Source organism: Amblyraja radiata, chromosome 13, assembly GCF_010909765.2.
Source record: "Amblyraja radiata isolate CabotCenter1 chromosome 13, sAmbRad1.1.pri, whole genome shotgun sequence".
Lineage (NCBI taxonomy): Eukaryota > Metazoa > Chordata > Chondrichthyes > Rajiformes > Rajidae > Amblyraja > Amblyraja radiata.
In genome coordinates, this window is record NC_045968.1 from 5,264,624 (window position 1) to 5,408,802 (window position 144,179).

The 144,179-nt window shown below is 41.1% G+C and overlaps 1 protein-coding gene across 3 annotated transcripts; it reads right to left on the reverse strand.

Annotated features, from left to right (window-relative positions):
- Positions 1 to 12,134: 12,134 nt before the first annotated feature.
- Positions 12,135 to 117,914, reverse strand: pax3 (paired box 3). 3 transcript variants are annotated; one of them, XM_033031116.1, is made up of 8 exons: positions 117,763 to 117,914; positions 116,678 to 116,910; positions 114,901 to 115,030; positions 114,247 to 114,381; positions 65,561 to 65,760; positions 60,188 to 60,353; positions 54,626 to 54,840; positions 12,135 to 16,088 (listed from the first exon to the last, which is right to left on the reverse strand). In XM_033031116.1, exons 1-8 carry the CDS (start codon positions 117,848 to 117,850, stop codon positions 15,735 to 15,737), a joined length of 1,521 nt encoding a protein of 506 aa, XP_032887007.1. In that variant the 5' UTR covers positions 117,851 to 117,914; the 3' UTR covers positions 12,135 to 15,734. The 3 variants fall into 3 exon arrangements, with proteins under 3 accessions (XP_032887007.1, XP_032887008.1, XP_032887009.1); XM_033031117.1 differs by lacking the exon at positions 117,763 to 117,914 and adding an exon at positions 117,508 to 117,732; XM_033031118.1 differs by lacking the exons at positions 12,135 to 16,088; positions 54,626 to 54,840; positions 60,188 to 60,353; positions 65,561 to 65,760 and adding an exon at positions 113,454 to 113,645.
- Between the last annotated feature and the right edge of the window lie 26,265 nt (positions 117,915 to 144,179).

Sequence of the window (144,179 nt, forward strand, 5' to 3'; positions counted from 1 at the left end):
AAAAATTACTAAACTTTAAAAAAAATAAACTGTGTTAATCAAGTACCTTTAGAATTGAGGTGAGGAGGAATTTCTTGAGCCGGTGGGTGGTGAATCTGTGGAATTCATTGCCACAGACAGCTGTGGAGGCCACGTCGTTGAGTTTTCTTAAGTAGGTAAGTAAGTAAGTAAGTGAGTACGTTTATTGGCCAAGTATACACATACAAGGAATTTGGCTTGGTGCTCTGCCCACAAGTAACAACATGACATACAGTGACAGTTTCGAATGACTCAGAAAACACTACACATTCATAATAATAAAACATTAATGATAAAACACCATTGATCAAGCATGAGAACCAACAAAATACCAGATCAAAGGGAGGCTACAGATTTTTGGCTGTTGAGTAGAGCAACTCTCATGCGAAAATTGTTAGTTTCTTGATTAGTAAGGGCATCAAAGATTATGGGGAGACGGCAGAGAAATGGGGTTGGGAGGGAAAAATAGATCAGCCATGATCGAATGGCAGAGCAGACTCAACGGGCCACATGGTCTACTGCTGTGTGTTATGGTCTTATAATCTTATAATTAAATTAAGTGGTCAGGCCATTAAACAGCTTAAGCAGCTTATTGGACATCCACCATCCACCATCGACGCCAACAGCAAAAGAACAGTGTCAGGAAATTGCTTTTGATGACAACTTGGACAAAATGTGGAATCTTCTATCATAGAAACTTGATTTGGTGATTTTTTTAATGTATATAATTTTAATAATATCTATAATTTTTTACATGTGCTTATTTTGTAGTTTTTTTGTTGTTGGTTTCAATTAGAATTTAAGTGGTCACAAAATTCAAAACAAATATGGGAGATATATTGATGGAAAATACTGTTGATAACTGTACTGTAGCTTAATATCGAATTGAAGTGCATATCGACACCTTTTTGTCCACCAAAACAATATTGGTCTTGATAATGGATACTTCAGTTCCCCACAGGCAGAATGCATTTAGTTCCCTTGATACGTTCAATGTTTTATTAAATGTTGGTCCACGTGGAATAGCAGAGGAAGGAATTGGGTGTGTGGGGGTTAATATTCAGGAAGATGTCTCCTCACTCATGTTAGACCTAGAAACATAGAAACATAGAAAACAGGTGCAGGTGTAGGCCATTCGGCCCTTCGAGCCAGCACCGCCATTCAATATGATCATGGCTGATCATCCAAAATCAGTACCCCATTCTGGCTTTTTCCCCATATCCCTTTATTCCCTTAGCCCTAAGAGCTAAATCTAACTCTCTCTTGAAAACACCCAGTGAAATGGCCTCCACTGCCTTCTATTGCAGAGAATTCTACAGATTCATAACACTCTGGGTGAAAAGGTTTTCCTCATCTCAGTCCTAAATGGCTTACCCCTTATTCTTAAACTGTGACCCCTGGTTCTGGACTCCCTCAACATCGGGAACATTTTTCCTGCATCTACCCTGTCCAATCCTCTAAGAATGTTATGTTTCCATAAGATACCCACTCATCCTTCTAAATTCAAGAGTCAAGTCAAGAGTGTTTTATTGTCATATGTCCCGGATGGGACAATGACATTCTTACTTGCTGCAGCACAACAGAATATGTGACTATGTAAACATAGCGCATAACGGGGGAAGGGAAAAGAAAAGAAAAAAAAAATGTCAATAAATTCCAGTGAATACAAGCCCAGTCAACCCATTCTTTCATTATACGTCAGTCCTACCATCCCGGGAATTAACCTGGTGAACCGACGCTGCACTCCCTCAATACCAATAATGTACGTTCTCAAATTAGGAGACCAAGATTTCACACAATACTCCAGGTGCAGTCTCACCAGGGCCTTGTACAACTGCAATAGGACCTCCTTGCTCCTAAACTCAAATCCTCTCGCAATGAAGGCCAACATGCCATTGGCTTTCTTCAATGCCTTCTGTACCTGCATGCTTACTTTCAGTAACTGATGTACAAGCACACCCAGGTCTTGTTACACCTCCCCTTCTCCTAATCTGACACCATTCAGATAATAATCTGCCTTCCTGTTCTTGCCACCAAAGTGAATAACCTCACATTTATCCACATTATACTGCATCTGCCATGCTTCGGCCCACTCGCCCAACCTATCCAAGTCATAGCATCCATAGCATCCTCATCACAGCTCACACTGCCACCCAGCTTTGTGTCATCCGCAAACTTAGAGATGTTACATTTAATTCCCTCGTTTAAATCGTTAATATATATTGTAAACAACTGGGGTCCCAGCTGAACTTTGCGGCACCCCACTCGTCACTGCCTGCCATTCTGAAAAGGACCCGTTAATTCCTACTCTTTGCTTCGAGTCTGCCAACCAGTTCTCTATCCATGTCAATACCCTACCCCCAATTTGCCCACTAACCTCTTGTGTGGGACCTTGCCAAAGGCTTTGTGAAAGTCCAGATACGCCACATCCACTGGCTCTCCCTTATCCATTCTACTTGTTACATCCTCAAAAAATTCCAAAAGATTAGTCCAGCATGATTTCCCCTTCATAAATCCATACTATCTCTGACTGATCCTGTCACTGCTTTCCCATCCCTGATTGCATCCCATCCCTGATGGCGTGGGATCAGAATTTAGGACTACGTTCGATGGGTCTGTCTGCTGAAGGTACAGCACATAGTCAGAGACTGTGGAGGAATCTGGCATGTTGTATGTTAGATATTATTCAGTGAATACGACAATGCAAGGACAAAAGTGAGGTCTGAAGAAGGGTCTCGACCCCAAACGCCACCAATCGATATCCTCCAGAGATGTTGACTGACCTGTTCCAGCACTTTGTGTTCTCTGCACAATTCCAGCTGGAATCTTGTGTGGAACACAGCGTGCTGGAGTAGCTCAGCAGGTCAGTCAGTATCCTGGAGGACATCGATTCCTTGTGTTCCTTGTGTCTACAGAGTGAGATTATTGCACAGCTACACTATGGAACATCTTGTCCAAGTTAGATACCCTCTCTAATTGTTCATGAGGTAGGCTTAGTCATACAGACTGCCAGGTCTGATGATGATCTATCCATTTGGTTTCATTCATACTGTCTCTCCATATTTAGCGTTTTGATGCAACTGAATGACTTGTTTGGCTATTTCAGAGGACAGTGAAAAGTCCATCACATTGTTGTTTATCTGACCAGGTATGGGGGCATATTTGAAGGAAATGTATTCCTGACTCTGATATATTTGTTGTTAATGGTCCACATTATGTAATTAATTTAATTTTAAATTTCATGTTTGCAGTGGTGGGATTTGAATGTTTATTTCTCTGAATTATGAATTCAGGTCTCTGGATTGCTCATCATGTCATTAAACCACTGCAGCTCAATTCTCTTAACGCTAATGTGCTCTTACATTCTCATCAGATCCGATACACCTAAAGCTATGAAGAGATTCTCATCTCACTGAGGTGTGAGTGGGGGGAGCAACTTGGGACCAGTGATTATAGTTCAATTAGTTTTAAAGTAGTTACAGAGGACGCCCACAGGTTAAGGTCTTAAATTGGGAGAAAGCCAATTTTGAAGACATTAGGCAGGAACTTGCAGAGGTCAATTGGAGAGTATGTTTCAAGATAATGGATGGCTGATAAATGTAGGATTTCAAAAGTGACATCGCAAGAGTATAAGGGCAGCATGTTACTGTCAGGGGGAAGGGCAAGGGTGGCAAGTTTAGGAAACCTTGTTTAGATTAGTTTAGAGATACAGTGTGGAAACAGGCCCTTCGGCCCATCGAGTCCGCACCGACCAGCAATCACCCATACACTCACTATTCTATCCTACACACTAAGAACAATTTACAGAAGCCAATTAACCTACCATTATGACTTTTATAGGCATTTGGACAGACATATAGTTAGGAGCGGTTGAACTGGCTATGGGCCAAATGCAAGCCCATGGGACTAGCCCAATATGGCAACTTGGTCAGCATGGGCAAGGTGGGCCGAAAGATCTATTTCTATACTGTATAGCTCTATGACTCTATGACTAGTTGCAGAACAAGATGTTACAAAACATGGAACAACTGAAGAAAATCCTACTCTCCTTGCTGTAAGATCCCATCATCTTCCTCACCAACCCACCTTATCTGCTCTCAGCCGAGTGCCTCATCTACAGTTAAGCATCTTGGCTGCGGCCATGTCTTCCTGCTGGCTTGTCTGACTGTGGAGTGATGTCAATGCAGGTTGACTGGGCGAGCAATCTGAAGTCTAAAGTGAGATTTAAATCTTCCAATATGCTTGGAAGAATTCCTCTGTTACTATGGTGACCAAATGGGGTCAAAAGTTTCAATCTTTTTCAAGTTTGGAAGACCACCAAATCTTTGTATTGCGATATAGAATATTCTATTAGAAATAAAAGAACACCATAGAGTTCTGACTCTCATTAGCAACAAAGATCCAACTCAGCTCTCCAGATAAATAGTCTTTTATAACTTCAAATTGACAATAAAATACGTTGGGTGATGACTTGTGTGATATGACGCCAATTATCTTTCAATGTTAAATTATGAAACTCACTTAATGAATATATTATTGAAATATTTCTCAGTGGATGCGAGATTATAGGAATTTAGTTTGTCTTTTAAAGTATTAATGCAAAAGATCTGAGTTATTCCCAAAGGAAGGGAACATACTGGAGTATTGGCAGGACTAGGATGAACTCAGGACAGTTCTAGTTGTACTGCCAAATGGAAAGGATGCAAGATATTATATATTCATAAAACAGAAAAAAAGTGTGATCTAAGCACAACTGCAAAGTATTTATAAAACAAAACACAAAATACAGGATCTTAACTCTTCTAGGTTGAGCTTATGGTCCGATTCTTGCAATGTGAATTGAATACATTTCCCTTTTCATAAGTTCAAACGTTCTAGGAGGAGTATTAGGCCATTCAGCCCATCAAGCCTACTCTGCTATTCAATCATGGCTGATCTATCTTTCCTTCTCAACCCCATTAGAAACATAGAAACATAGAAAATAGGTGCAGGAGTAGGCCATTGGGCCTTTCGATCCTGCACCGCCATTCAATATGATCATGGCTGATCATCCAACTCAGTATCCTGTACCTGCTTTCTCTCCATACCCCCTGATCCCTTTAGCCACAAGGGCCACATCTAATTCCCTCTTAAATATAGCCAATGAACTGGCCTCAACTACATTCTGTGGCAGAGAATTCCAGAGATTCACCACTCTCTGTGTAAAAAATGTTGTTCTCATCTCAGCCCTAAAAGATTTCCCTCTTATCCTTAAACTGTGACCCCTTGTTCTGGTCTTCCCCAACATCGGGAACAATCTTCCTGCATCTAGCCTGTCCAACCCCTTAAGAATTTTGTACGTTTCTATAAGATCCCCCCTCAATCTTCTAAATTCTAGCGAGTACAAGCCGAGTCCATCCAGTCTTTCTTCATATGAAAGTCCTGACATCCCAGGAATCAGTCTGGTGAACCTTCTCCTGCCTTCGCCTCATAACCGCTGGCACCCTTACTAATCAAAAATCTGTCAATCCCCGCCTTAAAAATATCCATTGACTTGGTCTCCACAGCCTTCGGTGGCAATGAATCCCACACATTTTCCGTGAGCTTACTGCTTCAATAATTCTACAGGATCATCTCCTGGAAACTTCCTTTCAAGGTTGAAGGGCCCATGTTTTTTTCATTTTTCCTCATGTCATACAGCACACAAACAGCCCCTTCGGCCCAACTGGTCCATGCCCGCCAAGACACCCCATCTAAGATAGTCCCATTTTTCCGCAGATCACTTACACAGTTAGTTATGCAGCTTTCCGCAGCACTGTCTTTAATTCCGGAGTGCCTACTTTGTTTTTCAGTGACCAGAGCTCAACACTATGCAAAAACTTCCTGTCATTGGCCTCCTCCATTGCCAAAGTGATTGTATGGGTGTCGAGGGGGTTACGGAGAGAACGGCAGGTGAATGGAGTTGAGAGGACCAGATAGATAGATAGATTAAAAACCATGATTGAATGGCGGAGTAGACTTGATGGGCCAAATAGCCTAATTCTGCTCCAATAACTTATGAAATGTAGTGAGGCTACACGCAAACTATGGGAACAGCACCACATTCTCTGCTTTGGTAGCTTATACTCCTACGATATGAACATTGAATTCTCCTATTTTAAGTAATAACCTGCACTCACCTCTCCCTCGATCTTTCCTGTGAACCTCCACACCCTAGTGCACATGCATTTCTCTCACTATCTTGCCCAGGCACACTGCTCCTTTCTCCACTCATAGCCCACCCCTGAGTCCCTTATCTTCCCTGTCTGCTTCCACCTGCATCCCTCCCACTGGCTGTACATTTCACTCCTCCTCTTCTCTCCTTTTCTTATACCCTCTTGTCTCCTTTGCACCTCTAACCTTTGCCACTTACTCCTCCCATCTGCCAACCAAACCTCCCTTGCCTGTATCCACCTATCACTTGACATGCTTGTTTCTACCCGCACCTCCCTTCACCAGCTTTCCCTTCCTGACAGTGCCAGGGCTGCCAACATTGGGTGAGAGTTGAGAGTGAGAAGTTGCGAGGGAGCGTTGCGACCGGGGGGGGGGGGGGGGGGGGGGGGGGGGGGGAGGGGGGGGGGGGAGGGTGTTCAGGTTTTTGGGTTACGTCCCATGTGCCGTAGGTTGCCGAACCCTGTCCTAGATGTTTGGCCTCATTGTGGTCCTCCTCGTGTTTTACAACCGATTCACCAGGTTAGTTTTATCTCCGGCTGCTTCATGTTGTCGGCGGCTGCACATCCAACCAAGAAAGAAGAGAAGAGAGGAGATGCGACATCACTCACAGCCGCCAACTGACGCGCTTCCACAGACCGCACAGATCGTTGTGATATGGCGCAAAAAGACAAACTGTGCAGGGACTGAAGACAGCGTGAGAATTCTGTCATCAGCGTGAGAATTGGCTGAAATGCGTGACTCTCACGCTCAAAGCGTGAGAGTTGGCAGCCCTGTCTAAGGCCAGGATGTGACAACAGACGCACAGGGAGACACATACACAAAGGAAGACACACACACATACACAGGGAGACAGACACACACACACACAGGGAGACAGACACACACACACACACACAGGGAGACAGACACACACACACACAGGGATACACACACATACACACAGGGAGACACACACACACATGGGGAGACACATACACACACACAGGGATACACACACACACAGGGAGACACACACACACACAGGGATACACACACATACACACAGGGAGACACACACACACATGGGGAGACAGACACACACTCACACACAGGGATACACACACACACAGGGAGACACACACACACACGGGGAGACACACACACATATAGGGAGACACACACACACAGGGAGACACACACACACACAGGGAGACACACACACACACACAGGGATACACACACACACAGGGAGACACACACACACACACAGGGATACACACACATATAGGGATACACACACACACCTTTCTTCCCCCCCCCCCTCCATCCTCCCCCTCCCTCCCTCTCTTTCCTCCCCTCCCTCTTTCCTCCCTCCTCCCTCCCCCTCCCTCTTTTTCCTCACGCTTCATTTTTCTCCCCTTTCTCCTTCCCTTCCTTCATCCCCTTTCTACATTCCCTCCCCCTGTCTCTCTTTGCCTCCATCCCTCCCTTTTTTTTCTCTCGCTCTTTCTCCCCTCCCTCTCTTTCCCCGGCCGCCCAATGGGGAGTCTGGCGGGCACGGTGCAGCGTGGATTGGCGGCGCTGGCGCTGGTGCTGCCGTGTGAGTTGAAGGGCAGGAGGGAGGGAGCGAGGTTACCGCGGTAGCCGGAAACGCAGCACACGCAGACGGCTCACAAAAGCGCTGGCACCCGCTGCCCGGGACCGACGCGCTTCCCCAATCCGTGCAGATCGCTGTCATGCGGCGCAAACTTGAGACAAACTGTGCAGGGACTGAAGACAGCCTGTCAGCGTGAGAATTCTGTCTTCAGCGTGAGGGCGTGAGAATTGGCTGAACTGCGTGAGTGTCACGCTCAAAGCGTGAGAGTTGGCAGCCCTGTAGTGCTGTGTATTTTGCACAATACAAAAGATGTTACATGATCAGAGCTCCATTTGTTTGGAAATTCATTCATTCCTCAAGCTTTTAATTTTTGCCTTTAGCTCAAATTACTTTATTAATTAGTTCTCTATATTAATTTCAAATTGAGCAATGAGACTAATTAAATTCCCAAGTCAAATTCATTTGAAGCCATTTCAGCACCATATATGGACTACACAACTCATCTATTTTCTAGGCGCTCCTTGTATTAAAAAAATTTGCAACTTTTCCTACTACGTACAAATTAAGTTCAATTTGTTTTATAGTTTTCTCAGCTATACTGATCATCCTGTGATGTGCGGCATCACCATTACGTTCAACTACATACTTTGAGTGTATAAGGAAGGGGATATTGAGTTCTGCAGCACTTACACTTAGCCCTCATCTTCAGCAGTCTCCTTGTGTCCTTTTTGCACTTCAACTTTCATCCAATTTATTAGCCGTCCTCGGTGGCATAGTGGTAAAGTGGCTGCCTCACAGCACCAGAGACCTGGGTTCGACCTCGGGTGTTCTCAGTGTGGAGTTTGCACGTTCTCCCTCTGCTTTCCATGGGTTTCCACCGGGTGCTCCGGTTTCCTCCCACATCCCAAAGATGTCCGTCCGGGTTGTTGGTTAATTGGCTTCAGTATATTCCCCCCATTGTGTAGGATATGAAAATGGGATAACATAGAACTAGTGTGAACGGGTGATCGATGGTCGGCTGATGGCCTGTTTCCATGCTGTGTCTCTAAAACAGGAAACGTTGAGTTTAATTCAACTTTCATTTTGAGTTTAATCAATTGGAAATATAGATAAATGAAAGTGTTGGATTTTCTATAATAATAATGGATGGGATTTATATAGCGCCTTTCTAGAATACTCAAGGCGCTTTACATCGCATTATTCATTCACTCCTCAGTCACACTCGGTGGTGGTAAGCTACTTCTGTAGCCACAGCTGCCCTGGGGCAGACTGACGGAAGCGTGGCTGCTAATCTGCGCCTACGGCCCCTCCGACCACCACCAATCACTCACACACATTCACACACAGGCAAAGGTGGGTGAAGTGTCTTGCCCAAGGACACAACGACAGTATGCACTCCAAGCGGGATTCGAGCCGGCTACCTTCCGGTCGCCAGCCAAACACTTAGCCCATTGTGCCATCTGTCGTCCTGAGTTCTATGCCACCTGAGTTGTCATGTCTTCGTATATCAAAGAGATTGCTCACACAAGATCATTCCCCTCTGATCCTCATGAGTGACGCTCACCAGCCTATTGTTGTGTAAACACTCCCCAAGATCTACAGCTGAGATTCAGTTTAAATACTTTCTGTGGAATTGTAGAAAGACTTACAGGATTGGAGTTGTTTTTCTTGATTTGTCATTCCTGTTTAATGGGCGGGATGGTTGCCGCCTTACAGCGCCAGAGACGCAGGTTCGATCCTGACTATGGGTGCTGTCTGTACAGAGTTTGTACGTTCTCCCCGTGACCCTGAAGAAGGGCCTCCCCCTGAAACATCACCCATTCCTTTTCTCCAGAGATGCTGCCTGTCCCGCTGAGTTACTCCAGCATTTTGAGTCTACATCCCCGTGAACCTAGTGGGTTTTCTCCGGGATCTCTGGTTTCCTCCCACACTCCAAAGACGTACAGGTTTGTAGGCTAATTGGCTTGGTATAAATGTAAATTGTCCCTAACGTGTGTGGGATAATGTTAGTGTGTGGAGATCACTAAAACTCAGTGGGCCAATTTACCTGATTTTGTTGTGTATCTCTAAACTAAATCAAAAATAGACACAAAAAGCTGGAGTAACTCAGTGGGACAAGCAGCATCTCTGGAGAAAATGAATGGGTAATGTTTCGGGTCGAGACCCTTCTTCAGACTGGTTAGGGATAAGGGAAACTAGAGATATAAAGTAAACCAAAGTTGAATATCAACAGCACATGAACCTGTTCCCAATTGAACACATCCTAGTGGTCAATGACTCCCTCATAACCATTATTAATGTTCTTGCTTCATCTTCTTAAATATTGGGATAAACAACATCTATCCCAGAAATGTTGTTTCCAGCCTTATCAACCTGCCTAAAGCATCGATGTAATTTATATCAAGGCTATTAACTTTGTTATTTATATTATTTGTTAAGAAGGGCGAGTTATTTGGATATTTTTCTCTAGCGGTCATCTGAAGGAAGTAAATATTTAGCGTATTTCCTGGACAATATATTGTAACCTGTTTGTATGACATTGTGTGATATACCCATGTTACCTTTGTGCATCTCCCTTCAGGTTGAGAGCCATTTTAGAGAGTTATGGAGAGACACACAGCACTGAAACAGGCCCTTCGGCCCATCAATGTTTATGCCAACCATCAGCCATTCACACTAATCATGAACCAATCCCTTTGTTTTATTCTCGCCACATTCTCATGAGCACTCTACCACTCACCTACATATTGGAGGCAATTTACAATGGCCCATTAACCTACCGACCCACAGGTCTTTGGGATGTGCAAGGAAACCAGACGACACAGATGAAATCTGTGCAATCACGCAAACTATATTCGGTAGAATCTAGATCTCTGGGGCTCTGAGCCAATGGCTCTATTAGCTGTGCCACTGTGCTATACTGACAGACCTCTCTTAAAATAGGCCTTGGGCATTTGCTCCATGTTTGCCTTCATTAGTCAGGGAATTGAATCATATTGCAGCTATATAAAACTGTGGTTAGACCACATTTGGAGTATTGTGTGCTATTCTGGGTACCATTCTGTACAGAGCATGTGGAGGCTTTAGAGAGGGTGCAGAAGGTGTTCATTGGGATGTTGCCTGCAATGGAATGCATTAGTGACAAGGTAAAGATGGATGAACTTAGATTGTTTTTATTTTGGGTAATAAGTTTCTTCAAGTATTTTCACAAATAGCTATGAATGTTTTAATGTATATTGAGAATGCTGTTTAAAGTTTTAATAGTTTGACAGTTGTATGGTCTGTGATCTTTGATCTAGGTCACCCGCACATAAGGTGAGCAACTAAAATGGAAGTTGGCTATCATTATGCTAATGTGCCATCTGCAAAAATTAAATATTCTGAGAAGTTGTCCATTCTCCTTCATCGCCCTCTCCTGCACATATATAACATATATCTGGAGCTCCAGCTTATAGGATTCATGTTTACCTTAAAAAACACCAACAATGGACACTAACCAGGATAGATTTAGAAGGGTATGTGCCCAATGCTGGCTGAGACTAGTGTAGATGGAACATGTTGATCGACGTTGGCAGGCTGGGCCAAAGGGCCCGTTTCCACGCTGTATTACTCTATGACACTATAATGCAATCCTGGCCCTGTTCCAAACTTGCAGTTGCAACACCAACAGAGATCCAATCTTAGTGAAGATTGTCACAGAATGCTGGAGTAACTCAGCATCACTGGAGAACAAGGATCGGTGATGTTTCAGGAAGGGTCCAAACATGAAACGTCACCTAACCTTGTTCTCCAGAGATGCTGCCAGACCCGCTGAGATACTCCAGCATTTTGTGGTGGGTTTTCAGTATTAAACAGCATTTGGTGTTCCTGGTTTCTACATTTCCAAATAGGTATTGGACATTGAACACTCAGTTTTGAAATGGATCTCCATCATTGCGGACATTTTGTGTTACTTAAATGTGAGCTTATATTAATTCTGGTAAATATCATTCATATATAATTCATATAAAATACAATTCTATTACAATTGTTAGTATGAATTGTATAATGGTAATATTTGGGCACACACTTGACTATATTTAACAAGGCAGTGTGAGTGATACAAATCAGTTAGTGTCAATAATTGATGCCGCTTGTGGCTAGGAGCTACATTTTGGCCATGTTATTGAATTGAATTGCCACATTCAATTACTTAGAAGAATTAGTAATTAACATTACCAGCCACTACATTAGTGAAGATTGTGTCGTGGAAGTGTAGCCATTTCATACACAGTTGCCTTCTGACGTTCGGGTAGGTAAGTTGATAATTGTCCACCATATGTGATAAACGGGACTCGTATTCAAATGATTGATTTCCTTAGCTGTTTATTTTTTTTATAAATAGTAAATATTCACTGTGTTTGTACAGGAAAGAGAATCTTTACATCAAGGCTGTATTTTGCAGTCAAATGACAAACAGAAGGATGGATGGCAGACACCATTCAGTTCCATTCAGCTTCAGCGCCCTTTAAAACCAGAATGTGACAGAAGAGGTCATATCATCTAATCATCGTACATAATGGCAGTAATTATCTAATTTGTTTCTACATTCTAAGCAAAAATGTACACATCATGAGATACATGCTAATTTCTAAAATAGTTGAATATATAGGAATAAATAATAACCTCTCTAGAAAAAGTCTATGTTGCAATGCAGCAACGTAACAAACAGGATGATATCGTGATCATAATTAAGTTCATGGACAAAGTCATGGGGAGATGTTTCCACAAACGCCTACACGTATATAAACATCCAGCTATCAAACTTAATGTGTGACTCTGAAACCTGTGAACGTTTGACAATATCCAAAATGCCACTAAGTTTGAGACACTTAGCAGGGTAGCAGTAATAGTGCGTTTATACACGACTTTTGAAATTCCTGCTACCTTTACATACCTTACCTCTAGTCTTACTAAAATAAGATATGGTTTTTCAGTCTGTGATATCAACGTACACACTTTTTTCTACGCATCAGATTTTTATGTGGAGAATTTTATGTACAATATCGATGAAATGTATATTGTTTCATTCTTGAATATTGTTAACAATGACCAAAACACCTTTCAGCAAACATCTTATATAACCAACCAATTAAATTACAAGAATATCAAGAAAATATAGAATACAGTACATTACTTTCAAGAAATACTGTGGCAGATATAGAAGTACATAATATTGCACATTGCAGTTTCATCACTAAAGCTGGAGTTAGTTTGTTGCTTGTATTTATTTTTTGCATTGAATGCACGTTAGATATTGTAGCTAATTGTAGAACTTTAAACAGCTCCATTTGTTTTTGAATAAGAGACATCCTTCTTCCCTCTCACTTGGTCCTTTGCATGAGTCATTTTAATGCATCCATTATCGGAATAGAAACAAGTGTTTCTCGTGATCAGCATTTACATTTTAAAGATTGAAAATGTAGTTTAAATCATTGATATCTCCTTCAAGTACCACAGCTGTAATGCGGAAAAAAAACCCTTTGGTGATCATTGAAGCCTCTCCTCAATGTTCATTTTGGGCACACGACACACAGGATGTCAAAATTTAATAGGAATCACTGATTCAATGGTGTCTAAATGGATATCATTTGATGCTTTGGTAACTTGTAAATAAGGAGCAATGCAACAAATAGCTGTCACGCACGGCTGTGCTACCATTAGCTGAGATCTGTAAAGTACTATAAAACACTCACAACATACTCTGTCTGTAAGTCGTGTTTTAATGGATAGGACATTTTAAAGTGTAATTGTTTCCGTTTGTTAGATCAGACCATTTGAAGACTTACTTAAATTGTCAGTAATAGGAAGCCTTCTGTATCAGTTTTTTTTTCACTGTACTCTTTATCAAGTTATACGTAGGTAATTAATGCCTGAGGAATATCATAGTTTGTGGCATTTACTGAATGCTAGCTGTATTTCTTAAATTGCGGGTGAATATTGGGGTTGAATAGGAATTTTCTCCATCGTCATCTTTAAACAGCGGAGCCGAATCTCAGGCAACAGAAGTACTATTTAAACCGAAACTCAGAACACGGGGCTCATCCTATGATCACAAATGAAAACCATTATCGGAGAAAGACAAGAGTTGATTTGTTTCTGGGGAACAGATTCAACTGTTGTGGGGACCATGGTCCCATTATGTACGTGGATCCAGAACAAGGGTTGTTTCAACTTTTACGGACTTTTTTCCCTCATGCTATATCTGGCTTCAGATAATGAAAGGCACCTGTAAATGGAAGTAAAATAAACTTAGGAATGCTTCTTGTGACAACATCGTTGTGAGGGGCCACGTCAAAGGCAGGTACACTGTTGTCGAGGCTAATCATGTCCTGCCAAAACTACGAGGGTTACTTTATTTATATTAGGACAAGTTTGACAGCACCACACGGATCCAGGAATATTGTCCAAGATGATGCCTGATTTGGCCTTCCTCAGAACATGTGTTTTTAATAGTGACATTCCAGTGGCCGCTTCATTTCTTGACAGACCTTGGCCTTAGGTTCTACATAAATGGCAAGCATATATTAGGTCCTGGCAATTAATCACATCAAGATGCTGCTGACAGCACTGAAGATAATTACATAGAGTGCCTTAACTCAGCCCTTCAACAAAATCATTTTGTTAGGAATAGGCTGAAGTTTCTAAGTGCGTTGCAATGTTTTTTTCGGGGTATTTTGTACCCATTATCTGAGTGATCTAACTCAATTTCCAGTGATCTCTTTTGACAAAAGCTCATCTTGCCAAAATTAAGTTTCATTCCATTTGTCCTATCTCTCTGTTTTTATTAACAAGTAACACTGATTGCAACCACAGATTTGTTTAGCTTAATATTTGTGGAGGAAGGCGACCAGAAGAGGAATGATTTACAAATTAACATTAATATTTCAATTGCAGCATCTTTAAGCCTTCAGAAGTACAAAAATAATACAAGAAAGTTTGGCATTCCACTGTATACATAGAATAATATGCTCATGTCAAATCCTTCATGCATTCTTTTTTGTTGGATTTGTCTATTTAAAATCATTTAACAACTGTTCATATATCATACACAGAATATCACTGAATGCTACTGACCAGTGTGGAGATGGGGAAAGATTTCAATTCCTATAATAACGTTGAATAAAACTGGTGTTTCTGAAGTAAATTATGATGCAGTTCGAAAAACGTCAATGCGGCGAAAATTCACATTTGAAAAGTAACGGATTGAACTTTTGTATTGCATGCCAACTAAAGACAGATACTGTCACTTATAAAAAGATTATAAGGGAGATTTTGTTAGTATAGCTCCATGCAAATATTTGTTTAAAAGAAATCTGAAATAAAACTATAATAGGGCAGCCTATCGATAACTAAACAGTCAGTGTTCTTGATTAATTAATTACATCTACTGCCCAGCTAATATAAGAAATAAAGTATTATCTGGCTACTTGCTTTAAAGACAGATGACTACAGCCATGAGATTAAATATTTTCATGGCAACAGATTTTTGGCAGTCTAATTGAACTTGAAGGGAAAAAAGTTGCCGATTGTAGCCTCGCCAGACTGTAGTGACATCCAATGTGTAGTCTGCTATCCAAATACAGGGCAAGACATTGAATTTTCAGATCCCAGAACTGCACAGTATAAAACACGTCACTCCTTCTTTTGTTCCTCAAATGAAATATAACATTAATCCTTCAAAGTCTTTAAGTTAATGAAAGACCCTCTCCTCTGAGTCAAATGGTTCCTCTGAGTCAAATGAATGTTGACCAAATGTACATTTATCTTTTTATTATGTTTTGAATGCTCTGCCTGTATATTTGGCTGGGATGTCGCACTAAGTGCCAAACTAAACTAGAGGAGCAATAGTTGTTGCAATTATTTATTTTATACGAGACCAATAAAGTCGTATTGAATTCATTCATAATCAAAGTTTGTATACTGAGTCACACATCTTGATACAGATCGATGAAGGGTGGGGAGGGTATGTATTTTTATAGCTGAATGTATTGCTTAGATTTACATGGCACTTACTCTGCCCATATTGTCCATACTGGTATCCTGCTACTGGATCCATGCTATAACCTGAGGAGCTGTAGGTTGATGGGCAATAGGACTGGGTGGTGGGCAAGCTGTCCAGAGGTTTCATTGGGTCTAGCCTTTGACTGCAGCTGGCTGAAACAGAAGTCGATGGCTCCAAGCCTCCTGTTAGTGGTGACAGGGCATAGTCACTTTGTGGCTGATGAGGAACACCGCCAGGATTAGCCAAGAGTCCCATAACCTGCGAAGAGATGCAAAATGAAACCATTACTAATATACCAAGACTGATTTTTATTCATGTGCATCTTGTTAAAATACAGCTCGAATGGTATTTTGTACTGATCACGATCCAGCGGATTAGGTCTTTATTCTCTGGAGCGCAGAAGGTTAAGGGGGGACTTGATAGAGGTCTTTAAAATGATGAGAGGGATAGACAGAGTTGACGTGGATAAGCTTTTCCCATTGAGAGTAGGGAAGATTCAAACAAGAGGACATGACTTGAGAATTAAGGGACAGAAGTTTAGGGGTAACATGAGGGGGAACTTCTTTACTCAGAGAGTGGTAGCTGTGTGGAATGAACTTCCAGTGGAAGTGGTGGAGGCAGGTTCGAATTTATCATTTAAAAATAAATTGGATAGGTATATGGACGAGAAAGGAATGGAGGGTTATGGTCTGAGTGCAGGTAGATGGGACTAGGGGAAAATAAGTGTTCGGCACGGACTTGAAGGGCCGAGATGGCCTGTTTCCGTGCTGTAATTGTTATATGGTTATATGGTTTAATGGATTGTGATCCCAAATATGGAATGGTGCAACCTCATTGGGCATTCTTTGTGAGTTGAGCAATGGAGTACATCAGGGGGCATGGTGGTGCAGCGATCGAGTTGCTGCCTTAGAGACCCAGGTTCGATCCTGACTATGGGTGCTGTCTGTACGGAGTTTGTACGATCGCCCTGTGACCTGGGTGGGTTTTCTCCGAGATTTTCAGTTTCCTTCCACACTCCAAACACATACAGGCTTGTAGGTTAATTGGCTTGGTGTAAATGTAAATTGTCCCCGGGGTTTGTAGGATAGTGTTAACGTGTGGGGATCGCTGATCGTTGCGGACTTGGTGGGTCAAAGGACCTCTTTCTGCACTGTATCTCTAAATGCAGTCATGCAGAAGTATGCTTTCAATCCGATGTTTAAATTACAAGTCAAACGAAGAGAAAAGAACACAAAGAGATGATTAATAAATGAAACAAACTGTGGCATAATTTCTGTGGCATAATTTCTCCACAATGAACACTGCAAGCCTCTGAGGAATAAACCTCTGAGGAGTGGAATAATTTCTGTTGATTTAAAACATAAAGTTAATGATTTCCTTGCACAGCATGAAGTGGAAGAATTACAAATTTATTTTTGAAGAAGGTTCCCGACACAAAACATTAACTATCCATGTTCTCCAGAGGTGCTGCCTGACATGTTGAGTTACTCCAGAAATGTATGTCCTTTTGTGTTATCTGAATTTCCTTCCATCTCATGAGTTCACAAGTTATAGGAGTTGACTCTAATGTGTAGAGAATGATGGGAAAGTGGGACAACACGGGAATAGTGTGGATCAATGGTCAGCATGGACTCGATGGGCCAAAGGGCCTGTTTTCATGTTGTCTCTCCAAACTCTAAACTCTACTGTTCTATGTTTTATAAGGCCCAGATTGTTGCAGGATCAGACAATCAAAATACATTTGTTGTTCTGCCACGTGCTGCCAATTTACCTCGCCACTCACGCAGCGAAGAATATCTGCATGATATTTAATAGGAACAAAAGATCAACGCAAAGTGCTGGTGTAACTCAGTAGATCAGGCAGCATCTCTGGAGAACTTGGATAGGTGATGTTTCGGGTTAAGACGGCAGATGTCTGAAGAAGGGCCCTACCCAAAACGTCACCTATCTATGTTCACGTTCACATGTTATAGGAGTAGAATTAGGCCATTTGACCCATCCAGTCTACTCCGCCATTCAATCATGGCTGATTGCTGCCTCCTAATCCAATTTTCCTGCCTTCTCCCCATAACCCTTGACCCTCGTTCTATTCAATTCTCTATAATTAATTTCTGGACTGGAATAAAACAAACAATTGACCTCAATTCTCCTTCTTGAAATCAGCCTATAAAGCTTAATGCTGCCTATCTGCTGCAACCGCGGTTCAATTTCCCTGCCAACCATCAACTTGACTACCTCATTGCAATTCCCCTGCTCATTTGATATTGAAACCAATAAAGGCAAGCCCTGAGTTCCAGATGTAACTGCCTCCTACTTACCAACTTGAATTAGCTGCTTCCCAACAATACCGCAAACAGCCACAGTATTGACCGCTGGAGTACTAGTCCTGAGATCAAAGATTTCCTGACAAAGGGAGTAGGTCCAGTCCTGATACGTTGTAGCCCATTCCCCTCCCTACCTGCTGAAACTAATCTCGAGCATCTCCAGAGCCTTTTCACTTCTTTTAAATAGCTTCCTTTTTCTTTTTTTAAGAAGGAACTGCAGATGCTGGTTTACGCTGAACATAGACTTAGCCTGACCAAATCTATGATCACATTTGATTGTACGATTAATTAGTATGGGGTGAAAGCAGAAGAATGGGGTTAAGAGAGAAAGATAGATCTTTCATAGAAGATAGACACAAAAAGCTGGAGTAACTCAGCTGGTGTGGCAGAATGTCTGGAGAAAAGGAATGGATGATGTTTCGGGTCAAGACCCTTCTTCAGATTGAGAGTCAGCAGAGAGGTTTGTTTCCCTTGTAAAGGGCCATGGCCATGAAATGGGCCATGACTATGTGAGTTCAGAGCAGTAGGTAGAACTCTGCCTCAGTTCTACAGAGAGAGGTTGGGAGAAACCAGCCCAGTTCAAAACAGGCATTAATAGAACAAGAAAAATTGTTCATGTATGAATTTCCTCATATTCTGTGGAGTATACAAAAAAATGAAAGTTGTTACTACTGAGTGAGACAGGTCTCCCAGTTACTGTGCAAGGATGTAGAAGCTTTGGACACAAGCACAAAGGAAGGACTAGAACAAGCACAGCGCCCCAGCAATCCTGTCCATTTGACATCTCCTCAGCATAGTCCTCAACCTGCTTACATTCTATGGGATAACAGGGAACTGGTGTGAATGGGTCAGCGTGGACTCGGTGGGCCGAAGGGCCTGTTTCCGCGCTGTATCGTTAAACTAAACTAAACTCAACTCAACTCTGACCCTTCCACATCTTCAGCTGACAGAATGCCAAGACAGAATCGCCACTTCATTTAAGGTCTCTATATTTTACAGATATGATTTAATAAAGATTGCTGGAAGATATATTTGAATTGCATTCAAGAGCAATTTCTGTCATGTAATTTGCTAACATTAGAATGGTCATATACAGAATGAATAATTTAACTTTTTTTTACAAATGCTCTTTCTTTCAGATATACAAAAGGAAAACAAGGTATTGCCAGTTCCGACAAATTTCACTCTGTTGATTTTATGTTCCGTTATAATGCATGGTTTTTACTTAAATTTGCACAATATCATTTTCCTCAAATGTAAACAGCACCAATCAAAAGTAAATTTGGCCCCAGTTTATAAGCAGATATAGGATATTTCACTGAAGAGCAATTTCTTGTCAAAGACAATTCACATCTCTGGACTAATTTTGAGATCAAGTAACAGTGAAAAGGTGAAATCCTCACAAAAATCATTTTAATTGGCAATGTTTTTTTCGTTATGAGGGGACAAAGCTACTTTTTTTCCAAGAGGAACTTGATACACATTCTACTTAATATTTCTATAACTTAAGGCGTCATGGTATTCTTTCAATTGTATAAACCCACCCGCAGGCAAAACCTTAATATGTTTGGAGGAATGCCAGGGAAAGGATTAAATATTTTAAAGTTTCCTGTTCCTCAGAAAATATCAGAGTATGACCTTAAATGTCCATCAATGTAATTTATTAAGTGCTAATTGTTCTTTGGCAGTTTTAGAAAAGAGAAAATCGGCAGGAAAAATATGTGAGGAAAATGTTCTTGTAATTTCGCAATTGTGTGTTTATTACTTCCAGTCCTCCAGTCTAAATGAACGATTTTGTCTCCTGAGCATTTAAATTGCACATTGTCAGAACGTTTTCAATTGTAATCATTTGTATGGTACCTAATTTGAAGGAAGGCAAAAAGAAAAAAAATTACAATTTCCTTTCTACTAACTCCAGATTCAGTTACTTCAAATATTGCTCAGTCATCATGCTAAACTCAGATCATTCAGATGACCAAATATAAAAAGATATGTCGCATAATATCATACGTTTACACACAAAATTGATTGAACCTTTCAATTTTACAGTTCCCTCCAGGCACAGTTTTGATACAGGATTAACCACATATAGTTTTCGGAGGATTAAGCAGATAAAATTGGAAACTTTCATACTCACAGGGGCATTTAAGTGTCACATTTAGATTCCAGATACCTAAAATAGCGGTCAATGAAAGGTGATTTTTCCAGTAGGAATTCCATACCCATGTCAAGATTTCATTCCTGAAGAGGAATTAAATTCCCTCATGCTGATTTGCACCCTTAAACTTTCATGGCCCAGACTTCACAACTAGGAGTAGTACTGAACTACTATCTACCTAATTGATGACCCTCGAACCATCCTGACTTTACAGGCTTTATGTTGCACTAAACATAATTCCCTTATCATGTATCTATCTATACACTGTAAATGGCTTGCTTGTAATCATATATTGTCTTTCCGCTGACTGGATAGCATGCAACAAAAGCTTTTTTGTCAATAAACTAAACTGAACTGGGCCTTAAAGCCTGCCCTGCTATTTAATATAATAGCTGACTTGATTGTAGCCTCAATTCTACATTCTATATTCCTGTCCATTCACAGTAACCTCACATATCCTTGTTTACCAAATATCTGTAAACATCTGCCTTTAAACATCTTTTGATACTCCTCCCATCATTCTCTGCAGAAAAGAGTTTCAAAGGCCCATGAGGCTTGGTGAGAAAAATAAATCTGCCCTAAATGAGTGACTTCTCTAAATTTCATTCAAAACATTAACACACTTAATTTATGAAGGAGATCAATCCTGCACTTAGTAATTTAGACCGGGACTCGCCATTTAGACTTTACTTTAGACTTTAGAGATATAGCGCAGAAACAGGCCCTTCGGCCCACCGAGTCTGCGCCGATTAGTGATCACCCATACACCAGCACTATCCTACACACTAGGGACAATTTACAATTTTACCTAAGCCAATTAACACACAAACCTGCACTTCTTTGTAATGTGGGAGGGAACTGGACAATCCGGAGAAAACCCACGTGGTCACAGGGAGAACATGCAATCTCTGTACAAACAGGACCCTTAGTCAGGATCGAACCCGGGTCTCTGGCGCTGTAAGGCTGCAACTCCGCAACTGTGCCAACCATTGTACTATATAATAGACATAACCTTCATACTTTAGTATTTAGTTCCCCCTGGAAATAAACAATCATATTCCCTTAGCTTTCCTATTTACTTGTCCAGGGATCGCTGGTTGGTTCGGACTCGGTGGGCCGAAGGGCCTGTTTCTGCACTGTATCTCTATACCAAAACAAAACAAAACTTGTTGTATCAGTATGCTAGACTTTTGCAGGCCCTGCATTGGGACAGTCTGATCCTTCAGCAGAACAGCAAAGCAACAGCTCTTTGTTTAAGAAGGAACTGCAGATGCTGGAAAATAGAAGGTACACAAAAATGCTGGAGAAACTCAGCGGGTGCAGCAGCATCTATGGAGCGAAGGAAATAGGCAACGTTTCGGGCCGAAACCCTTCTTCAGACTGATGTGGAGCGAAGGAAATAGGCTCTGTTGACTTTGTCCACAAAGATCTAGCAACTTTTGAGGCATGGATTTCCTGTTTCTGATGTTAGCGGCAATCATTTTAACAGATCTCCAACAGTTGTGATGCCATTGAACAAGATGAATTGGCAATTACATTTTAAAACATTTACAAATAAGAGAAAAAACTGTTTGTAATTAACCTATTAAACATTTTACTGTGTACTAATTAAAGTTAATACCCAAATGATTATGGTATGATAAAATACCATAGTCATAATAAAGGTACAACATATATGGAGGACATTCAGCCCTTGATAACGTCAATGAAAACCTATCCAAAATAGACACAAAAAGCTCGAGTAACTCAGCAGGTCAGGCAGCATCTCTGGAGATAAGGAATAGGTGGTGTTTCATGTCGAGACCTATCTTCAGACTCTGAAGATTTCTTGAGACTCAAGGGCCTGTCCCACTTGTTGATTTTGCCGGCATCATATCAGTGTCAGCAAAAGATTTTGAACATTTCAAAATCCAGCGGAGACAAAAAAAAGTGGTTGCGACACTTGAAAAAGCACCGCGCGTCACATGTCATCACGCCACGTCATACGTCATCACGCCGGATCATGACACTTATTTTTCTGTGACATGATACGTCAGTCAATGATGCCGGCAGTCGCTGAAAAAAGCGCCAAGAGGGACAGTCCCTTCAGTCTGAAGGAGGGTCCCAACCCGAAATGTCACCTATTCCTTTTCAGCAGAGGTACTGCCTGACCCACAGTTATTGCAGCATATTGTGTCTATCTTTGGTGTAAACCAGCATCTGCCATTCCTAACTGCATAAAGAGCTATCAAACTTAATCTCATCTTCATCGCGTAGGTCAGAACTCCGTAAATATACACCCAAGATCTGTTTAAATATGTCTCTGCCTCTGCTTCCCCCTTGGGCAGTGTGTTATACAACCCAAGCAATGTCATGGTGTAGAAGTTTTAATTATCTCCTTCTAATCTTATAACCAATTATTTAAAGATTAGATTTTTATCCTACAATCAAGAGAAAGATGTCCTTATTATTTAACTTACCAAGGCCTTGTTATTTAACCTACTAAAGTCTTCTCCCAGCCACCACTCTTCCAAAGCAAGCAACTTAGCTTATCCATTATAATTATCCATTATAATTCCACTATCAAACAGACCACTCAGTTAATATTTCCTCTTTTTTTAAATCCTTTAAAGTATTTACTAAATGTAAAGTGTAATATTCTCCCAGTGCAAAATAACGTATTGAATGCATTAGCTGTGACTTTGTCTTGTTTGGACTTGTTTTGGTTGCACTGATCAGGAGTAGCACTCCGAATTTCTAAGTACAATGACAATAAAGGCTTATTATTATTAAAGCAAGCAACTTAGCTCATCCAATCTCTCCAATAGCTATCTTTTTCCAGCCCTGGCAAATTTTTCTAAATTTCCTCCATGCCCACATCGATCCAATAGCATATTTCCTGTAGAATGTAGACTAGAAATATATGCAGTACATGGCGTAGTTTGACGGAGTGGGATTGTATGTATTTCAATAATACTTCATGCTCTCATAAATTAACAGTAGTTATTTGGCTTCTTATTTTAAACTCAATTATATTTTGTAACATTTATGTGGGGGGTTTTAATCAACATTCATAAAATGTATTGGCAGCACAGTGGCAGAGCAGTGGGGTTGCTGCCTTCCAGCGCCAGTGACCCTAGTTTGATCCTGGCCACGAATGCTGTCCATACGGAGTTTGTACATTCTCCCTGTGACTGCGTGGGTTTTCTCTGGGTGCTCTGGTTTCCTCCCACATTCCGAAGTTTGTTGGTTAATTGGCTTGGGTAAATTGTCCCTGGTGTGAGGGTTAGAGCTAGTGTACGGGTGATCATTGGTCACCGTGGACTCAATGGTAGAGAAGGCATCTTTCCACGTTGTATCTCTAAACTAAACTAAACTAACAATCAGTTTATAAGGGTGAGGAGTTTGCTAAACGACTGCAAAATCAATTGGACCTCATGCAACAATGGACTGTATGTTAAAACAAGTCTCATACATAAGTTTACATCAATTAAACTCATTTTCTTTCATTCTGTTGAAAGCTGAACAGAGCATAGCATGTGGAGAAGGACTAAAGCTATGATAATCTTCTTTGGATTATCATTGATTTAATGCAGATATTGGTATCTATTTCAGGGAATAGTGTCAGTATTATTGCTGCAAAATCCCAGCTTGATCTCCCGATGTTTTATTGTCCCAATATTGGCTCAATAATAATAATAATAATGGATGGGATTTATATAGCGCCTTTCTAATACTCAAGGCGCTTAATGGATCAATGGATCGATAGGACATTCTCAAACTTGAAAGAATGGATCAGTAATACATCCTGTAGTGTGACAGCAACAGGGCAGCTGTGCAATATATTTGTTCTCTGTGTCACTGAAATTGACAAAGATGTGGGGAACAGTGCATAGGACATGTCATGCAGTCATAGAGTCATACAGTGTGGAAACAGGCCCTCAGCCCAACTTGCCCACGCTAACCAACATGACACATCTACACTAGTCCCACCTGCCTGCATTTAGCCCAAATCCTTCTAAACCTATCCTATCCAAGTACGTGTCCAATTGTCTTTTAAACATTGTGATCGTACCTGCCTCAACTACCTCCTTACCCCACTACCCTTTGTGCAAAAAAGTTGCTCCTCAGGTTCCAATTAAATCTTTCCCCCCCTCACAAACCTATGTCTTCTGGTTCTTGATTCTCCTACTCTGGATAAAAGACTATGCATTTGCCCTTTCTAATTCCCTCATGATTTTATACACCTCTATAAGGTCATACCTCATCCTCCTGTGCTCCAAGATATTAAGTCCTAGCCTGCTCTACCTCTCCCTATAGCTCTGGTCCTCGATCCCTGGCAACATCCTCCCTTGTAAACCTTCTCTGGTATCCTTTCCAACTTAGGTATCTTGTCAGGATCCCAACCAATATTCCTTGACTACCAATGGAAAATTCATATCTTTGACTATCGTTAAGTATAGGATACAACACAGCAGTAAACGTACAAAAAAAATCAAATAATTATTAATATTCACATGCTCACATGCATAGAGCATAGCATAAGCCATTGCAGAATGAATAGCACCTGGGGAATTATAACATGATTTTGGGGAGAAAATAGAAAAACTTAAAGTGTTGTTTGTCAAAATTGACAACATTTACGTTGAAAGAATTGGTGAAACAAATTATGGACTAAATTGCTATTTTTTGTTTAACGAGTTAAATAATTTTCGAAACTTCACTAATTTTAGAAACATCAAACTTTACAAGATGTTTGCTTGGGGAAAGCAAATCAAAGATTATTTTGCACATTTATTTCCGAGTTTTCAGGCAGAATCTTATCCAATCTGATCTTGAAAATTGTTCGGATTAAGTACGTGTTTTTAGCAAGTCGATGCAATTTTATCACAATTTACCCATCTACCAATGATAGCCTTTTCAGATGGACACTGATATAGAACAATTTCACAGCTTGTATTGATTTCCAATAATATTTTAGCATAAAAACTCGGAGAATCAATTTTTTTAGAACTTTTTGCGAGAAATCCTTAAATGCCTATTGAATAATGTTCTCCGCCCCAAGTGGTTTAATGCTGATAAGAACGCTGCAGGAATCAACCTGCAGTTGATTAACAGCAAAATAATTAGATTTTAGTAATTTCTGCATGGTTCTTTGAGAACAAGAAAAAGAAAGTAGCCTGGAGCTACAGGGTGTCAGTTAAGGTATTTCAATGTGACCTCCTCACTTAAAGCTTGGAGTTACAGGAAGGGCAGAACTAGTCTGCACCAAATCATACTGCAAGTACTGAATACAAGTGGGACTAGTCTAGGGCATCCAGCCCCAGCTCCTTGGTACCAGGTTTTTTCCATCAGTAAAGAGAGGATTCACTGAATGGCCAAGTGTAAAAAATGAATTTAGCAGAGAATTGACTATTTTCTGCTTTGATTCTTCCAAAAATCATAGCGTAGGCAGTAAGCATCCAGTCAACAGTGCGACCATTAATGTTTCCCTCGGAGAAAGAGTCTTCCCAACATTTTTGACCCCTTGACCCTTCTCAGATGAGATTACTAAAAAAGCACAATTTTATTTCATAGACTAATGTTCACTGGGAAGAAAGTTAGAACAACAAAAACTCATTTATCGTGGCAGTGAGCATTGAGATGAATTCATAAATTCAGAGCGTAATTTAGAACGAAACTGAATCCGACTGAATGGTCTAAAGGCTGCATTGGTTTTCAATTTTACGGCAATTGAACCGCAGATTTTTTTCGTAAACCTAATAATTTTTATGATGTGATTCGGTCACATGCTGAACGGAATCACAGAACTGCATGATGTATATTATTCAGGTATATTAATGAGAAAAGAATTATAGCTATTGTAGCATGAGATGAAATGCAATGATCTTTGACACAGAACGTGGTATACAACAAATATTTAAATGCCAAATGGTTCATAATTCTGCCTAACACAGCCTGGGGCTGTGCTTGATGTCGACATTCTCTCACACTTTAAAATGGATACAGGGATGGGGCTGGGTGATTGAACAGTGCCAGTTGACACTAATGACGGCAGTGTGCTAACTTTGTGTTCCTCATGCTTGCTGTTTGATGCCTATGCTGAGTGCACTGTTCATTAATTTTATACGTGTATAGAGAGCCCAATATCAATACGTACTGGCTCTAGTTAAACTCAACCTTTGCCTTCGTTATTACCTCTGTAATATCTGCAGCTGACAATGGACCATTGTGGGCTCCACTTTTCCTTGGTCATCGGTGCTGCCTCTGATTTGTTCTGAACCTTTTCATACCTCTAGTTTCCCTCTCACCTGACTCTCAGTCCGCGGAAGGGTCTCGACCCGAAGCGTCATGCTATTCCTTTCCTCCAGAGATGCTGCCTGGCATGCTGAGTTACTCCAACATTTTGTGTCTATCTTCATCTGAACTTAACCTGTACTTCATATGAAAGGTGCACCACAACTGGTGTGGATAGTGGCAGGTACATGTGGAGTAAATCTGATGAAGAAAGTGGAAAGTGGGGAAGTTGGTCTGTATCTCTGAAGAACCACAGTCTTTCAGGAACACATTCAAATGGCTGCACACACTCATGGAAGACAGTGCCACAACTCAAAGGCTTGACAACATTGGCAAAGGAAAGTCAATAGCTTCATTTATTTGCTCCAGATCAACAAAATGTTTCTTAAATGGACACTTTTTCACGAATGGACCATTATCTTAAATGCTTCTGAATTTTCTGCTCTCCAAACCTACATCTACCAACAATTGTCAACAATTAATCTGAAGAAGGGTCTCGACCAGAAACATCACCTGTTCCTTTTCTCAAGAGATGCCGTCTGATCTGCTGAGTTACTCCAGCTTTTTGTGTCTAGTCAGCTAATCATTTTGCAGCCTTGATCCAAACATGAAGTTTGATTCCAGAGACAACGGTGAAATGACTGCTCTTCCCAGACAGTATATGCAGCAACAACCTGGCATCTGAGAACTGCAGTGGAGGATCAGATAGCTGTCCAGCAAGGATTCCGACCCAGGCAACACAGTGGCACAACGGTAGAGTTGCTGCCTTGCAGCGCCAGGGTCCCGGGTTCGATCCTGACTACGGGTGTTGTCTGTACAGAGTTCAACCACGGGTCCCGATGGGGTCAGTCCTAGGGATCTCAAAGCGTGTGCCAGCTAGTTGTGCGGAGTATTCCAGCACATCTTCAACCTGAGCCTGGAGCGGGTTCCTGTGATGTGGAAGACATCCTGCCTGGTTCTTGTAACAAAGTGGACGCATCCCAGCTCCTCCAATGACTACAGACCGGTGATGCTGACTTCACACATCACAACGTCCCTGTAGAGGCTGGTGCTCACTCACCTGCGACCCCTAGTTAAACCCTACCTAGGCCATCTGCAGTTTGTTTACCAAACAAAGTTGGGTTGTTGAGGAGACCTTCATCCACCTGCTCCATCATTCCTATGCTCACCTGGATAAGCCGGGAAGCAGTGTGAAAGTCATGTTTTTTTTTACTTCTCCAGTGCTTTTAACACCATCAGGCCTGCACTGCTAGGGAGCAAACTGACAAAGATGCGGATGGATGCTCTATCAGTGTACTAGATCACCAACTTACTGACTGAACGACCACAATATGTCAGGCTACAGAACTGTGTCTCGGACATAGTAGTGAGCAACACAGGGGCCCCACGGGACGCTCCTCTCTCCCTTCTTGTTCACCATCCACACCTCTGACTTCAGATACAACTCGGACTCCTGCCACCTGCAGACGTTTTCGGATGACCCTGCAATTGTGGGCTGCATCAGTGAGCGGAGGGAAGCTGAATACAGAGGTGTAGTCAACGACTTTATTGAGTGGTGTGGGCTGAATCACCTGCAGCTCAACACTGACAAGACTAAGGAGTCAGTGGTGGACTTTGGAAGGTGAGGAACACCCCTGTCCCCTGTCGCCATCAATGGTGTGGATGTGCAGTTTACCAGGGAGTACAAATACCTTGGTGTGTACCTGGACAGTAAACTGGACTGGTTCAGGAACGCTGGGGCCCTGGACAAGAAGGGACAGAGCTGGCTGTACTTTTTGAGACGGCTCTGCTCGTTCAACATCTGCAGTAAGTTGCTGCAGATGTTCTACCAATCGGTGGTAGCCAGTGCCATCTTCTTCACTGTCATGTGCTGAGGCACCAGGGCGAAGGCCGCAGACAGCAACAGGATTAACAAACTCATCAGGAAGGCTGGCTCTGTCCTGAGGGCGGACTTAGATTAATGGGAGATTCATGGGGTAGACTTAACCCCCCCACCACACAATCTTTGCACATCCCCAATGCTCAGGATTCTCCAGTTTCCTCCCACACTCCAGAAACGTTGGTTTGTAGTTAATTGGCTTTGGTAAAATTGCAAATGATCCCTAATCTGTGTAGGATTGTGTTAGTGTGCGGAGATGGCTGGTCGGCGCGGACTCAGTGGGCCGATGGGCCTGTTTCCGCGCTGTATCTCTAAACTAAAATAACAAGACCCGAAACGTCACCCATCCTTTTCTCCAGAGATGCTGACTGATCTGCTGAATTACTCCTGCACCTGGTGTCTATCTTCGGTATAAACCAGCATCTGCAGTTCCTTTGTCCAAATCACATTGCGTGCAGATGAGCAGCATCTGTCCGCTCCACAAACCTCGGCCAGGCATTAGTTGTGCAAATGCTAATGCCATCAGCAATATGGTGTCCAGGTGACACACACCTAAAATGTGCATGTGCACAGTCAATCCTGCTCGCTTCCCTAAGTGGAATAGACAACTTTTTGGGCCTTATACATTTTAATTTGTAAGATGCATTTTGAGCCTGATTATTAATTTGCAGTATTATTGTTTGTCGATAACAGAACCGCATAAGATCTTGCTCCCGTTTCTATATGAGATGCAGCAGCTTGGAAATCATTTGTTACAATGTATGTGCACTATATAAAAGTCAGCGCCTTAGGAATGTGCTTTGATCACCAGAAGTCTATGAACATAGCAGTCATCAGACAGACTTAACTCTGCATGTTCACTTCAACATCGTGCAGTGGTAAAGATAGAAATGCCATCAGATGGTCACCGTTATTGCTCAAAGAAATCAAAAGTTATAGGAATTTCATAAAGACGTATTTTAACGCAGAGCACGGCATGGTGACGCAGCGGTAGAGTTGCTTCCTTACAGCGCCAGAGACCCAGGTTCGATCCTGCCTGTGGGTGCTTGTCTGTGCAGCGTTTGTACGTTTTCCCTGGGAACTGCGTGGGTTTTCTCCGGGATCTCTGGTTTCCTCCATTACGCCAAGCAAGTACAGGTTAATTGGCTTGGTATAATTGTAAATTATCCCTTGTGTGTACCAGGTAGTGTTAGTGTGCGGGGATTGCTGGTCAGCGCTGACTCGGTGGGCCGAAGGGCCTGTTTCCGTGTTATATCTCTAAACTAATCTACACCTCCAAATTGCTACCAGGGATTTAATGTTCCCCTGCTGCTCTCCAACAAATATAACTTAAAACAACTTACATTGTGAAATGTTCTCACTGTAAAATCTCATGCTTTATTACGTGGGAATTAAAAAGACCATTAACTTATATTCAAACAAAATATATTTAAACATGGCAGAAACATCCCAAGGCACTTTACCCTGGTGTCATCAAACACAAATATCGACAGTGGGCTACAGATGGAGATATTTTGGCAGACGAACAAATCCACTGTTGAGATTTCTTAACAGACAAAGAGATTTGGAAATGAAATTCCAGCCTTCTGTGTCTTGGGAAATGAAGACAGGCCACCAGTGGCAGAATGATTAAATTCAAGGATGATTAGGAAGTCAGACAATGAGGTGTTCAGATATCTAAGGAGCTTTAGAATACAAGGAACTTACAGAGAAAGGGGAAGGTGAGCCCATTGAAGGATTGGAAAAGAATGATGAAAATAATAATCTTAAATTAGTTTGGGTCAACTAGCAAAGGTTTGATGAGTGTTAATCCACAAGCAAAAGAGATTTTGGATGACCACAGACTTGTTTAGTTTAGTTTAGTTTAGAGATACAGCGCGGAAATAGGTCCTTCGGCCCACCGAGTCCACTCCAGCCAGTGATCCCCCTATACAAGGACTATCCTACACACACACGGGACAAGTTACAATCTTTACAGCCAAGTAATCTATAGGCCTGTACGTCTTTGGAGTGTGGGAGGAAACCAGTGCTCCCAGGGAAAACACACCCAGTCACAGGGAGAATGCACAAACTGTGCAGACAGCACCCATGGCCAGGATCGAACCCGGGTCTCTGGCGCTGTGAGGCAGCAACTCTACCGCTGCACCACCGTGCCGCCCTAAGACTTGTGAAGAGAAGAGAAAAGGAGGCCAGTCAATGAAAGAAAATTTAAATAATTTGCATCTGGAGGAATTGGTCCATATCCTGATGGGACACTGGGAAGAGGAGAGGGGAAAAAAAGGGTTGAGAGGGAGGTTGTTTGTAGGTTAATTCCCGAAAATTGGAGAATTCAATGTTAATAGTTCCTCCTTATTTCCTGTGCATGAACCAGTTCTCTGTCCTTGCCAGTATTTTATCTCCAATTCCATATGCTTTAATGTTGCACAGTAATCTTCTATGTGGGACCTTATGAACATCCAAATATATCACGTCCACTGGTTCTCCTACATTTATTCTAATTGTTATATACTGGGAAATCCATTAAGTGTATCAACCATGATTTCCTTTTTGTAAGTCAGCCTTGCCACTATTTTCCCGGCTACCAATGACGGACTAACCAGTCTATAATTCCCTGCTTTCCCTCTCCCTCCTATTTGTTTTAAGGCAAGCAAGCTAACATTCACTGCCCTCCAATCCATAGAAATTGTACCATAGTCCATAGAATGTTGAAAGACGATCACCAATGTATCCATTATTTCTTGAGCCATTTTGTTTAGATACTCAGGAGTCACAAACCCTGGTAATACATCGGGACAGGCAACATCTCTGGAGAGAAGGAATGGGTGACGTTTCGGGTCGAGACCCTTCTTCAGACATTTTGTGTCTACTTTCGATTTAAACCTGCATCTGCAGTTCTTTCCTGCACACCTGGTAATATATTTATCTTCAATGTCATCAATATCCCAAATATAATGTTCCTATTGATAGTGATTTCATCCAGCTCCTCCCTCACTAAATGCAGGGAAGGAGCTGAGAATAGATATTTGAGAAGGGCAGAGGGAAAAAGTAGTAGCAGAAACAGGAGAGACTGCCTGTGATTCTCTGTCTATGAATGGACTATAAGAATGGAGTGTGACCCCAATCATCTAGACATTGGTGAAGGTGCAATGTAGGTGGAACATAGAACATAGAACAGTAGAGCACAGCAACAGCCCCCTTGGTCCACAACATCCGTGCTAAACATGATGCCAAGACCAACTCTTATCTACCTGCACATAATCCATATCCCTCCATTCCCTGCATAACCAAAAGTCTCTTAAATGCCACAATCGTATCTGCCTCAACCATAATCCCACGCAGCATGTTCCAAGCAGTCACCACTCTGTGTAAAAAACTTGCTCCGCACATCTCCTTCAAATTTTGCTCCTCTTACCTTAAAGCTACGCCCTCTACTATTTGGTATTCCCATCCTGGGATAAAGGTTCTGACTGTCTAGCCTTTCTCTGACTCCCATAATCTTATATAATGGAAGGTGCAGTCAATCTAGTGAAAAGCTTTAACCAGGTCCAGAAGGACAGAATGAGATAAATCACCATTGTCACAACACCACTCGATGTCCTTAGTGGTTGAAATTAGACCTGTCACAATACCAAGGCAGCATGGCTTTAAAATAGCCTAAATAACATTATTACTCTTCAACGCAAAGACGCATTATAAAATCTGTTTTATGTGGAGGCATTGTTGTGCCTTTAACAACTATTTCAAAACTCCGTGGATAATAAAGTAAGAATTATTTTTCAGCTTATTTATGAAAATGCAGCTTTTATGTTAGTCCCGTGGCTGGTTAAAATTGTTGCTTAAACATTCATCACAAAAGACAGCATAAAATGTGCTTTAAAGCAGTGGTGTTGCTTTCTACTACATGTCCAAAACCTTTGCAAGTAAATTTCTGAAACAGCATAGAAAATGGTTACTACATTATAGCATGTTTAGTGCCACCGATATGAATGATTTTTTTTAAAGCGTGTGCTTTGACCTTCCTAATTTGCAGAATATTAGACTTAGTATTATTTGGGCGACACAGTGGAGCAGCGGTAAAGTTGCTGCCTTACAGCGCCAGAAACCTGGATTCGATCCTGACTACGGGTGCTGTCTGTATGGAGTTTGCACGTTCTCCCTATGACCTAGTTCATAAGTCATAGGAGCTGAGGAGTCATTCAGCCCATCAAGTGTACTCTGCCATTCAATCATGTCTGATCTATCTTTTCCTCTCAACTACATTATCCTGCCTTCTCCCCAAAACCCTTGACAACTATACTGTGAATCTCCGCCATAAAGGTATCCATTGACTTGGCCTCCACAGTCACCTGTGACAACGGATTCCATAGATTCACCACCCTCTCACTAAATAAATTCTTCCTCATCTCCTTTCTAAAGGTATGTCCTTTTATTATGAGGGTTAAACCTCATGGGTTTACTCCGGGTGCTCCGATTCCTCAAGTGTTCCAAAGACATGCAGTTTTGTAAGTTAATTGCCCCTAGAGTGTATGATAGACCTGGTGTATGGAGTAATAGTTGGTCAGTGTGGACTCGATGGGCCGAAGGGCCTGTTGCCATGCTACATCTCTAAACCAATTAGAATTCTTTAATGAGATTGGCTACTCATGCTGCCTGATGACATCACACCAATTACCTGTCGGCATCTGGATGAATTAACAGCTGCCATTAACAGTCAGAGGATAAAGGAAAGTCCATGACACACTTATTACTAAATTATCGTTTAGTTTAGAAATAAAACATGGAAACAGGCCCTTCAGCCCATCGAATCCACGCTGACCATTGATCACCCGTTCACACTTGTTCTATGCTATCCCACTTTCTCATCCACACCCTACACCCAGGTAAAATTGAAAGAGGCCACTTAGCCAATAAATTGGCACGTCTTTAGGATGTGGAAGGAAACCGGGGCAGCCGGAGGAAACCCACGTGGTCATAGGGAGAACGCGCAAACTCCACAGAAACAGCACCCGAGGTCAGGATCGAACGCCGGTCTCTGGCATTGTGAGGCAGCAGCTCTACCAGCTGTGCCACTGTGGGGAATGTTCTGCAAGATAAACAGTTAGCATGTCTACTGTGCTACTGACTGCCATTGGCATCAATGGAACCAATTCTGCAACGGTGAATGCAACTGACAACCAACTACTGGTTGTTATACAGCACTGGTGACCATAAGCAAACTTCCCCCTGAATCTACTTTAAGTTTGGAGCCAACAGTTTGCAACAATCTGTGAGATGCATCTACTGCTCTTTAAGGGGCAACAATTGAAGATGAGGCCTATTATAACACATAGATATTCATTACAATAGTAGCTGTATTTCCAAATTCATTTAAATGCTAAGTGAATTGGGAGACTGGATTTATTTCACTCTAAATGGAAATTCACTATATCGATTTCGCTTTAAGTAAGTTCCACTGTATAAGCCTTCATGCAGTGACTACAAATTTCTGGAAGTTGAGACATTAAAAGATAAAATGAACAGTGTTAAATATAATCCAAAAAGGCACAAAGTGCTGGAGTAACTCATTGGGTGGTGCAGCCTCTCTGGATAACATGGATAGGTGACATGTCAGATCGGGACTCTTCTTCAGCCAGAACAAGGGTCCCGGCTCAAAGCATTGCCTGTCCATGTTCTCCAAAGGTGCTGACTAACCTGCTGAGTTACTCCAGCAATTTGTGTCTTTTGTGGTAAGCAGCATCTGCAGTTTCTTGCGTCTACATTTAATTTAATCATGTGACTTCAAACCTTCACAGAAATAAAAAATCTGAGCCATGGAAATCCTTAAAGGACAGTTATGTATTTTTTCTACATTACAATGAGGGTGGCACGGTGGCATAGCGGTAGAGTTACTGCCTTACAACAGCAGAGACCCAAGTTCAATCCTGGCTATGGGTGCTGTCTGTACAGAGTGTGTATGTTCTCCCCATGACCTGCATGGGTTTTCTCCAAGATCTTTGGTTTCCTTCCCACACTCCAAAGACTCCCAAGTTTGCAGGTTAATTGGTTTGGTATAAATGTAAAATTGTTAATGTGCGGGGATCGCTGGTAGGTGCGTACTTCGTGGGCCGAAGGGCCTGTTTCCGGCACAGTATCTCGAAACTAAACGAAAGACCCAAAACTGTATGTCGACTGATACTGTCAGACAAGTTTACAACTTTAAGAAAATGCTGATGCTGGAAATCTGACATAAATACAGAATATGCGGAAAAACATTGCAGGTCGGGCAGCATCTGTGGAAGAGGTGCAATTAAGGCTTCAGGTTGAAGACCCATGAGTTTTAATTCTGATGAACGGGTCTGTGACCTGAAATGTTGACACGGTTTCTCTTTCCACAAAGCTCTCTGACTTGCAGAGTTTTTCCTGTGTTTATATAAGTTTACAGTTTTCTTTGCTTGGCCATGCAGCCAGCTTAAAGTAATTAAACAGATAAACTTAAAAACATCATTAATTTCCCCATGTGCACGAAGTGTAATATTTGTTGTAATGGTTCATAAAAGCAATTATCCAAGCTACTAGCTAGGAAAATGACTGCAAAAAAAATGCCTTATTTGAATTATAATAATCAGAGTAAACTTAAATAATGCGAATCAACAAACTAAATCACAATTTTAAAATTCAGTAAATAATACGTATCAACTGTTCCAGTACCTGGATTTCAAATATCACTCTGATTATCTCGGTGGAGTGGTGGAATATTTTAATGGTAACACCACTTTGAGTGCTTTCACTTTAAAACTCGTTTGATATAGATCTATAGAAACAGGGCAATTTTTTATTTAATTTGGATTTTTTTCAAAGTATCTGATACCATGTTATTTGTCTTCAGTTGGTAACAGAACTTCTGAGGACCTGAGTTATATGTAAATTTGGGAAATGAAATGAAATCTGTTTGGTGACCTTTTGTAACTTTAAATTTAGAATGTACATATCTGATGGTACAACAGTGCATCCAAATTACTTACTGGCAAAGTGAAGTTTCCTAGTTTCCTTATCAATGGTATTTTAAATTTCTGTTCTTTGAAACTCATATGGTCTCAATCATTAACTTTCATAATATTTTCTTATGTGAAAAACATTACAGTGAACTGTGCCTGCACAATGCAGGAAAGGGATTTTCTGCCATTGTATCATTTTACATTTTTAATATGTCCATTATGGCTGTTGTATAACTTAAATGTGTATCTGTTTGGAATAAGTCAAAATATGTCTATGTAAGAAAAATATGCATATATGTCAATCCTGTGTCAAAGAATTGTAAAGGGGATTATTGTTAGCATGAAATTTACATTAATGTAGGCATTTATTTCATTTTAAAATTTGTTGGAGTTACATAAATAAAAACAAATACTACAAAAGTTAGATTAATATAATTTTAAAAAATGATCATCATATTATAATTTTATCCAAAATATATATTTAATTTGTGGGGGGTTTTTAATCTTTTATATTCTTGGTTTCTTAAACATTGTAAAAACATTTTCTTTAAATAATTATCCTATTTTATATTTTGTACTCACCATTACAGTTTTTCTATTTAGCACACAAATTATTCAGTTACTTTGCCAGTTGTTTAGAAAAGTACGTAAAATTCAGGTTTGGAAAAAATTAAAATTTGATTATGCTGAGGTTAAATCTCATGGCCAGATTTGGGCAGCACTTTCAGAATATGTATATCAAGGACTACTACCTTGATCCCTTGTTCAAATATGGGCTGCGATGCTATTGCTCGCAATAATATGGCAAGACATTTGAACATGTGAAAATGAGTTACTGTAGGGCTACTGTGATCTGTCCTGCCTTCCATTGTATCCAGAGAACAAAAATCTACCTTAAATTACAATGCAAAAGACGTAATGAAAATGCCCACAAAACAATGCCACAATGTTCCATAATGGCCAATGTTCCATGATACCCAATGTTCTCATAACGTTCTCACAATGTCTAGTTATTCACAATGTTTTCATCATTCCCATCATTTCATAATGCCCAATGTTCCATAATATCCCATGTTCTCATAATGCCCAGACAGTTCCATATGCCAAATTGTTCCATATGGCGTAATATTCCATATGCCCTAATGTTCCATATGCCATAATGTTCCATAATATCCATATTATGAAAATGCAACAAGACAGCGATAAGGAGAGTAGCTAGGGGAAGAATCCACATAATGGGGAAAAATCATCTTTTGTTTGAACTGACGTGATAACAAAAAATCACTTTTGTTTTCCGTTTATACTGTATAAAAGAGCTGAACAAAGGTATAAGGACAAATAATATTGAAATTTACTCATGATGCCCAAGTTACGTCAGGTAGATGATACTATTTTATGAAAATAGATAAGAAAGTTCAGATTTGTTTCAATGCAAAGAATAGTGAAACATTACAACTCTATAGAAAGCATAAAGAATGAAAGTGCTATCCAAATAGTACAATCCTGACACTTATGCTTATCAAATATTTATCCACATCTACTTTAAAATGTGGATACATTTACTCTGTTCCCTTTGAGAAAGAAAGTTCCAAATACAACTATCGGAGAGAAAATAACATTCAGCCCACCTCTAACCTAACTGGACAAGCACTTGCAGATCAAAACACAGCTTAGTATCACTTCCTTCGAGACTTTAATTTTCTTGAGTTCCTCCATCCCTTCCAAATCCTAATTTACAGCTCTTTCTGGATCATCACTTGCATTCTCTGTGTTCAAATCTGTTTAGTTCATAGAAACATAGAAACATAGACAATAGGTGCAGGAGTAGACCATTCGGCCCTTCGAGCCTGCACCGCCATTCAATATGATCATGGCTGATCATCCAACTCAGTATCCTGTACCTGCCTTCTCTCCATAACCCCTGATCCCTTTAGCCACAAGGGCCACATCTAACTCCCTCTTAAATATAGCCAATGTCTCCATCTGCTGTCTCCATCCATTTTCATTACTGATTCATCAGGCTCACTTTGTACAACACCAAAGAGTCTTAGAATCTCTTACTACCTGTTTTATATTTTTGTCTAAGTTTATCTTGTGTTCCGATTCTTCTTTCCTTCAACATTCTTTGCTGTTTTTATATTCTGTTCATTCTCCAACCTGACACTAATCTTTTCTCTAATTATTTTAGGTTTGATACTGCATCTATCTTTAACTTCTTTTAGTTTTCACAGGTGGAGTGTTCGTCCCTGGGAAATGTTGTTTTCATTACAATGTATTTATTCTGTGCATTCTGAAATATCTCCTTAAATTAGGTTTAGATTTAAGTTTTTTATTGTCATGTGTTCTGAGGTACAGTGAAAAGCTTTGTTTTGCACACCAACAAAACAGATCAGATGTACCATACAGAAATACAAATCAAGTCAAACTCAAGTACAATGGATAGAGCAAAGTGGAAGATACAGAGTGCTGTATATAGTTCTCAGTACATCAGTAGCATAGGCCAGTAGCCGAGTCCAATGTCCACAATGGAGTTGGGGAAAATCAGACAGCACCCGACATGTCTATCACTGCACCTGGAATGGCAAATCTCTCAACCTAACATGCCATTTCATAAGTAGAGCAGCCAAAATACATCTGAAGAAGGGTCTCGACCCAAAATGTCACCCATTCCTTCCCTCCAGAGATGCTGCCTGTCCCGCTGAGTTACTCCAACATTTTGTGTCCATGCCATTTCATTCAACACCCTCATAATTGCATTCACTTCAGTTGCAAATAATCTTGCACCCATTCTTCCATCCCTCAAACAGAATGAACAATTCATTCATGTTATGATCTTTTTCATTTTGATTTGATCAGTACATCCTGTTTCTTTGAACAATACTGAGTAAAATATAAGGCTACAGACCGTATGCAATGAAGGTTCACCAGGAATGGAGAGCTGCAGTCGTAAGGAAAAGCTCAGATGTTCCACTGACATCCTAGCAGGTTTTCCCAAATAGTTGAAGGTTTGGACACAGCAAAGGGTGGTACGGTGGTGCAGCTAATAGAGCTGCTGCCTCACAGAACCAGAGCCCCAGGTTCGATCCTGACCTCGGGTGCTGTCGGTGCAGAGTTAGTACGTTCTCCCCGTGATCGCATGGGTTTCACTGGGTGCTCCGGTTTCCTCCCACTCTCTAAAGGCGTGCTGGTTTGTAGGTTAATTGGCTTCTGCAAAAATTGCCCCTGGTGAATAGGAAGCAAAAGTCGGATAACGTGGAACTAGTTTGCGGGTGATCGATGGTCAGTGTGGTCTCGTTGGGCCGGAGGGCCTGATTCCACACTGTATCACCAAATTAAACTACACTAAAGAGTGGGTGCTTGATTAGATACTGTGAGCATTGATTCAGCATGCTCCACCAACCCTCCACACCACCAGGGGATGAAGGATTCCTCACAAAGGTCTAGTGAAAAACCCACGGAGCTAGTACCTTCTCCCCGTGACCTGCGTGGGTTTCTTTGGGATCCCCCCACACTCCAAAGACGTACAACTTTATAGGTTAATTGGCTTGGTATAAATGTAAATTGTCCAAGTTTTCAAGAAGGAACTGCAGATGCTGGAAAGTCGAAGGTAGACAAAAGAGCTGGAGAAACTCAGCGGGTGCAGCAGCATCTATGGAGCGAAGGAAATAGGCAAATTGTCCCTAGTGTGCGTAGGATAGTGTTAGTGTGCGGGGATAGCTGGTCGGCGAAGACCTGGTGAGCCGAAGGACCTGTTTCTGTGCTGTATCTCTAATCTAATCTAATCTCTGGAGTGGGAGTTAGCATTTTTTGGATGTCTGTCAGTGTCAGATGTCAATTCAAGGAGCTAACTAGTATCTAGCTCCTGTGCGACGTCAAGGCTGAATTACCAATCTTAAAGTGTAGGAAGGAACTGCAGATGCTGGTTTACACCGAAGATAGACACAAAAAGCTGAAGAAGGGTCTCGACCTGATTCATCACCCATTCCTACTCTCCAGTGATGCTGCCTGTCCCGCTGAGTTACTCCAGCTTTTTGTGTCTATCTTTGCCAATCTTAATAAAGACTTGGCCTGGCGGGAAATAATATTAAATATTTTCAGAATACTAAATAATCATTGCATTATATTACATCAGTAAAATTAGCTTTTTCTCGAAGCAAAGAACTACACAAAAGAAGGGACTTGACCCGAAATGTCAACTATCCATGTACTCCAGAGATTCTGCCTGACCTGCTGAGTTAAGGGCCTGTCCATGCGGCCTGCATGCGGCAAGCGCGACCTAACGTGGTCGCTTGAGCCATACGGCCTCGCGGGGCCGGTCCCACTTCGATCGCCAGAGCCGTATGGTGTTGTGCGGAGCTGGTCCCGACATCGTGCGGGGCTCCGAAAAACTGACCGTGTTTAAAAATTCCACGAGGTAACGGCCTGCCGGCCCGCAGCCACCTCGACGCCGTGTCACTCACTCGACCTCCGCGCGGCTACCGCTTCTGGTTTGGTCGCGCTTGCCGCATGCAGGCGCACGCTGGTGGGACCGGCCTTTTAGGTCACGCTTGCCGCATGCAGGTCGCATGCTGGTGGGACCGGCCTTTTAGGTCACGCTTGCCGCATGCAGGCGCATGCTGGTGGGACCGGCCCTTTAGGTCACGCTTGCCGCATGCAGGTCGCATGCTGGTGGGACCGGCCTTTTAGGTCACGCTTGCCGCATGCAGGCGCATGCTGGTGGGACCGGCCCTTTAGGTCACGCTTGCCGCATGCAGGTCGCATGCTGGTGGGACCGGCCTTTTAGGTCACGCTTGCCGCATGCAGGCGCACGCTCGTGGGACCGGCCCTTTACTCCAGCACTTTCATATCTTCATAGGTTATAGGAACAGAGTTAGGCTATCTGGCCTATCAAGTCTACTCCGCCATTCAATCATGGCTGATCCATCTTTCCCTCTCAACCCCAGACAGTTTGTTGAGCAATAAATTATGACTTAGTAAGTCAACAAAACCTCCCTTAGACCTCATGAAACAACATAAAGATGTCCAGTTATTTTGTTGAGCAGAATAGTTATCGAATAGCCTACGTATCAATTTACATTGATTTATTTCTTTATTAAATTAAAGTAATTTATATTACTTTCTTACATTGTTTCCTTTATCATTGTGACTTTTTTGCATTTCTTTCATTCATTTGTTCTATATCTCTCTATATCATTGACTATATCTCGCATTTCCCTTTCCCATGACCTTCAGTCTGAAGAAGGATCTTGACCCAAAACTTCACCCATTCCTTCTCTCCAGTGATGCTGCTTGTCCCGCTGAGTTACTCCAGCTTTTTGTGTCTATCTACCTACCAATTCAAATGATTTCAGCTTTCTGCTGGGAAAGAATGCCTGATCAGCAATAATGGGACTTCCACTCAAGTCATACCAGCCCCAAAAATGCATGGTTGCTGTCAGTTGCAGGCAGTAACACTTGAGAACGCTGTCAGTTTCCTGTTTGCTGCTATTTCACCATAGATTGAAGAATGAAGGGAAAAATTTGAATACTTTCTTAAAAAATGATTATTAGAGTGTGGATTGTTCCAATGCATGCGATGATTAGGCAAAAAGGATAACATCATTTAGAAATAAATTGTGTCGGGTATTTAAGCCTGAACAACTAAAAACAGTGAAACTGTTATTTTTGCGCATTTCTTAAATTTGTGAAATAGAATTGAGGCAAAGTCTTTTAAACATTTTGTCGTAACTTTCTTCCATTAAACTATCTCTTTCTTCACTTTGAAAGATAACAAAGAATCAATAGATTTTTAAATCAATGATTTTTAAATCTTTAAAATTTTACTTTTTTAAATGCAGACACAATAAGAAAAAGCTGTGGCACTGAAGTCCCACATCTATAGGATTCTGCAACACGGTTTTCTGTATAGTTTTCTGAAAGGTTTGTGTTTATTGGTACAGACATTAGCTGAGCTAAAATAAATGGGTAGAGGTGTGTCCCAATGTTGCAAGGGGAAAAAAAATCAGATAACATATTAAGGGGTAGAAATGTGACTTTGACAACCAATGCAAAAAGTATAAGAGTATCAATTCTATACATTTAATTCCACTAAATAATAGTAATTGCCAAGCTATATAACTGGGCACAGGTACATAACAGAGTAGATTTTGTGAGACAAGAATAATACAAAAAGGGGTTCTGCTTTTTAGTTTAGTTTAATTAAACAGCGTTGAAACAGGCTCTTCACCCCCATCGAGTCCGCGATGACCATCGTCACTCTATACTACACAAACCACACACCTCAAGATTCAGGGACAGTTTCTTCCCATCAGGCAACTGAACCATCCTCCCACAACAAGAGAGCAGTCCTGAACTACTATCTACCTCATTGGAGACACAGGGACTATCTTTGATCGGACTTTACTGGCTTTATCTTGCACTAAACGTTATTCAGGTTTTTCCCTTCATCTGTATCTGTACAAGGTGAACGGCTCGATTGTGATCATGTATTGTCTTTCCGCTGACTGGTTAGCACGCAACAGAAGCTTTTCACTGTATCTCGGTACACGTGACAATCAGCTAAACTCTAAAACTAGTTCTGTGTCATCCCATTTTCTTATCCTGCACACTAAGGGCAGTTTGCAGGTCCAGGTCCCTGGAGGTGAAAGGCATCAGCACTAACTGCTGCGCCACCATGACGTGCCAATGATCAAGGAGAATTGGGAATACAGGTTACAGCCTGCCTGATATTCATTTCAGTTGAAGCTAATTTTATTTTTCTTTACGTGCGTAATTATTCTTCTATAATTATAATCGGTATTAGATAAGCAAATTAAAACAACTAACAAGAGGAAAATGAGAAAATATGGAAATAGGAATGTATATTAAATAATCCACATGTTATTCAATTCTAAGTAAATGCTTCGTTGTTTTCTATTGTTAGTATTTCATATGTTTGTGATTTGTGAAAAGTGCAGATTATTCAGTTGAGATTCCTTATATTTAGTTTAACTGTATTGAAATATATCGAGAAAGGATATACATACATACACTTAAATAACTATACTATAGTTATTATATATAACTAGCTATACTATATAATATATAAATATAAATAACTATATTATAGTTATTAATCCTCTTATGATTCACTATTGGTGGTCTCCATTTAATCATATTATGGTTAAGGAAGAGCAGCATTTCAATATGAATCTCAGAAACAAAGGCCTCTTAGCATTAAATTTGTGAAATCAAGTTCTAATTTGAAGTGAATGAAACAGTATTGCGCTGCCCGCAGAGATTCTGCGAGGAAGTATTGAATTAAATTGCTCCTGACATCGTTAAAGTATCAGCCGTTAAGTGTAATTTGAAGTGAATAAACAGTAAAATATTTCACAGCGAGATACCATGCACAAAGCCCACGGAACTGCTGAAGTCAGTGAAGGAATACTGCATTTAATACCAAAGCCCATCTGTGAAAACCGTGGAGCATGTTAAGTGAATCAAATTTTCTGATGGTCGATTATATTTCATTTCTCTTTTCTCTGAACCAGAAAACTGCACTGCATTAAAAGAATACATTTTGTTCACAGATTAATAATCCATCTTTTGCCTCCGTGGTGCATCTTCCAGAGAATCAAATTGCTAGCAAAACTATATCATATTTCATTATTTCCAGCCTAAATAAGGTCTTCCTCATACATAATATATTTTCTTGCAGCGAATTAACATTCTTGTTTCAAACTTCACTGACAGTTTTTCGTTTCAGAAATGTATTATACAGAAGCCAATGACATTCTCCTTCCTGACCCTTACACATTTGCTTTCTGTCATTTACAGAACATGCTGTCAGCGGAATCCTGATAAATGCTCTTGAAGATGTCCCAGCAAAGCTTGGTCTTAATGCAAAACACATGCAGGTCAGTAACCCTCCATTCATCATCAAGAGGAGGGTCAAGCTACTACTGAATAATTGATGGTCAGAAGCAATTAACCCTTTCATTTACTATTTCTGACAAGTGTGTTCAGGAGTATGTTTCTGTACGTCCTCTGAATTAATCACCAACCTGCACCGTTTTATTTTTTATTTGCTTTTACAAGCTGTTTGGTTTAGTTTATACTCGGCTTGTACTCGCTAGAATTTAGAAGATTGAGGGGGGATCTTATAGAAACTTACAAACTTCTTAAGGGTTTGGACAGGCTAGATGCAGGAAGATTGTTCCCGATGTTGTGGAAGTCCAGAACAAGGGGTCACAGTTTAAGGATAAGGGGGAAATCTTTTAGGACCGAGATGAGAAAAATATTTTTTACACAGAGTGTGGTGAATCTCTGGAATTCTCTGCCACAGAAGGTAGTTGAGGCCAGTTCATTGACTATATTTAAGAGGGAGTTAGATGTGGCCCTTGTGGCTAAAGGGATCAGGGGGTATGGAGAGAAGGCAGGTACAGGATACTGAGTTGGATGATCAGCAATGATCATATTGAATGGTGGTGCAGGCTCGAAGGGCCGAATGGCCTACTCCTGCACCTATTTTCTATGTTTCTATGTTTAGTTTAGTTTACTTTACTTTGTTTTAGAGATACAGCGTGGAAGCAGGACCTTCGGCCCACCAAGTCCGCGCCGACCAGCGATCCCGCATACTTAAACTATTCTTCCCGCACTAGGACAGTTTACAATTAGACCAAGCCAATTAACCTACATATGTCATTGGAGTGTGGGAGGAAACCAAAGCACCCGGAGAAAACCCACGCAGGTCACAGGGAGAACGTAGAAACTCCATACAGACAGCACCCATGGTCAGGATCGAACCTGGGTCTCTGGCGCTGTGATGCAGCAACTTTACCGCTGCACCACTGTGCTGCCCTGTTAAAGTCAGGACTAACTTTAGTAAGTCAAAATAATTTTAAAAAAGTGATCTTCCCAAATTGGTTAAGAAGGAACTGCAGATGCTGGAAAATCGAAGGTAGACAAAAACGCTGGAGAAACTCAGAGGGTGAGGCAGTATCTATGGAGCGAAGGAAATAGGCAACGTTTGGGTCCGAGACCCTTCTTCAGACTCAATTATGTCTGAAGAAGGGTCTCGACCCAAAATGTTGCCTATTTCCTTCGCTCCATAGATGCTGCCTCACCCGCTGAGTTTCTCCAGCATTTTTGTCTATCGTCCCAAATTGGTGGTGCATTTCGCATATTTTGAGATTATGCCCTCTTATAGAATCTGTGACATGTCAAGTATTATAACATGCATCTTAGTCATATTTATTTTAATCTCATTGGAAAGAAAAATCAGTAGGGTGTAAAGCAAATGGGCAACATAATCCTATTAGTGTCTCACTAAAGCCGCCAATCTGAAAATACACTTAAGAGTTTTCTTTCCGTCAGGTTTTGAGTCTTTAATTGTCATATGTACCAACAATGGAACAATTAAACTTACTTGCAGCAGCCTAACAGGCTTGTACTGATAGATAACATATAATAAACAAAAAAGTCATTATTCAGCCAGTCCCCTCCTTATACATTCACCTTTAGCTTATTAAACAATAATGAGTCATCCCCTGCCCAATGGTTTTGTTGTCTTCTTAAAAAACCCTTAGATTTCTCAGGCATAGTTTCCTACTAATTAAGGTAAGTCTGCAGTTTTCAAGATTTTAGAAACATAGGAACATGGACAATAGGTGCAGGAGGAGGCCATTTTGGCCCTTTGAGCCAGCACCGCCATTCATTGTGATCATGGCTGATCATCCACAATCAGTAACCCGTGCCTGCCTTCTCCCCATATCCCTTGATTCCGCTAGCCCCTGAAGCTCTATCTAATTCTCTTTTAAATTCATCCAGTGATTTGGCCTCTACTGCCTTCTGTGGCAAAGAATTCCACAAATTCACAACTCTCTGGGTGAAAACGTTTTTTCTCATCTCAGTTTTAAATGGCCTCCCCTTCATTCTTAGACTGTGGCCCCTGATTCTGGACTCCCCCTACATTGGGAACATTTTTGGGAAAAACTTTCCTGCATCTAGTCCAGTCGTTTTATAATTTTATGCGTTTGTATAAGATGCCCTCTCATCCTAAATTCCAGTGATTACATGCCCAGTCTTTCCAATCTTTCCTCATATGACAGTCTCCAAAAAATAATCCTCATATTATCTCCAAAACTTCCCTTGTCTTTCTTAGTTGAGGTTAATTTAGAGATATAGTGCTGAATCAGGCCCTTCAGCCTCCTGAGTCCACGCCGACCAGCGGTCCCCGGACAATAGCACTATCCTACACACTAGGGACAATTTACAATTTTACCAAAGCCAATTAACCTACAAAGCTGTATGTCTTTGTAGTGTGGCAGCACCCGGAGAAAACCCACGCTGTCATGGGGAGAACATACAAACTCTGTACCGACAGCACCCGTGGTCAGGATTGAACCCAGGTCTCTGGCGCTGTAAAGCAAGCAACTCTACTGCTGCATGACCGTTCCCCCCCCAACTTCTCTTCCCACCTATATTTAAATGGATTTTGCCGTTGCATTAGAATATTTTATTCTTTCCTTTTTCTTACTTTTTCTATTTTTTGAATATTGAATGTCTCTGTAAAGACCCATGATGTAAACATTTACATTTAGAGGCAGTGCCGAAACTAAAGTCACAATTAGGCTTCCCTTTTCTGTGCCCATTTTAGCTCCAAAATGTTGTTTAACCACTGATCAGAACTGTGGACAATTTTCTACACAGGGTAAAGAGGCTGTGCTTTGAACAAGTCCATTGTTGCTTGCCGAGACAATCTTGAGCCTCCAAGCCTCCAGCAATGCAGTTCGGAAAAGCACGGCAAAACATGCATAGAGTTTCGATATGTTATCCATGGTCACCCCACATCTTTCAATCTACTGTTATTCCTCGCGGTATATATTTACAGAACTGCAACATGCAATAACAAGGCAGTGATCGGTGTTCCCTTCAGACTCCCTATTGAACCCACCCATGGGACCATTTAAATAAGAATGTAGAAAGAAACTGCAGATGCTGGTTTATACTGAAGATGGGCACAAAATGCTTGAGTAACTCAGCAGGACAGGCAGCATATCTGGAGAGAAAGAATGGGTGACATTTCCAGGTTGAGACCCTTCTTCAAGTATTTCCATTATTCAGTCTAATCATTTGTATTGATCGACATCATCAATTGGCATTAGGCACTTGTTGAGCCATCTGCCTTAACCAGTGAAATGAAGTAACCTGACAATACTGGCCCTACGTTTCAGCAGCAATCTGATTTTCTATAATGTACAACTGCCCTTTTTTTTACATAATGGTATTTTCACGTAGTAACGTTATCTACCTAGGTGATGTTATTTGTAGTTGAGGCCCAGGATCACATCAATGCTGCTGCGGTCAGAAGAAGGTCAGATAGGAGTGGAGAGGAAGGAACTTTTAATTTCCTAGAATAGTGAAGTCATAGTTATGATATTTTTTAATATGCAATGCATTTTTACGTAGTGTTGTCCCTTGTCTGGACCTTGAGTCCGAAAATAAAATTTTAAATTATTATTATTATTATTATTATTATTATTATTATTATTATTACAGCATGGAAACAGGAGTCTTAGCCCAACCCGTCCATACTAACCAAGATGCCCCATCTATGTGAGTTCCATCTGCCCACATTTGGCCCATTTCTCTCTAAACCTTCCTATCCATGCACCTGTCCAAATGCCTTATTTGTATCTGTCCAAATAGGTTTGCAAGAATGATCCTGCGAATGATTGGGATAACATATGATGGGTGTTTGATGGCTCTGGGCCTGTGCTCATTGGAGTTCAGAAGGATGAGGGTGGATCTCATTGAAACCTACTGAATAATGAAAGGCCTGGATAGAGTGAATGTGGAAAGTTCCAGTAATGGGACAGTCTAGTACCAGGGGGCACAGCCTCAGAATAAAAGGACATACGTTTAGAATGGAGATGAGGAGGAATTTCTTTAGCCAGAGGGTGATGAAACTGTGGACTGCATTGCCACAGATGCCAGTAGGGGCCAAGGCATTGGGTATTTTTAAATCGGAGATTGATAGATTCTTGCTTAGTGAGGGCTTCAAAGGTTATGGCGAGAAAGCCGGAGAATGGGGTTGAGAGGGAAACACTAGATCAGCCATGGCAGAACGGGCTCAATGGGCCGAATGGCCTAATTTCACTCCTATATTTTATTGCCTTTTAAATGATGTTACAATACCTGCCTCAACTACATTCTCCGGCAGCTGGTTCCATGTATTCCATGTTCTGTGTGCAAAGGTTGCCTCTAAGGTTCCAATCAAATCTTTGCCTTCTCTTCTTAAACCTATCAATTCCGTAATGTTTCCAGTTTGGCAGTTACTGTGCAAATTCAGTCCCTGCTGCATCTTGTCCAAATGTTATATTTCAGACCTCTGTGATTTCCTGCCTTGCCCGCGAAAATATGGCTAAATTAGATGTAAATTAGAACTAAATTGCATGAAATAGTTGTTTGAGTCTCAATTAGATCATTACTCAATTAGATGTGAAAAATTGGACTTGCCGGGGCCCGATACCTGGAACAAGCAATTTGATCAAAAGAAATCAGAAACGATGTTACATCTGCAAATGAAATGTACAGAATGTTTACATAAAACAAAATACGAAGGAATTCTCCATAGCATGGATGAAAATTCTGTCTCTACCAACTGAAAAAAAAATTGCCTTTGAAATCAAAATGCAGCAATCAAAGCGTCCATTTTACAGTAATATTCCTCAGCATTCTCTTCCACTGCGATTTTCTGAGCTTACCTCATTGAATTTTTTTAGTGTTGTTTAATACATTTTTCTTTGTGTAAAATGAATGGCAGCTGTAAAAGGAGGGAAATGGGTAACCTGGTAATTTTTTGGGGGGAACTGGCAACTAGATTGTCTCAAGGAGAAAATCAGGTGACAAAGAGACACTTAACAAGTTAATGCTTCAAAGCAAAATGCCATAATGAGGCAAGTTTTCTTTCGCACCTTTGGAAAACCTAAAAGATACAATGTTGTTGGATGAGAAAAAAAAACATAGGCAAAAAATAATCACAGGATGGTTTGAATAATCACCTGCCAATCATAAGGGGCTTTTCATTACTGTAAGGTGTCAGATTCATTTTAATGTCCCAGCTAAAACCCTCTGAAGTTATTCAAGATAATCTTGTCTGTCTTTGGTACTTAGTTGATAAAATGCAGTTATATCTAAAGTAACCCTGCCCTTCATGGGTAATGTCTGCACTGTAATCTCAATAAGCACATCTTGCGATCAATTACGGAATGATTGGTGAAGATTTGTTTCAGGAACATTCCCAGCTCATGACGTTGGAATGAAGCCAAGTTATCAAGTCATAAAAAAAACCTGGTAGGAAATGTCTAGCTTTCTTTTTCTGATTTATAGAAAGAATTTGTACTTCCCTAATGCATTAAATTTGTAGCATGATCTAGAAAATTAATTATGTGATTGGGGATCACTACCACAAGAAAAAAAAATATTTCACCAAGTATTGCATTTTGGTCTCATATGTTATCATATATTTACTACAATAGCTTGAAATATGCATTCATTCACTTCACAGATCATAAGGCATACATCAGCAGCAACAAACTGGAGGGACTCTAAGCCATTGAGAGTCTTAACCTTTCACACATAAAAACGGCATTCACATGACACTCTCAAGAAGGCTGTCTTTGGAAGCTGCACAAAAAGTACGTTAGTCAGGGATGGAATACAAAGAAGCGATTTAACTTTTTTTTTAAATATTAAAAGTCATAAACAATGCAACATAATGGAGCTAATGATGTATCTGAGGTTCTGGTAAGTAGAAAATAAAGTGCGTTTTTTAAAACAAAATTCTATTTTTTTTAAATATTGTAAAGATGCCTAGGACACAAATTATAGAGATTAGCATAACTTTGAATTACAGATGATCCACATGTATTGTTGCAGCTTCAGCCTTGGGGTTTATGACATGATCTGAATGCCTAGATACTGTGCGAGCTTTGTAACTTGCTCATGATTCGCCTTGTATCACATGGAGTTGGGCTAGATCTTATTACCTATAATATTGCTGCCTAGAAGTTAAAGGGCACTTAGTTCCCACACCAATGTAGACATAAATTTCAGGTTCCTTCATGGTTTCAAAAACAGTAAAAGCTATTTAATCCATACAGTAATAAAACTGAACGATGGATTACATACCAGAAGAGGATTCTGATCAAAGAGTTATATGATACCACAGCGTCATATACACTTTTACAACTACTTATCTTACTTTCAATGAAGAAAAATCTCTATGTAAAATCATATTCAGAAGTAAAACTAACTTTGAAAACCCAGGAACACTATGGCAGCATAATTTCAGCATAATCTAAGTAGATGATTTTCACAAAGACTTTAAAGTGTAGGGACTTTCGAAAGTACCAAATGTGGAAAAGTATTTAAAAAGAGCATTAGGAATATCTAGTTAATTTTAAATCATATGTGAAGGAAATTATTTATTTGTTCAATAATGCCTGGTCATTTTTTTTGGAGGGGGAGAGGGAACTACACTTAAAATATATATATATGTATATATATAAGTTACAAATTCATGTAGACGACATGTTTAAAATGAAGAATGGGGCCTACTCTGGTCACAAAATTTATGTACCATATTTGTCCCATGAGTCAGTGATGATAAAACAGCCTTGGTTCAACTCATCCTTCCTGTCTCTTAAAGCTCACGGCCATAAAAAGCAGAAGAGCTCCCTCAGAAGCTGCCAGATGAAAACAGATCAGAGACTTTCAACCTGCCACCTTTAAACAGAACACTGGTTGATAGCATCTGCAGATGTGCCACTGCAAATAATTTCTTTCTTTGTTTATACACCAACTCTAAACACACTGGGACCCATTGGCTCTGAATATAGAAGTTGTGACTAAAATTTTGAATAGAGAGTTGTTTATGGATGCTTATGTTTTAACCCAGAGGTAATGCGGGAAATGGCTTTGCCTCCTTTATATGTTCCTGTACTCTTTATGTGATTAGTAGGTTTGAAGGAGCAGCTAGTTCACAGATCTTTTTTCGATCTGAGTCTGCAGCGGTGGTTGTGATGATTATGGGATCCTTTTGAAATGAAATGACATGAGGTCAGGACATTTGTCAGATGCAGGGTCACCCAAATTTGAACTGTCTAACATATGATGGCTCACCATGAAACAGATTATTGAGTCAAAAGGCAAAACATGAAGTTGGAATGTAATTGCAATTCACATGTTTTAATTCCTTGTGTGGATGATATAGTGCTGCAGTAACTCAGCAGGTCAGTCGGCATCTCTGCGTAACATGGACAGGTGACGTTTCGGGTCAGGACCCATCTCCAGACTTATTGTGGCCGGGGGGGGAGGGGGGGGAGGGAGAAGAAAGCTGGAAGGTTGGCACAATGGCGCAGCAGGTAGAGTTGCTGCCTTACAGCAGGTGGGTGTTGGAAGACACAGGGAAGAGAGGGGGCTCAAAAGGCCGAGAGGGGGCATCTAAAATTGGAGAATCTAATGTTGGTTGTCAATTTGCCTTCATTTGGTTAGCAATTTCAGTTATTTGAATGTTCGGAGGGTCTAAATAAGCTGAACATTGCTTTCTTACAAATATTGAGTGAACCCCATGAAGACAGATGTAGTAATTGGGGCTGCATAAGCAAAGTTTATTTGATGAATCAAAAAGTAAAATACTGCAGATGCTGGAAAAATATTGTAGAACAGGGAATTGTGAAAATACTCAACAGGTCATGTAGCATAGCTGGAGAAAGAAGAATGATGTTTCAGATCAATATTCTACTGAATATTTGGAGGACTTTGAGTCTTTCACTTTCATTGTTGGGTTATACAAGGTAACAGAAGTTATAACAGTGTTTAATTTACTTCAATGCCAATGATTATACAGCATGGAAACAGGCCCTTCAGCCCACTGAGTCCATGCCGACCATCGATCACCAGTTCTATGTTATCCTACTTTCTTATCCACTCTCCACACACTAGGGGCAACTTCAAGAGGCCAATTAACTTGCAAACCCGCACAAGTTTGGGGTGTGGGAGGAAACCGGAGCAACCAGAGGAAACACACACAGTCACAGGGAGAACATGTAAACTCCACACAGGCAGCACCCAAGGTCAGGATTGAATCTGGGTCTCTGGCACTGTGAGGCAGCAGCTCTACATCTGCATCACCATGCCACCCTTATGCCCCTGTCCCACTTAGGAAACCTGAATGGAAACCTCTGGAGACTTTGCGCCCCACCCAAGGTTTCCGTGCGGTTCCCGGAGGTTGCAGGTGGTTGCCGGAGGTTGCAGGTAGTGGAAGCAGGTAGGGAGACTGACAAAAACCTCCGGGAACCTCCGGGAACAGCACGGAAACCTTGGGTGGGGTGCAAAGTCTCCAAAGGTTTCCGTTCAGGTTTCCTAAGTGGGACAGGGGCATTATGCTACAGCTTTACACAATGCTGATCAGACTTCATCTGGAGAACTGCATTCTTTTCTGCCCATTGTACCTCGGGAAAAGACGTATTACCCTGACAGGGAGTGCAGTGTAGATTTTATGGAATTATTCCGTGGCATGCAAGGTTAGATATATGATAGACAGTTTTAAAAACCTGACTTGCATTTCATTCAACATAGAAGATTGAGAAGCTGGGGGTGACACGGTGCCGCAGCGGTAGAGTTGCTGCCTTACAGCGCCAGAGACCCGGGTTCAATCCTGACTATGGGTCCAGTCTGTACAGAGTTTGTACGTTCTCCCTGTGACTGTGTGCGATTTCACAGTTTCATACCACAGTCAGGATTGAACCCGGGTCTCTGATGCTGTAAGGCATCAACTTGGTGCAGACTCGATTGGTCAAAGAACCTGTGTCCACGCTGTATCTCTCAAGTCCAAACTGTTCAGCGATTGAATCCTAAAAGGATTTGATTGGATAGGAAAAAATATTCTATTTTTTCAGATTCAGAATTTCAGTCAATGAAGGCATAACAGTAATCATAGCCAACTAAATTCTAATTTTATCAAGGAGTATTTATTTATATTTATATGGCCAATTGACGTTTTGGGTCAGGACCCTTCTTCAATCTCTATGAGTCTGAATTGAAGGGCAGGATAGATTTCTTCTGTTCTGGTAGTCTATGGTTTTATATACCTTTACGATCACATTACGATTTCACAATGTTATAAATTGTACATATTTCATAAAGAATTACTATTCAACATTCCAACTGCACCCTTAGCTCAAATAAAAGACGATAGCACAAAATAGAGCATTACTGCCATTATTTCACCAGCAAGCTGATCTTCATGTCATAACTTAAATTACATTAGCAAAGCATCTCCATTGCAATAACATATTCATCGCAGAGAGGTTCAGACAGTCATGAGAGCAAAACAAATAAATGAGCTGATGATATTCAGTGCCTCTTGACTGTTTTGAACACAAGGCATTTAGAATTTGCAATTGCACTGCTTTGCAATGTGTTTGAAGCCGCTTCGCTCCCACTTTCCAGAAGAAATTGATTAGGATATCAATTAATTTTGTGCTTTCACTGAAAGAAACTAGGCCGGGTCCTATTTGCCCAAAGGGGGAATTTGTTTATTCTCACTTTCTAGTTTCTACAATACTCTGAACTGTTGGATGTGGGAGTTATCAGCGTACTGCAGCAAGCAGAAAAAACATCGCACAATTCAAACTGCACGTTAAGTAAAGAATTAAAAGCCGCAGATGCAAGCAGTCAATTTGCCCCCCCTTTGTGCCATTAGAATCTCATTTTCTGCCTATTAAAATGTTCCTTACTGTTCAAGCAATGGCAGTAGCCAATGATTGCTGTGTAATTGGCTATAATTGTCTTTTCACTTTTCATCTATGTCATTTCGCGCTTTCTTCTGTTCTTCAATTTATAAATGCTTTTCAAGAGAATCACACCTTTAGCGCACTATCTCCTCGCTCTGAAATGACTCACTTTTAATTACACGTTCCAGTCCCTTGTGACCTATATTAAGAATTAACTGATGTACATATCAGATGACACCTGTGTCCAACTTATACTAATAAATGCAGACAGTATATTTTAATAAAATGATAATGTCGACTTTCCACCAGCTGGTAATACATTTTAAAAGTTTAATGGGGCAATATTGAGTGTGGGTGATATTAGCCAAAGGTAGTACATTAGCTTGAGATGCTCTATTAACTGAGCCTTGAGTCTACATGATTCAACAATCATTTATGCCTATGGTGCAGTGCAGACTAACTTTGTCTGTTCAAGTCTCTTATAACACTAACTACAATTAATTTCTTCTCGGAAAATAATTTACTGACTTCATAGTTGTACAATTATGGATGTTTTCCAGAGAAGTTACTTTATGATATTGGAGCTTTAATGTTTTAAACCAAAATTGAGTCATATTGCATCTACTTCCATTATTTCATTTGAGGCAGTTACTAACATAAACACTACGCTAGGTTTATAAAGTGATTTAACACTAACATTAAGAAACAAAATATGTAAATCAATAAGGATGAATTGATTTGGCCAGTTCTCATTTATTCGACTAGCATATTTCAAGGCGAAAGTTTCATCAAAAAAGTTATATTTTAATGAATAATTATTATTGTAGATTTGCTTGCCTTAATTTATTAAGTAGTTCTTCAAGGAATCCCCAACTAGGACTGAATAGCCTTGTTAAATCACTTTATGTATCTGCCTCGATTGAAATTATAGAAGAACGATTTTTAAAAATGCAAAACAAAACATGTACTTTAAACAACTGATAGAATCAGGTTATTGACTTGAAAGGTAATCCACTTTAATCAACTACACAATTTTTTTTAAGCATTCACTGAAAATCATCTTGGAAGGCTGATTTGGTTTGAATTACATTACAAATGGGGTTTTTTAATGAGTCCTCCCATTAATTCTTTGCAACTATTCTTCAGATTGTGTTCTCAACATTTATCCACTTGTCTGACTATTCCAAAAGAAGACAGTGAAAAGTTTGTCTTACAACATGTCAAGAATAGCAAGTACTTGAATACTGACTGGGCAGAAACATGCACACAGTCACATGAACCGCACAAAACAGATTCGGGGAATGACTTAAATTTAGAAATCTTTCTTTAGTTTAGCCTTGGGTTGTAAACTGTTTGGTTCACGTATACAGTAGACAGTCTGTTCTGAATCACAAAACTGACCTGAGGCGAGAGGCCGTTGCTAACCGTCGGGTTCATGGGATTGGTAGACCCTGCTGGAGACATAAAGCTGTCTGTGTACCCTGAAAATCCATGCCTGCTGGTGGATAAGCAATAAGCTGAACTGCTGTCTGGAGTAGAAGGGAGGCTGTTCTGGTGAACTGATGTCGGAGGCAGAGGCTGTGGCCTGTGAACTGTGTTGCTTGGATCTGAGATTGCTGAAAGCACAATAACATGTATTGTATATTAATGCCACATCACCTTCGTCGGAAATCTGCCATTCTAGGTCTAAGAGGCGACAAACTCGTGTGCCTGGTGGCTTATAGGGCACTTTTTTTCCCGCAATTGTTACTCTCTTGTTTTAGAAGTCAAAACATTGTGGTTCGGAGAAACAGTGTCTTCAAGAAAAAGAATCCTTCTTCACGTTCAAAACATTATAATGTACAGCAACATTTACCGCTGTATATCCTACTTAAACTGTTTGTAGAAAAAAAAATAATAATAATGAGAATCGATAGTCCTGGCGCGATGTCTCTTTAAATAGGGCCACAATTTATAGACTATAAACATCTGATGAAGAACAACCAACTACCACCCTTACCCCACTTATCCTGTGATCAGTCACCAGTTAACCAGGAATTACCTGATTTGAAGGTGCCTTTTTCCACACCCTAATCTTCCTTGTGTTCCCTCTATAATGATGGCTCATGCAAAAGATATTCTGTGGTCTTTTGATAAGTCTTCATGGCAAAAAAAAATCCCAAATGCTTTTTTATTGAAGACATTGACTTCTCAAAATGATTGCTATCTTTCATTTATCAAATCAAATGCATGACATTTAAACAATAAATACATATTATCGAAAAGCTAACCACGGTGTCAATGATCATTTCCGAAGGGTAACATTGTGCTAATGATATTTTATTCTAAAACATATTGGGGGAAAAAGCACGTGCACACAAACAGTATAACAGCACAATGATTACTAAATCTATCATTGCCTTTTAAAACACAGCAAAATCTTCACATAGTGACTGAACTGTATTCATCTGTATTTTCAAATAAGTCTGACATTTCTTTCTAACGCACTATAATATTGAACTTTAAGCAACCATACAGGTGCAAGAATAATTATTGCCTGATGATCACTGGATGGATTTAAGAGAGAGTTAGATAGAGCTCTAGGGGCTAGTGGAGCCAAGGGATGTGGGGAGAAGGCAGGCACGGGATGGATTTAAGAGAGAGTTAGATAGAGCTCTAGGGGCTAGTGGAGCCAAGGGATGTGGGGAGAAGGCAGGCACGGGTTATTGATAGGGGACGATCTGCCATGATCACAATGAATGGCGGTGCTGGCTCGAAGGGCCGAATGGCCTCCTCCTGCACCTATTTTCTATGTTTCTACGTTTCTATGATTTTAAAGATTCTATTCTTTTCCACTATTTTGCCAACGTTTCTTTCGATTTAGGAACTGCTTCGTTCAAAGTATAGTTACGCTAATTGCTTTCAACGTTCGAACTGGTGTCAAATCTTGCCCCAAATATTGAAACAAACGTTTTTGTTGTGTGCTGATTGCATGGAACTTGGCTCTCAATTAATGCAGATCCTTTGAACTGATTTGCTTTTAACAGGGTATCTCATGTAGGTCTTTGGTGAGTGAAAATGAAAACTGCAAGAGTGTTAAAAAATTTAATCTGCTGATTTACCTTCATTCACAGCGCTCAGTCCATGAGCGATTTTATGCCCCATTGCCATCAACCCTCATCCTACTCACCCCTCTCACGCTGTAAGCAAATTTGGGCCCCATATCTGAGGAAGGATGCGCTGGCTCTAGAGAGGGTCCAGAGGAGGTTTGCAAGACTGATTCCAGGAATGAGTGAGTTAGCATATGATGAGCATTCGACAGCACTGGGCCGATGCTCGCTAGAGTTTAGAAGGTTGAGGGGGGACCTCATTGCAACTTACAGAATAATGAAAGGCATAGATAGAGTGGATGTAGAGAGGATGGTTCCACTGGTGGGATAGTCTAGGACCAGAGGTCACAGCCTCACAATTAAAGGGCGCTCTTTTAGAATGGAGGTGAGGAGGAACTTCTTTAGTCAGAGGCTAGTAAATCTGTGGAACTCATTGCCACAGAGGGCTGTGGAGGCCATCAGTGGATATTTTCAAGGCAGAGATAGACAAATTATTGATTAGAACGGGTGTCAATAGTTATGGGGAGAAGGCAGGAAAATGGGATTAGTAGGCATAAATGGCGGAGTAGACTCGATGGGCTTAATTCTACTCCTATAACTTGTGAACTTATTTAAGATGGGCAGACTGGGCAAATGCTATACTGGTACTGAAGAGAGGTAAAATTTAATAAGCACGAGCAGGGACTAATTTCACCTGTGAGTTTGACTTAGTGAGATTCTTGAAGAAGCAAGTTTATGATTTTGGTGCAGAGTTTACAGGAGTTACATCAGTGCAGCAATGTAAAGGGCATATTTTATTCTTCCTAACGTTACTTAAACTGGAAGTAATTGAAAGAGACACTGGGTTTCATAATGGCAAGTGTTCCATATTCTGGTGCCAACTCATTCATGGAGGAATGCTTGCGTGTGCACACTAAAGTTGCTTGATAGCTATTTATCGTAACTAAAGGTTCTTTCGATGGCATGAAATATCCGGAAGAAATGACTACAGCAGAAACTTCAAAATGCATTTAAGATTCACGCTGAGAAGCCTTGTAGACGCAGAGATCGAGACAAATGAAAAACTTTGTGATACAGGGGGGTCATTTTGCAGAACAGCCACTTTACAACAGGAGCTGGGGACACCTAACCCATAAAACTTTGCATTAAGTTGGGAGATAAACTCGGCTTGCGTGGCAATGCCAAATGGTAGTGTCAGCCACATCTTTTGTATTCAGGACCATTTAAATCAAAAATACTTTTTGGGCGGCACGGTGGTGCAGCGGTAGAGTTGCTGCCTTACAGCGCCAGAGACCCAAGTTTAATCCAGACTACGGGTGCTGGCTGTGCGGAGTTTGTACATTCTCCCCGTGATCACAAAGGATTTCTCCGGGTGCTCCGGTTTCCTCCCACACTCTAGACGTGTCGGTTTGTAGGTTAATTGACTTTGGTTAAAATTGTAAATTGTCCACAGTGTGGGTAGGACGTGTTAGTGTAAGGATGGTCGCTGGTTGGCGCGGACTTGATGGGCCAAAGGACCTGTATCCACACTGTATCTCCAAACTAGACTTGGATATTGAAGGAAGCTGTGTGCATTATCCATGTAGATCAAATGAAAAGTTGATCAGAACACTGGCAGATGGAATTTAATCCTGACAAGTGTAAGGGGAACTATTGTGAGAAGCTAAATAGAAGTAGAACATGTACAGTTAATAGTGTGATGGCATTTTGTGCCTTCCGAAGGTATGGATGTTTACGGATTTAGCGTAGATGAGGATTAGCGTAAATGAGAAAAAAGGTTGGTTTGAACATGGTGGGCCAAAGTGCACATTTCTCTGCTGTGTGGCCCCATGAATGGGCCCTAAAGCTGTGGCTAACTCCCAAGTTCACAAGTTATAGGAGTAGAATTAGGCCATTCGGCCCACCGAGACCACTCCACCATTCAATCATGGCTGATCTCTGCCTCCTAATCCCATTTACCTGCCTTCTCCCCATAACCCTTAACACCCGTTCGAATCAAGAAACTCTGAGATTTTCATAAAAGTACAGAAAACCCAAATTGACCTATAGCCAGTCCTACTTGTGACTTGTGACTCAGTTCAATTTAGATGGGCTCTGACACTGCAAAATGTGTGCATAATGAGGTGTTAAATCTCCAAGTTGTGGAATCGACATGATCTTGTGGAGCCAGTGTGGAGTGTCATGGCCACTGGGCAATTAGGTAATCATTCATTCACTTCAATATTTTAAATTGTTTGAGCATATTTAAATGTTTCAAATGCTTCGAGATTGATTAATTGTTTGAAATTAAAAATTAGAAACATTCATAATATTTGACACCAGCTCGGGCAGAATGAGACAACAGTTTAAATTTGGTTTTGCCCATGACAATTGCAGAAGGACCTAGCACCACACAGGAGCTTCTAACGGGGGATCGAGCCAGCTCTCATATGCTCTCAAAGTTCTTACTTTCTCCAGTGAGCAATGGTGATTGAGAAACAAGCCACTCGTACCACATTCTGGCCAGAGTCAGTTGGGAACAAAGGAGCTAGCTGATTAAAAGGGTAGACAAAAGTGCTGGAGAAACTCGGGTGAGGCAGCATCTATGGAGCGAAGGAAATAGGCAACGTTTCGGGCCGAAACCCTTCTTCAGACTGATTAATAGACTGTGTAGAAAGGAACTGCAGATGCTGGTTTACATCAAAGGTAGACACAAAATGCTGGAGTAACTCAGCGGGACAGGCAGCATCTCTGGAGAGAAGGAATGGGTGACGTTTCAGGTCGGGACCCTTCTTCAGACTTCTTGAGTCTGGAAGGGTCTCGACCCAAAATGTCACCCATTCCTTCTCTCCAGAGATGCTGCCTGTCCTGCTGAGTTACTCCAGCATTTTGTGTCTATCTTTGGTCAATAGACTGTCTCTTTTGGACCACTACTGGAGGACCACTACTCTTTGTTCTCCCAAACTACATGAAAGCAGATTTTTGGTTGTTTTACCAAGAGAGCGCCTGAGAATGGCGACTCTTTTCATGCTGGTCCCCGAGGAGGATCCATCATTTGATACAATGGCTCCAACCCAATCCGAAGAAACTATCAGGAAACCAATCTGAAGAAAAATGGGTGTCTGGCAGGAGAATGGGGTTAGGAGGGAAAGATAGATCAGCCATGATTAAATGGCGGAATAATGGGCCAAATGGCCTAATTTCTGCTTCTATCACTTACGAACATGACCTAAGATCGCAAATCGTTCGCATCATAATTTCACTTCAATTTGTCATACTTCGGCATAATACACACACACTCGCTAGAATTTAGAAGATTGAGGGGGGATCTTATAGAAACTTACAAAATTCTTAAGGGGTTGGGCAGGCTAGATGCAGGAAGATTATTCCCGATGTTGGGGAAGTCCAGAACAAGGGGTCACAGTTTAAGGATAAGAGGGAAGTCTTTTAGGACCGAGATGAGAAAATCATTTTTTACACAGAGAGTGGTGAATCTGTGGAATTCTCTGCCACAGAAGGTAGTTGAGGCCAGTTCATTGGCTATATTTAAGAGGGAGTTAGATGTGGCCCTTGTGGCTAAAGGGATCAGGGGTTATGGAGAGAAGGCAGGTACAGGATACTGAGTTGGATGATCAGCCATGATCATATTGAATGGCGGTGCAGGCTCGAAGGGCCGAATGGCCTACTCCTGCAGCTATTTTCTATGTTTTTATGTTTCTAAGTACTTATTAAGTCCCTTCTAACATGTTGTTTCAATTTGAATGTTCCTCCGTTCACTCTGGGGCACAGTTAGCTTCTAATGGTTCCCAGATCATGCGTTGATATGCATTGATATACTTTGTCAAAGTGCAGGCATTAAAGATTGACTTTGCTGAAACATGAGGATTTGCTTTACCCTGTGGTATGGATGTGGGCGGGTAGCTGGCATCCGAGAGCTGGTAAGGAGACAAGGAGGACATTGCTGTGGGCGGGAACCCTCCAGGAATCAGGTGGTTGAACGCCAGCAGTTGGTTGGCGCCAGCTTGCTTCCTCCAACGGGCCCGACGATTGCTGAACCAAACCTAATAAATGAAACATGATCACTGCCAGGACAATTTTAATTGCATTGAATCACTTTTGCTGCAATCAGGATATGAACAGTAAAGAAAAATAAACGAGAATGAATGGCATCATCCAAAATTTACGTTCAAAAGTAATAATCTGAAGATTCAATTGCAAAACATTACAGCACACCAATTGCATTTGGAATTACATTAAAAGCGAATTGAAACCGACAACTACTTCAATGACAGATCAAGCAAAATGTATTTGTAAGAAGGAACTGCAGATGCTGGTTATACACCGAAGATAGACACAAAATGCTGGAGTAACTCAGCGGGCCAGGCAGCATCTCTGGAAATAAGGAACGGGTGACGTCTCGGGTCGAGACCCTTCTTCAGACTGAGAGTCAGGGAGAAGGATTTCAGAAATATGGAAGGGGAAGGTGTGAAAATGACAGATCAAAGCAGACGATGCTATGGAAATGTAGACAGACACAAAATGCTGGAGTAACTCAGCGGGACGGGCAGCATCTCTGGATAGGAGGAATGGGTGACTTTGCAGGTCGAGACCCTTCTTCAGACTGTAGAATGTAAATGTGGAATGGTTAATTGTTAGCTGAGGGGGAGGTGAGAAGGAGGCAAACAATCAGTAAATTTAATCAGAAGGACAGTGAAACTAGTCAGAGAACTAGGGTGGTGGAGGGATGGAGAGAGAGGGAAAGCAAGGGTTACTTGAAGTTAGATAAATTGATATACCATTTTTAATAATGCGCCATTTAAAAATACATTTTATTGTGGGATTATTTACTGCTATCCTGGCAACAATCAACATTACTGAAATAAAGCTGCTTTAAAAAATAAACTACATAAATAAACTTTCCTGAGGCATTTCAGCATAAATCAAATGTTTTCTGCAAGGTGTGGTATCCCATAACAGCCCACCTGAACATTACAATTCTCAGTCTGGACTGCGGCTACAGTAAATGATCCTTTTGTCGAATGGAGCAAGGTAAGACAAGACGGCACAGCAAGGCGGCAAGGGCCACATGGTGGCGCAGCGGTAGAGTTGCTGCCTTACAGCGAAAGCAGCGCCGGAGACCCGGGTTCGATCCCGGCTACGGGTACGGGTGCAGTCTGTACGGAGTTTGCACGTTCTCCACGTGACCTGCGTGGGTTTTCTCCGAGATCTTCGGTTTCCTCCCACAGTCCAAAGACCCACAAGTTTGTAGGTTAACTGGCTTGGTAAATGTGAAAATTGTCCCTAGTGGGTGTAGGATAGTGTTGAGCTGCGATAGGGGGAATCGTTGATCGGCGCGGACCCGGTGGGCCAAATAAGCATGTTTCCGCGCTGTACCTCTAAACTAAACTAAACAAGACTTCAAACTCGTTAGAACTCATTAGAGTTCTGGAACATCAGATGAGTGAACATCTTCAGTCATCATTCACTGAAGTAGATTCACTTCTGTATAGGTGTTAATCCAAACACCACATACATTCCGAATCAGTCTCATTCTACTTTTTATTTGAGCAATGTATTCTCTAAAATGACAAGAAGCTTGCGATTTATTTCTGGATATAAGATAACTGTGCACAATTCAACCTGTTGAGGTTCCTCAGCAGTTAACTGTCACTGGGGTTTTATTAATGTACAGATGTTATGTGTGGGTTTAAAAGGAGCAAAGGATGGTAGTATAACTGTCATTTAAAAATGTTAAAATTTATTGCAAGAAATAACTCAATAAAAGTTAGCAGATTCCATATTCCTACTGTCTTAGAAACGTTAAATTCCCAACACTGAACTGTCGTGAAGAAGTCAATGATTGACTTAAATCTGTCATTCATGCTGGCTTTAGTCAAAGATCCATATGTTAGTTGTTCTGGGGAATTTAGCAGGGAAGTAGATCACAGCAAGCCACATAAGAGATGATAGGTCTCATGAGACCAGATGAAACTGTGAGGAATGCAGTGCAGTCACAGGGTTAAAGCTACACTGTGCCAGCTGTTGTATTAACGTGGCTTCTACATTCACCAGCAGGCAAGTACTTAGAGAGTGTTGGTTCTTGCACTTCACTTATCCTTCCCTGACTCGATTAGTATGGGCGTCAGGGGTTATGGGGAGAAGGCAGGAGAATGGGGATAGGAGGGAGAGATAGATCACCCATCATTGAATGGTGGAGTAGACCTCATGGGCCGAATGGCCTAATTCTGCTCCTATCGTTATGACTTCTGGAAGCGATATGTATGCATAGAAATCTTGAAGGTGAATGGCAGACAACTTACAGTTGCTTTGCTGTTTTCCAGCTATCTTCTGTAATGTTGGATAAGTACCCTCATACAGCATGGAATGTTTCATTGTAGAGAGGTAACCAGTATTTGTTCAATTATTTCCCTGAGATTTATTCCCCCTTCCTCTTTAGTTCAATTTAGAGACACAGTACGGGAACAGGCCCTTCGGCCCACCGAGTCCACACCGACCAGCGAGCCCCACGCATTAACACTATCCTACACTAGGAACAAGTTTTACATTGAGACCAAGCCAATTAACCTACAAACCTGTACGCCTTTGGAGTGTGGGAGGAAACCAAAGTTCTCGGAGAAAACCCACACAGGCCACAGGGAGAACGTGCAAACTCCACACAGACATGCACCAGTAGCCAGGATTTAACCCAGGTCTCTTCATTTGATGAAGTTTAAACATGATGTTGTGATATTATTGGCATCTGCATTCCTTTAATAACTTAGCCAAGTAGCCAATTCTTTACATAGATGCCCTATCCATAAGAACATTGGGATTGGTAGACGTCAGAATGGGAGTACCCTGTAGTATTCTTACCTGGAATTTAAACCTTGTGAATAGTCAAAACGTCACCCATTCCTTCTATCCATTCCTTCTCTATCCCTCCCCCACCCGTCACACCAGCTTCTCGTTCTCACCCAACAAACAGCTAACAATGGCCAGTTTCCTGTATCATCTCTACTTTTTTGCATATCTTTCATTCATTGTCCTTTATCTCTCTACATCATCACCTATATCTCTCATTTCCCTTATCCCTAACCAGTCTGAAGAAGGGTCTCGACCCGAAATGTCCCCCATTCCTTCTCTCCAGAGATGCTGCCTGTCCCGCTGAGTAGCTCCAGCTTTTTGTGTCTACCTTCTCTCCAGTTGTTGCCTGTTCTGCTGAGTAACTCCATCCAATGCCGTCCCTCCCACAGCTCATAGTGTACAGAATAGTAACAGACCCTTCTGCTCATGCCGTAAACCACCATTTATCCTTTTGTATCTTTATGAGCTAAGGGGCAGCACAGTAGCGCAACGGTAGAGTCGTTGCCTTACCACGCCAGAGACCTGGATTCGGTCCTGACTACGGGTGCTGTCTGTATGGAGTTTAGATGTTCTCCCTGTGAATGCGTGGGCTTTAATAGACAATAGACAATAGGTGCAGGAGTAGGCCATTCGGCCCTTCGAGCCAGCACCGCCATTCAATGTGATCATGGCTGATCATCCCCAATCAGTACCCTGTTCCTGCCTTCTCTCCATATCCCCTGACTGCTATTTTTAAGAGCCATATCTAGCTCTCTCTTGGAAGCATCCCGCATCCATTTTCTTCTCACTCTTCAAAGACATACAGGTCTGTGGGTTCATTGGTTTCGATAAAATTGTAAGTTGTCCCTAATGTGAAAGTGGACGGGATGGAGTCGGTGGGCCAAAGGGTCTGTTTCTGCACTTTATCTCTAAAGTAAACTAAAATTAAACTCTGAAGCCCACATTCCAACTTCCATTTTCTTTCATTATGCATTTTCCCCAATTTATCAATAACATGACTGTAAAATTCCTGCCCTTTATTTCATATTCATAGAGTCATTCAGCACAGAACCATGCCCCTTGGCCCAATATGCCCATGCCAACTAAAATGCCTTATCCAAGCAGGTCCCATTGCCCACACCTAGTCCATTTCCCTCTAAACCATCCCTATTCATGTAACTGTCCAAATGTCTTTTAAATGTTATCATTGAACTTGCCTCATCTACTTCATTCCATAAACCCATTGATCTCTGTGTGAAAATAAGTTGCTCCTCTGGTTCCTATAAAATCTTTCCCCTCTCCCCTTAACCAATGCCCCCCCCATTCTTGATTCCACTATCCTGGGAAAAAGACACTGTGCATTCACCCTATCTGTTTCACTGATGATTTTATACACCTCTATAAGATCCCCCCTAAGCCTCTGGCTCTCCTAGAAATAACATCCTAGCCTTTTCAACCGCTTCCTAGAGCTCAGGCCCTCGAATCCTGGCAACAATCCCATAAATATTCTCTGCATTCTTTCTAGCTTGATGGCATCTTTCCAGAGCAGCCTATCATGCAGAACACTATCAAAGACCTTACTGAAGTCCATATACATTATGCCAATGGCCATGTCCTCATCAAATTTCCTCGGTTACTTCCTCAAAAAACCTAGTGGACATGATCACCTATGCACAAAACATGCTGACTATCCCTAATCAACCCCTGCCGTTCCAAAATCTACAGACTGTATATCTTATTTCTCGGAATCCTCTCCCACTACATATATGAGCCTGACTGATGATAGACACAAAATGCTGGAGTAACTCAACGGGACAGGCAGCATCTCTGGAGAGAAGGAATGGGTGATGTTTTTTGTTGAGACCCTTCTTCAGACCCTCGACCCGAAACGTCATCATTTCCTTCTCTCCAGTGATGCTGCCTGTCCCGCTGAGTTACTTCAGCATTTTGTGTCTCTCTTCGGTTTAAACCAGCATCTGCAGTTCCCTTCCAACCCATTGAGCCTTACTGATGTATAGTTACCAGGTTATCTTTGTAGCCCTTCTAAAATGGAAGCACAACATTAAACACACGCCAGTTTTCAGGCATTGCACCCATATCTAACAATGATTTACACAGAGAGATCTAAAACAAGAGGTCAACAATGCCCATGTGTACACAGGTTGAAGGCAAGAGGCGAGAAATTTAATAGGAACCTGAGGGGCAACTTTTTCTCACATGTGGTGAGTATATGGAACAAGCTGCCAGAGGATGCAATTACCAGCCTCTGCAGTTTCCTGCAATGATCTAAATTGACTAAACTAGATTTACCACTCAAGGTACAACTTACTGATTGCAGCCTGAATAATTTTGGGTGGTATATAATTTTTAAAAGTTACCAGAGTTTAACAAGGTAATGCATAGAATCAACAGGCCATGCCCTTACCTGCACTCGTGCTTCTGTGAGCTTGGCTCTCTGCGCCAGTTCCTCCCGAGTGTAGATGTCCGGGTAGTGGGTTCTTTCGAATGCTCTCTCCAATTCCTCCAACTGTTCTGCTGTAAATGTCGTGCGACTCCGCCGCTGTTTCCGTTTCAAAGGCAGGTCTGGTTCCGAGTCAATGTCTGAAGCTTCATCTGAATTATTTGCTGTAGGAAGAGCTTTAAGTCAATGATCGGCAATGCAGGAGTGAGCAACTGCATCTTCACAGTTAATTCATAGCAGCAATCTCTCCTTGTCTGCATACACCCCTCAAAGATGATTGTATGTGAAAAACAAGACTTAAGCGTTTATATCATGCCTTGGAAAAGTCCAATGTGCATTCCATACTTTTAGCTTATTTTAATTGTGGCCACAGTCATAGTGTTTGAAACCAAGAGTTACAATTGTGCACAGTAACATTGCAGTATAATCATAATCAGATGATCTGTTTTCACCAATATGGATGAATTCATAAGTGATAGGAGCAGAATTTGGCCATTCAGCCCATCAAGTCTACTCCGCCATTCAAACATGGCTGATCTATGTTTCCCTCTCAACCCCATTCTCCTGCTCCCCGTAACCCCTGACACCTGTACTAATAAAGAATCTATCAATCCCTGCCTTAAAAATATCCATTGACTTGGCCTCCACAGCCTTCTGTGGCAATGAATTCCACAGATTCACCACCCTCTGACTAAAGAAATTCCTCCTCATCGCCTTCCTAAAGGTACGTCCTTTTATTCTGAGGCTATGACTAGTCCTAGACTCTCCCACTAGTGGAAACATCCTCCCCACATCCACGCTATCCAGGCCTTGCGCTATTTGTGCATAAATGCATAAATATTGATCAAGACATAGTGGGAAACTCGCCAGGGAATTTTGTCTCATTCAACTTAAGGGGACAGACAGAGTCTAGGTCAATGTCTATCTCAAAGACAACATCTCCAAAACTGTATCCACCTCTCACTGTGATTAAATATTGGCAGTAGGGCTAGACTAAGATTTGCCATTTCAAAGACAAAAAACAATATTGCTGAGATTCTATATAAAAACATAGAAAATAGGTGCAGGAGTAGGCCAATTCAGCCCTTCGAGCCTGCACCGCCATTCAATATGATCATGGCTGATCATCCAACTCAGTATCCTGTACCTGCCTTCTCTCCATACCCCCTGATCCCCTTAGCCACAAGGGCCACATCTAACTCCCTCTTAAATATAGCCAATGAACTGGCCTCAACTACCTTCTGTGGCAGAGAATTCCACAGATTCACCACTCTCTGTGTGAAAAATGTTCTTCTCATCTCCGTCCTAAAAGACTTCCCCCTCATCACAGATGGTGCAATGGGCTAAGTGTTCGGCTGGCGACCGGAAGGTAGCCGGTTCGAATCCCGCTTGGAGTGCATACTGTCGTTGTGTCCTTGGACAAGACACTTCACCCACCTTTGCCTGTGTGTGAATGTGTGTGAGTGATTGGTGGTGGTCGGAGGGGCCGTAGGCGCAGATTAGCAGCCACGCTTCCGTCAGTCTGCCCCAGGGCAGCTGTGGCTACAGAAGTAGCTTACCACCACCGAGTGTGACTGAGGAATGTATGAATAATGCGATGTAAAGTGCCTTGAGTATTCTAGAAAGGCGCTATATAAATCCCATCCATTATTATTATTATTATCCTTAAACTGTGACCCCTTGTTCTGGACTTCCCCAACATCGGGAACAATCTTCCTGCATCTAGCCTGCCCAACCCCTTAAGAATTTTGTAAGTTACTATAAGATCCCCCCTCAATCTTCTAAATTCTAGCGAGTACAAGCCGAGTCTATCCAGTCTTTCTTCATATGAAAGTCCTGACATCCCAGGAATCAGTCTGGTGAACCTTCTCTATACTCCCTCTATGGCAAGAATGTCTTTCCTCAGATTAGGAATATAGAAAAAATACTGGTTCCACACTTGACCAACAGAAAAACATATTTTACTTGGGTGTTGAAAGGTTGGCGTGTTAATAATTTTATTAAAATAAAATAGAAAATTTGCTTTCTGAAAAAAATCTGATTTCCTCAGTTTTCTGTGAACCTGTAAACTATTTAAAATAATCCTGACATGTATGAAGAGAGGCTAAGGATTTCAGCTCCAGCATTGCTATTCAGATAATTTTATCAATTGCAGTATTGCACAGTTTGTGTATTTCATTCATTGACTTCTTTGACTTGGAGATGTGGAGCTGCAATAATTTTAATGAATAAGAACAAATAAAGGACATCTTCCCAGATTTGATCTTCACTGTGAAAATTGAATTTAATAAAAGAATATTCAGTACAGAACAGGTAATTAACCCTTGCCAGTCTATGGTGTCATTTTTGTTCCACTTGCAGATCTTCCCCATCGTTTTGTTCTAATTCTGTTGAAGCATTATCATTCTCCCTCATGCATATCCAACATCTGTTTCAATCTTTAGTAATACATTCCATATTCTCATGAGTAGGAAGGAACTGCAGATGCTGCTTTACACTGTAGATAGACACAAAAAGCTGGAGTAACTCAGCGGGACAGGCTGCGTCTCTGGAGAAAAGGAATGGGTGACGTTTCGGGTCGAGACCCTTCTTCAGAGTGAGAGTCCATATTCTCATGATACTCCAGGTGAGAAAGCATTTGCTGAATTCTTGAATTGATTTCTTTTCTTAGTAACTATCTTTTCTGGTAGATTCGAGCTTCATTCTTCCTCAAAAGGCAAGGAAATCTTTGTATATTCCATCTAAATTTTGCATAATTTTGAAACTATTTATTAATTCAACCCTCATCCTTCACATTTCAACAATAAACACTAGTTTGCTCATCTTTTCCTGACAAATATAATCTCTCATTTCTGGATTCAGCTCATACATTTTCTATACCCTGTCTACTGAGTGTTCTTTTTTAATATAATAGTCAACTAGAATTATGTGCAATAGTCATAGTCTCACCAAGATTTCATTTTTGAACGCTTTCTATTTAGAAGCTAACCCTATTATATGTTTTCTTTATGACATTAATCTCCAAGGCTATTTCTCGTAATTTCTGCTTCCTGTTCTTCCCCTCCATTTAAATTCTTATTTTCCATGTAAAAGGTGATCTCTTTATTTACCTTTTAAATGTCATTCCTCACACGTATCTGTTACAGCAAGAGGGGAAAGATTTAATAGGAATCTGAGGGGCAACTTTTTTTCACAGAGGGTGGTGGTGGTGGGTATGAGGAATAAGCTTCCAGAGGAGGTAGGCGGGGCAGGTACTATCACAACATTTTAAGAAACATTTAGACAGGTACATGGATAGGAAAGAATATGGGCCAAATGCAGGCAAATGGAAGCAGTAGCGACAGGGCATCTTGGTTGGCATGGGCAAGTTGTGCAGAAAGGCCTGTTTCCATGCTGTATGACTCTGTGAATCTATAGACCATCCTTAGCAGGCAAATACTTGTCCAGTGCATAATGCCTTGGATGGAACTGCAGATTCTATTTACGAAGATAGACGCAAAATGCTGGAGTAACTCAGCAGGTCAGGCAGCATCTCTGGCAAAAAGGAATCAGTAGCGTTTCGGGTCGGAACTGCAGTTAGAGAAGTTGGGCCAGATTTTGAAAGATTCCAATTTTTAATGCTCTCTCTTTAGAAATTAACTCCATTGTATGTGTTCTTCGTGATATTAATCTCCAATGCTACTTTTAGTCATTTCTTCCCCTCCATTTAAATCCTTATTTTCCATGTAAAAGGTGATCGTTTTACTTGCCTTATAAATTTAAATCCTCACACACATGTCTGTTCAAATTCACTTCCAAATATAATTCAACGCTATTTTATTAATGTCTGCTAACAGTTTGTGTTCTTCTCATTTATGACCATCTAACCCTTTCTATTTGCTGTCATTTGTAAATTTAGCAATTGTGTTTTTTGCGGACAAATTCTAAATCATGAACCTACTGTAGTGAAACACCAGAGCTGGTCCTGTGTTAAACCACCAGCTTCTACTTTCTCTTATTCTAAATAGCTATCTTTTCCCACGACTATTTATTTTATGTCTGGCCTTGTGATGCAGGGTGCAAGGAATTAACTTTTTAAATTGCTCATCACTTCCTTTTACTTCCTGCCCGAAGACTTTATGCAACGGTTCAGCTGCATGCACAAACAGTGAGAAAGAGATATCTGGGATTTTATTCAAATATATTCACGTCGTATCTTAGATGAAGGCAAAATTATTAAACCAGTTTGGAATTACCTTCCCCTTCCATTGTCAAAATAGTGGAAACATCACTCCAGACGGGAGTGTTCAGGAAAAAAAAATGGAGGCACTCACAAGTTGCATTAACTCAGCCATGATTGAATGTCATAGTAGACCTGATGGGCCGAATGGCCTAATTCTGCTCCTATGACTTGTGAACCTATTAACTGTGGATCCAACTGTTGTACAGAGAATGTAATATGTTAACATAATTTGGGGTACCTGTAGAAAGGTACCACTGAATTGTATTTACTTCTAATAAATAAAAAATAAAAAAATTTTAAATCTGTGGATCCAACATAATAGTATTATTTTAAGCGAAACTTGAGGAAAGTTTATTTTCGATTTACATCTATCCCATGCATTCAATTTCATTTATGCTAAGCGTACGAATAATTTCTAAATGGTTACTGTTTGCATTTAATATATAAGGGAGAAAGAAATACGGGAGAAAGAATTGCAGGCAATTCAGCAGAATGGGTCCTAAATTAATATCTATAAGCTTTTCAAGCTGTTTCTCTTCTGCAGCAGGAATCCCCCAGGTCAAAGAGCTTGGCTGGAAATATCATTTGACTTGCCAGCATACCTCTTTGCCTTTAAGTAAACCTACCAGCATTTTTGTATGTCTGATGCTGAAATGCCCTGCACTTTAAATTTTCAATGGTATCTGGGGCCAATTTGTACGAGATCCTCGCATAAGCAAATAACGCACATTAATTTCAGCAACACTAAATTGACCACACTTACTGATTCCTTGGCAGTGTGGATTGTGTGGGATGTGTGGGACTAGGTCAGTCCTCTTTTTGTGCTGAAGGGTAATACCATAATCTGCATCTCTGGAGGTGATACATGGACTCCAGAATGTAGATCCTTGCACGCTATTTGTCTAATATACAGAGGAGTAGGGCTTGCTGTTTGGCATATCACATTGTCCTGAGAAACGTCATCATTCCACTGAACACTGGATCTGAGTTCCCAATGATTACCAGACATGTTAGTCCAATGGCATTTGTTTGATCTTGAAAGATCAATCCAAGATGGCAACCCAAGATGGCAACCCAAGATGGGGCAACCCAAGATGGCAACCCAAGATGGCGCAAAGCCAGGCGACCCGTTGAATGTTGGTTTCAGAAGGGGATCTGCCAACATACATTACAATTGTTCCACTCTTTTAAATCTTCCACAGCAATATTTCTTACACAAATGATGCTATGATATACCTTTTAACCTGTATCTGTACACTGTGGATGGCTTGACTGTAATCAAGTATGGTCTTTCCATTAACTGGATAGCATGCAACAAAAGAAGCTTTACACTGTGCCTCGGTACATGTGACAATAATAAACTAAACTAAACTAAACTAACCTAAACTAAACTAAGCTTTGAAAGATAGAAACTTTCATCCTGATCCATTGTATTTAAAAGCTAATGGGAAGATTGCAGTCATAGACACCAGGGAGTAGTCTAGGTTCTGCATTTAAAAGAGACAGAATTCCAGTTGTCCATTGATGTACCTATTTGGACACTATCTGCATTCTTTTCTGTAGGTGGGATTGTCCTTCTTTACCTCGTACCAATTAGTCCCAGAATCCACAACTCCAAGCCCATTTTACACACCTTTTTTACACAAAGGGTGGTGGGTGTATGGAACGAGATAGTTGTGGAGCTGGCAGGTAGTTGAGGCAGGGATTGTCGCAACGTTTAAGAAACAATTAGGCAGGTACATGGATGGAACAGGTTTGGAGGGATATGGGCAAAACACAAGCAGGTGGGACTAGTGTCGATGGGACATGTTGGTCGGTGTGGGCAAGTTGAGCCGAAGGGCCTGTTTCCATGCTATATCATTCTATGACTATGATTCTAGAAGCAACATATTATAGAAGCTTGGTAAAAAGAAGGCAGATAAAGGTGCAATAGCTTCTTCCTGTCCTCACTCGATACAATGACATTTCTAGGCATTTCTCTTCAACTTTCACCAGCACTTACCCCCTCCCTGAGCGCAGAATATTTTTGGAAGGAACGTGCTTTAAATTATTGTACTTACAACCTTAAAACATCAGAAAGCACTTAATAGTCAATGAAGTCCTTTAAAGCATGGGTGCTGCTGTAATGTTGGGGAACAAAGCTGCCATTTTACACACACGATCCCAGAAATAGGCAAGCTTTAAATGATAATCTTGTTTTCCGATGGAGGTTGAGGTTAAGTTGTGGAAAGACACAGCCCCCTCGATGTCATGCAGATCAGCATAATCATGCATCCTTTAAAGGATCAAACTCACAACATTGTGACTGAGGCTGCGGGATCATGAATGGTGCTACATAAATGCAAGTCTGTTTCCTTTCCCTTTTAGCATGCCATCGCTGGACAAAGGTTGACACCACACTTTTCCTACTTTACAATGAATTTCTTTGTACGTTTCTACCAGATCTTTGACTGGGAGAGCTACTATGAAAATAGCTTATGAACCATCCATTATGGCAGCCTGAAAGGCAACTCACTCTGCCAGACATTGCCCACCGTACCTGCTGCTGTTTAGCCAACTGATGAAGTCTTCATAATTTGCCTTTTTTTGCCTTTCAGAGTCAACCATCCCCACACCGCACCACTCAGAATTACTCGACTTAATTTCAAATGGAAATGCAAATGAATTGAACCCTCCCTTCGGAGAACTTCAAAGGGTGAACGTTTTGCCTCAACACCTCTACGGATAGTCACAACCTGTAAATTTACTCAAGATATGTGATTTTAATATGGAGCAAAGGTTTCGTTCTCCAGTAGAAGTGTTCAAACAATGAAATTCACTGTATGGGGACAATCGTATAGAAGCATTCACTGTCAGTGAACAAATAGGGGGACATTCATTGGAAGTAGACAAAGAATACATAGGGGCGGCACAGTGATGCAGTGGTAGAGTTGCTACCTTACAGCGCCGGAGAACCATATAACAATTACAGCACGGAAACAGGCCATCTCGACCCTTCTAGTCCGTGCCGAACACATAATCTCCCCTAGTCCCATATACCTGCGCTCAGACCATAACCCTCCATTCCTTTCCCATCCATATAACTATCCAATTTATTTTTAAATGATAAAAACGAACCTGCCTCCACCACCTTCACTGGAAGCTCATTCCACACAGCTACCACTCTCTGAGTAAAGAAGTTCCCCCTCATGTTACCCCTAAACTTCAGTCCCTTAATTCTCAAGTCATGTCCCCTTGTTTGAATCTTCCCTACTCTCAGTGGGAAAAGCTTTTCCACGTCAACTCTGTCTATCCCTCTCATCATTTTAAAAACCTCTATCAAGTCCCCCCTTAACCTTCTGCGCTCCAAAGAATAAAGCCCTAACTTGTTCAACCTTTCTCTGTAACTTAGTTGCTGAAACCCAGGCAACATTCTAGTAAATCTCCTCTGTACTCTCTCTATTTTGTTGACATCCTTCCTATAATTAGGCGACCAAAATTGTACACCATACTCCAGATTTGGCCTCACCAGGTTCGATCCTGACCTTGGGAGCTGTCTGCATGGAGTTTGTATGCCCTCTCTGCATGGGCTTTCTCCGAGTGCTCCAGTTTCCTCTCACACTCTAAAGACATACAGGTTTGTAGGTTAATTGGCTTTGGTAAATGTGTAAAGTGTGCCTGGTGTACGGGGGGTGATCGCTGGTCGGCGCGGACTCGGTGGGCCAAGGGTCTGTTTCCATGCTGTATCTCTAAAGTCTAAAGCCAAAAAGTCTAATACAGCAGAAGGTTTCTCCGTAAATATATAGAGCTCACATTATCCTTGCATGGGCAATAAACAATAGACAATAGGTGCAGGAGTAGGCCATTCGGCCCTTCGAGCCAGCACCGCCATTCAATGTGATCATGGCTGATCATCCCCAATCAGAACCCCGTTCCTGCCTTCTCTCCATATCCCCTGACTCAGCTATTTTTAAGAGCCCTATCTAGCTCTCTCTTGAAAGCCCTATCTAGCTCTCTCTTGAAAAATGGAGATTCACAGTGAGTAATAACTTTTCTCAAAGGGAGATCCAACATAATTCCATACTTCATTTACAACCTCGCTCTCGGCCTTAAGTACATACTTATAATAAATTTCTGCTGCATAAGATGTTCATTTACAGTGAAGTCCCTTCATCAACCACCCCTGACTTACATAGTGTCAGCTTTCAGTAAGTCTTCTGGCACAGGCCGTTTATACAGTAGAAGTATTTGTTGTAAATGGACAAGTTGAACAGGGAATTTACTGTAAATTGACAATTCCTGCAGGGGATTCACTGTAAATAGACACTCAATACAAAGTGAATTCTTTTTGAATGGACACATTATGTAGCGGGGAGATTCACTAATTCAATATGTTATACACTATGAAAGGCCATTTTATTTTAAGGAGATCGGCAGTAAATGGATACTTTTTTACAAGGAAGCATCCAGTAAATACTTGAGTTATGTCGGAGGCCACCACAAGCAAACCATTTATACATGGAGATATACTGTAAATAGAGCGCTTATATGGAAGATTCCACTTAATAGGATGCTTCATGGAGCAGTGGTTCACGGCAAATGAGCAGTCACTACAAAGCAAACTCACTACTAAGTACATTCAATGCAGCAGGGGGCTGCGGTGACTCTACAAAATGTGTCTGTAGGGGATTCATGGTCAATGATCACTAAATTCAAAGTAAACTGACGCTGTACACAGAGGTTCACTGTAAACAGCTGCTTCTGTGCAGGAAAGGTCGTTGTATAGCAATACTTAATACAGCAGGGACTCACCCTGTAAATGAGCACTTATGTAAATTGACACTTATTGGAGGCTGATTGAATCTGAATCACAGTTAATACCGGGAGATTCAGTATAATTAGAAGCTGCAGGTTAATTAACGACTTTCATCAACATCAGCGACTGAAAATCTTCCTTTCCTGATCTTCAAATGCTCCAACTCTGCATTCCACTCAGATTAATCTACGTTCATTTTTTCTATTTATATCATCCACATTAATAACAATTATTTCAGTCATTTCACCTTGGCACTCGTACGCCCTGCATCGAATACTATCTTTGCACCCGGAGCATTCAAAGATTTTTGTAGGAAGGAACTGCAGATGGTGGTTTAAACTGAAGATAGACACAAAAAGCTAGAGTAACTCAGCAGGACAGGCAGCATCTCTGGAGAAAAGGAATAGGTGACGTTTCTGGTCGAGACCCTTAGTTTGCAGCGATCAAAATTCAGAATCTAAATTTTTTAAATGTACATAATCCCACTCAGCGACTAACTTTAACTCTAGCGTTAACCAAGAAATACAGCTTTTACCCACTGTTAAAGTTCTAAGAAATTGGGAAAAGTCTGAAGAAGGGTCTCAACCCGAAACGTCACCTATTCCTATTCTCCAGAGATGCTGACCTGCTGAGTTGCTCCAGTTTTTGTATCTATCTTCAGTTTAAACCAGCATCTGCAGTTCCTTCCTACACTAAAAAATGGTATATTTGGTTGTTCCAACAAATTGTTTCAATGGATCCAAAGATTCAGGCAGGTACAGGATACTGAGTTGGATGATCAGCCATGATCATATTGAATGGCGGTGCAGGCTCGAAGGGCCGAATGGCCTACTCCTGCACCTATTTTCTATGTTTCTATGTTACAATTTAGTGAATCCAATAATAAGGTTGAGTTCAAACCAGTGAACATTCAGATTAATTTGAATTACTGATTTAATATCTGAGGAGCATATTCCACTGTTATGTTACGGCCCTGCCTTTATATTAATTGTTTATGTAACAATGTGGTTAAACCCTTTGTGGGCATATACTGAAGTACAGCCCATATATCTCAGTGTTTAAAATCTATTCTGGGTTTTTGTTGAGAGAAGTTATTAGCAATGTGATTAAACCATTTTAATGGCACACAGGCCACACAAGTAAGTTGTTTCCTCTAATAAATTGTTTCAGGATCCATGGAGGCTCATTAGCAACCAAGACCCTTTGAGGTAAGACTCAATGTAGACAAAAACCAACATTCTTGGCTTTGATTCTGGTTCAAGTAGTCTAATCGGTTTAACACTGAATACTGAATAATGCTGAATACAATTAATTGCTCTTTTGTGGAAATGTTTGGGGAATATTACATTAAATATGCATGAAGGCAGAGCTTTCATTCATTTGAATCATACCGAGTGTAAAAACAAAATATGGAAAATACAATTATGCATGGGTACAATGAGGTAAAAACGTGTTGGGTTCTGACTGCTGCGTAAAACAGTAACTTACTAAGCTTCCTAATGTTACCACTCAGACCATTTTCAAGTGATGGGGCTGATAAATCAGACACATGATCAGTCCGGGCTCAAGTGGAGAGATCAGACGTATATATAAGCTGGAGTACAGTGATTGGGAGCCCAGAAGATGGTTCAATTGTTCTTTATAGTTAGCTTAAGATAAGGTATACAAAAATATATTTCACTGTAGCTCGGTACATGTGACAAATAAAGATCCCTACCATAACATCAGTGGGGATGAACTGTGGAACAGGGTGGATGAGATAGTACAACAATCAAAAAAAAAATTCTGTAAGGAAATTGATATTTCATAAACAGGCTCCCTGGCAAAGAAACAGATATGCACATAATGCTGGAGTAACTCAGCGGGACAGGCAGCATCTCTGGAGAGACGGAATAGGTGACGTTTCGGGTCTCGACCCGAAACATCACCTATTCCTTCTCTCTGAGTTACTCCAGCATTTTATGTCTATCTTTGGTGTAAATCAGCATCTGCAGTTCCTTCCTACACAGAAAAACAGAAATGCTTGGCCACTTTTAAATAATGTTATAGCAAACCTCATCTCTTTGTTTAAGGCCTGATTCATTGTGAATGGCAGTGCATGAGGTGAACCATAGTGTTCTGCTGCTGAGGTAGATCTAGGATTGTGCAGAGCAATTCAAGAACCTGATGGTTGGAGGAAAGTGACTCTTCCCAAATCTGGTGATGTGAGACATCAGGCATCTGTACCTCCTGGCCAAGGGTAGCAGTGTGTAGAGGGATGGGGCAGATGGTAATGATAGATGCTGCCTTCCTCAGGCAGCTCCTCATGTAGGTGCTTTCAATAGTGTGGAGGGCTTTGACTGTGGAGAATGGTGGAAATGAGGTCTGCCTGTCAAGAAGTCCATCAGCCAAGTGTAGGTAGAGATCCCAAAGTCAAGGAACAAAACTTAGGGATGTGCTTTTTTGGAATGATGGTGTTAAAGGCTGAGCTGTAGGCAGTGAATAGATGTCAAGGTGATGCAAAGCTGAATGGCGTTCAATGGAGATAGCGTCTTCTGTAGACCTATTTTTCCTGTATGCTTTTTGCAAGAGGTCCAGACGATCTGGGAGAATAGCATTGAATTGTGCCATTCTGGTATTTCCAAGCACATCATGGTGGATGTCAGAGCTATTGGGTGGGAGTCATTGAGACAGGTCACCATATTATTCCTGAGGACTGGAATTACTTCTTTTTTAATCCGCGTAATATTCTCTGGAATTCTACAATTACAGAAATCGTATTTTTTGTGCTTTTATTGAATTTTGCTGATTGCACAATTTGGCAAATTACTTGTGAAAATGTCCATTTTTTAAATTGGCACCCCCTCTGGTTATAATGTAACTAAGAATAAAGATGAATGAACTGATGAATATTAGCAGTTTCCTTATTGTCAAATTCAACTCCCCTATATCACCTCTTCTAATGTGAAAAAGACATTTAAAAAAACATAAAAATCACATTAAAATTGAGTTTTAAAAATCCTACATTCCACAATTGAATGATGAAAGTCTGCAATGTGGTGAATACTTATTAATAAACACACTGTTGCACTTGGTGCCATTTGTGAGTAAACAGGAATATTGGACTGAAAGGGGTCACAGTTTAAGTATCAGGGGCAGGCTATTTAGGACTGAGATGAGGAAAAACCTTTTCACCCAGAGAGATGTGAATCTGTGGAATTCTCTGCCGCAGAAGTCAGTGGTGGCCAATTTACTGGATGTTTTCAAGAGAGAGGTAGATTAATGCCCCTGTCCCACTTAGGAAACCTGAATGGAAACCTCTGGAGACTTCAGTCTCCCTACCTGCTTCCACTACCTGCAACCTCCGGCAACCACCTGCAACCTCCGGGAACCGCACGGAAACCTTGGGTGGGGCGCAAAGTCTCCAGAGGTTTCCGTTCAGGTTTCCTAAGTGGGACAGGGGCATTAGCTCTTAGGAATATGGGGAGAAAGCAGGAACGGGGTACTGATTTTGGATGATCAACCATGATCATATTGAATGCTGGTGTTGGCTCGAAGTGCCGAATGGCCTACTCCTGCACCTATTTTCTATGTTTCGACGTTTCTACATGTTTCTAAAATGAGGAAATCCAAGCTGATTTAATTTTCTTTTAATGGCGACAGTGTCAATGATATACCAGAACACTGAGGCATTATTCTGTTGACAGTTCTTGGTAATTTATTCTTCCTAAAATGAGACATTTGTCTGGCCGATAAGAGTTCCAACATGCATGGATGATAAATGCCCACTTTAGATGAATGCTAGGATTTCTTTACTTAGAGTTGATCTATCTGAGGCTGGGATTTAATACACATTGGAAGCTGACCATTGACACTGGGATTTTTTTTAAAGCTGCAGCAAAGATATTAATTACTGAGATCACATGAAACTGCAGAAAATAAATTTAATGAGCCAAGTATATTATGCATTTTTAGAAGTAACCACTCCAGAACACAAACTGGCATTGCACTTAGTTAGCCATGGATGTAGAACAGTACAGTACAGTACAGCAACAGGCCCTTCGGCCCATAATGTTTGTGCTGAACACATTGCCAAGCTAAACCGATCCGTATTTCTCTGCACATGATCTGTATTCCTCTATTCACTGCACATCCATGTGCTTATATAAAAGCCTCTTAAACGCTGCTATCGTATCTGCCTCTGACTTGCTAGTGTTCTTTTCATAGCACCTTTTATTATAGCAAGCTTTTTATTGGGATGCATCACAGCATGGTTTGGGAACGGCTCCATCCAAGAACACAAGAAATTGTAGGGAGTAGTGGACGCAGCCCAGACCATCACGCACACTAACCTCCTTTCCATTGGCTCCATCTACACTTCACGCTGCCTCAGTAAAGCCACCAGCATGATCAAGGACCAGTTTAACACCGGTCATTCCCTCTTCTCTCCTCTTTCCCATCAGGCAAGGTACAGACATTTGAAAACACATACCTACAGATTCAGGGACAATTTCTTCCCAGCTGTTGTCAGGCAACTGAACCATCGAAGCACTAACTAAAAAACGGTCCTGACCTCCATCTACCTCATTGAAGACCTTTGAATTGTCTTTAATTGGACTTCACTGGACTCCACTTCCACTAAGCGTTATTCCCTTTATCCTATAGCTGTACACTGTGGACAGCTTGATTGTAATCATGTGTAGTCTTTTCATTGACTGAGTAGCACGCAACAAAACTTTTCACTGTACCTCGTTACATGTGACACTAATACATGAATAAACTAATGCAAAAGCAAATGATCCCAAGATGTTTATCAAGTTCATGTTGATGATGTAATGCCAGCAGCAACGAGGAATACCTGGCATCAACAAACAGTTTTGGTCTCCTAATCTGAGGAAAGACATTCTTGCCATAGAGGGAGTACAGAGAAGGTTCGCCAGACTGATTCCTGGGATGTCAGGACTTTCATATGAAGAAAGACTGGATAGGTTCGGCTTGTACTCGCTAGAATTTAGAAGATTGAGGGGCGATCTTATAGAAACTTACAAAATTCTTAAGGGGTTGGACAGGCTAGATGCAGGAAGATTGTTCCCGATGTTGGGGAAGTCTAGAACAAGGGGTCACAGTTTAAGGATAAAGGGGAAATCTTTTAGGACTGAGATGAGAAAAATATTTTTTACACATGGAATTCTCTTCCACAGAATGTAGTTGAGACCAGTTCATTGGCTATATTTAAGAGGGAGTTAGATGTGGCCCTTGTGGCTAAAGGGATCAGGGGGTATGGAGAGAAAGCAGGTACAGGATGCTGAGTTGGATGATCAGCCATCATCATATTGAATGGCGGTGCAGGCTCGAGGGGCCGAATGGCCTACTCCTGCACCTATTTTCTATGTTTCTATGTTTCTATGTTGTTTGGCCATTTCATGAAGTGCACCACCAATCCTCCTTATAAATAAATATTTATCATTATATTTTTAGAAGCAGATTTTGACTAATTTTATTGGTGCCCTGTTTTCAAGTCATAAGGTCATAAGTGAAAGGGGCAGAATTAGGCCCATCCAATGTACTCCGTCATTCAATCATGGCTGATCTATCTTTCCCTCCCAACCCCATTCTCCTGCCTTCTCCCCATAAACCCTGACACCCGTACTAATCAAGAATCTATCTATCTCTGCTTTAAAATGTCAATTGACTTGGCCTCCGCAGCCTTCTGTGGCAAAGAATTCCACAGATTCACCGCCCAGGTCCTATATGACTATAATGTAACTCTATGTAGCTTAACCTCCTGTACAAATTAGCATGAACTCAATCATAATTCCATTGAATGGCCAAGCTGTACCCAAATGATAAATTTAAATATAGCTGTCATTTATATTCTATGTAGGAAAATAAGCCAAGGCTCATTAAACGTTGGAAAGTTGCAATGAAAATGTATCCACCATGAACTGAAACAAAACATTATTAACATGAATATGACACATAACAGCTGCGGAATGGTGGCGTACCAGTAGCCGCCAGAGACCCGGGTTTGATCCTGACTACTGGTGCTTGTCTGTATGGAGTTTGTACGTTCTCCCCGTGACCTGCGTGGGTTTTCTCCGAGATCTTCGGTTTCCTCCCACACTCCAAAGACGTACAGGTTTGTAGGTGAATTGGCTTGGTGTAAATGTAACTTGACCCTAGTGTGTGCAGGGTAGTGTTAGTGTGTGGGGCTTGCTGGTCGATGCAGACTCGGTGGGCCGAAGGGCCTGTTTCTGCATTGTATCTCTAAACTAAACTAAACAAAAGCAGCTTGAGATAAGTTCAAATATAATAAATGATAGCATGAAAAGAACACTAAGAAGCCCATTTTTGTATCCATGACATTCTTCCTTAGTGAGGTTTGACGTAGCCTACTTGCTTTTGTCTGGACAGGGCCCAGTCTAGGGATAATGAAGCTGGGAGAAAACAGGAAAGATAGCAATTAGTAAAGAGATCAAGTACAGGAAAGCAATCACTCTCCATGGGATTACAAATTCTTCACGATAGGAACAAATGAAAAAGGGAGGGAAGCCATAAGTACCAACAGTGGACATGCCACGAAGTTTAATTAAACAAGGAATTAAGGAATTAAAGGCAGCTCTTTCTGTTCTGACCTTTACTGGGATTTCAGGAAATATTTGGCTTTGTTCATGCAGTGATGTATGAACACCAACCAATTTCATAGGGAAACTAAACACAGCATGACGTGACATTTTAGCGAGATTTTTTTCACTTTACACCAATTATGGCAGTGCAATTGTTGATATAGAGTTGAAAAATGCGTAGGCAGTGGTGCTTGAAATCTACATTTATGAGTTAGCCCCTCTTTTGTAGAGTGGGAGAGAATAATTTTCAAAGATAACGGTCTTCAACCAGAGTATTTTATCTCAAAACCAAAAAATATTTATCTGTCCTAAATTATTGCTTCTGCAAATATTAGTATGTCTGAAAGCATTTGTGAAGAAAAATCTTTAGTTATTTCGTTTTATTTAAAGATACAGTGTGGAAACAGGCCCATCGGCCCACCGAGTCCATGACGACCATCGATCACCCCTTGGTACAGATGCTATGTTGTCCCACTTTGAATGAATGAATGAATAAGTTTATTGGCCAAGTATTCACATACAAGGAATTTGCCTTGGTGCTCCGCCCGCAAGTTACAACGACATACAGTGACAGTTAGGAATGACACATAAAACATTAAACATTAATAATAAAACATTATTGATTAAACATGTGAATTAAGTAAAATACCAGAGCAAAATGACATCCATTCCTTACACAGTATGGGGTAATTTATACAGGCTAATTAACCTACAAACCCACATGCCTTTGGAATGTGAGAGGAAAGCTGAGTACCTGGAGGAAACTCACGCAGTCACAGGGGGGTCGTGCAAACTCCACACAGACAGCACCTCAGGTCAGGATCGAACCCGAATCACCGGTGCTGTGCCACTGAGGATTGATAATAAGCTGTGAGGCAGCAGCTATTACTGCCTGACAACTGAAAAAAAAAGTTTCAAACGTATTACTGTTTGATAAACCTTTCCAATTGTGAAAGAGGGATTGTCAAACAATGGCTGGTTGTTCTGAATTAACAGTTTGTTACAGTTCAAGATATATTATTCTGCTTGTTGGAAGCAACAGTGATAATGGACAAATACGAATCCCACAATTATACTAGAGCAATTATTTATTATTATGTTAATTTAAAAAAAAGTATATCCTGGAAATCAGAAATACAAACAGAAAATGGTGTAAATATTTTGCAGATCCATCAGTGTAAATGTGAGGGGAAAGAAGTTAAGGTTTAAGGTCTAAGATGCATTAGAACAGAAAAAAAGAGAAAAGTAGAAAAAACAAGATACCTTTGTGGTGGTAGAATTTTTTTTTAAACTGTAAAAATGCTGGAAATCTAAAATTAATGCAGGCAATATTCAGCTGGCCAGACCATGTCTGTGGGAAGAGAAACTGATTTTTACAAAGAAGGGTCTCAACATGAAACGTCACCTGGTGGTACACAAAATTGCTGGGGAAACTCAGCGGGTGCAGCAGCATCTATGGAGCGAAGGAAATAGGCGACGTTTCGGGCCGAAACCCTTCTTCAGACGTTTCGGCCCGAAACGTCGCCTATTTCCTTCGCTCCATAGATGCTGCTGCACCCGCTGAGTTTCCCCAGCAATTTTGTGTGCCTTCGATATTCCAGCATCTGCAGTTCCCTTTTGAACATGAAACGTCACCTGTCCATTTCCCCCAGAGATCCTGCCTGAGCCGTTGAGTTACCTCCGCACTTTGTGTTCTCCTCAAGATTCCAGCATCTGCAGTTCTTGGTTCCTCTTGGTTTCTTGGTCCTCCAAAATATTCCAAATGGAATTTAAACTGGAGGTGGTAGAGGGAGGTCAAGTTCCTTGTGCCTACATGTGACTACTCCACAGCAGAGAGTCTTTAACCTGTTTCTCTTCCCATGGATGAGACCTGACCTTTTGAGTATTTCCAGCTCTTTCAGTTTTTATTTTACTTTGGAAGCTCAGCTCAGACTGCTGTTCATGTATGAAAGAACACAAGCTTGTCTTCAACCTTTCCCAATTCTGGTCAATGGCCCTGGATCTGAAATGTTAATTCTCTTTCGCTTCCTGCACATAATGCCTCGTCTGCTGAGTGTTTCTGTTTTTTTTTGTTTGCTTTTATTTCAGATTTCCATCGGCTGCAGCTTTTTTGACTTTCCCTCTTTTTTAAAAACTTTCATTGCCCCCTGAGATCACACTAACTGGGGTGCCAGGTGACCTTCCAACTACTTAAAATGGCGCCATAAGTCAAGGGACGTTTAAAGACTATTTCAATCAATCTGGACAAATGCGGAAATAAAATGTATTTAAAATATTAATTGCATTAAAGATATTCAGACACAAAGAAATAATATAAAAACTAACATAAAGTAACATAATTGAAGCACCTTTTCTCTCAGTGTGTCTCTGACCACCATTAAAAATGAACAGAGTCACAACTTGCATAGCCACCCTCCCTGGCATAAAGCTGGGGGTCAGATGTGATGTCCTCGCAGTCCCACCCCTGAGTGATTCGATATCCATGTCTGGGTTTGATGGCGAGTTCAAAAGCAGAGCAGAGAGTCAAATGCACTGGCAAATGACCTCCAGTTCATTTCAGGCTTCTGCCCTTTCACTGTTGAAAGCAAACAAGGAGATGACCTCGAGGCCCCCTGTCATCTGTCCAAGTCTCTTACCCGCCCGCCTCCACAAACCCTCAGTTGCCGGCACAGGTCCTATAGGACCTGTGGTTGCCGGTGCAATCTGGGCAATCATCTATCGGCTGCCCGGCCCACGCTGCTGGGTTTCACCTCCCTTTGGAGTGCCAGAAATAGCAGAATTCAAGCCCTTAAACCTGGCACAAAGCCCGTGGTCTACTGACATGAAGTATCTGTAGCAAGTATCTTAAAAACACTGCAAAAAAAACCCCACTAATACCACAGCAGAAGGGTCTCGACCTGAAACGTCACCTATTCCTTTTCCCCAGAGATGCTGTCTGACCCACTGGGTAACTCCAGCTTTTTGTGCCTATCTTCCATTTAAACCAGCATCTGCAGTTCCTTTCTACACCCCTAGTACTATCTCTCGACAGTCCTGCAAATCCATTGGCAGGGTACGTTGAAGAATATAAATGTATTCTAGAGAGAGTTAGATGTATTCAAGATATAGCTCTTAGGGCTAATGGATTCAGGGGATATGGGGTGAAAGCAGGAACGGGGTACTGATTGGGGATGATCAGCCATGATCATATTGTATGGCGGTGCTGGTTCAAAGGGCAGAATGGTCTACTCCTGCACCTGTCTTCTATGCTTCTATGCAATGGTGTTCTATTCAGTCCACTGTGCCTGCTGTAATTTCCCGAAAGATCATGGCTGACCTGTTACCTCAGAAAAAAGACACAAAGTGCTGGAGTAACACAGTGGGTCAGGCAGCCTCTCTGGATATGTAGTTCACCTCAGTACCACTTTCCTCTACAAATCCTCTAACTCTTGTTTGCCTTATGATCTAAACCAATGTCACTATCCTCCCTCCTAGGTGAACATTGCCATGATTAGACCCCAATTACACAGTGTGCAGACCACTTCATTCACCAGATGCTCAAGTTTATTGAGTCGGAAGGAACTGCAGATGCTGGTCAATACCGAAGATAGACACACAATGCTGGAGTAACTCAGCGCATCAGGCAAGAAAAGGAAAACATGACTTTGCGGGTCGGAACCCTTCTTCAGACTGATAAGAAGAACAGAACAAATCAGGGCTGGCAGCAGGTGATAGGAAGGGTGGAGTCCATTCTGGCCCATTGTTGGCTGGGGAAGATGTGCTAATACAAGGATGCGAACAGTGGAACTAGCAGGACAACTGGGGTGGGGGAGGTGAGGATGGAATGCAGGAGTTACTTGAAACTACAGAAATCAATGTTCATACCGCTGGTTTGTAAGTTCTCCAAGCGAAATATGAGGTGTTCAAGAAGGAACTGCAGATGCTGGAAGATCGAAGGTACACAAAAATGCTGGAGAAACTCAGCAGGTGCAGCAGCATCTATGGAGCGAAGGAAATAGAAAGAAAAGAAAGAAAGAAGAAAGAAATAATTTTATTGCCACACAACCAAGGTCGGTGGTATTTGGGTTGCGACGTTTCGGGCCGAAACCCTTCTTCAGACTGAAATATGAGGTGTTGTTCCTCCAATTTGCTTCTACCTTCACTCTGACAGTGGAGGAGGCCTAGGATCGAAAAATCAGTATGGGAATGGGTTTGCCAAAGTGTTTGGCAAGCAGGAGATTGAGCATAAATATTCAGCAAAATGATCGCTAAGTCAAACTATCTGCTCTACTTTGAGCCTCACCATGACAAGAGATTATTAGGTAACTAAGGGAATGATTTAAGGATGTTGTCAGAAAAGGGTGCCGTTTCGGGTCAAGACCCTTCTTTTCAGACTGAAGAAGAGTCTCGACACGAAACGTCACCCTTGCTTCTCTCCGGAGATGCTGCCGGTCCCGCTGAGTTACTCCAGCTTGGTGTCCATCTTCAAATGACATCACGCGCCCAAGACGGCTGTGCGTACGCATGAAATCGCGCGCGACCTTCGCTCGACCGTCTTGGCTCAACGCGGCCACGAGGTCGCGTAATCTGCGTGCCAAAGACACGTAAGTGGGACAGGCCCTTTACAGTGCAAGAGACCTGGGTTTGATCCTGACTACAGGTGCTGTCTATACAGAGTTTGTTCATTCTCCCCGTGACCTGCATGGGATTTCTCCAGGAGCTCTGGTTTCCTGCCACACTCCAAAGACGTACAGGTTTGTAGGTTAATTGGCTCAGTCAAATTGTAAATTGTCCCTGGTGTGTATAGGATAATGTTAAGGTGCGGGGATCGCTGGTCGGCACAGGCTCGACGGGCCGAAGGGCCTGATTCCGCACTGTATCTCTAAACTAAACTACACTAAATTCCTCTCAATCTATCCTATCCAAGTTCCTGTCCGATTGTTCTTTAAACTCTGTGAAAGGTCGCACTTTGGCCTCATCATTGGCCCTAGAATCCATAGAACTGGAGTGGAACTAAATTATCCTCAATCACAACCGACTGTCTAAAAAAGAGGATTGCATACAAAACTCAAGTCTTCATGCTTGATAAAATTTGTCGGTGGAGTGGCTTCATGTACAACTGCTGTGGGCCCATGGAATGCACCTAAGCTCTTGCTCCTAAAAATTGGCCACACCACTTTGTACAGCTAAACCTCAGGCAATATCCTCCTATTCATCAAGTTCAGTGTAATGCAATGAATTGGATTGCAGAGCTGTGAGGTTGTGCCAGTATTGATCATTTGAATTGAGCTCATTGCCACAGGTAGCATAAGGCATTGCCTGAACCATTACCTGTCCCCTGATTCATCCTTATGTTGTCCACTGCCCATCCACATTACCTATCCAGATGTTTTGACAGAAGTTCACAAAGAGTACAATGGCGTACGGATGTTGCAAAATCCACTTGTTTTTCACGGCACTCCCATGTCTCGAAGCAACAGACGTATCTCCCATGCGAAGAGACATTTGGTTTACTGCCTCTATTCCTGCCTCCCATTTAGAAGGTAGACACAAAATGAAGGTAGATGGCAGCATCTCTGGAGAAAAGGAACAGGTGACGTTTCGGTTCGAGACCCTTCTTCAGACCGAGAGTCAGGGGAGAGGGAAACGAGAGATTTAGGAGCTACGCAGAACAAATCAATGAAAGATATCTGAAGATGTGTGTGTGTGTGCAAAGATGCTCCAGACAGTCACAGCAAATGGAGTACCGGCTCGAAATTCTGCGTTGATTTGCTGTAGAATATTCATATCTGATGGGTCTGATTGTATCTTCTCCAGCCCTTTGGCCCAAGTACCCTACACACAAGACTAGGAGGGTTGCAGCCCTGGAAAAGGCAATCATTCAGGTTCTTTCAAGACTATTAATCACCCTGTGAATCTTTCCACTGCTCCCCATTATTGCCCAAGGGTGAGAGATTTATTTTTAAAGCAACATTGTCTGTTCTCCACAGCTGCTAGGCTGTCAGCGCAAATGTTTAAAAAAATATATAATCCTTAAAAGGCACATTGAGTGTGTGGAAGAAGATACTCACAAAAAGATGTGTCATTTAAAAGCATAAGAAAATGTCACTTATAGATCTGAATATTTTTTTTACTTTTCAATTAAATACTTTATTAACATAGACAGCCACACCATGGGTCTAAAAGTTGTTTCTGAGGAGATCCATTAATCATATTCATTGTGTTTCATAGATTCACTTTTCTTTGTCCCATTTCATTTGTGAATGCTTATCAAAACAAAACGTTAAAAAAAAATTAGAAAGATCTTGCTGGCACCATAATGAAGCTAATTCAGATAAATCCTTAAACAAAATTCCAACGTACAAGATAGTATAATCTTTCCAGCTGAAAGTACCGAAAAAAAAAAATTTGCAGTCTGCCAAAAGCCACCTGTTCTCTAAACGAAACCAAACTTCTCATTCTAAAGAACCAGAACTATCATTTTTACTTGCCTGAAAACTAGGCATGCTTTAGTAACTCCGATACCCCATCACTGGATCAGAGTTAATGACAAATGACACTTTCCTCTTTGTGGTTCTCAGGATTTTTGTTGACATATTTGGCTCCTTTTGTTGGGGCCTAAGAAGTGGCCTATGGCAGAACCCTATTCTGCCAATTTCCACGCTCCATCTGTGGTATACATCAACAGGCCCTTCCTCACAGTAAGCATTCTGACACCTGCCCAGCACAAAGAGACACTTAAGAGGAATGGAGTAGAATAGTTGAGGGCTGGAGAAGAAAACTCAGCAGGGGTTAATCCAGCTCCCTGTTTTAGGATCACATAGCACCTGGAGGCACTCATGTCATGCAACGTTGCCATGTACTCCTTTTAACACTAGAAGTTGCAAGTGTTAGTTTTGCGTCTTGTTGCAAACAACATATATGTATTGCAGAAGGTACTGTTTTGGGGATTTTGGATTATCCATAACTTGCAATAATGCAAAAGTTTACATTTTCTATAACCGAGAGTTTGCCTTTTATTTTCGTTTCGGGGAGGAAAGAGTGGCAGCGTGGCCGCTCGATAAAAATCTATCGGTGCTTTCAAGCTTTTTAAACTCGTGTGTCTTCAGCGAAGATGCATTTAATTTCCGCCATCCCCCCCAACCAACTTTCCCTTCTTCCATTTTCCTGAGTCTCAGCTCCACAGCAAGGGGTCATTAATAACAAAATAACCCCTTGACAGCTCGCTGCTAACCAAAATGGTACAAATAAACTCTGACATCCAACAACTCCCACAGTGGTTTTACTGTGGGTGGAGAATACAGATTAAATATGAATATAGTAAACAGCAGGAGACAAGTTCGGAAGGTCTAAAGTCAAGCAGGAGTTCCCCTCCAGCCTTTTGCATTATTACCGCATATAGGTTGATGGTTAACTCAAAACAAACATTGTTGAAACCAATTTCAATTATTAAATCCAAGTGCAAGTTACAAAAGAGCACCCCTACTTTAAACTAGATTTACGAAAAAACATTTCTGTGCTGTCCGTTTCAATTCAAACGCTGATTGGAAGGTTTTATAGTTGAAATCAGCCATATATTTTACTCAATTTTAATTTAAAATGTTTAAAAAAACTTCAAAGTGGCGCTTTACAATCTGTCACTTCCCTTTCGGTAACCTTAAAAATATGGCAGCATTGGGTATGTTCTTGCGACTATATTTTTACTGCAGCTTATTTTTTAAAGTCCGTACAATGGACAGTATATGAGAAAATCAGTCTTGGCTTTACCCAATTTACCACACATTCTATTCAAACCTAAATATTTTACTGCGGCGTTGAATTGAGATGTATGGAAACTTCCGAAAGAAAAATTAGGAAGGATAAAAAATCATCTAGTCAAAATTTGGGATGCGTATGTATATACCTGTACCATGAATAAAATTCAAGTTGGAAATTTATGTGTGAAAAAATCACAAATCAAATTTTTTTTTAAATCCAGCTGACCCAGATATAGCAATATTAGCAGAGAATTATTAAAGTTAAACAAAAATGCTGGGAATGTATCGCCGTGTGTAGAAGTATCTTTGCGAAGGAAATCCAAATCAGGGAATACAATTAAAAACAGTTGCTTGCATTGTGAGGTGTAGTCAGTCCCAGTGAAGGAAATGCTGTAAATAAAGGCAGCAGTCATCTTCGTTTATATAACTATCAAGCACGAGGCCCTTACAGACCATATGTGCACCAAACACAGTTGCTATCATAGGCAAGCCACTGAGTCTTTTGGGAGCTGTTAATGAACTGGGTAATTGAGCTGTCGACATGTGTTACCAAAACAAAACAAAAGGGAAAAAAGACAAATGAACAATTTATTTGCAGATCAGACCAGTTTAGCTTCTCAGCAAATGGAACAAAGTGATTGACTGAGTACATATAACAGTACATTGAACTAAAGCAGATGTACTCATGGCTATGATGGGGTAACAGCTTCTGGCCCATCTGTGCCTCGCGTTCTGCTGCTGGGGCTACATGATCCACTAAAGATTTTAATTTTACACCTGCCTAGGTTGCCTTTAAAATTGATAAATTGTAGGTAAACGTACTTCATAAATATTGTAGCAAAAGTGCATCAAGCGTTTATTAAAAATTTAACTGCCTGATAATCTAAAGCTATTAAAGTGGGACATAATGAAATCATTTCACTTTATTTAATGGCGTGCACCCATTAAGTAATAATATGTTTAGTTTAGAGTTAAACTCATTTGGGTTATTTAAAATGTAAATAAACATCTAGAGCATAAACATGGCCAAACATGAAGTTTGTTGTTTATTAACCCATTCACCACCCAAAAAAATATGATCTGTTTTTTTTTCAATGTAATGACTATAACATAATTTGTAAATTACATGTAAAGTACACGTTAATTCATAAATTAAAGTATCATTCATTCACTCATTCACAAAATAAATATTAATAACCCCCACCAACTTCTAGCTAATTGGGGTTCTAATAAATCTGCTGTAACAGATATGATTCTCTATGTTATTGTGTTCAAAATTAGATGTAGGATGGTGCAAAATTGTGTTGGGTTTCAGAAATTATAAAACGTGGAAACTCGGATTAGATGATGGCTGCAAAGAGTTGACTATTGGCCTTTTACCCTTACTGAGTTTCTCCTCTCCATTAGGAACAGATTTGCTTTTGAAATCATTTTGTCTTTGTTGCCAAAATGTTACAAGAAGAAACATGCAACAACGTTTTAAAGTTCACTCAACTGTATCTAATGGCCTCTTTCTACGATTACTGTTTATTTTTTATGGGGGGGGGGGGGGAAGCGAGCATTGAAGGAAGCATGATTGCAAATAGATATGATCGCAGCAACAATCAAGAGTCACATGTGGAGATCGGACACATGTTTCACTCTGGTGTGGAACCACAAACAAATTTCCAATTGGCACCACCCCAGGAAAGTTTGTTTATGTCATGCCAGAGAGCAGGACAATTAGAAAAAGCCATGTTGAAAAGCATAAAATGGACATTTTTATGGCCTCTCGGGGCCATATGAAAGTTGAATTTTAATTATGTATAACATGCAAAACTGATAGTTCTAATGACACCATAGAATTCCTTGTCACTATGATGCCAATCCCACCCTTTCCCCCCCTTGTTCTTTGATTTTGTATTCTGATGTGGATTAATGAACCGTGAAAACATTTACTTTTTAAACATAGGAATGCTGAATATTTCCCTTGCTGGGGAAACTGCAAATTTACCATGAAAGTTCTATATGCAGGCCCCTGGTGTTAACATCAAAAAACAGCCTCCCCACAGTTTGTGCCCCATAACTATGGAAATAATTGTCCTGTGATTCACACTCGTTTCCTGGCATAAATCTGGTTATTGAACGTTATAAGCGTTGATTGTAATTACAGAAATCTCGCTGTGTACATTTTGGGGATTATACTTTTCACTGCCAGTGAAAAGTAAATGATCAGTTAATTGAAACTCAAACTGGGCAACACTGGTAGAAATTGACCTTATGATAAACTTTGACCTGGCTGAATGTTCCTAGCATGCCTTCAAAAGTTGCGCTGATAGATTTCCTGCCATCGAGATGAACAACTGGCTACTGGTTGTGCTCCAAATTAAAACCCAAGAATATTTCACTTTTGATTTCGATATTATTATGTTTTTCCATCCCTTTTGCAGGGTTTCAGTCAAGTAACACTATAAGCCTGGCTGATAATGCACATCAGGGTCTGATGCTAAAGGCCAGTGATTTGAATTCATTGTTAACATAAAATACTTTTAATAATAGTTTTAGTTGGCATGAGGTGTTGCAAATGAATCTTTATAGATTTAATGTGAATGAATGCTCATGTTATCTTCCTTTTACCTCCTGTTTTTTGTTTCACTTTTTACTTTTGTTTACTTGAAAGCAAAATATAAAGAGGGGCACATTGCACCCCTTAATCTAATTTCTTCACCTTTGTCTTCAGAGTGATTCATTGATGGGCCTCTAAATTTTCATTCTCACACTAGACGTTTCGCTTGCTTTTTTAAATCGGCCGTGTACTGATCGGCTGATATTTTTCCATGCAGGACCTGCTTCGAAGTTACTTGCAAAGGTGAACAGGCTAACGTAACCGTGTCACATGACCACAAGAGGGCAATGGTCACGAACGTCTCTTCAGTGACTTAGTCTGTGCTTCGTTTCTCGTAGACTTGAACAGGTCAACAATTGCCAGCTATAAACAAAGAGTTCATTCAGGCATTTTGGATTCACAGTTTATGTTAAAGCACTCCTACGACCCTACATAGTTCATCCAATATCCATATTTCAGTGATGCAGCTGAGGATGCACAACGTTCGTTGCACAACGAGCTGACGTGGGGAAACAATATCCTGGATCTGATCAATGCTGTGATCAATACTGTTCCGCTGTAACACTGCACCTTCATCTGAACAATCATCCATTACCATGTAAAACAAAACTGTAAAGTGGATGTTTGACCAAAAATAAGACATAGCTACTTTCCTGGGAGTCAATGCAATGTGACATTTTTTTGAGGAATACACATGTAATATTCAAATAGTTCAAATAGTTGAGATGTAAGATCAATTAGTTGAGATGTAAGTGAAATGAAGGAGAAAATTAATGTTTAACATCATTAAGTAACAATAATTACCAACTTTTTTAATCAACTTTTGGCTACCTCCTTGAAATAATCACTGATACACCTTCATTGATGTCATCTGCAAAGTCACTTTGTTCTTTTTCTAATACGGAGAAATACTATAAATATCTTCTGTGTTATTTAACTTGCTGGTCAGTTCAGCTCAGAACACACCATCTCGCAGCACGGATTTACTTCATTCCATTTATCCAACCATTTTTTTACTGTGAATGTGTTGTTTCTGTTTTTCTTCATCTAACATGAACTGATAATCCAAATCCATATACTTCAATATTAATCTGGTGAAAAACAATTCTGTCTCTGGTACTGACTGATACAATTGATGCTATGTCCCACATCATCAAGAAATCCAAACCTGGGCTTTATTTTCCCAGGGCATGAATTCTAGTTCATGGTACAAATGTTCAACTTATTATCCTTGAACTGTTTATACTGTGTATTTGTTTATAAGGTAAATGGTGTGATGTTCTGATCACTTCAAAGTTACAAATATTTATTTTGTCCTTCCTTGAGCGCCATCATAAGATTAGTTCCAGTATCTTGAACGGTTATTCCTGAATATCAGTGGAAGGATTAAATTACCAAACTGTAATAATATGACTAAATGGCCACATGGCTGTATTGCTAATCAGAGCAGGCTCTTGCAAAGATACAGTAAGATTATCGTGCATATACGTACACATTTACATGTCGGCACATAGATGTAATTTTATTGTCTGGTTGCCAAGGAAACTGCAATGGCAGGCTGGAGCCAAGGCAGTCCTTTGCACAGTGTTTTACTCCACAAACAAATAATGCTGCTGAGAAGATGCTATGAAGCCACTAAACCTGACAGAGCTGCCGTGGTTACATTAGTAAAACTTAAAATTGCCAGCTACGCAAAAAAAAAAAAGAACCCATGTCACTTTCAAAGTTTTGAATAACTTGAAAAGTTTTGAACAGTTGAAAATGTAAGAAAATGGGCGTTAGTTTATTGGGCGTTATAAGTTACATCCCTTAAAGTTGATCATTTCTTTTGCTGATTTGCTTAAACGTGGTGAATGTGAAAAATGTACTAGATACGGGGGAAATAAAATCTTTATATATCGGTAATAAGATATGGAAAGCTAGCTGAATATTGTCTTTGTAATTAATTAACAAACTCAGCAATCTGGAATAAACACATTATCATCACAGATGCTGAGTTTACCAAGCTAATTGGATAAAACAGTGGGCTTCAGTCTATTGCTTTCCAAGATTAGTGATTGACATGCTTCTGTCTGGCTTGTCTATTAACTGTGGTCATATTGTTGCTATTTGGAGTTTTGCTTGGCTAATGCTTCTAACAAATAGAGTGCTTCTTTAGCCCTCTCTCCTTGACCTTCTCTTGTCCATTTTCTTTTAGTCAATTCAAACTGCCTTATGAAGGATTTGGTCACAGTAGAGTGAATTCCAATTCAGTGCATATAGTTAACAGAATGCAGCCAAATTAGCTCTTAGTCAACTCTACACAACACCAATTCAGCAACTCCCAACACTTAGTGCAATTGAGTGCAAATCGATCAATTTGGTGCAATCAATTGCAAAATAAATAATAAACCCACATCAGAACTCGAAGCCAAAATGAGTGGAAACATTAAAATAAACTTTAGGTGCAATGGACTCCAGGCAGCCCTGCAAGTACTCAATGCCATATAATGCAATTAACAAACACAGAATCAGCTGCGCTACATTAACCACAAGCTGAAACAAAACTCTCTGAACTGGATGTACCCTTATGAAGGGCGACTGAATGAATATAGTCCATTGGTGCCTCAGGTTCATCCTATTGCCTGTCCTGAATACCTCACTTCAAAGACAAGCCGCATTCATTAATTGGCCTTTGAATTAATATCAAAGGGTCACAATGCGAGTGCCAAAAGAGAAAGAAGCTTTAATGAAGCATAGAACTGCCATTCATTTGCAGATAAGCATGTTTTTATGCTTGGATGGTCACCACGCTGAAGGCCTCAGGAAGGGGGAGGCAGAAAGAGTTGAAGAAGCTTTGCTCTAATGGTGATTTGTACTGTAAACAAACAAGAAAAAACCAACAAATATACTACAAAATAGTAGTAGTCCGTTCATGCCACAATGGCACAACAACTTTCTACTACTACGAACTACAGCAAAACAAAAGAATGGCTTAAGTCACTCCTTCCCCTGTTCAGTATCTTATTTTAATTAATATGTTATTCGGACAAACATTATACTTCAGTCCAACTTTTAAAGTCTTTGTAATCAGAGTCCTTAATATAAACCAATCTCATTCAATGTCACTGCTCATATGAATGAAACAATAACGTTGCATTTTAATTTACTAGATTCTTCTTGCAACTTCACACACATTTGGGTTTAAACTTTGTTTTCTTTATCCCTTTTAGTTTTATGTGTTCATTGTTCTTTAGGATTTTTGGGGAATTTTCTTTTCCTTAATATTAAATCAAAACTTGGCACAAAGCTGTTCCGAATCAGCTTACAACGCCATTTCATATGACTATAATATTACTTTTCAGTTCTCTTGTCTATTATATGTATTTTGACATGGAAACATTAACAAGTACGTTACCTCAGTCCAGCACTGAAGGATCTTTAATGCAATCTGCATTACACCATCAGTAAAATACAGCCTTACATTTTATATATCTGATAAGTTAAAGCGGCTGTACTGTGTGCACCGATGTGCTTATTGATCCTTTTTTTTCGTTAAAAGTCTTGGAAAAACTATCGCCAAAAAAGTTTCAAATACCACTTGTTTTTTTCAGTCTATCAACAACAGACATTGGGGAAGCACTTGCTGAAATATTGATGGCAAGTTATTCGCTTTATTTACACAAAGTTCTTCTCAGTTTCTTTGATAAAAACAGTTAAATCTTTTTACCCTTTCATGTTTTGTCAGAACTTGATTCCTTTTGTCCTCAGGCTATTTGCCTAGCTGCAAACAATGAGGCGGGAAGAATAGAAGCAGATTGTCGGAATGGTCTTCAGTGAAACTAATTATGACACGTTGACTACACTCACCATGACATATTTCAGAGATCCAAGCTTATTCAATTACCCTCTCCAGATTTCCCTTTGAGAAATATTTTATCCTTTTCAATGTTTGTATTTCTGAAGTGCATTTATGTCCAATCCGTAAGCACAATCCCCTGATCTGTGAGCGATGCTATTGTTACCATTATTGTACCCATTTCCAAATTAAGTAAACACCAGTGGGATATTGAAGACATAATTTTGTTTGAAAGGCTTAGTAGCAAAGAAAAAGATTTTTTTCTCTCTCTCTCCTTGTATTTTTATAGCAACTGTGATATTTTGTAGTCCCCTCCTTAAGATGTGGTTGAAAAACAAGGGCCATGAGGCTCAGGCTGACTTTTTTTTTTCCTCGGAGTTCGCTTCTTGTTGGAATAAAACACATTTCATTTCATGTTGCTAATCACAACAGGCATTGACAGTTTGGTGAACACTGGACTTGTAATGCCTGATGATCCTGGTGTGGACTTTGCAGATGCCAACTAGCGGCAGCTGCTCAGCGAGCGTATATTAGAATAGGGCCAGTGAAAGAAAACAAAAATATCTTAGTTACATACGTCCTGAGAATATGAGAACTTAATAACTTAGGAAGCAAATTGAGACACTCTTCTGATTTACGTTGGCAATCTGAATGCTGCTTAAAAAGTCTATATGGCGTTATTGTTTTAAATGAATAGGACACTTAGTAGGAATAATTTTGTTTTAATGTATTGCTTCTTTTAGGTCCAGTTGTATTCTGCAATGCCACCGGACTCGGAGGATGAATATACCCTGTTCCAGGGTCTCCTCTAACTGAACTGAATCTGTTCGTAAGAAATGCACAAAACTTGATTTCGATAGATTGTCCTGATTATCTCCACTGCATTGTGAGACTCCGACCCACAGCCACTAACCACCACTCCACTCTCTCCAACAACTGCACAGCCATTCCCACCACCTCCACTACTGCCAGGGACAGCGTGCAAGGAAGATGCACTCTCTAACCTTCTTCCAACCTCTTGGAATTGTCGTTTATTCATGTATAAAAATTTCTAAAATCCATGCAAACGTTTCATATATCCTAAGGCCTTTCTGCACACATATATGTCTTAGGACTTAAGAAATGTGTCTCATAAAGGAAGCACGACAGAGGACATTTCTGAGCTTGAGAAATCTGCCACTAAAAACATAACAACATACCTTTCTAGTTTTGAGAATGGATCGCTGCAGCAAACCAGAAATACTATCCTGAAACAAGAAACCTGCCATCAAAATAGGCGATGTTTCATGTTGGGACTCTTCCCAACCTGAAACATTGCCTATCCATGTTCTCCATAGGTGCTGCGTGACCTGTTGAATTATTCCAGCACATGGTATCTTTTATATTGTACAGCGGCATCTGCAGTCCTTGTGTCTGCTATCAAATTATACTTTTTAATAAAACTTTTGGGTCACTTAAATTTGTTTTAATTTTTTTTAATGAGAAACTATGGTGGGGCATCGTTATAAATGACTTCTGATAAATTAAAGTTCATGGGAGCTGGGAATCAGCATTACATGAATCACGGTCTTTCAGTCAATCGTACCCCAGTCCCAACAATGTACTCTTCAGCGCAGCTTAGCCTCACCCTACTCATCCTGCCAGTTTCACTGTTCATATTCCTTCATTATCCCCTCCTCCACAGCCAACAATGAACCATTGTGGGCTTTGGCCATTGGTGCCGGCTCTGATTTATCCGTCCTGTTACATACCTCTAGTTTCCCTCTCCCCTGACTCTCGGTCTGAAGAAGGATCTCAACCCAAAACGTCACATGTTCCTTTCTCCAGAGATGCTGCCTGACCAGCTGAGTTACTCTGGCATCTTGTGTCAACCTAGAAGATGTACCTTTTTTGATAAGGGGAGCCAATCGCAAGACCACTCCAATATATATCCCTGAAGTGATGAAATAGAGGCACTAACCTAACAGGCGTGTGACTTCTCAACAGCTCATCATATTGTACTTGAGTGATTTGGAGAGGAATTTGAAGAGAATGTTTTAATCTCATTAATAATGGATAAAACAAATTTAAAATAAACTCTAGATGCCAAATAGGAGAAACTCAATAAGGTTGTATTGAATTCCTTTAGGTTCAACTATCCAAAAATAGTGGTTAATTCCAACTAGGTTAAGACCTTTCGTAAACTAACAGCTACAAGAGTTTCATATGAACCTACTAACTGTGCATTGATATTCGGGCAAATTAATTGCAAGAACATAAATGTTCTGGTGCAGCCACATCCAAGCCATTCATGTGTTTATGTTCAACTTCTCTTAGCATTTCTGCGGATTTTCTTGCATCAATCTTTTTTCGTAAAACCTTGTCCTCGAGTAACAAATTGGCCAAAAATGGAGTCTTCCTCTTTCACTGAGAACAATTAATCCCTTTTACTTCTTTGAGTTTTTCTGGGAGTAGCCAGGTTTCCAGCTGAGGCTTAACTTTACTGTCTCCATCAGGCAGACACTTCATTCACTTGGTGTTTGTATGAAGCACCTATGGCCCACAACATTCATCCAGCTCATTCTACAATAGCACCCATTGTTACACCACTCAAGAACCTCTGTCTTCAGCAGTTATATAAGTAGGATCTACAAAACATTCTCCAATGCCTTCATCTCCAACATACTGAATAAGTCAATATGAAGAAGGTTATTATCACACAATTAATCAAAGCATATAAATCACTGAATATCAAATGCAGTGTAGGAAGGAACTGCAGATGCTGGTTTACACCGAAGATAGACACATAAAGCTGGAGTAATTCAGCAGTCAGGCAACATCTCTGGAGAAAAGGAATAGGTGACGTTTCAGGTTGAGACCCTTCTTCAGACCCTTTGCTCTGACTCTCACATATCGGCCCGAAATGTCACCAATTACTTTTCTCCAGAGATGCTGCCTAACCCGCTGAGTTACTCCAGCTTTTTGTGTCTATCTTCGAATATCAAATGCATCTCTCTTTCAAAATGTGAGATCTGGCTCTAAAATGTGACTCTTCTACATAAATTTTGGACTGCTTTATCAGGACAGACACACCATATGATTGGACTTGGCTACGTTGTATATCTGCTACACTTAAGTCCTAAAGTATTCTATTCAGTTATTATTAATCACACAAATTATAGAAGTTAAGGCCGCAGATCAATTGTAGATAACTGGGATTATTATAGATGAATTGTGATGGACATTTAGTTTAGTTTAGTGTAGTTTAGAGATACAGCGTGGAAACAGGCCCTTTGTCCAACCGAGTCCACACCGACCAACGATCACCCGTACACCAGTTCTATCCTACACACTAGGTACAATCTACAGAGGCCAATTAACCTGCAAACCTGCACGTCTTTGGAATACCTGAAGGAAACCCACGCGGTCACTTGGAGAACGTGCAACCTCCGTACAGACAGCACCCGTAGTCAGAATCAAACCCGGATCCTTTGCGCTGTACGGCAGCAACTGTACTGCTGCGCCACTGTGCCGCCTGGCATGGTGGGCTGAAGGGCTTGTTGTTCTCTATATAAATAAAAGTCTGATCTTGACCACTTCCTGTTGTTCTGTATATTGATTTTAGAAAAAACGCTGCCACTTACGGCTGTGATTTTTGGCCATCTTACTCAGAGTCCCCCTCCGCTGCAGGGGACAAGAGGGTTTCTCCCATCGATGAAAAATAAAAGAGTTATTAGTGTTCAGAAAATGTTGAGATTCTCTCTCCAGAAGGCCAAGCCCCTTCTGGAGGGACTATAAAATCCGGAAGTGTTGAGTGCCTCAGTCAGTCTCTGCAAAATGGGGGAGCGAGAGGGTCAAGTCTCTCAGTATGTGCTGTGAATAACACTGAACACATGTCTACTAAACTGTGAGTGTGGTTTTACTGGCATTGAGTGCCCTTAATGTGGTTTGAAAATGAAAATGTGGTTGGTTTGAAATAAATCACGGCAAATGGGTGGTGGTGGTTGGTTTGAAATAAAGCACAGCAAATTGTTGGTGGTGGTTGGTTTGAAATGGCAAATGATTAAAAGTCTAAACCTGACAACTTCCTGTTTGCACTCTATATTGATTTTAGATAAAACGCTACCACTTACGGCTGTGATTTTTGGCCATCTTACTCAGTCCCCCTCCGCTCATCGGGTGCAGAGGATTTTCCCATCAGTGAAAAATAAAAGTGTTATTAATGTTTTAAAAATGTTGAGAATCTCTCTCCTGTCAATCATGCCATGAAGGCTACACCCCTTCCGGTGGGAGGGGGGAGGGATTATAAAACCCAGAAGTGTGGGTGTGGCTCAGTCTCTGCAAGATGGGGGAGGGAGAGGTCATGACTCTGTCTGAGCTGTGAATCGACTGAACGCACTGAATGTCTACTGAACTGTGAGTGTGGTGTTCTTGTGGTGTTTTGTGTGGTATTATGGTGGTTTTATGGTGGATTCACCCTGCTTGAAATGGTATGAAACTGCATTTGAATTTGGTGGCCTTGCACCCTGCTTGAAATGGTATGAAACTGCACTTGAATTCGGTGGCCTTGCACCCTGCTTGAAATGGTATGAAACTGCACTTGAATTCGGTGGCCTTGCACCCTGCTTCAAATGGTAGGAAACTGCACTTGAATTCGGTGGCCTTGCTCCCTGCTTGAAGTGGTAGGAAACTGCACCTGAATTTGGTGGCCTTGCACCCTGCTTGAAGTGGTATGAAACTGCACTTAAATTTGCTGGCCTTGCACCCTGCTTGAAATGTAACTTCAAGGAATAGCCGTGAGTCAATTGCCAGCCCACCAGCCGTTAGTGAGCTGCCAGCACATCAGGCTTGAGTGACTGAGCTGCCACCCCAAGAAACCATTTGGCCCACAATGTCCATACTAGCCCTCTGGAAACCAGTCCCTTCAGCCCACAACACATACTAGTGCTCCAGAAAGCCCCCCCCTCCCCCCCCCCCCCCACTGGCCACCAATATTGGAATTGGTGGAGAGGTGGAATATTGCGTTGGGGGACCAGCCCTCCCGTGTGAACATGGGACCCAACGGGTCCCACTTAGCCTAGTATTGTATAACGCTATGAATCAATGGTTCCATCTGTAAGAATCACATTTTAGATTAACTTTGACAAAGAACATAACTGGAAGCCAGCAATAATGTTGCACCACCCCAATTCATGGCAATGGTTCCTATACTTGTCTGAAATAAGTGAACGCTTTGCAAGATGATTCATTTACCATAACATGTACCGTGGGGCATAAATAATATTCTCATTGTAACAATCTTATTTAGCCACGGCACTCCTGAATATCTGTTAATCCCTGTTCAACTGTTCACAAGATACTTTTAGCCTAAGATAGACACAAAAGGCTGGAGTAACTCAGCGGGTCAGACAGCATCTCTGGAGAAAAGGAATAGGTGATGTTTCAGGTCGAGACCCTTCTTTTAACCTATATGTTTAAAATATGTTTTTTTTCCCCTGAGACTTTGTAGCATGTCGCTCCAGAACGATCTGATATAAGACACAAGGAAATATTTATAAAAAATGGAGCAGGATGTATGTAATTCATCATGGATGCCTCCTGAACTGAATGTCAAATCACAATGAGCAGCATGTTACAGTGCATGATGAATCAAAGAACATTGCTTAACCACAGAGCTCAAGGCTATGCTGTGAATGATGTTTGTTCTGTAAGAAAGACATCAAATCTAAAGAGTCAGTAAGTGGCCAGCCTATGGAAAGTTATATCTACATCCATATCTTCCCTCTAACTTCACAATCAGTAAAAACTAAAGCAAATCTTTTCAAATACATCATTGACCAACATAGATTTGAAAATCAACCAAAACAGGCAAATTTGAAAATCAATGAAAACCAAAGACAATACTTCATACTCAAACTCAAGCTATTGAGGTTTCATAAGATGGACGTTGCAGAAATCCTGTAGTTTGTGCAACAATAAAATCTACAGTTATGAGGAAATTTCAACCAACTTTTCTCTGCCTAATTTTATCACCTGATGCTACAGACAATATTTTGGAGGTTGGAGCATTCGGAAACTAGGCTGCCATTCAAAGACAAGAATCCCGAAGTTTGGAGGGATTGTGGCAACGTTATTACTTGTCAAAAACAAATGATGTAAGTTATGTTCTATGAGAAAAGGATCGAAGTATACCTTAATTTGTGGCAAAGTTAAACCATTATATAGTTTATTTTGTGATCAAAATTGATTCTTTTTTATATATCGGCTTAATCGGGAGATTACTGAGCCATCTTGACCTGAATTTACAGAACAATTGACAATGACTTAACCGAATAGAGTCAAATAGAGTCAAATAGAATAACAGTGAAAAATCCTAAAGAACTCATCTGCTATAGTGTGAAGTTATTCCCAATAGGACACACCAATCTCCCTTTTGGTTAAATTGATCATTTATCCCAAACGTACATCTAACTTGTTATTAATGTATAGTGTACTTAAGAACATTGATCTTTAGTTCCCTATACTCTCTTACCATATCATTTTACAAGGGGAATGTTGAGAATAATTAAAGCTGAAAAGGCTCCTTGCCCCATTATAATTATTTTCTGGATTTTTTTTCTTGCTTCAAAGACGTTTCAGGAATGGTTTAAATGCATGGCCGTGAAAGGCTTCTTAGCAATTTCCCAAATCTGGTGTTGATTTTAGGTGGAAGGTTTGAAGAAAAGGACAGATAAAGAAGGTGCCTTGCAGATGGGATTCATACAATTGAGACCACAAACAATTTAGATCAAAATTATTTTGGTGAGAACTAGTAATGATAAGATGTTTACTTTAATACACTATTTTTGCGTTCCAAAAATTAAATTAACCAGGGTTGTATAAAATATTACATTAGACTTTAGCATGATTGTTCAGATACAAATTAATGGCGACATTACCTAATATTCAACTGAAAAGATTCATTCGAAATTATACTATAGGATTAGCACGCTGTATATTTAGTTTTAACGTTTGTACTCAACTATTTCATTGGTGCTTTTCCATGGGCACTTTTTGCATATCTTCCATTCATTTCTCCTAAGTACCATCTCTCTCTCATTCCCCTTTCCCCTGACTCTCAGTCTGAAGAAGGGTCTCGACCCAAAACATCACCTATTCCTTTTCTCACGAGATGATGCTTGACCTGCTGAGTTGCTCCAGCCTTTTAGATAGATAGATAGATAGAATCTTTATTTGCCACGCAACCAGGGTTGGAGGTATTTGGGTCCGGTACATGATGGTACACTGCTTTAGTCACATTAACACATATAACAACACAGATCATAGTAATAAAGTGCATCCATAACACATCACAAATCACAAATCTCACCAACAGAGCATAGTGCAAAAGAACAGACAAAGACCATGGACAAGACACTATATACATCAAGAGTCCTTAGCGTTGTCTGTTATTGGAGGGATTGAGTGTTCTTATTGCTGAGGGGAAGAAGCTGTTTTTAAAACGGGTGGATTTTGTGGCGTGACTGCTTTCAGCTTTAAACCAGCATCTGCAGTTCCTCCCTACATATTTCATTAGTGTGTTCAGAGACCTAATTAAGTTAATGATTAAATTGAAAAGACCTATGTTAATGAAGTTTCCCATTTACAATATCCTACATTAGATACAATAAAGATGCCTTCTCTTTAATTGGTGTAAGCCAAAAACATAGAGCTTTGATCCCTGTTGTTAAAGGGCAATGACAATAGACGTTCAGCAACAAGGGGGCGAGCTGCTAGGCTCTCTTCACACAACAATAGCATCAGCATCAACAAACAAGCACTTGATCAATATTTGGCCAAGGCAACTGAAAAGTTCCTTTACAGATTTTAATTCAAGGTTGTAAAACAGCTGTAAGGCAAAAAGGGGACATAAAACTCCAGTGAATTCACTTGGGAAGAACCTTTCCTGTCTGCTTAGCATGTAGTAACGGCGCGACCACAACCATCACCGGCAGACTCCACTCTGCAGGTTTTCTCTGGCGATACAAACAGTGGCCAAATTTAAGCATTTTAATTCAGCTTGCAGCAATTCATACAGATTTCAAAAATATGGTATTGTTTGACAATGGAGTCAATGCTATTTTGTGAACTCACTTGATCAAAATCATACCATGTGTTCCAAGTATACTGAACACAGGGACAAGACTTTCATGTCATAATTGGTTGCTGGGTTATTTATATACTAAAGAGTTGCTTCAGGTGAACCCTTAGCTTGCATTATAATTCACTACTTCATCTCAAGTGAACTTATATTTGGGTAAACTAAACCAAACAAAATGAATGTCCACATGAAATAGCTAAATCTCATCATTTTGCAATACAGAATAACTTCTGGTATTAATTTGATACCCAAGTTACCAGCCAAAACATATTGTTAAAAAGATAAATTTATATTTTAGAATCAAGTTTCATACCTAATCAAAGCATGTCAGCTTTATTTTAATACATCGCATTAAAATTGGCACAATATGGAGCACAATTGCTCTTAAATGATTTGATTTACTTCACAGAGTGGAATTAATAGATCTATACAAAACAAAATTCTATTAGAGTTATGTGTGCATTGACGCATCTGTTCTATTTTCTTTGGAATCGTTCCCAGCGAGATTGTTTGGTTTCGATCTTGCAGAGTTAAAAACCAGGGAGTTGACTATGACCAGAGTTTTATCAATCAATAATGTGATATTTAATGGCATGAACTTTTTTTAAATCTGCCTCTTTAAAAATACGTTACAACACACTGAAGGATGCGTCCAGAAAAATTATTTCTGTAACATTTTAATTCCATGCTATGTATTTTTATGTCCCATTTTTTCTCAGTTTTGTTTTTATTTCATTCTGTTTCTCATTATAGAACAGCATTTGTTGAGTTGGTTGTTGGGGGTAAATTGGATCAAGTGTTTCAGATACGAGGCCAAACTCTCAATAATCCCTATGTTATAGTCTATTTTGTTGCACTTCATATTTTCGAAATTAAAAGTATACTTTGCATTTTCTTTGCATGGAAAAGTAATACGCACCAGGTAAATCTTTATGTACTAAATTATCAACGAGTAAATATCTAGAAAAAAAGTAATCAAAAGAAATTAACATTATTTATTGAGAAAATGGATAAGCCTCATGCTTTAAACTTCTTATCTGCAATAAATAAAACAAAGAACAGACTATTAAAGTGTGTGGAGGAAGGAACTGCGGATGCTGGTTTACACCAAAGATAGACACAATATGCTGGGGTAACTCAGCGGGACAGGCAGCATCTCTGGAGAGAAGGGATGGGAGATAGTCCATTATAAGTAACTTTAATTTTAAACTTAACGTTAAAAAAAATACAAGACCTGCAAATAAGATGATTTGAATAATATTGGGTTGTAAACTATTGACTCTGATGTAGAAAGCTTCACTGATATACACTAGCAAAGAAATGCTGCTGGCATTACAGAGAGTGGTGCCATAACCGTGTGGCATTACATTGCAGTGTCTTGTGAGTGATGGGAGCATGAAATCTACCTCTGGAGGGGTGAAATTTCACGCTGGTAATTAGACAGGCCTATGTGACCAATTTCACCACACTACAGAATCCACACCAGGTTCCATCTTTATTTAATGTGACCAATAAAACAATTACCACAGGTCCAGTATTTCTCATATCTTCTCATCACATCAGAACATTTGCTGAATGAGTGGACGAAATAGAACCGACTCTATTTGTAAAGCCCCGAGGGTGGAAGAGGGATACCTGCATGTAGTTAGCAAAGGATCTGAAACACCTTAGAATGGATATACGTTTACACCTTAGAATGGATGTACGTATATTGTGTGTAGGAAGGAAATCAAAATAAATTAACATCATTTATTGAGAAATAGATAAGCCTCATGCTTTAAACTTCTTATCTACAATAAATAAAACAAAGAACAGACTATTAAAGTGTGTGCAGGAAGGAACTGCAGATGCTGGTTTACATCGAAGATAGACGCAAAACGCTGGAGTAACTCCGCGGGACAGGCAGCATCTCTGGAGAAAAGAAATAGGTGACGTTTCGGGTCGAGATCTGAGATCAGAACAAAGAGATATAGATGGTAAATAAAATGAAAGAATTACATTAAATTAAATATTGTTCCTTTTCCCCCTCCCACATCTTGATGCTGTTAGCCTACGTTCGCATTCACAACTGTGTCCCATCCACGTGGCCGTTTGTGGCGCCTGGAGTTTAGTAGTTGGTAATAACAAACCATTCAACTGTGTCCACCGTTACACGTGCAGCGTTTGACATAAACACCGACACGAATGCACAACACAAAGTGCGGGGATTCCGTAACAAGGGTGCAAACGCCAGATAAGTGTCCTTCTCAATGACCCAGTGGCTAATTAAAACGATCAGATCCCCTCGCCTTGTCCTAGCTGATGTCAGTTAGTACAAGCCATGAAGAAGGGTCTCGACCCGAACTTCTCTCCAGAGATGCTGCCTGTCCCGTTGAGTTACTCCAGCTTTTTGTGTCTATCTTCAGTACAAGCCACGAACCGAGTCTATTTGGGACGTACAGATTCGGTCTGTATTTAGATACACGTTTTCATATGAATTGTCAGCAAATATTAATAAACTGGGTAGGAAGGAAGTGCAGTTGCTGGTCTGCTCCGAAGATAGACACAAAATGCTGGAGTAACTCAGCGGGTCAGGCAGCATCTCTGGAGAGAAGGAATGGGTGACGTTTCCTTCCTCAGACTGAATAAACTGGAACGCTAGCTGTGAGTTTGTAATACAAGTTGCTTTTTATCCCTTTATATGTGTACATTTTCCATAACCTCGTGTTACAATGTCTTCCTTTTCGCACACATTTCCAATAATTTCGTTAAAACCCATATCGCTTGGTTCTTTCAGTCTTTCCTCGCTAGACAGAACACAAGCCCGCCTTGATCCTTTCTCTCCAGAGATGCTGCCTGACCCGCTGAGTTACACAAGCGCTTTGTGTCTACCTTGGGTAAAAACCAGCATATTCCACACACTTTATGTAACACCTATCCTATGTCTTGCAGTGTAAGCAATGAACGGCAACTAGCTTGCACGGAGCAAAGAGAAATGACAATTGAATTGATAAGTGTGTAGGAAGTAGAAACTGCAGATGCTGGTTTAAACCGACGGTAGATACAAAAACCTGGAGTAACTCAGCGGGACAAGCAGCCTCTGGGGATAAGGTATGGGTCCGGCTATCGAGCTATTTCCTTACGGATTCCGCCAAGCAATTGGAAGAAACACCGATAAAATACCGCACAAGATATGCCCTGCCCTTGTAATATTTCCAACCCATCCTAAACGGAAAGACGGCGTTCGCAGTATCTCTCTCGGACCTGCAGATGAATTTCGTCTGTAATTTTCTCTTGCGAAATCCGCCTCCTTTTTAGCATATATTTCATTCATTTAGTCTATATCTCTCTACATCGCCGTCGATATCTCTCGTTCCCCTTTCCTCTGATTCTCAGTCTGGAGAAGGGTCTCGTCCCGAAACGTCTCCTATCCCTTTTCTCCAGAGATGCTGCCCGACCCGCTGAGGTACTCCAGTTTTTGGTGTCTATCCTAATGCAATGAAACTGCATACTTTAAAACCATCCCTTTAAATGGGCGTCGCGCAGTAAGACCTTGGTATCCAAGGCAGTCATTTTGATCTCTAGGTAAAATCTATAGTTTAATGCGTATGAGCTCAAGACTGCCTTTTGTTGCATTAAGGAATTTGGGTTTGTTTAGGTATCGGGATTAATGTGCAGAAAGTAACATCAGATGCTGGTTTTCACCGGTGATAAGACACAAAATGCTGGAGTAACTCAGCGCGGACAGAATTAACGATGAATGTATTGGGTTTTATTCTTGTTTATTTTATATCATGTATATGCATTGTGTTTTCAGGCCTGCTATTCGCATGCAAGTAAGAATTTCGTTATTCCGTTGCACGCACATATAATGAATACCGAGGATAGACACAAAATGCTGGAGTAACTCAGCGGGACAGGCAGCATCTGTGGGTAGAAGGAATAGGTGACGTTTCGGGTCGAGACCCTTCTTGTCCCGCTGAGTTACTCCAGCAGTTTGTGTCTCTATCTTGGGTATAGACCAGCATCTGCAGTTCCTTCCCACACACGAACAATTAAACAATTAAACACTTTGGACAGACAACAAGCTAAGTTTCAGGTACACAAAAATGCTGGAGAAACTCAGCTCCATAGATGCTGCTGCACCCGCTGAGTTTCTCCAGCATTTTTGTGTACCTTCGATTTTCCAGCATCTGCAGTTTCCTTCTTAAGCTAAGTTTCAGACCAACATTGCCGCAGCTACTGCAGAAAGCAAGGAAGCAATGATGGCACAAGACTAAGTGAAACCGCACCGGGTCTATTGTATGTTTTTATAATTGTTATCTTACCGACACAGATATAATTCGTTTATTTTATTTGTGTGAGTAACTGATAAGTGTGATTAGGTGGAAGGGAAACTGCCCGGGGACTCGTGAAAAAAACTTGTCATGTATTTATGTCCCTGTCCACGAAAAATATGCTAATTTGTCATAAATGTATTTATTTTTAACGAATAAAAAAGGTAGAGTCGAGTTACACCTAAGAGATGTATCGATAAGGAGGTTCATATCACTGCGATCATTGTTTCCTCGAAGCGGTTGTGGAGCGAAATCTAAGGTCGGCCCGTGCACTTGTGCCTGTCCTAAGGGAGGCGAGAATATTGTATGTCTTCGTGGGCTGATAATCACCCCGCTCCTGTTCAACACGAGTACAAACCACTCATCGTCGATTTCCTATCTTGGAACTCCCAGTACATTGGTCTGCCCTCGTCACGCCTTAGTAAGTGGAGAAAGACGCCTTATCTGATAGCATCGTGTTTTCAATCTAGTTGGCTTTTCCCCCCTCGTTCACCCTTTACAGTCCCCGGCTCTGTCACTCGGCCGCGCTCTCGAGTGAATGAACACAACTGTTTGGTTTGTAATCTTACATCTAAATATTAAGATAGGCTCCGGGAGTCGCGTGTCCGCTGTGCAGTTATCACTTGTCGGGGATTCATATTACTACATGAAGCAAAAATGCTTGGGCCCCCGTTCAAAACTTCCCACATTCCGCAAAACTTATATCATCTCGCAGCTTTACTTTTAAGCTGCAAAAAGTTGCAAAACAGCGGTCGCTGCCAGAGAGAGAAAAACAGGGGACAGAAATTTCACGAATTTGTGCCCCAGGCGAATTGGGGGCGGGTCAGGCAGATGAAAGTCAGAAGAAATAAAAGGCTCGATTTAATCAGCTTTAAGAGGCTTCGGTCCGGGTTCTGATTGAATTTTGGACCCGCGCATGATTGCAGTAAATCGTGCTTGATCACGCCTGAAGCTGCGCTAAAACAGTGTCCCATTCAATCAACAGCCGGCAACCTCAGTCACTTAAATACACTTCTAAATCATTAAGTATAACCCCGGCTGAAACATTTATAGCGACCCGTTTATATTTTAAAATCGAATGGATAACAGAGTGAATTCACCACGCGGTGAATTTAGCAAGCGGGTTCTGCACTAATAATACTTCTTAATGACTCGACATTGCAAATAAAAAAAACAACTGTTCATCATTTATTAATCTGGCTTTGAATAAAAACTGTCCCGGTTCAAAGAATTGAAAAGTTCGCCTAAAGTTACTAAATGTACTACAAAAAGCTCCCTAAACACCAGCAAGTATTTTTTTTTTAATAAAACATTTATTTTAAGGTCATTTCAGCAAATTGCATTTATCCATTATTCTGATCTTGTGAGTTTGTCAGCTGTGCTTTTGCACAAGATGTTGCTATTAATGTGCAAACGGGGCAGGCCTCTGGAAACTCCTTGCAACTTGCAAGCTGCGCACTGCATGGCCGGGTGCCCCGTATGCCCGTGTGTAGCTATGTAATGTTGCCAAGGCTGTAGCGAAAAATCTCCAGTGACTTGTACCATTTGTTTACCTGTGAACCTAGGTTAATTACAAACTAAATTGTTGACTGAAAAGATTAGAATGTAAACCCCCCCCTTTCTAATAACTTCTGCCCCCGCTTTAAGCTAACGGTGCCAGAATTGACGAGACGCTCCTGGAATTAATACACTAACCTTTTTTTTTAACAAGTCTCGAGCCGCAATCTTTTGCAAAATTAATTTGCAAAGGGGCTGAGCTTTAATCTATTAACTACGAGGAAATCTCGGGCATTCTTTGCAGTTTCCTCCCCCTCTCCTACCAATGTAAAGCGAGTCCGCTAAATCAAAGACTCTGCTCGGTCGCACGGCGCCGATTGTACTTGGTTTTTGAATGACACTTGGCATCTTGCGCGTCTAAAAAGATAGTAAAAGGAACATTTTGTAGGTGAAAATGGGCTAGCTTTCCACGGTGGAAGCAGAGTCCATAAAACTCCGAGGACTAGCTGCTAGTGGCGGTCACTGAATAATTCATCCCTCATTGCAACCCCATAATGTCTCTTCTCAGCCTTTTGTTTGGACGGTTTCTGTTCTTTTTTTTTCTCTGAATTACAAAAAGGTTGGCTGCTTTTGTTGCCACCAAGCTGTCACTGGCACCGGCTTTGTCCTTCCAAACCTAAAGTGTAACTTTCAATGGACTCACGCTTCTTTGTTTCCCAAGTTCATCTCCAAGTGTGGATTGTGTATTGAAGGACCTCTTTGTATAGCTGGAAAAGTTGTACAAATGTTTGACCAGCTCATTTGGTCGTTTTTGTCTACTCAAGATCGCATTTGCAGCGAATTTTGTGCAGGTCTATTGGACTCCTGCAACAAGCGACACGTTGTGTCAACGCTTGTGCGAGAGGCTAATGCTAAAAAGGGACTTAAATGTATCCACTCTCGACCAAGAGTTTTCCAGCCTCGTTTTATTTAGTTTCGATGTTTTGATTAACAAATCGTGTCTTCGCGGAAAGGTACTTTGTTAGCGCGGAGAAAAAGATAATCAAACCGCAACAATGGCCAACAAGTTAAAGCGAGGCAACGCAATACCTTTTTTCCCTTGTTATTATAATCCATAATAGAGCTCGTTAAATACACACCCAGATTAATTCAAATGGTAAATATGGTGTATTAATCAGATCAATAAACACTGCCGACTATAAACGGGCTATCACGGTTCATGAGCCAGATTACAGCTTCACCGTTCACAGCCTTCATTCAGTCACAGGGACTTTGAGCCAATCTTTCACACCGACTTTCCTGGTGCGATTTCACAAACAAATACAGGAAAATTAACATTTCTGCATTGCGCACAAATACGACCAGAACTCGCGTGGATAATAGAGGGAATCGTGTGTTTCTGAATGAACGATAATATTTTGTAACTGGTAACTTATCGAAGCGTGAATGAAAATATAATTGCGGGATATTTGGGGTAGGTAGGTCGAGATTCCGATTTGAACCATGAAACTTGGACTATGGTTATATTGCAGCTGTGTTAAACTTTAGCGAGGCCACATTTGAAGTCGTATGTGCAATTGCACTCATCGCATGGTATGGAGGCTTTGGGGAGGATGCTGAAGTGGTTCAGGATATCGCTGGGATTGGAAAATATTAGCTATTGCACTAACTTGGGCCGTTTACTCTGGAGCGAGGAGCAACTTGATGGAAGTATATATCATTATAACGGGTATAATTAGGGTAGATAGTTCGAGCGTTGCTCCCTCGGTGGAAAGATTAAACAAATACCGGAGGGCGTATGCTCAAGGTGTGAGGGAAAGAGTTTAAAAGAGATAAGCGAATCAAGTTATGTTTTACAGAGAGTACTAGGTTCCTGAAACTCGAATGGAAAGTGGCAAAAGGAAATATCACCATTTTAGAGGTATTTAGACAAGGCACACGAAGAGGCAACGGGTAGAGGGATATGGACCATGTAGGGATCGATGGGATTAGTTTCGATGAGCAGAGTTGTCGGTGTGGACATGGTGGGCCGAAGGGCACAGTCCTGGGCTGAAGTGTTCTATGGTCTACAATAAGTGGCCTCAATGGTCAGGCCATGTCCTCCCACGGGAGACGCCCTAGCATAGACTATACCGAGCTCTGCCTCGGCAAGCGTTTACCAGGTGCAAAGATTCAAGGATGTTCCCAGAGCCTCCTTGTAAACGTGCAACTCTCCCGTGGACCCCAGGTCATTCTTGGCCCATGGCTGCTCAATGTGGGGGAAGAGGCAGTGGCGATGGTGTTGAGAAGCACGGGTCCATGTAACGCAGAACCCCAGTGTAAAGGGCAGAAGAAAGCACCTATCTTCCAAAAATACCCATCATCAAGGGACATGCTAGACGGCGACGTATGTTGCACACGTGGAAAGAAACCAGAGGTACCGTTGCAGGCGGGTGATCTTCTGTCTGGAATGTTAACTGCGTCTACTTCCACAGATGCTGCCCGATAGTTTCCAGCATGCCCAAATTTTATTTATTTATTTATTGGAGTCATTGTTCCCCCAAATTACCCACGTCCCGTCCCACCTGTCCCTGCAGCGACCCCATCAGCCAACTCCAACCCAACTGAAGTGGACTCGAGTCCTCTAGTCTTGGGGACTGTCCACCAAGAGGCTAGCGCTGTGCTCCAAGATTCATCCAGGAGATTTGCCATTTACTTTCAAACGATGGGCATTGAGTTTGACCAACCTTCAATTATTTGCTTCGGCAATAATAGCTATCTTCAACCAAAGCAATGATGGAATAGAAATTCTCCACCATTTTAGAAAACAAATAATAATGTGTCATTTTGTAAATATATTAACAAACTTTAAAAGAACTGGACAACTTCATGGTTTATTTCTGAGAAACAAATCAGGGAATGAAGATTGATTTCTTGTGGCATATCGTTTTGGGGGGGAAATATCCCGAGTGGCTTATTGGTCGACAACAAAAAAATGACAGTGCAGTTAGATCCCAAAGAGTTGGACTGACTCACCTTGTCGCTTCTAAGAAAGAAAGCGGTGCCGAATATTGGATGCAACGCATGTTCCTTATTTCTTATGTATTATGTGGTACTATTCAGTTACTGTAAAGTGGGTAAAGTTCTGTGTAGGAAGGAACTGCAGATGCTGATTCAAACCGAAGATAGATACAAAAAGCTGCAGTAACTCAGCGGGTCAGACAGCATCTCTGGAGAAAATGAACAGGTAAAGTTCTGCCTTGCAAGGGATATATAAAGAGGAAGTATTGGGTGGATTTCACCTATACTTCCTGAAATTCAATCTTGAATGGTCAATTTCTGAGCATTCTCCTGGCGATGCAAAAGTCACCACGACGATTTTTTTTCATTTAATTACAACTTGGAATTGACTTGAAATGTTTAGTAAACAACATGGGACGTTTGGTTTTCGTGTTGTTCCGCACGCAGCTGCACATAGAGTGACATTCGCGGTAATTTTCTCCAGTAATTTTCTCGAGATTTCATTTAAGTCTGGTTTCTCGTTCTTAGTATATAATTTAATGCATGCCAAATATTTCGTCATTAAAGACAATTCGAATCACATCTGCACCGGATCACTTCCAATTTTCAGATCTCGTTCAAGCGTAATTAACCAATCTTGGCCCAATTTAGAATTGACACCATGTTGAAATTAGTCGGGGTGTACGCTCATATATATTATATATGATATTCCCCTCATCAGCGTATCATCACATTTCCCATTGTTTAGCAAATTCCATCAGCATAGTTGTATGTTTAAAACAATAGTATCCGAAATATTAACGTCTAATATTAATGAATATATATTATGTTAAACGTTACGACAATGGTCTGATTTGATTATTTGAAACATTCTTCATCTTCGAAAACTAGCTGAAAGATTACGGAAATGAAGACAGTTTGCAAACTGGAGACATTTTCTAAAATACTGCAACCACAGTCGTTTATGGAGTAGATTATAATTTTAAACAATATTATCTGGTCTTTGAAATCGACACTTTTTATCCTCGAAATTACAGGAAGTTATTGGTGACATAATTGGATTGAATATATTTTCACCTGCTTCAAACGTACAGTTACAAATATTATCCGCAATCTACGCGTGATTTCTGTATCATTTAATTTAACAGAAATTTTGCAACAGTAAAGTGAAGTGTCCAACGGGTGTGATCGGTTGATTTTCCTGATGGCGGTGCCACACTCAAAATATGGTATTACCGCTCTGTGATAACCAATAGAAACGGTCTATACTGATAGTCTGTGCAACAATATTAAGGCTGATCCTCACACAGCATTGCCTGCAAGTCAATGAGATTACAGTCAGATGGTAAACGGTGAAAGACATCTGTTTATCTTTGCACACAACCAAGCGGCAAACTATCTATCAACAGGTTTGCGGTGCTGATAAGGATTGTCCTGGTTGCATTTCGATCTTTGATATCGCCGCCCTTTGCTAAACTCCGCTCAATTGTTTTAACACTTTGGCGTAAACTCTGCCACCTGAACAAGCTCAATAAAACTCACAGGGTGAAACAAAAGCAACACTTCCGTCCACTTTCCCTCACTCCGGGAAATAGCAGAGCCGCAAAACAAAGCTAAGGGCACCTAGGCATTTTCAGCTGGAGTCAACTGTGTGTTCCTGGTCATTTTGATGAACCCACCAAGGGACACGGTGATTGCTTCCACCCCAGTGTTGGGCAAATGAACTTTCATTCTGAGCTACACTCGTGTTTGATTCAAATCTGTACGAAGTTGTCTTTCTGTGCGAAATATGTAACCAATACAAGCTTTCAGATTATTTAATTAAAATCTATAAAATAATGAAGTAGTGACAGAAATATCAACACATTTTAATCACAAAACTATTTTACCACTGATTAATTAAGTTCCACCTCTTACCCTTATCAGCCAAAATCCCGTCAATACTGTGCTTCGATTTCTTATCGCCATCTTCATATTCTTTTCTTCCACAATCTTCCTCATCGTCTTCTTTCTTCCCGAATTTGCTCCTCAGGATGCGGCTTATTGAACTCACTTGTGTGAAAGAAATGTTTTGAGACGATGAACAAAATGTTTCGAATTCCTGCGCGATGTTCCGTTCGCGTAACACGAGTCCGGAACACAAATACCAATCATTCATTTATAACTTCGGATCAAGCGGGTTACATTTTACATTTGCACATTAAAAATAATCAAATGGAAACATCTCTCTTGGGGAACGTTATATTCACGATCAACTCCATCGCGAAAAGCAGGTTCAAATTCCTGCAAGTACTGAATTTCCATCCCCGCACTATAATACACGATCTGTACTCTTAATATTAGCACCGTGAAGTTGTTCCCTAACACATTCAATAATAATAAGTTAATGCACTGTCGAAGCAGTATTTTCGAATTTGAGGCGACATAAGACACTGTTTCCTTTGGTATTAGTTGTGCAGCTGGGCGGCATTTACATTCGCAGCGAATTTCATGTTTAGACGGAATAAGAGCAGCCATGAATTCACGTTATTATTGGGATTTTATTTCAATTCGCACAAATATTGTACCAACCTGAGGGAATGGTATTTCGATCACACATGCCGTCTTTCAATAACTTATCCCGGATTTCCCAGCTAAACATTCCAGGATTCTCCTTCTTGTATTCTTCGACCTTTTTTTCCACGTCTGGAATTGCCATTTGCTTCATTGGGAATGTCACCACAAGAGAGAAGATAAACAAAACACAGATTTTGTTGTTTTCAGTTTTGCTACATTGCGGCTCATAGCAGATGCATTCCGACTTTTACTAAATATCTTATTACCCCCCAAATAATTATTCCTTACACGAATAGTGGGGGGGGGGGGGGGTCCTGTTGAATACATTATACAAAACAAGATAACATATAATTTCATAAAAGAAAGTTTAGATTTGGAACGATATTTGCGTGTCCGATAACTGTCCAACTAAAGTATTATATATTACAATATATTATAATATATTATAATACATAATTATATAAATGGAACACATAACACTTTATCAAGTATTAAATAACACTTTATATAATATATACAACTTTATTTGGACATAGTTATCGGAAACGCAAGTAGAGTTCCAAATCTAATGTTTAATTTATGAATTTGGCTTATAGTAAACGAAAATCAAACTGGGCACAAAAACGGGTTTTATTGATTGATAACTTCACTGCGAGTCGGTACTTGAACTTTGCGGTCTTGTTTATTGAAAATGCAGAGTCACCGGCGTACAATTCCTGTGTTTAATGACCTATATTACGATAATTGCGGGCCATTACAACCCGCGCGTTTAATTATCTGTGTCAAACCCACCGACATTAAAGATTGGATTACGAATCAAGGAATAATGTTGTCTCCATTACAAATATGGAATTTGCCACCCTGAATATCTGCGTTACTGTAAACCGCAGCAGCATCGTCAAAAAAAAATACCCCCCCCATCCCATCCCATCTTTAGTTTTACTGAAACCCATCAAAATTGTTCAACTTTTCCTTTAATCTTATGTGTTTACATTTGCAGAATCGTACAACCCACGAAAAATTAAAAAAAAATTGTTTCTGATTCTGTACAACGCAAATATTAAAAAGTCTTCAAGTGTTTAATATAGATAGTGCATGGAATATGGACATTGAATCGATCATTAACATTTTTAATAACTCGCATTTAATCACATTACCAAATTGAAACCTGCATTTAATTTTGTTACTATATTTGTAATATTCCAATGATTAATCTAATATATCAATATCTTTACTCATTGGGTTATTATAAATAAAGAAATCCAAGGGTTACAAGCACTTTCATTGCTGTTAGAAGTTGCATAATCTCAGCTTTTTGACTGCTGAAAGTTATTAACAATGCAACGATGAATCAAATCGATGCAACTTCTAACATATCACCGGAACTAAAAAGCATTATCACAAAAACACAATGTTGGCAAATGATCATGCTAAAAGTTTAGTTATTTGATACAAGCGATGAATTAATAAAACGAATCTAAAATTGACTGCAGAGACTGGAGTATGACAGGCGTTGTGCATGTCTGCGTTGCCACAGATGGCAGATTCTGCAAACCCCAGATGTTGATTTACAGTTTGGGGAAAATAAGTGCACGGTATTACAATCCTCAGGTGGTTTTTGTCGATTTCACTGTCTGCTTTCGAGGAGCCTTCAGAGGCATGTACGGTTTCGCAGCGCCATCGGGGCACTTTGGAGATGAACCGTAACAACGCCTTTCGTGACTCTGCGCACATATGACTATACTCTGACTATAATGCAGAATATATGTATTTAATGAGTGTTCTCACTTACCCGGGGTTTGCTCCCAGTCGCCCCGGGTCTGATGGATCCTGTCTCCTGGTATCTGCAGAGGATTTTAGAGACACAACCGTGGGAGACCCTCAGTTGCCGGGAGATGACACACGGTCTGATACCGTGATGAGCCATTTCCACTATCTTGTGCCTGATATGATTTGGCAGAGGCCGGCCGTTTATAAAAACTCCTCCGAGCTGGTTCACTCTCCCTTGACCTAAAGGCGTTGACACTATTTGCAGTAAAAATTCGCAGCGTCAATAAACATATTGCAACTTTACCGATCACACAGACAAGTGGAAATAAACTCTGAGTATATTTCATCAACGTTTAAGTCAACGGAAGTGCTTATATATCGTGCCGAGTCCATTTGGAGAAATTATTTTCAAGCAAAACCATTCCTTGTTTCAGAACTAAAAATTATACATTTTTACGGAAAGAGACACAGGGGTGTCTCTTTCCGATGTTATTTTAACTTGCACCATAAACGTTAGAAGCAATGGTTCAGATCTATTGCAATACAGCTTTGCCACTAGAATATTTAAATCTATGTTTTGTATCACGGATAAGTTTTCCATTCCCCCGGCCCGGTTTCGAAACATTAATATGATTTTGTGCATTTATATACTCTGATTCCGTAACTTGAGTTTACAGAAAATCCATAAGTGACTTCAAGCTGTAACATTGTTAAAACTAATTAAACTTCGTATATTTGAAACCAACCAAAAAGTATATTTGCTGCTTGCTATTAGATATCACAGTTTCTCACCGCCGACACTAACGCGACTCAGTCAGTATCAAACAGCAACGAATATTAGATTCTACTTACAGGATATACTGAACATGGTCGGCGTAGAAGGCGCGTTTATGGGCTCTAAGAAACTTTTTTTTACAACAAACAGGCATATATACTACACGGGCCTGCACGGTCACATAAGGAGCATGACTGGGGGAAAAGGGTCATCAAGTATTGCCGTTGTCTCGTACACAAGGTTCCCCGTGGTCCGCGCGTAAACGGCTTCTTTTCTGCTTCATGGTAGGGAGCTAAAGAAGCAGCCGATCAGTGAAAGCATGTGGGACTCACCTTCCAGTGGGAAGCCGCCGTTGCGAGGGTAATTCTGTCCTGGGGCAGGCCGCATCATTCTTGGGACGGGTCCAGCCAACGTGCTCATTTTTGGACACGTTCAGTCCCAGATTTTCAGTGGGTTAGCGAAGGAGGAGGAGAGATTATATATACATGTATATGTATATATATATGTATATTTTAAATTGAAAAAAGATAGTGATCACTTTTAGATAAATCCACTCGGGCCAGTCGACTTCAGGAAAGTTAAAACGCAGCTTCGGTTTTGTTTTTGTTTTTTTTGTCGTCCCCCTTCCCACCCCCCACCCCCCACCCCCCACCCCCCCTACAGATGTGATATCTCCAGACACTTAACCGGCGATCTCAAGAAAGTTGACTTGAGTTTTTGTTGCTGCTGCTGCTGTTGCTGCTGTAGTTGTGTTGATGGCGGCGGCGCGGGGCTTGCTCTGTTGCATGTGACAGGTAGAACCGTGGTCCAGGCGCTTAGAGTTGTTGTGGTCACAGGCAGAAATCGATGGGACGGTGACCTAGAGAATTTATCATTTCTTCCAGCCCTGACTCCATCGAGACCCCTGCTTTCTGATTGGCGAATAAGACAGATTCTTCTCTATGGAAACGTGTGCCCCGATTGGCCAATCCCTGCAATCTTCCTTTCCCATCACTGGGAATATATATATATATTTTTTTCAATTAAAAAAAAAAGTGAACGTGCCACAGCGAGGATTAGAAGCCCCGCACTGGAGCCTTTCTCTCACACGGCTGCTTTCGCTGGTTTATCTAACTGATATCTAAACATAATCACCATTTTGTGTCAGGGAAAGATTGCCTGCAAGGCAAAGGCTAAGTTGCAAGTCAAAAGTAGGCGGACTCTTGGGGGAAGAAAAAAAAGCAGGGCTACATTCTTTGACACTCTTCGAGTTATTATCAGTAATGCAATTCACTAACAATTAGCTGTTGGCCCTCTGAAGCGAATCCCTTGCAAAAATTGTGTTGGGGTGGAGGGGGGGAGGGGGGGGGGGGTTATTAATAAGAAAGAGCATTCCAACAGGAGATCTGTAAAACTAATGCCAGGCAGGTAATAACCAAGGCATTGGCCGGGATGATTACAGACGGATTCGGCATCCGAGTTTTATGCTGGATGTTATACGTGGTATTAAGAATCAAGGAAGAAGCGGAAAAAAAAGAAAGAAATTGTCTGGCGGGGTAGCAGCAACGCCACAGCAGGATATGACGCCAGGACTGTTGTAAAGACCGTCTGTCCTCTGAGAAGGTACCATTGTCTGAGTCCTCTATTTATAACTTGCTAACTGCCGGTAAACTCATCCCTTACACTCTGATCTTGAAGCACAGCTACCGAACGGGGCTTTATTTGGAAGTGGCTATTCAAAAAAAAAAACCCTGTCAGTCTGGCGCGGAACTTCATTCAAAGCCTTAATCAATCAAACGATGAGATAGTTAAGACTGGGCTTTGTTTGAAAGGCGGTTCCAATAGAGAAACAACCTCCTTTTGGCAAAAAGTCATCGCTTTCACTTACTGATTCTTAATCTCGACAATTGTTCTCTTATCCCAGAACAGAATGATTACCCAGTGACGTAACAAAGAGAAAGATTAAACGCACCCAGTCGCTATTATATTAATTCCCCCTTTTAAGTTGTGTTAAAAAAAATAGCAGGACTTAAACAACACCGTCCCGTTTGCAATGAGCATCCGGACCAAACCACCACATTTCAACCCATGTTTCCGCAGTTTGAGGGACTGAATCAGAAACCGGTTACTGTAACCAAAATCTACCAACAAAAAAAAAACATTGATTTTGAAACGCCCTGTTTTATATGGCACTGGGGAAAAAATAGATTTTGCTCTCTTCCAAATATTATTGCGTGTTATTTTCATGAGTTGATATAATTACGCACAGCGCACAATACTATTTCAACCCGTTTCAAAACTGCACGCGGACTGTACAAATGTTGAAGGCACGTTATCTGGTTAAACTGTGGGTCATTTTATAACAAATTTCCAGGGGTGGAAAATTACCTTCGCAGGTAATGAAAGCATTCTTTATTTTTAACGGGTTGGGTAAAATAGGTCATAAACTTAATGGATAACATGGTATACCTGTACTGTTATCCAAGTCGCCAAGAGAGGTGCGAATTGTGTGTTACCTATAAGGACAACTAAATGTGACCCAATCATTAAAGCGATCTTCCAGGGCAGGTGCGCTTTAATAGGATCAGGATTTAGAGTGAATACGGCCAGTGCCGGTGAAGTCAAGCATGTACGGTAAAGGTAGATCTTGTAATACATGCAGTTTATTTCACTAGGGGAAATTCTTGCTTGTATTCATCGACAGATTTTATCAAAATTAAAATATCTTTAACAAAAGCTTCAAATGGATCTTCTGAAACATTAATAATAGCAACTTTACAATGTGTATGTCATACGCAAGAAAGCATTTATTTTCGCGTTATTTGTTTGTTTTATGTGGATGGGTTGTGATTTGGAGAGGGCAAAATAGCAAATCAGATGCTTCGTTCGTAAGGGAAAAAAGTGTATTCGTTTGTAAGAGCGTTAACGGAGATACAGGAGGTAAAATCCATTCCGTCTGATCTAAGATCAAGAGTCAAGAGTATTGTATTGTCACATGTCCCAGATAGAACAATGACAATCTTACTTGCAGCAGCACAACACAATATGTAAAGATGACATTCACCACGGTAATATTAAGAATGACTGTCGCAGAGTTTCTGACATTTGAGAATATTATTTGAAGCTTCAGTTAAAATAATAATACATAATGAAACTGCAGATAGATTGTTCATGGATGAAGCGCGACGTGTCTCTGTAGACACGAATAACCTTTTTCAGATAGCGAATTATTTGTGTTATAATAAACTGAATGTTGGTGTGCAGATTGTTTCCTTTCGTGAAATATTTCCAAGTGCGCTTGTCTTATTTTCAGTTAATACAGCATTTGTCGCATCTAACAACCGATCTCGAACCTGATTATAATTATTCGCTGTTTATCGGGTTACACAAACTACAGTTCAGGATTCAAGATTCAAGATGTGCCCGTCTTATTGTTCTGTCGAATAGTTTGTTTTTTTGGGACCTTATCTCAAAATAGGTAAGAACGTTGATTACTACACATAATTAAGTAAACTTACTGAGTGCCATTTAACAGTGAGGTCCCACTGCACTATAATGTTCAATTAGTATATATTGGAACTCTACCTCCACCTCAATCGGTGAATCTATTATTGCAGGTACACAAAAATGCTGGAGAAACTCAGCGGGTGCAGCAGCATCTATGGAGCGAAGGAAATAGGCAACGTTTCGGGACGAAACGTTGCCTATTTCCTTCGCTCCATAGATGCTGCTGCACCCGCTGAGTTTCTCCAGCATTTTTGTGTACCTTCGATTTTCCAGCATCTGCAGTTCCTTCTTAAACAATCTATTATTGCAGGTTTGTTTGCACTACTGCAGACTGCTTGCTATTTTGTTCAGATTTGTTTATTATATATTATGTGTTCACAGACCTGTATAACAAGTAAGAATTTCATTGTTCCCTTGTTCCTACATATAACAATTAAAAGTGAACGCTCTTGACACCACAATCATTGTACCATTCTGCCGTTATCCCTTCTTAGCTGTATTTACCGTTGTAGCTATCATTACTGTACACCGTTTACTCTATGAGCTTCGTGCTAATAATGAGTTTCATTGCACCCTTGGTGTATAGGACAACAAAATAACCTGTGAATGGAATAATAGCATTTGAGGGATTTAGTTTTACCGAATTATAAAATTAACATAGTAAAACATTAATTTTGGTATTAATGGTTTAAAAAAAATGGTATTAGAAGCCCAACAAAATACTTCAGTTAAAATAATAAATAATAGCAATATTGTAGATAATCTTGCCATATCTTGTACGACAAACACTTAACTTTTTCAGTTATTGAATTATTTCATTTATAATCAAAGAAAGATAAATATCGCTGTTTATAATTATGAAATATTATAACAATCACGCCACTTACATGCTCCAATAATGATATGTCATGTGAATGGTGCCTCTTTTGCCATATTCAGTATTAATTATTTCCCTACACCAACAGATAATTGTGAGCTGCTTCTCCCCCTGATACAAGAATTAGAATTCAATCTCCGTCCATTTGTTTTGATCATTCTTTATTATCTGCTTGGAGAAGTATGGAATGAAGATTATTTTAACCTTTTTCTATGGTTTGTACGGAAACTTATTATTTATTTTATGTAAAGCACTTTGGTGTCAATACGAGTTGACGTAAAATGTGCTATATAAATAAAACTCACTTACTTACTTACTTGCCTGATGACGAAACATCCTGGCTGTTCTATCTTCTTATTTTCCTCCAAGCTGTTAAAAATATATCTTTCAATCATATGGATATGTAAGCGTGTTGCACTTGAATGGACATCCAGAACAGTCTGAAGAAGGGTCTCGACCCGAAGCGTCACCCGACAGCTTCTCTCCAGAGATGCTGTCTGTCCCGCTGAGTTACTCCAGCTTTTTGTGTCTATCTCCAGAACAACAAAGTTGTCTTCAAAATAAATCACTGTATTTTTGGCACTCAGTCAGACAAGGAATTCTTAGTGCTGTGGGTGTGAAATACATTCATTTCAAATATCTGCTTGTTAGCAATAATTATCCCAAGAACATACATGGCAATGATGCTGAATAAAGTTCCCTCCATACTTCTTAACAAATGTGTTCTTGTAGAGCACAGGGTGATTTTGTTTTGCTGGCACCCACTTTGAGATCACCAATTATTGTTAGTGTACACAAACAACTTGTGTCAAGTTACAGTCCCTATGCTCGTTCAGAACTGGATTTAGATTCCTTACAACCAGAAGATGGTGTGCATGAGATTTGAACTTGGATTCCATTAATATAAGGTCAACATCTGTCACAGTGCACTATACAGTGCCTATAAAGAAACAGGAAGAAACATGAGCATCAATAATAGTTGTTAAAAGCAACTCTCTAAATTATATCACTAAACGGAGTAGAGGCTTCATGGTGAGATAAAGAAAAATAAAACATAAAGCAAGAAAGTGCCATTTGGTTCGTGAGGTTTTTCATTTCCACAGATTAAGTACAATTCTCTCCATCTGAACTTCTGACCATCTCAGTTAAAACCTTTAAGGAAAAATGCAGTAAATTTGATCTCTACAGCCTTTCGAAGCGTAAACTCAGTGAACTTTTACGTTTTAATAGCGAGGGAGGAAGTGCAAATGTAAAATTAACATTAAAAGTAAAACAATCATATAGTTTTTCCTGGTATATATTATTATCTACTAAACATCCTTTTCCAATTAACATCCAATAGTTTGAAATTTTAATATTGCGTCATTTTTAGTTAATTGGCATTTGATGAATTTATTTAAACCTTTTATACTGTTTAATGAATTTCAATAATTTGAGTTAAACAAGTGACTGAACATAATTCATCTAAACTATGTGGCAAGAACAGAAAGTGCTGGAGTAACATTCTGCGCAAGAAACCAGCATCAGTTCCTTGTGTCTATTTCAAACTACGTGGCTATATAATTTGGCAAAATGTGGTGCACATTGTTATTTGAATGGTGATGTAGCAAGCAGTGAGTAATGATAGAAACAAGGAACTGCGGATGTTGATTTACTAAGATAAGGCACAAAATCCAGGAGTAACTCCAGCATTGTGTGTCTAATCAGTGAATAATAATAATTTTTAAATTAACCAATTATTAGTGGGCAACAATAATAAAAGCGAAATTAAAATAAATGTATTTGGGTTGCAAGTCTTTCACATGTAAGTGCTTTTTTAATTGTTGGTTGCCAAGATTCCAGTTGTATAATTGCTGAACGCTGGAAATCATTACCGAAACCTCATTACATTCACCTTCTCACTGAAAACTCTTGCTAAAACCTGCCCCTTTGACCAAGAGCTTGCCTATCTACCTCAGTGTGTTCTACTATAGAGACACAAGGCACGGCAGATGTTGTTAACTGGAGCAACAAACAATCAGGTGGAGGAACTGTGGAGGTGGGAACGGCGGAGGTGGGTTTAGGAATAGTCAACATTTCATGTTCAAACCCGGCATCAGGACATAATATGTTTTCTTATGCCTTGGTATCAAATTTTATTTATTTGAGCTCAAATTCAGTGGTTTTGTATGTGTTTTATTTTTCTAACGCCACTGAGACATGTTGTTTTCACGACAATTCAGAATTCCATTATTCTGACCAAGCTATATAATCGGTTTACGTTAAATGTCTTAATCCTGTAAACATAGTGAACAAAGTAATTTAATATAAGATCTAATAAACTGGACTGCATACTATTACACAGCAACATTTCAAAGCACGCACGCGGGTTTTCTCCAGGTGCTCTGGTTTCCACCCACGCTCTAAGGATGTACAGGTTTGTAAGTTGATTGGCTTCAGTAAAATTGTAAATGGCCCCCAGAGTGTAGGATAAGGGTGATTGCTGGTCGGCGTGGACTCGGTGGGCTGAAGGGCTTGTATCCCCAAAAGTCTGAAAATAAGATGGAAAATTAAAATGTAGCTGGAAAAATGAGAGAAACATTCACATCACAAGTCAAACCATTGCCAATAATTAATCATATGAGGGTGGCAGATAAAAGGATTTTGAAAACTGATACTGTATTAGCCGGACATATAGGATATTGCTCCATGATTCAGTCTTTTGTGTCTGTTTCGTTATCAAATGTGAGATTTAATAAGGGGTGAGATTTAATAAGTTATTCTTCTTCTCACTCCTTTTCGAGCTTGTACAGACACATTGGAACTTTGCTTTTGTTCTTTTCATTGCTTTGTAAATATTGATTGTAATGTCCAATTGTTTGATAATTTCGATTTTGTTACTATTAATGTCTTTAATGTCTTTACTTGTTCGGAATAAATAAATAAATAAATAGATAAAATAAATAAAAAACAAATGAAGAAAATCAAATGGGAGATATTGCGATACAATAAAAAATAGTTTGAAACACACAAAACGAAAGTTAGAGAGGTGTTTAAGAAGGATTTTAGGCCCGAAACGTTGCCTATTTCCTTCACTCCATAGATGCTGCTGCACCCGCTGAGTTTCTCCAGCATTTTTGTGTACAAACGGAAGTTAGAAGCAATTTGGAAATGTTAACAGGAATGGCATTTACCAATTCATCAAGGAAAAAATAATTGTATCTTAATTTCATGATCAAATTCTGCTGTTACTGTGGAATAAGAAATTGGACGTTTTCACCACAGGAATCTCATTTTCATACAATGTGAACAATATGACCATATGATGTGGTAATGGTATTTTGACTTTCTCCTGTCAAAAGAGTACTGCTTTACTGCCTAGAGACCCATAACAATTCATATTTTTTAAGCCTGCCCATTCAGTAGCTGTGAACCAGTGAACTCACAAAACACACCACTTCGAGGATTGAATTGAAACCAGGGTTACACTGATGAAAGTTGTAAGTTTGTTTGACATCAAAGCCGATAATATAAAAGCTGGGCTGCCCAGATTCCAACCTGCCAGCAGATGGCAGATGTGTAGTGGGAAACGATTCATGCATTCTCATCTTCATTTACTATCATTAGAGGAACCCGAGTCAATTATCTTCCCTACAAACCCAGTGATATAGGGGTAAGTAAAATGAGTTAAGAACTGGCACAGTTTAGAGCAGATAATCAACAAACTCACTTATTCGTCCCCCCACCCCATATTCCTCACTCTTTATCTTGCAGTAAATTCACAAAGAAAAGTCTGACATATCAGCAAATGCCCACAAAGAAACTTGGCTACAGAGATCGTTAAGGCTGAACAGTGTAGGAAGGAACTGCAGATGCTGGTTTAAACCGAAGATAGACACAAAATGCTGACTCAGCGGGTCAGACAACATCACTGCAGAAAAGGAATTGGTGATGTTTCAAGTTCAGACACTTCTTCAGGGATGCTGCCTGACCCGCTGAGTTACTCCAGCTTTTTGTGTCTATCTTCAGCTGAAGGGCCTGTTTCTATGTTGCATCTCTAAAGGCTATAGTAAAGTTTAAAGCTACAGATAGTTAAGTGGCAGCCACCTAGCAGCTGAATAATCTGGGTGATTGTGAGGTTATTGGTGGCCATTCTCATACATGAAACACAGCTTTAGGTGCAGCAGGTAATCAAGAAGGCAAAGGGAATACTGCCTTTATTGAAACAGGAATGTAATGTAAAAATGGGGAGTCTTGTTGCAAATCTACGTCTTGCCTACTGAGTACAGTTTTGATTTGCTATGTAGTTCCACTAAAGGCCGTTCAGAAAAGCTCCATCACATTGTTTCCCAGGATGAAGGGATTCTCATGCAAGGAAAGATTTTCAGGCTGGGCATATGTTTATTGGAGTTGTATGAAAGAAAAGTGATCTGCATGAAACAGATAAAATTGTGAGGAGGACTAATGTGGCAGATGCTGAGAGAACATTTCACATTGATGAGTAATCTAGAATTCAGCTCATATATTTTCATAAATTCATAAGTAATAGGAGCAGAATTAGGTCATTCAACCCATCAGGTCTACGTCTTTCAATCATGGCTGATCTATCTTCTCTCTTCAGCCCATTCTCCTGCCTCCTGCCTCCTCCGCATTAACCCTGACAGATGTACTAATCAAGAATCTATCTATCTCTGCCTTAAAAATATCCATTGAATTGGCATCCACAGCCGTCTGTGGCAATGAATTCCACAGATTCACCACCCCCTGACTAAAGAAATTCCACCTCATCTCCTTCCTAAAAAGAACGTCCTTTAATTCCGAGGCTATGACCTCTGATCCTAGACTCTCCACAACCTCGCCACATCCACGATATCCCAGGGCTTTCACTGTTCGGTAAGTTTCAACAAGAGGTGAAGAGGTTGCCCAGTTCATTCAAAGTAGAGGAAAATTCCATCTCTCAGTGGACTGCAAATCTTTTAAACTGTCTATCCCGAAGGGCCGTAGAGGCTGAATTATTAACTATACAAGATGAACAGGATTTTGAATGACAGAGAAGTTAAGAGTTGCAGGTCAGAGGCAAATATGTGGAGCTGAAGGCAACATCATATTAGCCATGATATTCTTGCCTCAGTGGTTCTGTCACCTATTTCTGCTCCCATTTCTTATACGCTTTTGTTCTTAAAAAAGGGTGGAACATTGTGGAAATACAAATATACCATGATTTGAAGCAAATTCTTAAGCCCGTTGGTTCCTTCCTCTGTCACAAACTGTGATACTTAATTCTTGAGTACAACCTGAGGCTTTGTAATGTGATCGTATTGGACTTTGAATGTGTCATAGTTCACCAGCAGGGTGTAATAGATGTAATCGTTCTCAAGGGCATTTGTCTACAGTTCTCAGGTAGATTGAAAAGACTAGGCTTGTATTCACTGGAGTTTAGAAGGATGAGGGGGTATCTTATAGAAACATATAAAATTATAAAAGGACTGGACAAGCTAGATGCAGGAAAAATGTTCCCAATGTTGGGTGAGTCCAGAACCAGGGGCCACAGTCTTAGAATAAAGGGGAGGTCATTTAAGACTGAGGTGCGAAAAAACTTTTTCACCCAGAGAGTTGTGAATTTATGGAATTCCCTGCCACAGAGGGCAGTGGAGGCCAAGTCACTGGATGGAATTAAGAGAGAGTTAGATAGAGCTCTAGGGGCTAGTGGAGTCAAGGGATATGGGGTGAAGGCAGGCACGGGTTATTGATAGGGGACGATCAGCCATGATCACAATGAATGGCGGTGATGGCTCGAAGGGCCGAATGGCCTCCTCCTGCACCTATTTTATATGTTTCTATGTTTCTATGTTTCTAAATTGTGTAAGAAGGAACTGCAGATGCTGGTCTACGCCAAAGATAGACACAAAATGCTGGAGTAACTCAGCAGGTCAGACCGTCCTGAAAGTCTGATGAAGGTTGTCGACCTGAAACATCACCTATTCCTTTTCTCCAGAGATGCTGCCTGACCCACTGAGTTACTCCAGCACATTGGGACGACAGATGGCACAATGGGCTAAGTGTTCGGCTGGTGACCGGAAGGTAGCCGGTTCGAATCCCGCTGTCGTTGTGTCCTTGGGCAAGACACTTCACCCACCTTTGCCTGTGTGTGAATGTGTGTGAATGTGTGTGAGTGATTGGTGGTGGTCGGAGGGGCCGTAGGCGCAGAATGGCAGCCACGCTTCCGTCAGTCTGCCCCAGGGCAGCTGTGGCTACAGAAGTAGCTTACCACCACCGAGTGTGACTGAGGAGTGAATGAATAATGCGATGTAAAGCGCCTTGAGTATTAGAAAGGCGCTATATAAATCCCATCCATTATTATTGTGTCTATCAGGTCAATTTCTGCTTATTACAGATGCAACTTTCAGGCAGTTATTTTTCAAGGAGGCAAACATTTTCTGGCAAACGGGGCTGGAATGGACAAGTCTTCACTTTATGAGCTACTGTGACAAGACCAAAGACTGAGTGGTAGCTGGCAACAAATAATAGGGTGTGTAACCCAATCGTGTGCACTGAGGGGGAGGTAGGGAGTGGACAAGGCTGGTTTTCCTTTAGCTGTTGCTGACAGGCATAAAGACAATGAACTCTGTTCTGTAGAAGGTATCGTGCACTAATCACTTCCAGTTAGGGAAATTATTACCGATTCAAAACAATAACAAAGGTAGAGCTAGAAATGTTTTATTGTTTGAATGATGCCGTGCCCCATTTCATTTCCTGCAGGAGAAATGTTATGTCTCTGAACTTAAATAAATCCAGATAGGTTGTTTTAAAAAAAAAAATTGCAGTCTAGCGCACTCTCAAGTGGGAGAATTTCACATTGCAGAATTGACAGCGTAATTACGTTGTGGTATCCCAATGGTCTACACTTACAGAGTGGGTCAGACACATCCTACAACAGAACTGAAAGCTTTTCGTTGCAAATCCCCGCTCCCCCTCCACCTCCCCCAGTTGCTTATTGGAGTTGAACAAGCGGAAGTCTAGTTTGCCAACTGCCCACTTGAGAGAGAGAAGCTACTTCAATCTCATAGGCCCCTCTGGTGAATTACAAGCACATGAACGTTAGGTTATCTGATCATTACCTTCACTTTGTCAAGTTAGTGTAAATAATTTCTTGCAAACCACATTTAAAGGGGCAGCACAGTGGCGTGGCTGTAGAGTCATTGCCTTACAGCACCAGAGACCTGGGTTCGATCCTGACTATGGGTGCGGTCAGTACGGAGTTTGTACATTCTCACTGTGACCGTGTGGGTTTTCTCTGGGTGTTCCGGTTTCCCCCCGCACTTCAAAGAAGTGCAGGTTTGTGGGTTAATTGGTTTTGGGAAAATTGTAAATTGTTCCTAGTGTGCAGGGTAGTGCTAGTGTACGGGTTGATCGCTAGTCGGCATAGACTCAGTGGTCCCCGTTGTATCTCTAAAGTCTAAAGTAAAGAGAACGTGCAAACTCCACGCAGACAGCACCCGAGTCTCTGTCGCTGCGAGGCAGCAAGTTTACCAGCTAGGTCACTGTGCCTCTGGTCAATTTGCATTCGTATCAATTTAAAAGAAATGCATAATCGCCTTACAGCGCCAGAGACCCAGGTTCAATCCTGACCACGGTGCTGTCTGTATGGAGTGTATACGTTCTCCCTGTGACCTGCATGGGTTTTCACCGAGATCTTCAGTTTCCTCCCACACTCCAAAGACGTACAGGATTGCAGGTTAGTTGGCTTGGTATAAATGTAAATTGTCCGTTGTGTGTAGGGTAGTGATAGTGTGCGGGGACCACTGGTCTTGGTGGGCTGAAGGGCCTGTTTCCGCACTGTATCTCCAAAACGAAACAAACCCACAGTCCCCTGAAATTAAACATGTATAAAATTGATCCGCATTAAAGCCATTAAACAAATTCCAAGTCAAGTTACAAACATTCAATTTACTGATGTATTTGTTTTTAACTTACTTTTCTTCATGAACCATACGATTTGAGATTTAATGCTTGGAAAGTCTACTCTCTTCTAAACCGACTTGGCTATCTGCCAGTGGAGGGCAAACACTGAGGACAAAGCTTTCCAAATCTTCAGAATCATTCAATTGAAGCAGATGAAGTCAACTAGAAAAAGGACAGACAACAGGAGAGGAATGAAGAAAGATTTGACCCTCGTGGGATTTTGCAGCCAAATTGACAGATTGAATGGTCCACAGGATATGCGTTTGCACTGGTGTATAGAAGATTGTCAGAACTTTTGGAGAACAGGTCTCAAATATCCACACATCCACTCAGCTGCGGGAAATATATTGGAATGCCAACCTCGCAAAAACTTGCTCCTTTCTACAAAATGTACTTGTATTGCAAAACCAAGTAATCATCTCGCTGCAAACCTACGCTCAGTCCGCCTTGGCCTACGCAATCTAACACGCCAAACATTTTAACTCCCCTCCCCATTTCCATACTGATCTTTCTGTCCCGGGCCTCCTCCACTGTCAGACTGAGGCCACATGTCAATTGGAGGAACAGCACCTCATTTTTCACTTGGACAATGGCGCAGAGGTAGAGTTGCCGCCTCACAGCGCCAGAGACCCGGCTTTGATCCTGACTACGAGTGCTGTCTGTACATCGTTTGTACGTTCTCCCCGTGACCTGCGTGGGTTTTCTCCAGGAGCTCCAGTTTCCTCCCACACTCCAAATACGTACAGGTTTATAGGTTAATTGGCTTGGTAAAATTGTAAATTGTCCCTTGTGTGTGTAGGATAGTGTCAATGTGCGGGGATCGCTGGACGGCGTGGACTGGGTGAGTCAAACGCTCTGTTTCTGCTCTTAACTAAAAAAACGCTTTAAAATGTTTAAATTTTTAAATATCACCTAAAATCACTGATGTAACAAAACATATGGTTGCAAACACAATAAATTACCTGGTGTAACTGCACATACTTACCTGATTTTGTTCATGGCCATGAAGTCTCTGTGGAGATGATAGGCTTTGCAAATCTTGCATTTGGCTTCGCCTGACCAAGATCTATTAGCACATTTGATTAGCAAGGGTGATTAGTATGGGGAGAAGACAGGAGAATGAGGGTTTAAAGGGTTTGAAGATCATTCATAGAAGATAGACACGAAAAGCTGGAGCAACTCAGTGGGTCAGACAGCATCTCTGGAGCGAAGGAATGGGTAACGTTTCGTGTCGAGGCCCTTCTTCAGACTGAGAGTCAGGGGAAAGGGGAACTAAAGCTACAGACGGTGATATAGAGAGATGTAGAACAAATGAATGAAGGTTATATAAAAAAAAGTTACAATGATAAAGGACACAGTCTATTGTTAGCTAGGGGCAAGGTGAAAATGAATTACAGACAACAAGATGATTTTGAAGCTAATATGACTTGGGTGGGAGAGGGCCAGAAAGAGGCGGGATGCAAGAATTACTTGACGTTAGGGAAATCAATATTAATACCACTGGGTTGTATGCTGTCGGTCATAATTGAATGGCGGAGGCGACTTGATCGGCCAAATGGTCTTCTAATTTGAGGAAGGACATTCACGCTATTGAAGGAGTGCAGCGTAGGTTCACCAGGTTAATTCCCGGGATGGCAGGACTGACATATGATGAAAGAATGGAACGACTGGGCTAATATTCACTGGAATTTAGAAGGATGAGAGGCGTTCTTGCAGAAACATATTAAATTCTTAAGGGATTGGACAGGCTAGATGCAGGAAAAATGTTCCCGATGTTGTGGGAGTCCAGAACCGGGGGTCACAGTTTAAGAATAAGGGGTAGGCTATTTAGGACTGAGATGAGGAATTACTTTTTCACCCAGAGAGTTGTGAATCTGTGGAATTCTCCGCCACAGAGGGCAGTGGAGTCCAATTCACTGGATGGCTTCAAGAGAGAGTTAGATATTGCTCTTCGGGCTAACTGAATCAAGGGATATGAGGAGAAAGCAGAAACAGTGTACTGATTCTGGATGATCAGCCCTGATCATATTTAATGGCGGTGCTGGCTCGAAGGGCCGAATGGTTTACTCCTGCAACTATTTTCTATGTTTCTATGTTTCTATGGCCTAATTCTGCTCCTGGAACCTGTGAACATCTGAACATGTGAGCATGTTCCTCGTCGTAAGTGATGGAGAATCGGGAACTTGCTACTCTGACATTAAATTATAATTCAGAGCATGCAGGCAGATTCACTGTGAAGAACCTGTCAACAAGTTCCATACTTCAGAATGATGAGATCTTGAAGGGATTTGAAAGGCAGGGAAACAATTTTCGACACTGAGATATTGTGAGACTTGAAGCCAAAGTTGAGAACAAGGTGAATGGTTGAACTGGAGTCAACACAAATTAAAATTGGGGCAGCAGAGTTGTGGGTGAGGTCAAGGTCACAGAGGTCAGAGAGCGGGAAACAAGTGAGGGGATACTTCAGTAACTAATGCCTGAGGTAACAAAAGTGTGGTTGAGGGTGTTACCTGTCCATCAGCCATGATAAAGGCAAACATAGGCCATGTAACAGAGGTGGAAGTAATCTGTCTTGTTCTGCAGAGGATGTGGTGGGTCAAGCCAAGTCAAGTCAAGTCAAGTCAAGTTTATTTGTCACATACACATACGAGATGTGCAGCGAAATGAAAAGTGGCAATGCTGGCGGACTTTGTGCTAAAAGACAAACAAACAAACAACCAAACAAGATACAAACAGAATGGAACAGAATCGCATATTCTTTTTCATAGTAAATATTGTGGGCGGAAGGAAAAAGGGAAAAAAACAGCAATTAAATTTTTTTTTAGAGCAGTAGAGTGGTACAGTAAAAGTTAGTCCCTGGTGAGATAGGAGTTTACAGTCCTAATAGCCTCTGGGAAGAAGCTTTTTCTCAGCCTCTCCGTTCTCACAGCATGGCCACGGAGGCGTTTGCCTGACCGTAGCAGCTGGAACAGTCCATTGCAGGGGTGGAAGGGGTCTCCCATGATCTTATTGGCTCTGGAGTTGCACCTCCTGATGTATAGTTCCTGCAGGGGGGCGAGTGAAGTTCCCATAGTGCGTTCGGCCGAACGCACTACTCTCTGCAGAGCCTTCTTATCCTGGGCAGAGCAATTCCCAAACCAGATTGTAATATTTCCGGACAAGATGCTTTCCACAGCCGCTGAGTAGAAGGTCAGAAGCTCAAGTCAGATGTCAACCTACCAAAGAGCTTAGTTGAGATCCAGGCCTGGATACAGACAGCACTCAAAGATCAGCATGGCTCAATGGCTCCTTTAAACCTGACTCCCCTATTAATAATTTTCTAAAAATCTTCAGGTTTATTAATTTCACACTATGCTTCGTGCCTCGTTTTATCTTTTCATAAGTCATAGGAACAGAATTAGGCCATTCGGCCCATCGAGTCTACTCCGCCATTCAATAATGGCTGATCTATCTTTCCCTCTCAACCACATTCTCCTGCCTTCCCCCTTTGACACCCATATTAATCAAGAACCTGTCAATTTCCACTTTAAAAATACTCAATGACTTGACCTCCACAGCCGTCTGTGGCAATGAATTCTACAGATTCACCACCCTCTGGTTAAAGAAATTCCTCCTTATCTCCTTTCTAAAGGTACATCAATTTATTCTGAGGCTGTGACCTCTGGACCCAGACTCTCCCACAAGTGCAAACTTCCTCTGCACGTTCACACTATCTAGGCCTTTCATTATTCAGTAAGTTTCAGATTCAATGCACAATGGCATAGATGTAGAGTTGCTGCCTTACAACACCAGAGACCTGGGTTCTATCCTGACTGCGGGTGCTGATGTGCGGAGTTTTTTGCGTTCACCCTGTGACCACGTGGGTTTTCTCTGGGTGCTCCAGTTTCCTCACACACTCCAAAGACGTAGAGGCTTGTAGGTTAATTGGCTTTGGTAAAATTGTAAATTGTCCCGATTGTGTAAAATAGTGCTAGTGCACGGGGTGATTGCTGGTTGTCGCGGCCTGTAGTCAGGACCGAACCCAGATCTCTGGCGCTGTTAAGGCCCTGTCCCACGAGCATGCGACTCCATACGGCAAGGTCGTTTGACGTGCTCGATTGAGCCGTACGGCCTCGCGGGGCCGGTCCCTCTTTGATCGCCGGAGCCGTATGAAGTTGTGCGGAGCTGGTCCCGACATCACGCGGGGCTCCGAAAAACTGACCGTGTTCAAAAATTCCGCGCGGCGACGGCCTGCCGGCCCACAGCCGCCTCGATGCCGTACGTCACACGTGAACTTCCCGCGGACTTCGCTCGCACTTCATGTCACTCACTCGACCTCCCCGCGGCCCCCGCTTCTGGTTTGGTCGCGCTTGCCGCATGCAGTCGCATGCTCGTGGGACAGGCCCTTTAGGTCGCGCTTGCCGCATGCAGGTCGCATGCTCGTGGGACAGGCCCTTAAGGCAGCTTTGAAATAAAATGATATGCTTCCAAAATAACCAAGTTTCAGTTGTAGATAACACAGGCTCTTCGAAAGGAATTTTGTTTAAGAAGGAACTGCAGATGCTGGAAAATCGAAGGTACACAAAAAAGCTGGAGAAACTCAGCGGGTGCAGCAGCATCTATGGAGCGAAGGAAATAGGCAACGTTCTGGGCCGAAACCCTTCTTCAGACTGAAGAAGGGTTTCGGCCCGAACCGTTACCTATTTCCTTCGCTCCATAGATGCTGCTGCACCCCCTGAGTTTCTCCAGCCTTTTTGCGTCTCTTCGAAAGGAATCCTTCTTCGGACAATCTGCCGAATGGTCCTGACCCAATTTGTCTACAACGATGCTGTCTGATCCACTGTTACCCCAGTAGTTTGTATTTTTGCTCAGGGTTCCAGCATCTGCAGTCTCTTGTGTCATATTCAGTCCACAAGGTTGACTTGGGCCAAAAATATCACGTTAAAGTCTTAATTACTTTTGTACCAGCAACAGGTAAGTCATTTCCTGGTGAAAACTACTTAGGCACGTCATGTTGCTCACATTATAATTCCAGGAAGTTATTGTGAATACCTGTGAGGATTTCTGACAGCAGAATTATGATCGCGTGGTTGATGTCCGTGGAGGGTTTTCACGCCTTTTTATTCTAAAAGCTTTAAAAAATTGACAAAAGAACGATGCCAGTGATACAAGCACAGGCGACTATTCTAGATAAACGTAAATTGTAGAATCTGTGAGCAATTAAAATGGCTCCGTTAATGAGAATCAATTGAAGAGGTGCAGCCATTAGTTTCATGAGATGAGAAATGTTCCCAACTTGCTCTCTGGTTTAACTGATGTACTGATCTCCAGAGAAACAAGGGCAGCAAATAGAAATCAAATGTTACAGCAATCAATATGCATCTGACAGGTTACATTTCCGTTTGTCTAAGACTCTGTAATGTATAATTTATCACCAGTCCTTTATGTGCAATACAGGCTCCTTCGTGTCTCATTGCTGTATATTCTTTGAATTTGAAGCCATACCGGAGTATGGGGGCGGCACAGTGGCGCAGCGGTAGAGATGCTGCCTTTCACGCTTGCAGAGCCAGAGACCTGGGTTCAATCTCGACTACAGGTGCTGTCTGTACGGAGTTTGTACGTTCTTCCCATGACCGCGTGGGTTTTGCCCGAGATCTTCGGTTTCCTCCCACACTCCAAAGACATAAAGGTTTGTAGGTTAATTTGCTTGTTATAAGTGTAAATTGTCCCTAGTACAGGATAGTGTTGATGTACAGGGATCGCTGGTCGGAGCGAATTTAGTGGGCCGAATGGCTTGTTTCTGCGCTGTATCTCTAAACTAAACTAAAGTTATGCCCCTGTCCCACTTAGGAAACCTGAACGGAAACCTCTGGAGACTTTGCGCCCCACCCAAGGTTTCCGTGCGGTTCTCGGAGGTTTTTGTCAGTCTCCCTACCTGCTTCCACTACCTGCAACCTCTGGGAACCTCCGGGAACTGCACCAAAACCTTGGGTGGGACGCAAAGTCTCCAGAGGTTTCCGTTCAGGTTTCCTAAGTGGGACAGGGGCATAAGGAATATTCTCAGGATTGTGTTATACCAGAATCATAACCTCCCTGCAATCTTCTCCTTTCATGTCCATCTTCCATGTTTCAAATGTTGACATCGCTGTCATTGTCCGTCCTGGAAAGGATGCAAGATTCTGGTGACAATCAGTGGGAGCCATCACTTGTTGCAATAGATGATGGTGGTAGCGGATTTAACTCGGGATACTTCCAGTTTCCAGCCCCACGACGTGGACACCTGCTATGGGGCCACCTCCCTGCAATTATTTCCAATTACATCTTTATCCATACCATACTTCCGAGAAGTTGGATTTACGTCTTGGACAGCAGGGAGCTGAGGAGGGGTGACGGTTTGGGGACGACAGATGGCACAATGGGCTAAGTGTTCGGCTGGCGACCGGAAGGTAGCCAGTTCGAATCCCGCTTGGAGTGCATACTGTTGTTGTGTCCTTGGGCAAGGCACTTCACCCACCTTTGCCTGTGTGTGAATGTGTGTGAATGTGTGTGAGTGATTGATGGTGGTCGGAGGGGCCGTAGGCGCAGATTGACAGCCACGCTTCCGTCAGTCTGCCCCAGGGCAGCTGTGGCTACAGAAGTAGCTTACCACCACCGAGTGTGACTGAGGAGTGAATGAATAATGCGATGTAAAGCGCCTTGAGTATTAGAAAGGCGCTATATAAATCCCATCCATTATTATTATTATTATTATCTCACAGAGGCGTATAAAATCCTGAGGGTGAATGCACAGAGTCTTTTACCCAAGGGGAGGGGGTTTAAAAACCAGAACACATAGGTTTAAGGTGAGAGGGACAAGATTTAATAGAAACTTGAGGGGCAATTTTTGCAGTCAGAGGCTGGTGGTTAAATGGAACCAGAGCTACCAGAGGAAATAGATGGTGCCATTTTGAAGACGCTCAGACAAGTAGAAACATAGAAACATAGAAAATAGGTGCAGGAGTAGGCCATTCAGCCCTTCGAGTCTGCACCGCCATTCAATATGATCATGGCTGATCATCCAACTCAGTATCCTGTACCTGCCCTCTCCATACCCCCTGATCCCTTTAGCCACAAGGGCCACATCTAATTCCCTCTTAAATATAGTCAATGAACTGGCCTCAACTACCTTCTGTGGCAGAGAGTTCCAGAGATTCACCACTCTATGTGTGAAAAATGTTTTTCTCATCTCGGTCCGAAAGGATTTCCCCTTTATCCTTAAACTGTGACCCCTTGTCCTGCACTTCCCCAACACCGGGAACAATCTTCCTGCATCTAGCCTGTCCAACCCCTTAAGAATTTTGTAAGTTTCTATAAGATCGCCCCTCAATCTTCTAAATTCTAGCGAGTACAAGCCGAGTCTATCCAGTCTTTCTTCATATGAAAGTCCTGACATCCCAGGAATCAGTCTGGTGAACCTTCTCTGTACTCCGTCTATGGCAAGAATGTCTTTCCTCAGATTTGGAGACCAAAACTGTACGTAATACTCCAGGTGTGGTCTCACCAAGACCCTGTACAACTGCAGTAGAACCTCCCTGCTCCTATACTCTAATCCTTTTGCTATGAATGCCAACATACCATTCGCTTTCTTCACTGCCTGCTACATGGATAGGAAACATTTAGATGGATATCATGTTCATATGTTCATAAGTGATAGAAGCAACATTAGGCCACTTGGTCCATCAAGTCTACTCCGCCATTCAATCACAGCTGAGTCATCATTCCCTCTTAACCCCTTTCTCCCCATAACCCCTGACACCTGTACTAATCATATGGGGTAAATGCGGCATATGGGACCAGCTTAGATGGGGCATCTTGGTCGGCATTAACGAGTGGGTTGACGGGCCCTTCACAGTATGACTCTGTGACTAAGTATTTTTTCAAAGGGCCAAGCATCATGGGCAGATGGGGAGATGTGTAAGAAGGAACTGCTGATGTTGCTTTTTACCGAAGAGAGACAGAAAGTGACGTGTCTCCAGTTTATTTTCAATAGACATTCCACAAAGATTTCACGTTCATATCTTTATGGTTGCTGATTATGATTTTTGAAATTAAAGTAGCGTGCACCAAAAGGGTTCAAATCCAAATAGTACTAAAAACTGCCTCAGGCTTATGTACCTCCACTGATATGCAACACAATCGTTTAAAGGACAATCACTGCATTCTATGCAAGATTTTCCATTAAATAAACATATTACTTTAGATAAACATACTCCCTAGCAGAGGGCATTGACTTCCATGTGGAGAATATCATTGGGATGAATTAGCAGCCAAATGAAAAACACCTGATAAAATAAATAAGAGTCTCCCAATTAAAAAGTAGGTATATGATATCAAATTATATCAGGTGTGAGGCAGGAAGGTATACTTTAACATGAATCACCTTTTGTGCCAACGCAAATTTTGAAATGTTAATAACAGAGGTAGTATGTATAACGAAGTAAGAAAAATAATGTCACATTGTAAACTAGTTCTGGTAAGTATGCATGTGATGCACTATCTTTTGGAATCAGTAACGCTTTAGACTACAAATGTTCTTGCTAGTACCCAGCCACCACCAACACTGCTCTTTATGTACACTGTCAATGAGGGGTCTAGGCAGGACATCTTGGGAGGGTAGACACAAAATGTTGGAGTAACTCTTCAGACTGAAGAAGGGTCTCGACCCAAAACCTCACCCAATCCTTCTCTCCAGAGATGCTGCCTGTCCCGCTGACTTACTCCAGCATTTTGTGTCTATCTTCGGTGTAAACCAGCATCTGCAGTTCCTTCCTGCAGACTTCTTGGGAGGACTCCTTTCCCCCAAGAAGGGAAGTCAACAAGTTGTCAGAAGATTTGAAAAGCGGATGAAAAATGACTCAAAGAATGGTGTGTTTCTCGAGGCGACTGCCTGAAAGAGTGGTGGAATCAGGAAAACCATTGGCACATGACGTGTTCTGTGTGGGTTTTCTCCGGGATCTCCGGTTTCCTCCCACACTCCAAAGACATACAGGTTTATAGATTAATTGGTTTCGGTAAAAATAGTCATTTGTCCCCAGTGTGTAGTGCGTGCTCGTGGTATTCGCTGGTCGGAGCGGACTTGGTGGGCTTGATGGGCCAGTTTCCACATTGTATCTCTAATCTAAACTAAACTAATTTAGTACTGAGCTGGATGAACTGTTGAAGTGAAAAACTAGAGTGAAAATCAATTAGAATTAGTATTGGTAATGATTTATTATCGTAATGTGTACTGAGATGCAGTGAAAAACTTCGTTTTGCAAGCTATCCAGGTGAATCATACTTGAATGCAATTAAACCATACACGACTACAACAGGTGCTGCAAATAGAGAAAGAGAGCACAGGAAATTCTGATACAGCTGCCAGAGAAAGTGAAGATAAACAAAGTTAGAAACCAGTGGCAAGATAGATTGGGAGATCAGGAATACATCCTTAGTTTGTGAGAGCTTCATTCAGGAGTCTGGTTACAGTTTACTAACTCTACCACTGCGCCGCTGGTCAAGAAGCTGCTCTTGAATCTGGTGGTACAGTACTTGCTTTCAAGCTTGTGTGTCCTTCATCCGACAAGAGAAGGGAGAAGAGGGAATGACCAAGGTACAGGTCAGAGTAAGTTTTCATTATAGGTACACACAAAAAAGCTGGAGAAACTCAGTGGGTGCAGCAGCATCTATGGAGCGAAGGAAATAGGCAACGTTTCGGGCCAAAACCCTTCTTCAGACTGATGGGGGTGGGGGTGGGGGGGGGGGGGCGAGGAGAAGTTTTCATTATGTTGGCTGCTTTATTGAGGCAGAAGGAAATGTTGAAAGGATCAATGGCAGGAATGTTGGTTTGAGAAATGGACTGGGCTGCGTTCATAACTCATAGAAGCAGAATTTAGGCTATTTGGCCCATCGATTCTACTCTGCCATTTAATCATGGCTAATCTATCTTTCCCTCTCAACCCCTTTCCCTGGCCATCTCCCCATAACCTGAAGAAGGGTTTCGGCCCGAAACGTTGCCTATTTCCTTCGCTCCATAGATGCTGCTGCACCTGCTGAGTATCTCCAGCTTTTTTGTGTACCTCCCCATAACCCTTGACATCTTTACTAATCAAGAATCTGACAATCTCTGTCCTGAAATTACCCATTGACCTGGCCTCCATAGCCATCTGTGGCAATGAATTCCACAGATTAGCCACCTTCTGAATAAAGAAATTCTTCCCCATCTCCTTTCAAAAAGTACGTCCTTTTATTCTGAGGCTGCGCCCTCTGGTTCCAAATTATTTGCAACTCTCTACAATTTCTTGCTGCTTACATCAAAGTGGTTGCAAAACCAAGTTGTGATGCTTCCCAATAGGATCATTTCTATGGTACACCTGTTGAGATTTGTGGGAGTCATTGGAGAAATGCCAAATATCTATCGTTTGCTGAGATCAAAGTAGGCCTTTTGAGATGATGATGTACCAAATGGCCTCCTCTTGTGCAAACATGTATTTCTATGATTGCTTTTGAATCAGTCGTAATGGGAAATTACATAATTGGACTTTAGATAACCACTGGGCAGGTGGAAGCCTTCATTATCCACCTTTAATTTCCCAAAAGCAGTTGAATGAATGGAATCTGGAATTTATACCATCAAGATACCAGTGGCGCAGTGGTAGAGTTAGTGCCTTACAGCGTCAGAGACCCGGGTTCGATCCTGACTACGGGTGCTGTCTGTATGGAGTTTCCACGTTCTCCCCGTGGCCTGCGCTGGGTTTTCTCTGAGTGTTCCAGTTTCTTCCCGCATTCCAAAGGTTAATTGGCTTGGTAAAATTGTAAATTGTCCCCAATGCGTAGGATAGTGCTAGTGTAGGGGGATCGCTGGTCGCGCGGACTCGGTGAGCTGAAAGGCCTGTTTCCGTGCTGTATCTCTAAACTAAACTAAACTAAAAAAACAATTGCAAGAAAATTAAACATGTTTGCATCGTCTTTAAACTTGGCATCCAAGTAGGAATTACTTCTTGGGGTAGATAAGAGGGTGCAAGGAAATATATAAAACAGCCATCTCATCGAAAGTCATCTTGATCAAAAAAAATCTGAGCTAATGTTACTAAAAATATGTATAAATATTAATTCCAAAGAATGGGGAAATATGTGAAGAACGGTGCCGAGTAAGATATTAAACCAACTTTCAGATGCTGTCCTCTTAAATTAAACTGTTCTTTTTACTTTTGATCCAGATCCTCTGGGCACCAAGAGCCGTATGTTTAGAAACATAGAAACATAGAAAATAGGTGCAGGAGTAGGCCATTCGGCCCTTCGAGCCTGCACCGCCATTCAATATGATCATGGCTGATCATCCAACTCAGTATCCTGTACCGGCCTTCTCTCCATACCCACTGATCCCTTTAGCCACAAGGGCCACATCTAATGCCCCTGTCCCACTTAGGAAACCTGAACGGAAACCTCTGGAGACTTTGCGCCCCACCCAAGGTTTCCGTGCGGTTCCCGGAGGTTTGTTCCCGGAGGTTTTTGTCAGTCTCCCTAATGGTCGAAAGTGGTTTCCGCTTCATCTATGTTCCGGCGATTATATCAAAAAATTCAAAACCGGACGCGACTAAAAATAGGTTGCCGTTTTTAAAATAGGTAATTTTTTAGTCGAAGCCGGTTGCGATGCTAGTTGAAGGTGGTTGCCGGAGTTTGCAGGTAGTGGAAGGTCTAACCCTCCACTACCTGCAACCTCCGGCAACCACCTGCAACCTCCGTGGGGCGCAAAGTCTCCAGAGGTTTCCGTTCAGGTTTCCTAAGTGGGACAGGGGCATAACTCATCTAAATATTAACTCCAGCACACCAATTAATCATGTTAGCAAGGCACACATTCGAATGATGCCCATTAGGATGAGGAAGGATCTGGTAGTGGCAAGAAATATGTAGTTCCATCATTTTTTGGTTGGCTTGCTACAATGTTTCTACTCTTTTCTATGAGTGCCGACATAATAACAGAATTGGGATCTGACAGCAATTTTGCTTTGTCAGATGAAGCATGAAGTTGCAATGAGTTTCCCATGACAGCATTTAAGCAAAGCAATGTTAGAGGTAGTCCGAGATGTTTGCTGTTTGCAGGGGGCAGAAGAAACTGTTGCAATCCGTAACAATTCTCAGGAGTCGTCAAAGCAGCGAAATAAAGTTGTGTTCTCGCTGCTGGTTATAAAGAAATGTTTCCTCGTGTTCTGTGGAAGCAGTGACTGTAGTAGATTAGGTAAATTACAAGTTGAGGTTTATGCTTGTGAAAGTTGTCCAGTTTAACTTCCATTTTGCATCTGCCTTTTGGCAGAGAGTGTTTTATAACATGCATGATATTTGTTTTATTAACTGAATCCCAGGTTTTGTCCTGCACGTGATAACAATTACACCTCAAGACACTCATTCATTGTATTTTGCCAATCTTATTTGAGGGTGTGGTACCAACAAATATCATTTAGATTGCTCATTATGGCTATAACAAGGTTTATTCCTGAATTCAAATATTTGATTGTCGATCCAATCAGTGGCAGATTGCATTATATTCCATAGATAATCATTGTATGTAATTCCCTAGAGTTACCTAGCCATACAGTCATGCTAGCCACACCGACCAACATGTCCCTTCTGAAGTCTGAAGGAGGGTCTTGACCCGAAACGTCACCTATACCTTTTCTCCAGAGATCATGCCTGACATGCTGAGCTACTCCAACGTTTTGTGTCTATGTCCCATCTACATTAGTCCAACTTGCCTGTGTCTTGACCATATCCCTCTAAACCTATCCTATCCATGTATCTGTCTAAGTGTTTCTTAAATGTTGCGATAGTTCCTGCCTCGACTACCTCCTCTGGCAGCTCGTTCCATACACCCGACACCCTTGGTGTGACAAAGTTACCCCTCAGATTTTGATTAAATCTTTCCCCCTTCACATTGAGCCTATGTCCTCTGGTTTTCAATTGCCCTACTTTGGGCAAGAGACTCTGTGCGTCTACCCAATCTATTCCTCACATGAATTTATACACCTCCATAAGGTCACCCCTCATCCCTCCTGCGCTCCAGGGAATAGACTCATAGTCATGGAGTGATACAATGTGGAAACAGGCCCAACTTTCCCACACCAGCCAAAAATGTCCCAGCTACACTAGTTCCACCTACCTGTGTTTGGTCCATAAGCCTCCAAACCTGTCTAACTGTTTCTTAAACGTTGGGATAGTCCCAGCCTCTGGCATCTCGCTCCATACACCCCTTTGTGTGAATAAATCTAGTCCCTGCCTAGAGTCCTCAACCTCTCTCATGACCTTTTGCTTGTTTGTTATCCCGCTGTAAAGGATTGGAATTCCAATATCCCTTTATGAATTTTGTAATTAATAAAATAGATTTATATTTAACTGGAAGTAAAATAATATTTATAGTCCCAACGCAAAGTAGGTAGCACATTTATCAGATGAGTTTTCCACTGCAGTCGTGAAAGTAAAACGGTTCAGAAAATAAGTTTTCGAGAAATGATTTTTTGATAAATTGTACCAGTTTGAGGAATCCAATTTCAGCTAAACTTTTTAATGATGTATTCTGTCCTTTGAACATACCAGAAGCAAAGCCGATTCAAATTGTCTCTGCTCCTAATGATTAATGGATTGCTTTGGAGACAAAGAGAGAGAAGTGGTTGAATGACTATGATATATAATACTGTTTTTATAAAAGCTAGAAACATTCACCAGCACATATTTAAGGAATCATGTGTACAAAGCGTTTAAATGTTGGAACTCTGTATGCATAGCTAATCGATTCTCTTCATATCATTTAGAAGCTACACATGCTTATATAGCTGTCAGTTATTAGCTGGCTGCATGCATACATGTGTATGACTGTTAACGATGACACACTGAATTCAGTAAGTCTTTTCACGGTGTAATCATATCCTGGGTGCCCGGGATTTTTAATTATCCAAAAACCGTGTAATTTAGAATTTACAGTATTTCCCCGAACCATTAAATGGTACATGAATTAATGTCACTCAGAGAGTATGCAGTATTTCAAGTTAATTACGTTATTTTACAAGAAACTCTATCCTGTTAGACCCCGCAGTTCCAGCAGACATGTGCACATTTCACTCACTGAGCAGCTTCTGAAAGCGGAGAGGACATGCACCCCACATCACCACATCACTCTTGATTTAATTCCACTCCACCGTGTGATGCGGGCTGCTTCTGACATTTGCAAAGCTGCAGCCTGTAGCACGGCTATCGGTCAGGCAGATGCTGAACTCCAGTTTGTCTCCCGTTTCAACCCTTTCTGACAAGCGAAACCGACAGCGTCTTAATAGGCGTTGTTTCAGACTCCCCCCCCCCCACCCTTTCTCGACTGTAGAAAATCAACCCAGTCTCCCTCGTCTGTTTCAAGAAGACGGCGTGGTTAGTGGTTGGTTTTTTAATTATTATTATTATAATTAT

What these genes read in the sequence shown, in the direction of transcription:
- pax3 (XM_033031116.1), bottom strand. Translation starts at nt 117,850, where the DNA reads ATGAGCACGTTGGCTGGACCCGTCCCAAGAATGATGCGGCCTGCCCCA. An exon ending in CGGCGGCTTCCCACTGGAAG is followed by an intron (nt 116,911 to 117,762) that starts GTGAGTCCCACA and finishes TACTGCAAATAG; the next exon opens with TGTCAACGCCTTTAGGTCAA. An exon ending in GCCCACATCCATACCACAGG is followed by an intron (nt 54,841 to 60,187) that starts GTAAAGCAAATC and finishes TTGTGCTTTCAG; the next exon opens with CAATCTCAGATCCAAGCAAC.